General features: G+C 39.0%; 1 long non-coding RNA gene across 1 annotated transcript; it reads left to right on the top strand.

The window, feature by feature from the left end:
• Positions 1–33,123: 33,123 nt before the first annotated feature.
• On the top strand, positions 33,124–106,737 carry LOC129631454 (uncharacterized). Its single transcript, XR_008704038.1, has 3 exons — positions 33,124–33,447; positions 72,745–72,860; positions 106,196–106,737. It is a non-coding gene; the product is annotated as an uncharacterized LOC129631454 (long non-coding RNA).
• Positions 106,738–144,179: the final 37,442 nt, after the last annotated feature.

Genomic DNA, 144,179 nt, shown 5'->3' with positions numbered 1-144,179 from the left:
AGCCCAGGAAGTATAATTATTGAGGAAATGAACCACAACTACTGAAGCCCATGCTCTACATCAAGAGAAACTACTGCAAGGAGATGCCCTTGCAGGGCAACTAGAGAGTAGCCCCCGCTCGCCACAACTAGAGAAAAGCCTGTGTAGCAGTGAAGACCCAGCACAGCCAAAAATAAACAAATTAATTAATACAATTATTTTTTAAAATATCCTAATGATTATAAGCCACTTAGCTTTAGTCACATGATCTAGGATAAAAATAATATACAAAGAATGGTAAATGGACACTGCAACCAGAAAATGTGGTTCAAACTCCAGCCTCTTGTGTATTGCCTCTAAAAGGTGGGGCAGATTCACCAAAACAAGCCTCAGCTACTTTGTCTATAAAATGGGAATCATAATAAAACTTACCTTGTAAAGTTGTTGGAGGGATTAAATGAGATCATGTACATAGCAAAGCCCAGTGATGACAGTCTTAGTCTGCTAGGGATGCTGTAACAAAATATTATAGACTGAGTAGTTTGTAAACACAGAAATGTACTTCTCACTGTTTTGGAGGATGTAAGCCTGAGATTAGGGTGCCACCATGGTCAGGCTTTTAGAAGGCCCTCTTCTGGCAATAAGACTGCCAACTTCTCTTTATGCCCTCATCTGATGGAAAGGGCCAGGAAACTCTGTGGGGCCTCTTCCATAAAAGCTCTAATCCCAATCATGAGGGCTCCCACCTTTCTAACCCAATTATCTCTCAAAAGCCCCACATCCAAATATTATCCTCTTGGAGATTAGGATTTCAAAATACAAGTTTAGGGGGACAGAAACATTCAGACCTTAACAATGGCCAAGTAGAAAACATCTGATGAACAATGATGATGAAGACGAAGAGGAGGAGGAGAAGAAATGTGATTTTTGTTTTGGATGAAATGATTTAAGCCCTTTTTAATGAGTTTAGAGCATGATTATTGACAATACTTACTGGCCTATTATTTTGTATTAAGGGGAGGCTAGAGGGTCTGACCTTATTTGATGACCATGGTAGAGAACATAGTGAAAATGGAGACAAGATGAATAAGATGATAACACCAAGGGAACCATTTCAGTTTTACTTGGTAACTGATGAGATCTTCCTAGCAGGGATTGGGTCACAGACTGATACACTTTGTCTAAAAGGACCCATGTTAGGCACTTGATGTGAGGATAGGATAAAATGGCTCAGGGTATTCATGCATATCAGATTTTATTACTTGCATGGTTTTACTAATGAGGGATCTGATACTTAGAGTCACAGAGCAATTCAGCAACTTACCTATAAAAACTTAGGGTCAGCTCAATGATGACGTTAGGCCAGGGGTTTAAGGAATTGCTCAATGGTTTTCTTCTCCGAGAAAAGCAAGAGGAAAAACTTGATACCTATTCCACTTGTGGTAGAAACCAATGATGCTGCTGAAGAATATCAGCTTTAAAATCAGTTTAATGGTGTGCATGAATGAAACAAGATGCCTCTGAGTGGAAATGTCTTTTCTGGGTGTTCCATAAAAGAGAGCACCTCAGTGACCCTGGAGAACACCTGTCTGTCTTCAGGCACTTCATCAAAAGCAAGTGCCAGATCTCACTTTTCCAGCCAGAAGAAAGTGAAAGTGTTTGTCTGTCAGGCGTGTCTGATCTTTCTGACCCTATCGACTGCAGCCCGCCAGGCTCCTCTGTCCATGGGGATTCTCCAGGCAAGAATACAGGAGTGGGTTGCCATGCCCTCCTTCAGGGGATCTTCCCGATCCAGGGATCAAACCTGGGTCTCCTGCATTATAAGCAGATTCTTTACCATCTTAGCCACCAGGGAAGGAAGGTGAAGGTGCTAGTCACTCAGTCATGTCTGACTCTTTGTGACTCCATGGACTGGAGCCCACCAGGCTCCTCTGTTCACAGAATTCTCCAGGCCAGAATACTGGAGGGGGTAGCTGTTCTTGTCTCCAGGGCATCTTCATGACCCAGGGATTGAACCAGGGCCTCCCGCATTGCAGGCAGATTCTTTACTATCTGAGCTACCAGGTAAATCTATCTACTCCCTCTGCTCACTGCAACCCTTGCTTCAGGCTCCTCTGGAAGATGCACTGTTTTGCCTCTAAAGGAACTTATCCTTTCTTTTTATGATGCAAATTTCTTGGAGCAAGGACTATACTAACAACAGTGACTGCTACCACTGAGGTTGCCAACTATTGAATGTCTATGCATCAGGCACAATACTAGATGCTTTAGATACATTCTCTCTAACCTGTTAAACAAACCTGAAAATGTAAATTATCATCTACTTTTCACAGAGGGAAAATGCATTGTCCAATGTCATGAAGTTATGAAAATGAAAGCATGGAGTTAATTTAGATCTGTCTGGCTCCAAACCTGTGCTTCTCCAACTACACCACAATCCAGACAGGTTTATAATTATCCTAGTACTTTCTACTATCATTATTATTAGGGCAATTAAAACCTAATAAATACTTGGGTGATTCACGGTTAATCATTATTCAGTTCATCTAATGGCACATTAGATTTATATTGTTCAATGTAGCCGAACAGCGGTGGCTCAGACGCTAATGAATCCACCTGCATTACAGGAGATCTGAGTTCAGTTCCTGGGTTGAGAAGTTTCCCTGGAGAAGGAAATGGCAACCCACTCCAGTATCTTGCCCGAAAAATCCTATGGACACAGGAGCCTGAAGAGCTATAGTCCAAGGGATTGCAAAGAGTCAGAAATGATTGAACAACTAACATATTCATAGAGTTAAACATGCATTTTAAGTGACTTACTTCATTGGTCCTGAAGGGGAGCAAAATATGCCACCTGAAAAGATACCATAATCATGATTGGGAATTAAAATTACTTAAGAAACAGCAGGTGCAAGAAGGATACTCTGACTTTCCTTTGTCCCCCTGAAAGGAGGACATAAATCTCCCATGCATTGTACAACACAGGGAATGTAGCCAATATTTTATAATAATTGTAAACAGAGTGTAACTTTTTAAAAAATGTTGAAAAAGTAAAAATAAAACAAATGATTTTTTAAAATCTTCCTTGTGAAAGTTACCTTCCTTGTTCCAGGAAGTAGAGCAGCATCCTTATCACTAGAGACAGGGAATTCAAGGGCCAAGAAGGCTGTGTAAACAAACCTTGTGGCGTTGTCACTAACTAGCTACCCCAAGCCCAAACTCCTCTATTTGGTTGGCTCTTTCCAAATTTTTATTTTGTATTTGTCTAAAAGCTGCCTGATTTAGTCACTATTTTGACTCATATATGTCTCATACACCAGAAATCATTTTTTTTTTCTCCTGTTACTCTTTTATGTCATTTTAATTATTAGACCAGTCAAACCAACTAGAGGAGAAAAAAGGAAGTTTCTCTCCCTGACAGTTCTCATACCACTCTTGTGTTTCTCACATGTAGCTCTTCCTTCCCCCACACTTAGAAGACCATCTAGATACATCTGGATACTAGGAACTGACGTTGTTGGTATTTATCATGATTCTTCTTGTTTCAAAGCATTGGTTGATGGGAATAATACCACAGTCAATCTAACTATGGCTAAGATAAACGAGCAGAATTCCAAATACTACTAACCCACTCCAGTATTCTTGCCTGGAAAATCCCATGGACAGAGGAGCCTGCGGGCTACAGTCCATGGGGTTGCAAAGTTGGATACAACCGAGTGACTAACACACACTCCCCTCATAAATATGGACTGGACTTAGCGACTTACTTCCAAAAATAGAGTCTTTAAAGGAAAAAAGTAATTTAATAGTGGAGAAACTTGACAGATACACCTTAACAGAGCAATCAAGTTAACATAATCAGTAACCAGACATAATATCACACACCCTCTGATTTGATGCAATGAGAGGACATCTCAGCAGTTTTCTTCCCCCAAATCTATAACCATAGTTTAATTATGAGGGAGCACTAAGCAAGTCAAAATTGTGGCCATTCCAGCAAAAGTTTATAAATGCTCTTCGAAAGTGTCAAACTCATGTGTGTGTGTGTGTGCAGGCCCATGCTCAGTTGCTAAGACATAGCCGACTCTTTGTGGCCCCACAGACTGTAGCCCTCCAACTCCTCTGTCCATGAGACTCTCCAGGCAAGAATAATGGAGTGGGTTGCCATGCTCTCCTCCAGGGGATCTTCCCAACTCAGGGATTGAACCCAGATTTCCCACACTGGCAGTGGATTCCTTACTGTCTGGGCCACATGGGAAGCCCTTCAAAGTCATAGAGAACAAGAAAAGACAGAAACTCTCACAGAGGAGGCTAAGGAGATATGCTGACTAAATGTGAGTGGGTATCCTGAACTTAAGTGTTAAAGAACCTCCCTGCCAATGCAGATAGATAGATGTAAGAGAGGTGGGTTTGATTCTTGGGTCGGGAAGAACCCCTGGAGGAGGACACGGCAACGCACTCCACTATTCTTGCCTAGAGAATCCCATTGACTGTGGAGCCTGGCAGGCTATAGTCCATTGGGTTGCAGAGTCGGACATGACTGAAGAGTCTTTGCACGCACGCATCCTGAACTCTATTCTGGAACAGAAGGAAACTAGTGGAAACGTTGGAGAAGCCCAAATTAAGTCTGTAATTTAAGCGACAGCACTGGAAAATGTTAAGATCTGAGTTTTGACAGCTATGGTTAAGTAAGACGTTAACATTAGGGGAAGCTGAGTGAAGGGTATATGGGAATTCTCTGTACTATCTCTGGAACTTTCTGTGTATCTAAAATTATTCCAAAATAAAAAGTAAAAAGAAAAAGCAGAAAAGTTTATATGTATTCTTTCTTTCCTTTGTTAACTTACACTTTCTCATGGCTTGATATCAATAAAACACTCCTATTATAATCTAATTGAAACCTCTGAGCTAGCATTTGGAGTTTTCCCCACTTAAGGGGTTTAATATGCCAGCTTGCACGAATTGGCTGGCCCAGATTCATAACACATGTTAAATTATAGCTTTCTACTATCATTCCAGCTTCCCTGTTATCTCTTTAATGTAAAAAACAAACACATCCTTAAATTTAAAATAAGTAAATTTAATTATTTTAAAAAACCAACCAAACACACAAAAAAACTATTTTCTTCTAGCCAGCTAATGGGCAAAAACACTTCACATGCATTAGATAAAAAATAGATTTTAGATGCAGTCTTGAAACTGCGTTTTCTCAAAAAGGAGACGCCAGCTTGCCTGGTGTGGGAGCAAAACTGGTATGTGAAGAAACGTGCTCAGTGGTGGTCAAGGTAGATGTGGCTCAGGAAGGGGGATAAGTGACTTCAGAGGTTATGAGGTGCTCACTTGAATTCTTTCAAGTCAAAAACAAATAAATATTGCCTAATATGTGCTGTCCATGATCATAGGGAAAATGGTCTGTCTTTACCTTTTACTGCACTTAATTTTTTAAATGATGGCTTTATGAAAGCAGAAAAATAACACAATATTGTAAAACAACTATATTCCAATAAAACCTTTTTTTTTTTTTTTTTTTTTTTCAAAAAAAGAAAGAAATGTAAACATCAGAATGCTCCATAATGAGAATAAAACTGGCACCCATTATCTGGATTCTTCTGTGGGTTAGAGATGCTAATGAGCAGTCAGCATTCACAAAAGCCTCACCTTAGCATAATGAGAGATTAGCAAACTAGATTGCATTGCCCCTTGAAATTGTGCATTTGAATCATCTCTTCCTACAAAGCAGCTCTGTCCAAATGACACATTCTATAGCAGGTCAATAACTCATTCTGTCTCCCTGAAGCTTTCTCTCCCTATCTCTGAAACCAAAATGCATTACTCATAAATATTAACATTTTGTTAGTGAGAGATCCTAGACCAATTTGAATTGTTGAGGTTGGGATGTGATTTGACTTGAAAAGAGTAATGAAGTTACAGTGAGTCCAAGGATAGAAACAAGTTTTGTAGACATCTGAAACAAGGCATAAAATAGGTGACAACCTTTGGTTTCCTTCATTGCAGTCTGAATAAGAAAAATCACAATGGAGATATTAAGGCCCATGTTTATAGTCTGAAAATAGGATAGTGACCCTGTAAGCTGCTTGTCGCTTTTTTTTTTAATCTCCTCCAAAATCACAAGAATAGCCTTTTTAGGACGTCCCTGTTGGTGCAGTGGATAGGAATCTGCTTGCCGGTGCAGAGGACACGGGTTCTGTCCCTAGCCTGGGAAGTTCCACATGCCACGGAGCAACTAAGTCCGTGAGCCACAACTCCTGAGCCTGTGCTCTAGAGTCCGTGTTCTGCAACGAGAGAAGCCACTGCAGTGAGAAGCCCTGACCACAACAAAGAATAGCCCTTACTCTTTGCACCTACAGAAAGCCCACGCACAGCTGCCAGGACCCAGGGCAACCAAAAACAAAGCAAGGATTTGCAAAAAGAAAAACATAGTTTTTTAAAATAAAAGAATGCCTAACACATATTAGCTGTTATTACCATTTCTACATGTATTATTTCATGAAATCTTTGCAAAAACTTAACTGAATAATAATTGTTATTCTCCCTGAGTCTTATCCTGTTATTTAACCTCTCTATATATTGCAGAGGTGAGATTTGAACTGAGAGCTATTGAAATCCAGCCTAGGATCTTAACCACTAAGCCCAACTTTTGAAGTTAACATTGTATGGGAGAGAACAGGGTGGAGCAGAAAATGCTCTATCTCTTGCTTTGTAAAGCTATTCCTTTGCTGTTTAGAGAATCCTTTTGAATTCACGTTTCTCTCAGCTTAACTGTGACACACATCATTAGGCTTAAATAGGTAAACTTAAAAACTATTTTTTTACATCCTTTTTTTAGCAAAATCAGATGCTGTATTAGATACCTTCAAAGGCATTTGTGAGCAGTGCACATTTGATATCTCTAAATGTATCTGTATTGATGGGCTCTTTGACTACTTAATGTTTGAAGGTAATTAAACCACAAAAACTCATTGAAATAATGTTTGGGGCTGACTTAAACCCTTAAAAGCCATTAGCTGTTAACTGCCAAGTTGCTCTGAGTCTCTGTCTGCATGAAATTGAATCATATTTGAGAGGTTTGTAGGCTAGTGGCAAGATTCATAAAACCCTGACAATTTTACATCTTTCATCACAAACCAGGAAATCAGAGGAAGGGATTAAAAACTGAATTTGGGAGAGAAAATGGCACTTGATTTTTAACCAGTGTGTTTCTAGAATCTTCAACTAATTAACCCCACCTTGCCTTCATAGGGCAAAATTGAAAATATTCATTTACCATTTGTATAATTCATTTCAAGTCAAAGAATGCTCTTGCTATACCTATAGGGATTGGGACAGGGGACACAGATTAATAAGGCAGTGACCTTGCCCTCAAGAACCTTTAGAGTCAAGAGAGACAAGCAGATGAATAAATAACATGCAGCATGGTGTGGTGAGCACACCAAGAGAGGACCGCACAAAGCAAAGAAGAGAGGATTATGAATGCGGTCAAGGAAGGCTTCCTGGAAGAAGTTGAATTTAAAGGCACAGTAGGCAAAGGAAATAGCAAAGTATTTCAGATTAAAAGAGAAAAAAAAAAAAAACTGGAAACAAGGAGGGGGTATACGGACATAGAGCTGATTCATGTTGTAGAGTAGAAACTGAAACAATATTGTAAAGCAATTACACTCCACTTTAAAAAATGAAAACAAAATCACAGGAAAAAGTAATGACATTTCATACTCAGATTAAGATTTCAGAGTATGTCATACACAAGCATGTGCTCTCTCTTACACTCACTCAAACACACACACACACACACACACACACGTCCCTGGTGTTTAAAATGCTTGGCGTTCTGATTGATTATGTGACCACCTGGTCACCCTGTTCATGGAAGACTCTGTCCACAGCTGAAAATGTTTTTGTCTCAGGATAGATCATGGCGTGCTCAAAGCCCTATTCCTGCTGGCCCTTAGGCATGTCCACCACCAGGGCGGCTGATACAAACCTTTCTAGCCTGTCTTTCCTCTCCCTGGGCTTCTCTGGCGGCTCAGATGGTAAAGAATCTGCCTTCAATGCAGGACACCTGGGTTGGATCCCTGGGTCAGGAAGATCCCCTGGAGGAGGCCATGGCACCCCACTCCAGTATTCTTGCCTGGGAAATCCCATGGACTGAGGAGCCTGGCGGGCTATAGTATGGGTTTGGAAAGAGTTGAACTCGAAATTCACTTTCACTTTTTTCCCTTCTCCTGGTCAGCAAAACTCTCTCCTGACATGCACACCTGCGGCCCTGTCCTCTGTTCACTATGTACAAGATTGTGGTCTGGACCTCAGAAGAGCCAGAAAAGCCTTCGAGTTCTGAGTTACATATTTAGATAAATAGTGAATAGATTTCAAATAGATTCAACATTATCTTAGCTATAAATGAGGTTATATAGGCAAAGAACATAACCCGGCATTCTTGGTACTGATTTGATAGGCAAGCTTATTAATTTCCATCAGTGTATGATAAGGACCTGGTCTGTAAGGAACTGAGGTCTGGGGACGAGCATGTATATCTGGACTGAAATACAGGTTTCCCCTAAATTTATTTCTTTTCTTCCCAGAGTCTTAGCTGGCATTTCTTCATCTACAAAGTAGGGTATTAATACTTACTTTCTGTGTTTGTTATGTGGATTAATAAGATAATGTATATAAAGTATTCTTAATGTAGGCAATGCTTCTGAGAGTTACATAATAAGTATTGCTCACTTTAGTTAATGCTTTGGGTTATTAAAAGATGGCCCAAATGATACAATGACTTCTCTTTGTCTACAGAAAAAAAAGGTGCCTAAAAGTGCCTAAAATTGATTACACAACTCTCATCTTCTACCTAGTAAGTTCTGACAACCATTTGACTATACGCTTCTTCCTCAAAGATATATCTCATCAAAAGTGGATGAGCTAACCTTTCTTGAAATTGTGGTTGCATTTTCTCTCATTCTGTCCTCAAAACTCTGTTAAGAAATATTGAAGAAAGCATTGGACAAGTTGCTTTTTCCATTTGTGCTATTGCACTTAACCAAGAAGTTAGCCCAAGGTCCTTTTTCTGTCATTTTTTTCTGTTGATACATTTCATTCTTTCCCTAACATTCTTTGGTACAAGCCTACCTTTTATTTACTAAGCTCCTCAAGTCTTAAGGGAAATAAATTCTGTGAGAATTCTGATGACTGTTTTCCCTGGGTCCAGGTTAAAACATGTCTAGGAGTGTTCTTAAGTCCCTTAAGGTTGAACAAGACCACCTTGATTGCCCAACCCCATAGCCACCGCTGACATTTTATGCTTTAGGACAATGATACTCATGTGGACTACAGCTCCAATACCCCAGTGATCTCAATTCAGTAGCAACACACTCTTAAACCTGCACCCTATCACCTTCTTTATTACCTGCAGATTCCTCTCCATAATATGCAATCACTAACTTTATGTGCTGGTTGATATGCCATCTGCTTCCTATTCTAGAATATGAGGTCTTTGAAATCAATGACCCTATCAATATTATCTAACATTTGATTTTTCACTATGCCCCAGTTACTGTGAATAAATTGGTGGATGTGCAAGTGAAGATTAAATGGAATTATACACTTAAAATAATTTTAAACTTGGAAATGCCATGAAGTACTGCATCCTTTTTGGTAATCCCTCCATTGTACAACAGCTCTTTGTACATACAACCAGCACCCCTCCCACTACTATTCCCAAGTTACTATGGAATACTTATTTATGCTTAATGTTTTACAGACAGTAACCCACAATCCTCATAAAATGTTTATGATACAGCATTATCATTTCCTTTCTCCCTTCCACCATATAGATAGAAAAAAATCTAAGGAGTATAGAACATAAGAAATTAATAAAGAAGTGGTAGGAAACATGCCTGAAGGAAATCATCAGCTCACAGGTTTTACATATATTTTCTCCATTAAGTGTTCTGATTCTGACTTTAGGTGATAGAACAACATTGAGTGATACCTAGATTTTTTAAAAGGATTCTCAGACTACGTGAAAGAAAAGATGAAAAGAACGTGTGCACACATCCACATTCATTGTACTTATATATGTATAGAACATAGCAGGAGAATACACAGACAGCTAACTCTGAGACAGGAATTAGGGCTCTAGGGTAGAACAGATCTGCTTTAGATGTATTTTGTTATTTTTCATTTTTTTTCCCTCACATGCGTGCAGTAACTTTTTAAAGATAAAATGGAAAAGAAAGGAGAATCAAGGAACTGAACTATATCGGTGGCTGTGAAGGAGGAGAAGTGATAGATTTAAAACTTCCAATGGGGATTTCCCTGGTGGTCCAGTGGCTAGGACTCTGAGCTCCCGATGCAGGGGGCCCACGTTCCACCCCTGGTCAGGGAACTAGATCCCACATGTAGCAACCAAGTGTTCACATGCCACAACCAAAGTTCCCATGTCCCACAACTAAACTTGGACTAAGCCAAAAGAATAAATATTAAGAATAAAAAAGACTTTCACTGCAAAGACGGTTCAAGCTGAACTTTAAGCTATTAAGACTTATAAGTTTAAAATAAAGATTTTGTCAATTTTTTGGTTAATATTTTTTTCCAATATGATTGGGAATACTGTTAAGTCAACAAAGGTGAAGGCCTCTCAATAGCACCATTTTATTTCAGATAATTTAAATCTATGATAGGTGTATATTTCATTTTTTACAGGATTTTTTTAAATAGAACATTTCACAGATATAATGTTCTGGATAAAACACTTTATCACAGGATTATCTAGAGCAGGATCAAGCAAACAACAGCTTGTGAACTAAATCCAGCTTGCTGCCTGTTTTCATAAATAAAGTTAGAGCAGAACAGAGTCATTTCTAATTGTTTGCATTCTGTCTATGGATGATTTGGGATGAAAACAGAGGAGATGAAAGTTGACAGACAACTTAGGGTTTGCAAAGCCTAAAACATTTGCTAGCTGGTCCTTTCAAGAAAAAGTTTGCTAAGCTCTGAGTCAGAGGATAAAACTGCCAGAAATTGCTGGTCAAGTAGAGGTAATGAATAACATAAAGAGACTGAACAGACTTCAAAACACTCAAATGCTTACTGGGGTTAGACAGGAAATATGCACAACTGGAAGAGAGGAGGCATACCATTATAAAGAATGGTAGAGAAAGATGCAAGTAGAGATTAACTTACTAAGTAAAGTTTGAGAGAAAGACAAGTACCATATGATATCACATACATGTGGAATCTAAAATATGACACAAATGAACTTACCTACACAACAGAAACAGACTCACAGACATAGAGAACAGACCTGCCAAGGGCTCAGGGAGTTGGGAGAAGGATGGAGTGGGAGGTTGGGGTGAGCAGATATAAGCTTTATATATAGCATATATAAACAACAATGTCCTACTGTGTAGCACAGAGAATTATATTCAACATCCTATGATAAACCACAATGGAAAATAATATAAATATATATATATACACACACACACACACACAAATGTATAACTGAATCACTTTGCTGTAGAGCAGAAAATAACACTGCATTGTATTGTAAATCAACTATAATTCAACATCAAAAACAAGAGCTTTCAGCTAGTCACAGGAAAGAATGAAATTCATGTCAACAGGATAAAAACTCTTATGGTAATATATCTTGGAGAACTCCCATCTAATTCAAAGTTTTGCTTATTTTGACCAGAGATGGGGGTTAGCAATTGCCGCTTTGTCCATTGTATGCTGCATGGATACCAAAGAAAATAAAACAAAATTCAGTACAATGAAAACAAAAAAAAAAAGGAGAAGAAGAAGAAGAATAGTAGAGAAAAAAGGGAGAGCAGACTCTCAAAGACAGCAGCCAACTGCCAGTTGAAGTCATATAAAAATCTGGGCTAAATACTGCCAAATCTACTAATTTTTCCACCAAAAATAATGAACATTTTTGCATTGCTGTAAACTTTTTTAGAAATTCAGTTTTTTTTTTTTTTTTTTTTTTAATTTTGGCTAAAGAAAGAACAACTGTATATGTGAAGTACAGCCAATTAATGGCCAATCTGTAATCTCTAGTTTAAAGAGAATTCTAGGTTACTGGCTTGTTTAATCAGGTGGTGTTATTGCTTTCATTAAATGCAATTATGTCTGTAAACTGTTGAGCAAATTCTTAAGATTTGCTATTTATTCTCCAAATGTGCTGCTACCAAGATTACTAGTAATAATAACAATAAGAAATATGATTTGAGCATAGTTTTCTGCTTTCTTGAGTCAGTACAGCTTGCAAATAGATAATTAATTAAATTTGTAATACCCTGATACTCTACAATAATGAGAAAAGCAGTGTTTTTCTAGCCATAAAAAAAATTTCTATAGTGGAGAAGAAAAAAAGCCCAGGTTTTCAGCAAAAATAGTTAACTGAAAGAAAGCATGGGAAGTGAAGAAGGACTATGGACTGAAAACTGGCATACTGGGGAAAAGTGGAAAAAAAAAAAAAGGTAAACAAAGCAAGCAAGCAAGAAAATGTGACAAGACAAAGAAATGGAGAGGGTAAAGAAATGGGAGGACATGATACCTTTGAAGCCATATTATTAACATGGTATTATTAACAGTAACCAAAGCTGAGAGCTGGCAGGGATGTGACCAGGCTTCCTTTAAAAATTAAATCAGGGACATCCATGGTGGTCCAATGGTTAGGACTCTGTGCTCCCAATGCAGGAAGCCAGGGTTCAGTCCCTGACTGGGGAATCAAGATGCCACAAGGCATGGTTAAAGAACATTTTTTTTTTTTCCAGTGTATAAATAACTAAGACTTCAGTTCAGTTCAGTTCAGTCACTTGGTCACGTTTGACTTCTTGTGACCCCATGAACGGCAGCACGCCAGGCCTCCCTGTCCATCACCAACTCCTGGAGCCTACCCAAACTCATGTCCATTGAGTCAGTGATGCCATCCAACCATCTATCCTATGTCATCCCCTTCTCCTCTTTCCCAGCATCAGGGTCTTTTCAAATAAGTCAGCTCTTCGCATGAGGTGGCCAAAGTATTGGAGTTTCAGCTTCAGCATCATTCCTACCAGTGAACACCCAGAACTGATCTCCTTTAGAATGGACTGGTTGGATCTCCTGGCAGTCCAAGGGACTCTCAAGAGTTTCCTCCAACACCACAGTTCAAAAGCATCAATTCTTTGGTGCTCAGCTTTCTTTATAGTCCAACTCTCACATCCATACATGACTACTGGAAAAACCATAACCTTGACTAGATGGACCTTTGTGGACAAAGTAATGTCTCTGCTTTTTAATACTGTCTAAGTTGGTCATAACTTTCCTTCCAAGGAATAAGGGTCTTTTAGTTTCATGGCTCCAATCACCATCTGCAGTGACTTTGGAGCCCAAAATAATAAAGTCAGCTACTGTTTCCACTGTTTCCCCATCTATTTGCCATGAAATGATGGGACCATAGGCCATGATCTTAGTTTTCTGAATGTTGAACTTTAAGCCAACTTTTTCACTCTCTTCTTTCACTTTCATCAAGAGGCTCTTTAGTTCTTCTTTATTTTGTGCCCAAAGGGTGGTGTCATCTGCATATCCGAGGTTATTGATGTTTCTCCCAGCAATCTTGATTCCAGCTTGTGCTTCATCCAGCTCAGCATTTTTCATTATGTACTCTGCATATAAGTTAAGCAGAGTCACAATGGAGAGCCTTGATGTACTCCTTTTTCCAGTTTGCAAACAGTCTGTTGTTCCATGTCCAGTTCTAACTGCTGCTTCCTAACCTGTATATAGGTTTCTCAAGAGGCATGTCAGGTGGTCTGATAGTCCCATCTCTTTCAGAATTTTCCACAGTTTATTGTGATCCACACAGTCAAAGGCTTTGGCATAGTCAAGAAAGCAGAAATAGATGTTTTTGTGGAACTCTCTTGCTTTTTCAATGATCCAGCAAATGTTGGCAATTTGATCTCTGGTTCCTCTGCCTTTTCTAAAATCAGCTTGAACTAAGACTTTAGATCAGATCAGTCGCTCAGTCATGTCCGACTCTTTGCGACCCCACGCCAGGCCTCCCTGTCCATCACCAACTCCCGGAGTTCACTCAGACTCACGTCCATCAAGTCAGTGATGCCATCCAGCCATCTCATCCTCTGTCATCCCCTTCTCCTCCTACCCCCAACTCCTCCCAGCATCAGAGTCTTTTCCAATGAGTCAACTCTTCACATGAGGTGGCCAAAGTACTGGAGTTTCAGCTTTAGCATCATTCCTTCCAAAGAAATCCCAGGGCTGATCTCCTTCAGAATGGACTGGTTGGATCTCCTTGCAGTCCAAGGGACTCTCAAGAGTCTTCTCCAACACCACAGTTCAAAAGCATCAATTCTTCAGTGCTCAGCCTTCTTCACAGTCCAACTCTCACATCCATACATGACCACTGGAAAAACTATAGCCTTGACTAGACGGACTTTGTTGGTAAAGTAATGTCTCTGCTTTTGAATATGCTATCTAGGTTGGTCATAACTTTCCTTCCAAGGAGCAAGTGTCTTTTAATTTCATGGCTGCAGTCACCATCTGCAGTGATTTTGGAGCCCAGAAAAATAAAGTCTGACACTGTTTCCCCATCTATTTCCCATGAAGTGATGGGGCCGGATGCCGTGATCTTCATTTTCTGAATGTTGAGCTTTAGGCCCACTTTTTTACTCTCCACTTTCACCTTCATCAAGAGGCCTTTTAGTTCCTCTTCACTTTCTGCCATAAGGGTGGTGTCATCTGCATATCTGAGGTTATTGATATTTCTCCCGGCAATCTTGATTCCAGCTTGTGTTTCTTACAGTCCAGCGTTTCGCATGATGTACTCTGCATATAAGTTAAATAAACAGGGTGATAATATACAGCCTTGACATACTCCTTTTCCTATTTGGAACCAGTCTGTTGTTTCATTTCCAGTTCTAACTGTTGCTTCCTGACCTGCATACAAATTTCTCAAGAGGCAGATCAGGTGGTCTGGTATTCCCATCTCTTTCAGAATTTTCCAGTTTATTGTGATCCACACAGTCAAAGGCTTTGGCATAGTCAATAAAGCAGAAATAGATGTTTTTCTGGAACTCTCTTGCTTTTTCCATGATCCAGCGGATGTTGGCAATTTGATCTCTGGTTCCTCTACCTTTTCTAAAACTAGCTTGAACATTTGGAAGTTCATGGTTCACATATTGCTGAAGCCTGGCTTGGAGAATTTTGAGCATTACTTTACTAGCGTGTGAGATGAGTGCAATTGTGCAGTAGTTTGAGCATTCTTTGGCATTGTCTTTCTTTGGGATTGGAATGAAAACTGACCTTTTCGGTCCTGTGGCCAATGCTGAGTTTTCCAAATTTGCTGACATATTGAGTGCAACATTTTCACAGAATCATCTTTCAGGATTTGGAATAGCTCAACTGGAATTCTATCCCCTCCACTAGCTTTGTTCATAGTGATGCTTTCTAAGGCCCCTTGACTTCACATTCCAGGATGTCTGGCTCTAGGTGAGTGATCACACCATCGTGATTATCTGGGTCATGAAGATCTTTTTGTACAGTTCTTCTGTATATTCTTGCCATCTCTTCTTAATATCTTCTGCTTCTGTTAGGTCCATACAATTTCTGTCCTTTATTGAGCCCATCTTTGCATGAAATGTTCCTTTGGTATCTCTGATTTTATTGAAGAGATCCCTAGTCTTTCCCATTCTGTTGTTTTCCTCTATTATTTTGCATTAATCACTGAAGAAGGCTTTCTTATCTCTTGCTATTCTTTGGAACTCTGCATTCAGATGTTTATCTTTCCTTTTCTCCTTTGCTTTTCACTTCTCTTCTTTTCACAGCTATTTGTAAGGCCTCCCCAGACAGCCATTTTGCTTTTTTGCATTTCTTTTCCATGGGGATGGTCTTGATCCCTGTCTCCTGTACAACGTCACAAACCTCATTCCATAGTTCATCAGGCACTCTATCTATCAGATCTAGGCCCTTAAATCTATTTCTCACTTCCACTGTATAATCATAAGGGATTTGATTTAGGTCATACCTGAATGGTCTAGTGGTTTTCCCTACTTTCTTCAATTTCAGTCTGAATTTGGCAATAAGGAGTTCATGGTCTGAGCCACAGTCAGCTCCTGGTCTTGTTTTTGCTGACTGTATAGAGCTTCTCCATCTTTGGCTGCAAAGGATATAATCAATCTGATTTCAGTGTTGACCATCTGGTGATGTCCATGTGTAGAGTCTTCTCTTGTGTTGTTGGAAGAGGGTGTTTGTTATGACCAGTGCATTTTCTTGGCAAAACTCTATTAGTCTTTGCCCTGCTTCATTCCGTATTCCAAGGCCAAATTTGCCTGTTACTCCAGGTGTTTCTTGACTTCCTACTTTTGCATTCCAGTCCCCTATAATGAAAAGGACATCTTTTTTGGGTGTTAGTTCTTAAAGGTCTTGGAGGTCTTCATAGAACCGTTCAACTTCAGCTTCTTCAGCGTTACTGGTTGGGGCATAGACTTGGATTACTGTGATATTGAATGGTTTGCCTTGGAAATGAACAGAGATCATTCTGTTGTTTTTGAGACAGCCTCCAAGTACTGCATTTCAGACTCTTTTGTTGACCATGATGGCCACTCCATTTCTTCCAAGGGATTCCTGCCTGCAGTAGTAGATATAATAGTCATCTGAGTTAAATTCACCCATTCCAGTCCATTTCAGTTCGCTGATTCCTAGAATGTCGTCATTCACTCTTGCCATCTCTTGTTTGACCACTTCCAATTTGCCTTGATTCATGGACCTGACATTCCAGGTTCCTATGCAATATTGCTCTTTACAGCATTGGACCAGTCACATCCACAGCTGGGTATTCTTTTTGCTTTGGCTCCATCCCTTCTTTCTTTCTGGAGTTATTTCTCCACTGATCTCTAGTAGCATATTGGGCACCTACTGACCTGGGGAGTTTCTCTTTAAGTATCCTGTCATTTTGCCTTTTCATACTGTTCATGGGGTTCTCAAGGCAAGAATACTGAAGTGGTTTGCCATTCCCTTCTCCAGTGGACCACATTCTGTCAGATCTCTCCAGCATGACCCGCCCATCTTGGGTTGCCCCATGGGCATGGCTTAGTTTCACTGAGTTAGACAAGTCTGTGGTCCTAGTGTGATTAGATTGACTAAAAAACTGTCCAATTGGAAGTGCAAGTAAATAAGAACAAGGGAGTCTTCCCTTCCTAATCTATAAATTATTTTATTGGTAAAACATTTTGATTAGAATTAAAATGCAGCTGGTATTAAGAAGGCAAGATGTTCTCCAAATGAAGAATCAGCTCAGTAATAATGAGTTGAAGTGTATGTACACAATTAAGATCTTCCCTTGGATTTGTTTGGAGGGAATGATGCTGAAGCTGGAACTCCAGTACTTTGGCCACCTCATCCGAAGAGTTGACTCATTGGAAAAGACTGATGCTGGGAGGGATTAGGGGCAGGAGAAGGGGACGACAGAGGATGAGATGGCTGGATGGCATCACTGACTCGATGGACGTGAGTCTGAGTGAACTCCAGGAGTTGGTGATAGACAGGGAGGCCTGGTGTGCTGCGATTCATGGGGTCGCAAAGAGTCTTGACACGACTAAGCAACTGAACTGAACTGAACTGAAGATCTTTCTAGATTTTGTGAAGATTCACAAACACACACACATTATATATAAAGCCACAAATGTATGTTTTTCTTTTTTTTTTGAGAGAGAGCGAATGAAACATTGGTACTACAGTATATATAAGAAGTACATACACAAAGAAGAACATTCCAGTTGAAATGATACCTTTCTCCATAAGCAACATATTTTTAAGTCCAGCTCTTCTACCCAGTGAGAAGCAGAAGATTTAGTATACTTTACAAAAAGATGTAAAAATGAAATGACAGAATCTTGGCCAGCCACATTGCACTTTATTAAATTTTTAAATGTTCACCATCATTGCTGAAAACTAAGTGCAACCTGCCAAATGAGAATGACTTGGTGTGGCAATACTAAGTATTTCAGCATTCACCCTGAGGTTGAGGAATTGCATGAATCCCTGAAATAATGTTGTTGGCACCATGTCCCTGTCTCATGATTTGACTTGCCTTCAGAAAGATGTCTAATATTTTTGCAGTTGGTATCTTTCTAACTGAAGTGATGGTTAATCTGATCACAAACTGACTTTAGGCAGGTTACTCCTACCAGACAGCAGGCATGGTGTCACTCCTGGACCTGATTTCCAGGGACACTAATGATACATCTGCCTTCTCCTTAGGTTCATTTGAATAGAACCCAAATATGTCCAAATCCATGAATGTGATGAAAGTGTTTAAAAGGTATAAATTATTTTAATAAAGTTTGAATGCAAGTCTCATAGATAAGATAGATTTAAATAAAATGTTACCGACACACTTTGCCTAAGCACAATTTCACTGCATTTTAAATTTGGACCACCTCAGCATCTGGCATGGTCATTGCTTCAATTCTCATATACCAAGGTTGAACATGCCCTTGTATCAAGACTATTAACTTGAATATTGGCTTTTAAAACCTTTTGAAAATACAGAGCTTCAACGTGCATTGTAAAATTTTACCAAATAACTCAAAAATTCTTTTCCATTATTGCACTTTCCCCCAGTGTGGCATCTTTCAAGGGAAAAAAAAAAAAAGAATCCTATCATCACCACTAAATCCTTCTTAAAGTTCTCATTGATCATAGCCTTAGAACAAGATTATTAAAAAAAATAGCCCTACACTGAGATAATGTGTAAGAGATTTTAGAAAATCTCAACACTCCATTTTAGATTAAATCTAGCAGGTTTTCAGGCTCATGTTCCATTCCATTGATAAAGATGGATTATCAGTGTTCTTTTCTTAATTAAAGACAAACAATAACTACTGCTTCTTTAGTTGTAGCACAAATACCATAACCTTTCCCAACCGTATTAAAAATCTTGTGTTTGATCTATTTGTCATTTAGGTGAATAATACAACTATTGCGCCTTTAAAGAATCAATTATTGACTTAGGAAGAAGCAATCTCCTTTGGAGTAGGATTGTGGGCTTTTTGTGTTTATATATATATATATATATATATAATGATTGGATTTAAAACTTTGCTACTATTGCCAGTAACTAGTTCAAAGCTGACAGAAGAGAATAGTTGAATTTTAAGTCAGTTTTTGAGGGTGATAATGGATATGCAATTTTGTTTAATTAAAGTACTTCTAATTTGGGGGAAAAGGCCAATTAGGAAGACATTTCATGCTTTAAAATTACATAAGCAGTCCCGGATCAGAAGTGTTAATGATGGCAAATCTTCAAAGATACTTTTTGTTGATGTTGTTATGGTGCAATATGTTGGTATCCACGAGCCAAAAATCAAAGCAATATTTACTCTTTGATAAAATAATATTTTTTCTTAGATCAAAGAACAATTTGCACATGGAATAACCATTTAGCACCACTATGCTCTAGTACTGAAATACAAGAAACAATGTGTCAATCCATATCTTTGTCAAATGTCAGCATTTGATAGCTCTAGAATCACACAGAGAAAGCAATTAAAGGGGGTCATCTATCACAACCCTGCCTTTCTCTAGTCTGGTAAACAAAGAGAGACCCAATAATAAGTGAATCTTTCAAAGATGTGTTAATGGGAGCTGGAGATCCAGGTGTTGGGAAATTTAAAAAAAATTCGTGTTTTGTTTTGTTGTGTTTTTCTTTTTTTTCCTCTCTGTTTTGTTTTTGTAGGAAGCAGATGCCAGCAGAGAATGAGACTGCAACCAATTTATTATGAAAAAGACCTGTGAGAGGAAAAGGGGGAGGAGGAGATTGGGTATACCATCCCACCCCAAAGAAATGGAATAAAAAGAGAACAGAAGAATTGTTAAAGAAAACTTAGATGACAGTTCTGTTCTCAGACGTGTGTGAGTGCTCAGTCATGTCTGACTCTTTGTGACCCCATGGACTGGGGCCTGCCACGCTCCTCTGTCCATGGGATTTTCCAGGCAAGAATACTGGAGTGGGTTGTGATTTCCTTCTCCAAGGGATCTTCCTGACCCAGGAACTGAACCTCATCTCCTCTGTCTTCTGCACTGGCAGGTGGATTCTTTACCGCTGGCCATCTGGGAAGGCTGCTCTTGGAGTTTTCCTAAATCTAGTGATGAGTCCTGGAGCCAAGGCTGCTGATCAGAGGAGTCGAGCGACTGCCAGCAGCCAGCCTGCCTTAGAATCTCTCCCAAGCTCAGACACTGGCTCAAGCAGCCCAGGGGAAGCACCATCTCCTTACGCCAAGGCTGTGAAGGAGTGCAGAGTGCAGCCGCCGAGACCATGAGTCAAGTTTGCTCCCTGCGGCTGGAGATCAGAGAGGAACACTTTCATGGCCACTACAATTTCCTAACCTACTGAATGCCACTTTTCTCATATATCTACCAGTTGTCTCCTAATATTCATTACCAGTTGTGGCAATATTTCCTGTCCTTTTGTTTATTAGTTACCAAGTCGTGTCTATTTGTGACACCCATGGACTGTAGCACACCAAACTCCTCTGTCCATGGAATTCTCCAGGCAAGAATACTGGAGTGGGTTGCCATTTCCTTCTCCAGGGGATCTTCCCAGCCCAGGGACTTAACCCTCATCTCCTGCATTGCAGGGGAATTTCTTTTACCACTGAGCTACCAGGAAAGCCCTTCTTATCTTTTAAAGAGAAGTTTCATTCAGCCACAGGTAACAACTCATTGTTGGAGAGAAACGAGGAAAGTCACATTATGAGGAGGCCTTGATCTGATGAAGGGGAAAGAGGAAAACTGTAGGTAATGGTAATGTTAATAATAAATACCAAGAGAGACTTCCCTGGTGATCCAGTGGCTAACACTCTGTGCTCCCAAGGCAGGGGGCCAGGGTTCCATCCCTGATCAGGGAACTAGATCCCATATGCCACAAATAAAGAACCCTCATGCCACAACTAACATCTGGCACAGTCAAATAAATAAACAAATAAATATTTATTAAAAAATAATGAATAACAAGAATTGTAAATGCCTCTGTTCACAAGTTATTTTAACAGCCATTTCACTGAGTTAACGCTAATGTTCATATGAAGTCATAACTCCACAAGAGGTTGTTTGTTTTTTTTTTCTGTTTTAGAAGAATAGAACAGTCTCTATGCAAAATCACTTATCAGCTAGTGTCAAGTCACACAACTCTAAATCTTATTTCCTATCCTGCATAATAAGATAATAACAGCTACTTTCAAGAAGGTGCTATGAAGATTCAATGGAGCAGTAACACCTGGTGTAGCTACTACCTGCTTTTACATACACTTTCCTATATCCTATTAGATTATTCTGGGTAGGCTTTTTCCTTACTCAGTACTTTCTGAGTACCTACATTGCAGAAGCCCCTGTTAGAATCTCGGTTATTTGTATATTAGTCTATCAATATCCTTAACTAGAGAGCAATACCATAGCACAGCAGTTAAGAAAATAAATTTTGGAGTTATAGAGTCAAAATGTCAACTTAATTCAACTTTCCTCTTTTTGACCTCTAATTACCCTCCCAATTAACACAAACTAACTGTAATTTTTTTTACTTAATTTTTCTTTTAAGTCTCAGTTTCTTCATTTCATATAAAGAAGGCCAATCTTAAGTTTTCAAAGTTCTTTGGATAAAATGACTTTATACCTGAATTATATATAAATAGGAGATATTACTGTAATTATTATGATTACATCATTAAAAAAAGCAGTCCTAAATGGTAATGCTCTGGTGCACAGTCTAAAACTAAACCTTAAATTCCAGGGTTTTCCTTTTTGGTCTCTCTGGTAATGATAAACATGAGTGTTGAAGTCAAGAAGGTAACTAGAGAAATGAAAGTTACTCGTAAGCTGGCTCACCAAAATGACCAGAAAGTAAAACAGTGGAAGTGTTAGTTGCTTAATCATGTCCGATTCTTGTGACCCCATGGACTGTAGCCCACCAGGCTCCTCTGTCCATGGGATTTTCCAAACAAGAAAACTGGAGTGGGCAGCCATTCCCCTCCCCAGAGGATCTTTCCAGGGACTGAACCTGGGTCTCCTGCAGTGCAGGCAGATTCTTTATCATCTGAGCCACCAGGGGAGCCCATCATGGCACAACTAATGTAATATTTTCTAATATAAAATTAGAGATTTTATAGAATTAATGTCCTAATCTCTAATTTAAAATTCTAATATAAAATTAGGCTCCGACCCTTAATTTGGAAAAATTAAAATATTTCCTGGAGATAAATTTTATTGAAAGCACCCTAGATTTATATGTTGAAGAAAAGCATGGTTAAAGAAAAATGACAGTCCAGAAACCTAAAATCCACAAATGCAATCCATAATATGATTTACTTCATTTCTGTAAACTTCTTAACATAGCACGAGAACAGTATCGATTTATTTGAAACATGGACAACTGGCTGCTTTGAAGATTTAAAAAATATTTTTGTGACAATTCAAATAGGGATCAAGTTTTGAATAGTCAAATAGGGAACAAAGGCTCAAGTAGAAAATACATGATCAGAAATGCAATTGCTTTCCTTCCTATACCCAATTTTAACATCATATAATGAGAATAAGTATTGAAATGGGATTTGAAGCTCCCAATTCCTCCAGCTTTTGAGGAAGATTTTCAAGGCTTCAGTTACCAATTCATACAGCTAAAGAAATATGTTCCCTGATGAAAAATAACTCCAACTCTACCCTATCCTTCTTCTATATCTGTATATGAGAAAAGTGAAAGTGTTAGTTCCTCAGTCATGTCTGACTCTTTTGTGACCCTATGGACTGTAGCTCACCAGGCTCCTCTGTCCATGGAGTGGTCCAGGCAAGAATACTGCAGCGGGTTGCCATTCCCTTCTCCAGGGGATCTTCCCAATCAGGGATTGAACCCGGGTCTCCTGCATTGCAGGCAGATTCGTTACCTTCTGAGCCAGAAGGGATGCCCCATATCTGTATATGTACCAAGATAATTTTCATTATAGCAGTCATCCTAAACTCTACTTGTTATTTTAAATTTAAGCTTTATTTTATGATCTTTATTAACTTATAAACTTCAGAGTGTCAGAAGCCATGCATCTTTTGCTTACTCCTATATGTTGAATACTTAGCAGACTCTCTGACACCTAGAAGAGAGTCTCCCAGTCGAGTCTCCCAGGACATTGGAGATTCAACTATTCCCTTATAAGTCCACATCACCACCTGCTTTATTGTTTTCGAGCAATCCTAACTTTATTTGTAGTCTTTCCATTCTATGTCAATTGCCTGTTAAGTCACATATGTGGAAACCGTCTTTCCTCCATGTATTATTAATTCCAGGCGATTGTGGTAGCAGAATTCCTACCAGCCAGGGGACTAACTGGTAAAGAGTCCACCTGACAACGCAAGAGACACAAGAGATGTGAGTTCAATCCCTGGGTCAGGAAGGTCCCCTGGAGAAGAAAGTAGCAACCCAGTCCAGTATCCTTGCCTGAAAAATCCCATGGGCAGAGGAGCCTAGTGGTCTATAGTCCATAGGTCACAAAGGGTCAGACATGACTTAGCCACTAAGCACACACACAAACTGGGGAACATTCCCCACACAGAGCGCTTATCCCTAGAAACTTTATTTTTTCTGTCTTTTTAAAACTCCACCTCCTCCCCAGCCTAGTTCGCCATGCAGAGTAATCTAGATCTCCTTCATCTTGGTCCTGCTTCTATATTCATTTTGCTTCCTGCTTCATTTTGCTTACTTACTTGTAATTTATTTATACCTTGTCTCATTCCACAAAGGATTTGCTGTACTACAAGATGCCTTGCAATATAAAAAGAAAAGAGAAAATATAAGAACAATATTAAAAAAGATTATAATTAATCTAATTCTGTTCAACTGGAGTCAAAAATGGGGCAAGTGAGTTAAGATATTAAGGCCAGGTGAAGTCTGTCTTAAAAATGTGAGTTCTAGACTTGGGCAGAGTGATGAATAAGAAAACAAAAAAATTACTTCAAGCAAGTATTCAGACTCTTGATTAATATGATCTTTGACTCTGAGCTTCCAGGCAGCCAACATTTAAAGGGAAACATGTCTGTTTGATCATTCTTATCTTCAAAATACCAGCTCCTTGGGGAGAAGCAAGCTTTCCTTAATGCCTCACTCTACAATAACATTTCATGTGCACAGATATTTAGAAATAATAAAGGGAGGGCAGAGAAATTAGCTCAGCGGTAAGATTCTCTGGGGCTTCCCTGGTTATTCATATGGTAACGAATCCACCTGAATTGCAGGAGATGCTGGTTTGATCTCTGGGTTAGGAAGATCCCCTGGAGAAGGGAATGGAAATCTATTCCAGTATTCTTGCCTGGAAAATTCCATGGACAGAGGAGCCTGATGGGCTATACTCCATGGAGTCAAAGAGTCAGGCATGACTGAGCAACTATCATATCTTTCAAGACTCCAGGCTTGAACTAATATCTTATAAGTAAGAGTGACCTGAGAGCTGGTGGATGCTAAGATGGGAGAACCAACAGGAAACAGGTGTCTGGTGAACAGAGGCGCTCAGAGAAGAGGGAGTTTAAGTGGAAAGTCAACATCCTTTTTCAGCTTCTTTTGGATCACCCCGAGGCCCCACTTCTCCCATGCTTCATCCTTATGGCTAGATTCCTTGTATTTACATCTTCAAGATTGTACGAATGCAGCCTCTTCACTGAGCCAGGATCACATATATTGGACTCTGGGGCAGAAAGAGCTCTGGGCTAGAACTTTAATATGCCACTCACTGAAACAGCTATTTCCCTTAATGGTCTCTATCCAAAGAATAGCACAGTGAAGGTGACATTGGCTATTAACCTATTCTGAGTGTGGGAGGCCCACACAAATGACGCCTGAATTGTTCCTCAAGAACAATTTGGGTGTGAATAGAAACTGCAAAATAGGCTCTGTCACCCACGGATAAGGGACCCTTATCATACATGCAGAAGTTATTCTTCAAGATTCCCTAGTTAAGCAAGCCGGCTTATAACCATGAGTAGATATATATGAGGATGATTTTTCAAACCAGTAAAACAAAAGTAACAGGCTTTACCACTGATTGTGTTTATTAAATTGCTCAGCTTGACATTGTTAATAGTCTCAAAAAAACAATTTGGGTGCGCAAAGTGACCCAGAATAGAGCCTATTATGATGCTTAAACTGTTTTAAATATCCACTGAGTTGTTTTTTTTTCTCTATGAGTTGCCCTTCAAGGAAGGAGATTTTAAAGGCATGGGAGGTAGCTTTTCTCCTGCCTGAATCACAGGCTAATTGCAGACTAATCATTAAGTCATCCATGGCTTTCCAGTGAATATAGGTCACAAAGACACACCTCAGTCTTGCCTTAGGTCTATATCCCAGACTACAGAAACAGGGGCACGTGTGTGTGTGTGTGCGCACACACATATACAGTACATGTCTCTATACTATATACACAGGATATACATATGTGTGTCTATCGATACACTGACACATATATTTATTATATACATATTTATGTACATACATGGTATGTGTATTATTTGCACAAAAACTGATTTCACTTTATTCTGCAGTCACTATTCACTCAGAAGAGGGATAAAAATGATAGCAGCATTTGGAAAAACTTTGTGTTAGAGAATATTCCTTGTGAATTAGACTCAATCCATTGACCTAACTGCCAGTGTGTGTTAGTTGCTCAGTTGTGTCCGACTCTTTAAGACCCCATAGACTGTAGCCCTCCAGACTCCTCTGTCCATGGAATTCTCCAGGCAAAAATACTGGAGTGGGTTGCTATTTCCTTCTCCAGGGGATTTTCATGACCCAGGGATTGAATCCAGGTCTCCCGCGTTGCAGGCAGACGCTTTACTGTCTGAGTCACCACGGAAGCCTTCATAATTGCCAGAGACATTTTAAATAACAACATGTCGAGAAGTAAAAACATTCATAGAAATGGAAAATGGGAGATGGGGGGAGAAAGATGAGGATATTTAGGAAAAGGGAAAAATCTTATAGAGGAAAAGCTGTTTGAAAGTCCAATGCTCTGTTTGAACTAGGGCTGAACCGTACAGTTTTGCTATAGGGAGGCTGAGGGATGGAAGCCCAGCCATGTCACTGGGGAAACGAGAGATGGGCTATGGATTAGGGGACATAAAAGAGAAAGGTCAAGAAGGGATAAGCATTTAATATGCACCGGGAAACAGCCAGATGTTTGCTAGGCATTTAATATATACCGACTCCTATAATATACATGGTAAACTTCCATTCTAAAATCCCAAGTCTTTCAATAATACATTATTGTAACTCGTTAGTGTGAAATCTGATCTGACCTACTTAACTGTGTGGCAGGACATGAACTGAGAGGATGTAAATCAATTGCACTATTTTAAAACTATGTCTTAATATTAAAAAAATATTGAACTATTCATGTCAGTGCTATATAATATGGAATACGGGCTCAATATTATGTTTCTAAACTCTAAGTTCTGAATTCTGAACTGTTTGACACCAAGAGCTTAGACTAGAGATTGTAGTCCTTTTTTAGTAATGGTAAGACCTCAAAGTGTAATATCTGTTTATAATGCCTTTTTGAGTATTTTCTCATTTACCCTCATAACACCTCTTTAAGTAGATATGATTCTTGTCCATATATAAGGCTCTTTGAGGACTGTTCAGTTGCTCAAGGTTACACAGTTCATAAATATCAGGAATGTCCTTCTGACTTTAAATGTCACACCAAGCCCTGGGATTCTTATCAGAAAAGTGTCCGGATAAGCATAAATACAGGAGAAATGTAAAAAGTCATGTCAAAAAGCTATTTCTGTGATATCAGTGCTCAAGGACAATGATTCAATCAGTCCCAATTCTGTTTTTATTTTTTTAATAAAGCAGATAGAGAACAATAATATTATAAAAAAAATAATTTTAAGAAGAATTGGTAAAATCACAATTCCAGGAGTACTATTAATAGAAGTCCATATTTGGGGTTTCTGAATCAGCTTTGCAAAGATAACACCTCTCTTTGTTCTTTGATTCAGTAGTTTTTACCTTTAATTAGAACCAAATCAACAGTGAATAAAGATTATATGTGCCTACCTCCCCAAAGATTTTGACAGATGTAAAATTATCAAACCCTGGCTAAAACTACCCATTCACATTGACAATGAAACTGAAAGTCACTCAGTTGTGTATGACTCTTTGTGACCCCATGAACTATATACATCCGTGGAATTTTCCAGGCCAGAATACTGGAGTGGGTAGTGGCTCCCTTTTCAAGGGGATCTTTCCAACCCAGGGATTGAACCAAGGTCTCCCGCAATGCTGGTGGATTCTTTACCTGCTGAGCCACCAGGGAAGCCATTAACATTAAAGATACTCAATAAATACACCTGAATGAATCATTGTTTAATTAACAAAACATTTGCTTGACTACGTCTTTTTTTTCCCCTATTTTCTGGCTGTCCTGTGTAGCATATGGAATCTTAGTTCCCCAGCCAGGAATCACTTAATTCCCCTGCAGTGGAAGTGTGGTGTCTTAACCATTGGACTGCCAGGGAAGTCTGTGGTTATACTTTAAAAAAAATGTATCATTAAGCCTCAAAACTTTATGAATGGTTATAAATTATAAAATTCCTCACAAAGTAGGAAACTGCTGCAATAAACTATGCAATAAACTATGACTCCTAAACTTGCTTCTCCAAGAATTAAAACAGGACTTGTTTGCAAAACAGCATCAAAATAGCATCCCCTCAGAAGAGTCACATTAAAAGACAAATTGAGGCATATTAAAAATGGTGAGTTTGAGCAAAAAACAATTTGAATCAGGAAGCACCTAACTGGAGTGGTAAGGTGTGGTCCTTAGAGAAGAGCCAGGGGAGACTTATGCAGAGCAAGTGTGGAAGCAAAGAGACTTATTCATTATTTCTTAGCTTAAAACCCAGTTGGTTGCCCTCAGTGTTTTGATTTTGTAACCTTGAGACATTTACAGGTTTAAATTTTGGTTTGTTACATAGGCTACCACAATAGGAGAGTCACCTCAGTCTAACAACCTCCTTGTTTAACAGGAGAGATACACTCTGTGTGTCTATGATTTAACTACTATACACATGCACACACAGAAAGAAGTACAAACAATCCATTTCTATCTTCAAATAGAAATAAAGTGGGGCTGACTTTTTCAAAAGAAAATCAAATGCTTAACAAAGTTAAGTTGATATGTAAGTAGAACACAAAGTCTTTTTTTTTTGGCAGTCATCAGTTGTAATTAATTTAATGCCATGTATTTAGTACAAAGTTGTGTAACATCTTTATAGGATAGATCTTCAAATAGTAGATTCTTTCCTTCTATATTCCAATGGCTTGGTTAGTCACATAATCATTTAAACAAAGAGCATTTAGCCTGCTCTGCCTAGGAAAGCATCCACATCTGGCAATCCAAAATCAAATGTTGTGAAGATTACCCTGCCACATACAGCGAGATGTGACAATTTAGAAAGACAATGGGCATGTTAATCTATTCAACGGAGTTTCAAAGTTAGTAGCATTTGAAAGAATAAATAAAACCATAAAATCTATAGCTGTTGAGACAGATGAGCCAACAAGGGGATCAGTTATCCATTCACTTCTCTTTAGCAAAGAACAATTCCTTTGCCAGCGGATTAGATCTTCCTTATTGTCTTATTTATGTTGACTGTAAAGAAGGCAGAACGCCAAAGAATTGATGCTGTTGAACTGTGGTGCTGGAAGAGACTCCTAAAAGTCCCTTGGACTTCAAGATCAAACCAATCTTAAGGGAAATTAGCCTTGAATATTCACTGGAAAGACTGAGGCTGAAGCTCCAGTATTTTGGTCATCTGCTGTTAACACACAACTCATTGGAAAAGTCCCTGATGCTGGGAAAGATTGAGGGCAGAAGGAGAAGACGGCATTGGAGGATGAGATGCCTGGACAGCATCATCAATGTAATGAACAAGAACTTGGGCAAACCCTGGGAGATGGTGAGGGACAGGGGGCCTGGCGTGCTGCAGTACATGGGGTTGCAAAGAGTCAGACACAACTGGGTGTCTGAACAACAACGACAATGTTGACTTGCAGCCTTGTCATTGTTTTCTCAATGTATAAATATTCCTGATCATACATTAAGGGACAACTTGAATAAGTTATATGATATTGGGATTTGTCACTCTGCCAAGAAAAACTTGCATGAGATTTTTAAAGTCTACTTAAGACGCCCATAGTTCCAGAATTTTCTGAGCAGGATCTTTATCTTCTGCTAGAAGAATTCCCATGTGGTGTTACTATAAATTTTTGTTGCTTTTACATTGGAAAAATACTTTAAATTGTAAGCGGTAGTTTCACCAGCAGTTTTCCAGAACATAGAGGTGTTTACATGGATACCTTCCAAGGAGATATTTGCCCACCATATATGATCTGGCAATTTGGTATTTCTACAGTCCCAAACAATGAAATATACTAACATAAAGCCAATATTGATATAAGAAATGAAAGATTTAAATATAATCATTTACAATAAAAATAGTCTTATTGTTTTTATCATTTTAAATCTCAACTCAGTCAACGGTTCTATTCATTTTCTTTTGCCTTAAATTACTTATTTGCCTTAAATTTAAAAAATTATTTCCATAAATATACCTATTTTCCAAACAGCCAGTTAGTATATATTTCTAGTCAATGCCACTTATTCTATATATTTCAAAGTATTTAAATTTTCTTTTCATATTTGCCACTTTTTCCTCTCATAATCTTTGTTATTTATCTTTAGTTGGATAATCAGTTATATAAACTAGGGTTGCTAGATTAAATAAAGGATGTCCAGTTAAATTTAAATTTTATATGAACATAAAAACTTTATTTTAATATAAGTATGTCCCACACAGTATTTGGGACATACTTACTCTAAAAAGAAAGTTTATTTGTTTATGTGGAATCTGAATTTAACAGCATCCTGCATTTTTATTTGCTACATCTAGCAACCCTGCTAAGAAAGTAACTTGATCACAGGTCAATTGGGCTCTAAAGTCAACATCTCTGTCACCAGTCTTTCTGTTCAGAAGACGTCTGATATCCATGGATTGATTCAAACTTTCAAAAAGTAGTTTTACTTGCTATATTCTAATTTACTTTTGTTTCTAGTTCCTTCAGAAAATAAAAACAGTGAGAAAATATATCTCAGTTCCTTTTTTTTTAAATAAAATTATTTCAGGTTCTAGCTGGAAAAGAAAGTAAGTACTTCCCTTACAGGGTAATGATGATGATTGAATAGGAAAGACACATGTTTCAATTCTAATCTTTCTCTCTACCCTAAACTACAAATGTGCATGCATGACACTGCAGTACACAAAGAGAGCCAGAGGTCCTGCTTAAGGCCAGCAGAGCCTTGTGTAGGACACTCTAAGAGGATCCCCAACAAGCCTAAAATTCTGGAGTCACTCATTTTAAAAATGAGCTTCTTGAAGTTGAGGAAGGTGGGGTGATTAATTTGCATCAAACATCAAAATTATTCAGTAGAGTTACAGACAGACTGAATCCACAGTTATTTAACTCAAACGGTTATGCTTATTTCTATTTTCCATTCACTCAATGGATATTATGAGCATAATGAGCATCTATTACATGTTGGGCACAGCACTAAGCTCTGAAGAGAGACCAGGCAGAACAAGACAGATAAGGTAAGTATGTCACGGGCTGTTTGAGTTTCCTATTGCTGATGTAACAGGGTACCACAAATTGAGTAGCTTGAAACAGCACAAGTATCAGCTAAGTTCAGTTCAGTCACTCAGTCATGTCAGACTCTGTGACCCCATAAACTGCAACACACCAGACTTCCCTGTCCATCACCAACTCCTGGAGCCCAACCAAACTCATGTCCATTGAGTCAGTGATGCCATCCAACCATCTTATCCTCTGTCGTCCCCTTCTCCTCCTGCCCTCAATCTTTCCCAGCATCAGGGTCTTTTCAAATAAGTCAGCTCTTTGCATCAGGTGGCCAAAGTATTGGAGTTGCAGCCTCAACATCAATCCTTCCAATGAACACCCAGGACTGGTTTCCTTTAGGATGGACTGGTTTCCTTTAGGATGGATTGGTTGGATCTCCTTGCAGTCCAAGGGACTCTCAAGAGTCTTCTCTAACACCACAGTTCAAAAGCATCAATTCTTTGATGCTCAGCTTTCTTTATATTCCAACTCTCACATCCATACATGACTACTGGAAAAATCATAGTCTTGACTAGACGGACCTTTGTTGCAAAGTAACGTCTGTTCTTTTTAATATGCTGTCTAGGTTGGTCATAACTTTCCTTCCAAGGAGTAAGTGTCTTTCAATTTCATGGCTGCAATCACCATCTGCAGTGATTTTTGGAGCCCAAAAAACAGAAGTGTATTACCTTGCAATTTCAGAGGTCAAAATCTAAAATGGGTTTTACTGGGATAAAATCAAGGTGTTAGTTGGACTATGTTCCCTCTACAAGCTCTTAGGGAAAAATCCATCTCTTTGCTTTTTCCAACTTCCAGGGGCTTTCAATATAGATATACCTCAGAGATAATGTAGGTTCCACTCAAGTGGAATAAAGAGAGTCACATAAATTTTTTTGGTTTCCCAGTGCATATAGAAATTATTTATACTATACTGTAGACTGCTGCTGCTGCTGCTAAGTCGCTTCAGTCATGTCTAACTCTGTGCAACCCCATAGACGGCAGCCCACGAGGCTCCACCGTCCCTGGGATTCTGCAGGCAAGAACACTGGAGTGGGTTGCCATTTCCTTCTCCAATGTATGAAAGTGAAAAGTAAAAGTGAAGTCACTCAGTTGTGTCTGACTCCTAGCGACCCCACGGACTACAGCCCACCAGGCCCTCCGTCCATGGGATTTTCCAGGCAAGAGTACTGGAGTGGGGTGCCATTGCCTTCTCCAGTACTGTAGACTACTGGTGTGCTATAGCACCATGTCCTAAAAATTAATTGTACCTATCTTAGTTAAGCAGTACTGTATTGCTAAAGGATTCTAACAATTTTCTGAGTTTTCAGGAAGCTGTAGTCTTTTTTGCAGTGATAACATCAAACATCATTGATCACAGATCCCATAACATAATAATAATGAAAATTTTGAAATATTGCAAGAATTACCAGAAAGTGACAGACATGAAGTGAGCAGATTTGGTTAGAAAAATGACACCAATATACTAGGTTAACACACATCTTTAATTTGTAAAAAACACAAAATATCCTAAGTATAATAAAATGAAGTATGGCTGTATTACTTGGTTGAAGTGAAGTGGAAGTTGCTCAGTCGTGTCTGACTTTTTCAACCCCATGGACCATACAGTCCATGGAATTCTCTAGGCCAGAATACTGGAGTGGGTAGCCTTTCCCTTCTCCAGGGGATCTTCCCAATCTAGGGATCAAATCCAGGTCTCCTGCATTGCAGGCAGATTCTTTATCAGCTGAGCCACAATTACTTGGTTGGAAGTCCCTTAATATCAAAATCTCCCTGTAGCCAGATGAATCTCTGTCACATCACCTCATTCTTTTTTTTTTTTTTTTTTTAACTGAATATAATGGAGAAACATTTAAGGTATAACTTTGCAGGATCAAGACCAATTTCCATTCACTACACTGGAAAAATATTATCATGAACTCATATAGACTTGATATGCGTGTGTGTGTTAAGTCACTTCAGTTGTGCCCGACTTTCTGTGATCCTATGGACCATAGCCTGCCAGGCTCCTCTGTCCATGGGATTCTCCAGGCAAGAATACTGGAGTGGGTTGCCACACCCTCCTCCAGGGGATCTTGACCCAGGGATCCGACCAGCACCTCTTATGTCTCCTGCATTGGCAGGCAGGTTCTCTACCACTAGCACCACCTGGGAAGCCCATAAACCAGAATAGACCTGAAATACTCTTCAAACAGAAAGGTGACAGAAACAGAGTGAACTCAAAGAAAGAGAGTTGTATGAGAGTAACATCCAAACTCCTTAACAGGATTTACCTTATCTAATGTGATCTGCTCTCTGCCTGTTTCTCCACCACTCCCTAGGTGTGTTTCCTAAGCTGTTTGGACAGTTTTAAGCAGTGTTTCCACAATGGGGCTGTATGCTTAAAAGTTAACTTTGGGTTGCTTTATGGAGAATGAGGTGGAGAGCACAAGAGAGGCGTTGGTTAAACCATCCAGGAGGTGATGGAAATGGCTAATGGGAGAGAAGATGGTAGCCTTGGAGCATGAGAGTAGTGGGCATGATGGAATATTCCCTGGAGGAAAATTCTGGAGTGGGTTTTCTCAGCCTTGAAACTATCAACATTTTGAGTCAGGGGATCCTTTTTGAAGGGAACTGTTCTGCACATTGAGAACCACTGATGTCCAAGACATGGCAAAGGTTTACATGAAGAATGTGAGGGAAGAAGAGGAACCAGCGTGACTCCTGAGTTTCTGGCTTTCATGACTGGAAAGGTATGACCTCTTTCCTATTGTTCTCAGTACACTTAAAGCTAGTTTTTATATAAATGAGAAGACTGGTGACATTGACACTTTTAAGAGTATCTAAAGGAGAACAGTTTGTAAGGAAAACTTAAAACACTTCTTCTTCTTCTTCTTTTTTAAAGTAGTTCTCCTAATAATAAAATGGCACACTTGACCCCTGGAAGTAAAATATTATGGGCCTCTTTCCTCAGACACAAAATAACCAGTTTGGGTTCTTATGTCTAAGGTGGTTTCATTATCTCTAACCTCCAAATCTATTTTAAAGAGAACTCACTTTGACTGATGGCAGGGAGTTGGGGAACATATATGGGTAGAAATAGTGTGTGTGTGTTGCTTTACACAGAACAGGAAATTCAGTGAGTTATGCTCATCTGAAGCACAAAACCCTAACAAACACTTGTTTTTGCATTTCATTGCTAATTACTTACTTATAATTATATGACCTGTCACCACAACTTGACTGCAAAATTTCTTTCTGGCATAGACCACACTTTATTGTCCTTTTTTACCCACAGTTCCTGGCATATAGGCAGTTGTAGTGGATATTCATTGATTTTTATGCACAGAATAGCCTAGACCCACCTCTGGCCTCTAGGAAAGTTCCCTTTCAAATCATGTGGTTCTACAGAAGCTTGCCAAACAAGGTACCGAAGTTTCCCAGACCCAGGAATAAGTCCATCCTAATTTCCTGACCAGCATGATTGGTTCAGTTGAGAGCACTTGTTTATCCTTGGATCAATTAGAAACCTTTCTTGATTCTTCTCCTTACAGTTAGTTTTAACTGAAGCTTTGGAGCGTATGAGCAGGAAGGACAGGACACTAAGCTTTAAGCACTTGGATGTGGTATTCCTATATTGTGAGAGTGTTGGTCTGAAGACAAACCTGACATTCAGAGAGAAGAGAAAATAAGAGTCAGAGGGTCTGCCCTTTTCCCCTTTTCTGGAGTCATCATTAAGACTGGCTCCTTTCTAGGAGCGGAGAGTCAACAAATTCTTCATGGATAAGTTTGTGTCATGCTACTGCCCATTGCCAAACAAGAGTCCTGCCTGATGTGCTGGGCAGTTAAAACAAGGTTTATCAATAGCAACACTAGTGTGAGTAAGTTTGGGGTGTAAAAATTGTGCTTTCCCCTCTTTTTGAACTGGAGGGGAAAAATAACAAAATTATTTAAAAGAACTATTAATGTCTCACAAAACATCTCATTTATAAAGACAAAATAAAGAGGAGTTTTTAAAAAGGGATACAACTGAAAAGATAACAAATACTGAAGACTGGGTGTTGACTGGCTCTTAGAATTTGCTTGGAATCCATTCATTTATCAGAATCTTGACAAATGGCTCCCTATGGAGAACAAAGCTGGCAGACGGTCTGAAGAGATCAAAGCTAGGGAGAGGACATTCCCCTGATCAAACAGAGCTTACGGCATCACTGTTTATTGATTAATAATTAAATTCAGCATTCACTTGTTCATTCAACAACTGCTTGCAGAGTGCATACAGCATGCTAAGAACTAGGACAGATGCTATAGATGTGAAAATGAACAAAACATATCCCTGTTTTCAAATAGTTTCGTGAGTCTCAGGTATAAATCCTACAGCAGCAAGCAAGTTAAACACATGGAGGAAGCTGGTCATTTGCAAGACGGCAAGAAACAGTGGGAGATTAGGAGTGCTTGTGATCCCAAGCTCTTAAAATTCTCCATAGTTGTTCTGTTTACAAAAATATGTCTGGGGACTGGATCGAGTCTGTATAGCCTAATGGGCTTTCTGGTGTCCAAGCTCTGGTCTTAATATTTAAGCAAATAATTGAATATCATGTAAAAGGTTCTGCGGGAAAAAGAAAACTGTCAGATTCTCTGAATTCACCTGTAAGTGGCATGCTGGAAGAAGGGGTACCTCAATGCTAAAGAATGAGTAGGCCTAATGCAGGTAAATGAGGAGACAATGCCAGTCAGATGGAACCACATGTTCTAAGGCCTGGAGTCTGGGAGAGGGGTTCTTAGAACACTGGGACTAGGAGGGGCTTTCCTGTGGCTACAGTCTCAGGAGAGAAGGAAGAATGAGGCTGTGGACTTCAGCTTTTTAGCAAGGTTGTGTCCAAGGCTGTGTGCTTTTTGGTGAAACAGTTTTATCTCACATCTAACACATTTAATAAACAATAAAACAAAAGAAACCAAGGTACACCTTATAATGCTGAGTTCAGACTTGCAACTTACTGCTGTCTCGAGATTTTCTTCCGCTGGCTAAGCTTCTTATGTTTGGCATAAAACAACCTTGTCAAATGTTAAGCTTGGTTCCAGTAGGAAAAATTAAGACACTGGAGTCCCAGTTATTTACTACAATGGTGCTGAAATCCTGCTTACCTGACAATGCATACAGAGAATGCCCTTAGGTTTCCTTATAAAACCCACTATTTGGTTTAAGCACATTAATAAAACTGATAGGAATCAAAATGAAAGTCTAAAGAGAGACAAGAGATTCTTCCTACTTTGGACTTATCTAAAATCCCAATTTATGCTCTAAAGATTAGAAGCTCTTTTAGGGCACAGACAATTTCCAATTCCTCTTTCTGTCCTCTATGTTTTAAATAATAGTACTTGAAGTGTACTCCTTATATATGTCCAACCAATATTTAATCAACAGAATTGAACATTGCATTATTGTCCACTGCTGCATAACAAATTGGGGCTTCCCACATGGCTCAGGGCAAAGAATTCACCTGCTAGTGCAGAAGCTGCAGGAGATACGAGTTCGATCCCTGAGTCAGGGAGATCTCTGGAGGAGGAAATGGCAACCCACTCCAGTATTCTTGCTGGGATAATCCTATGGACAGAGGAGCCTAGGGGGCTACAGAGCCTGGGGTCACAGAGTTGGATACAATTTAATAACTGAGTGACACATAACAAATTATGCCTAAAGTTAATAGCTTGAAACAATAAACATTTATGATTGCCAAATTTCTGTAGGTTAGGATCTGAAAAGAGCTTGGTGGGTGGATCTGGCTCAGAATCCCCCATAAGCTGCAATCAGTGTTTGCTGGGGCTGTAGTCATCTCAAAGCTCAACTTTGGGAGGACCCACATTCAAGTTCATTCATGTGGTATTAATCATCAGGCCTCATACTGCTGCCTCCCAAGCTCATGCATATGGACCTCACTGTAGGGCTGCTATACAACCTGGGAGCTGCCTTCACCAGAGCAAGCAATCCACGAGATAATGTAGAATACCCAACACGAAAGCTATAGTTCTTTATAATCTAATCTCAGAAATGACAGCTTATCATTTCTACCATATTTTATTCATGACAAGTAAGTCAATAACCCCAGCCCACACACAAGGACAGGAAATTACATAGGGTATGAACACTAGGAAGTGGGGTTCATGGTGGACCATATTTGAGATTGCCTGCCAAAAACATCTTAAAGAGAAACTGGGAAATAGAGGACACTGCTACTCTGAATAAAGTCAGGATGCTGCTACTGAGGAAGAAGTAGATAATGGATATGGGAGAGTTAATTACTGCAGATTGAACAATTTTGCAAAAGACATGACTCTACCTCATGATTTCCAATATCATCAGTGAAATCAGATGACTATGGAAATCAATGAAACAACTCACTATCTTTTCATAGTATGGAAGCAAGTCAGACAAGATAACATAGAAGTATAGAGGTAGGGACTTCCCTGGTGGTCTAGTGGCTAAGACTCCACACTCCCAATGCAGGGGGCCAGGGTTTGATCCCTAGTCAGAGAACTAGATCCCACATGCCACAACTATACATCCTGTGTGCTGCTGCTGCTAAGTCGTTTCAGTCGTGTCCGACTGTGCGACCCCATAGACAGCAGCCCACCAGGCTCCCCTGTCCTTGGGATTCTCCAGGCAAGAACACTGGAGTGGGCTGCCATTTCCTTCTCCAATGCATGAAAGTGAAAAGTGAAAGTGAAGTTGATCAGTCATGTCCAACTCTTCAAGACCCCATGGACTGCAGCCTACCAGGCTCCTCTGTCCATGGATTTTCCAGGCAAGAGTATCTAAGTGGGTTGCCATTGCCTTCTCCTGCATCCTGTGTACTGCAACTAATATGTGATGCAGTCAAATAAATACATCCCCCTCCCCCCCAAAAAAAAAGAAATACAGAGGTAGAGAAAAAAATAAGATGACATATCCCCAAAACTCACAAAAATTTGGGGGAGATGCTGGTAATCGTACTACTTTGGGATTCAGTTCAGTTCAGCTCAGTTCAGTCGCTCAGTTGTATCCGACTCTTTGCGACCCCATGAACCGCAGCATGTCAGGCCTCTCTGACCATCACCAACTGCCAGAGTCTACCCAAACCCATTTCCATTGAATCGGTGATGCCATCCAACCATCTCATCCTCTGTCATCCCCTTCTCCTCCTGCCCTCAATCTTTCCCAGCATCAGGGTCTTTGCAAATGAGTCAGCTCTTTGCATCAGGTGGCCAAAGTATTGGAGTTTCAGCTTGAATATCAGTCCTTCCAATGAATATTCAGGACTGATTTCCTTTAGGATTGACTGGCTGGAACTTCTTGCAGTCCAAGGGAATCTCAAGAGTCTTCTCCAACACCATAGTTCAAAAGCATCAACTCTTCAGCACTCAGCTTTCTTTATAGTCCAACTCTGCATGACCACTGGAAAAACCATAGCCTTGACTAGACGGACCTTTGTTGGCAAAGAAATGTCTCTGCTTTTTAATATGCTGTCTAGGTTGGTCATAACTTTTCTCCCAAGGAGTAAGTGTCTTTTAATTTCATGGCTGCAGTCACCATCTGCAGTGACTTTGGAGCCCCCCCAAAATAAAATCTGACACTGTTTCCACCGTTTCCCCATCTGTTTGCCATGAAGTGATGGGACTGGATGCCATAATATTTGTTTTCTGAATGTTGAGCTTTAAGCCAACTTTTTACTCTCCTCTTTCACTTTTATCAAGAGGCTCTTTAGTTCTTCACTTTGTGCCATAAGGGTAGTGTCATCTGCATATCTGAGGTTATTGATATTTCTCCCAGCAATCTTGATTCCAGCTTGTGCTTCCTCCAGCCTGGTATTTCTCATGATGTTCTCTGCATGTAAGTTAAATAAGCAGAGTGACAATATACAGCCTTGACGTACTCCTTTTCCTATTTGGAACCAGTCTGTTGTTTCATTTCCAGTTCTAACTGTTGCTTCCTGACCTGCATACAGATTTCTCAAGAGGCAGGTCAGGTGGTTTGGTATTCCCATCTCTTGAAGAATTTTCCACAGTATATTGTGATCCACACAGTCAAAGGCTTTGGCATAGTCAATAAAGCAGAAATAGATGTTTTTCTGGAACTCTCTTGCTTTTTCCATGATCCAGTGGATGTTGGCAATTTGATCTCTGGTTCCTCTGCCTTTTCTAAAACCAGCTTAAACATCTGAAAGGTCACAGTTCACGTATTGCTGAAGTCTGGCTTGCAGAATTTTGAGCATTACTTTACTAGTTAGTGAGATGAGTGCAATTGTGCAGTAGTTTGAGCATTCTTTAGCATTGCCTTTCTTTGGGATTGCAATGAAAACTGACCTTTTCCAGTCCTGTGGCCACTGCTGAGTTTTCCAGATTTGTTGGCATATTGAGTGCAGCACTTTCACAGCATCATCTCTCAGGATTTGAAATAGCTCAACTGGAATTCCATCACCTCCACTAGCTTTGTTCATAGTGATTGCTTCCTAAGGCCCACTTGACTGCATTCCAAGATTTCTGGCTCTAGGTGAGTGATCACACCATTGTGTGTGATCTGGGTCATGAAGACCTTTTTTGTACATTTCTTCTGTGTGTTCTTGCCACCTCTTCTTAATATCTTCTGCTTCTGTTAGGTACATACCATTTCTGTTCTTTATTGATCCCATTTTTTCATGAAATATTCCCTTGGTATCTCTAATTTTCCTGATGTAATGGGCCATATTTATTAACCAACTCAATAGAATTGAGAGTTAGATTTTTGGAGAAGGGAAAAAAGAAACCTGAAATAAGCAAGTATGTCTTTGGTTTTTCTAGTTCTCAGAATACTGAATGGTATGAAACAGATTTTTTTTTTTTTTTGAGTGGACTGAAAGAGGAATAAATGAGTGTGTTTACACATCTTGTCTCTGCAATGTTGTGATCTGTTGTTTTATGAATGACTTCCCTTCTGGAGGAAGTTGCTGCCAGCTATTGCAAAAGACACCAGCACCTTCCATCCACAACACACATTGTGTCATGACAAATTGCACAAGAAGCCTATAAGGGAATTGGCATAATAGGCTTACTCAAAATGCTGATTCGCAGCCCAATCATCCTCTCACAGTAAGAGTTAAGTGGAGAAGCAATTAGTTGAAGTCAGCAAAGTATAGAAGTAGAACAGACAGTGACTAAGCTGCCTTCAATTGGAGAAGGAAATGGCAACCCACTCCAGTGTTCTTGCCTGGAGAATCCCAGGGATGGGGGAGCCTGGTGGGCTGCGTCTATGGGGTCGCACAGAGTCGGACACGACTGAAGTGACTTAGCAAGCTGCCTTCATGGTAAAACACTGGAATAGGTACTGCTAGGAGACCAGATGACAAAGTCTTTAATTTTTGTGTAAATAATCAGAAATGAGATTTTAACTTTCGGAAAGAAATTCTGATTCTTAGTGACAAACTGACTGTGGCTATCAAGGTCTGTTTCTTTCCTTTCTTTTTCTTCTTTTTTCAGTCCTTGTGATCCTGCTGACATTAAACTCCCATCATCTAAGCTAAGAGTGTGTCTCTAGCTTTTGGCATTTTATATCTGAGTGGATATTATTGAAGCCCTGTATGCCTTAAAAGCAAAAGTATATTCTTTAGAGAGAACTTTCTTTAATCCTTTTGTCTCCCAGCAAATTCTTCACATGGTAAGTTTTGTGTACTCCACACCAGATAGTAAAATCCACAAGGGAAGGAAGTATATATATCTAATTTACTAATGTTTTCTATATAGCCCAATTCCTGGAATATAGTAGGTTCTTAATAAATATTCATCAAGTGACTGTTTAATGAATTGGCATCATTTTCAAAGCCTCATTATAAACAGGATATGAATTTTCATTCTTCCCTGCCTTGATTTAATAGCTCAAATGCCTTTAATAAATCATACATTGCATAAATATCCTGTCACTAAAGACAAAGACACATTGTATTCTCTTTGCTTCTTTCTTTCTTTTTTCTCTCTTTCACACCATTGATGCTTTACTGCTTAAACAATGATGACATCCAGAATGATACTTACATTCAAAATTTTTGGAGAAGACAATACTGAAACAAGCAAGGTAATTCTTAGTTTTTGAATTCTTAGTTTTAAATTAGTTTTAAATAGGAAGATGAAAGAACTTATGTAATTAGCTCAACCTTACAAACTATATCACTTATCTTTGTAAGTAAATGCATCAAACATCTCTAGGGCCCCTTTTCACATCGTGTCTAGCTACCTTTCAAAACAGCTATAGCTGCAGCAAACTGAGAGTCAGTTCCTCAGTTCAGCTCTGTTCAGTCGCTCAGCCGTTTCCAACCCTTTGTGACCCCATGGACTGCAGCACGCCAGGCCTCCCTGTCCATCACCTTACTCCCAGAGTTTATTCAAACTCATGTCCATCAAGTCGGTGATGCCATTCAACCATCTCATCCTCTGTCGTCCCCTTCTCCCACCTTCAATCTTTCCCAGCATTAGGGTTTTTTCAAATGAGTCAGTTCTTCACATCAGGTGGCCAAAGTATTGGAGTTTCAGCTTCGGCATCAGTCCCTCCAATGAATATTCAGGACTGATTTCCTTTAGGATGGACTAGTTGGATCTCCTTGCAATCCAAGGGACTCTCAAGAGTTCAAAGGCATCCATTCTTAGGCACTCAGCTTTCTTTATAGTCCAACTCTCACATCCATACGTGACTACTGGAAAAACCATAGCTTTGACTAGATGGACCTTTGTTGGCGAAGTAATGTCTCTGCTTTTTAATATACTGTCTAGGTTGGTTGTAACTTTTCTTCCAAGAAGCAAGCATCTTTTAATTCCATGGCTGCAGTCACAATCTGCAGTGATTTTGGAGCCCCCTTAAAAGTCAGTTCCTAGGCAGGTTGATAAGAAGTCCAGGGGTCCCTGAGAAGAGAGGGGTCTGTGGTTCTTGAGGTAGAGATAGGGGTCTTGAATTCTCAAAGAGGAGGAAAGGACAACCTTTTTTTTTTTTCCTCTACATTTCTTAGTCACATAAAATGTTTTTTTTTTATCTTTAAACCTGGAACTGATGATTACACAACAAACAACTCAGTTTAAACTCTGTACTAGAGATTATATAACAATAATGTATCCTGCTTGAGGACAGTTTCTCCTTCTTGAAAACCTTCTGACTAATCCTGATGGGGCTTCCTTCATAGCTCAGTTGGTGAAGAATCTGCCTGCAGTGCAGGAAACCCAGGTTCCATCCCTGGGTTGGGAAGTACCCCTGGAGAAGGAAATGGCAACCCGCTTCAGTATGCTTGCCTGGAGAATTCCATGGACACAGGAGCCTGGCAGGCTACAGTCCATGGGGTCAAAAGAGTCAGACACGTTAGTGACTAAATCACCATAAACCACCAATCCTGATAACTTAGAATGTATATTATGGGAGTGGGTCTGGTAGGATCTTTCTGTTGTTAAGTTCTAATCCTGTTATCCTAAAATGTAAATTGTGAGAGTGGGTCTGGTAAAATTTTTACAACCTTGAGACATTGTTTTGATTAATTGTAGTAACCAGTTAAAAAGTATATAACTCCCTTGCTAACATTAGCAAAGGGGGCACTCTCTGTCCCCCTTCTGATGCCTATGTCAGAAGATTTCCCTGTCCCCTTTTCACACTTTAATAAAACTCTGCTACACAAAAGCTGTTGAGTGATTAAGCCTGGTCCCTGGTCCTGAAGTTAAACCTTCTTCTTTGGAGACTGTGAATCCAACATCGTTCACCGTAAGCTATCAAAACCAACCTTGCACAAATATGAGCTGGTGGCACTTTTACAAGAACCGCATCACTTAATTTTCAATTTCTTCCCTAGGTCAAAAACAAAAACAACTGCATGTATCTGCTAAAGATTCAGAAAAACCCAGCCTAGAAGAGAGTGGACACCCTGTTTTGGAGGAAGAGAGACAGAGATTTACTATAAGACTTCAGTCTCTACTACAAAGCCACAGTCATCAAGACAGTATGGTACTGGCACAAAGACAGAAATAAAGATCAATGGAACAAAATCCCCACACCTAGGGACACCTTATCTTTGACAAAGGAGGCAAGAATATACAATGGAGTAAAGACAATCTCTTTAACAAGTGGCACTGGGAAAACTGGTCAACCACTTGGAAAAGAATGAAACCAGAACACTTTCTAACACCATACACAAAAATAAACTCAAAATGGATTCAAGATCTCAATGTAACACCAGAAACTATAAAACTCCTAGAGGAGAACATAGGCAAAACACTCTCCGACATACATCACAGCAGGATCCTCTATGACCCACCTCCCAGAATACTGGAAATAAAAGCAAAAATAAACAAATGGGATCTAATTAAAATTAAAAGCTTCTGCACAACAAAGGAAACTATAAGCAAGGTGAAAAGGCAGCCTTCAGAATGGGAGAAAATAATAGCAAATGAAGCAACTGACAAACAACTAATCTCAAAAATATACAAGCAACTCCTACAGCTCAATTCCAGAAAAATAAAGGACCCAATCAAAAAATGGGCCAAAGAACTAAATAGACATTTCTCCAAAGAAGACATACAGATGGCTAACAAACACATGAAAAGATGCTCAACATCACTCATTATCAGAGAAATGCAAATCAAAACCACTATGAGGTACCATTTCACGCCAGTCAGAATGGCTGCGATCCAAAAGTCTACAAGCAATAAATGCTGGAGAGGGTGTGGAGAAAAGGGAACCCTCTTACACTGTTGGTGGGAATGCAAACTAGTACAGCCACTATGGAGAATAGTGTGGAGATTCCTTAAAAAACTGGAAATAGAACTGCCTTATGATCCAGCAATCCCACTGCTGGGCATACACACCGAGGAAACCAGAAGGGAAAGAGACACGTGTACCCTAATGTTCATTGCAGCACTGTTTATAATAGCCAGGACATGGAAGCAACCTAGATGTCCATTAGCAGACGAATGGATAAGAAAGCTGTGGTACATATACACAATGGAGTATTACTCAGCCATTAAAAAGAATACATTTGAATCAGTTACAATGAGGTGGATGAAACTGGAGCCTATTATACAGAGTGAAGTAAGCCAGAAAGAAAAACACCAATACAGTATACTAACGCATATATATGGAATTTAGAAAGGTGGTAATGATAACCCTGTATGCGAAACAGCAAAAGAGACACAGATGTATAGAACAGTTTTTTGGACTCTGTGGGAGAGGGTGAGGGTGGGATGATTTGGGAGAATGGCATTGAAACATGTATAATATCATATAAGAAACAAATCACCAGTCCAGGTTCGATGCAGGATACAGGTTGCTTGGGGCTGGTGCACTACTGGAAAAACCATAGCTTTGACTAGATGGACCTTTGTTGGCAAAGAACTGTCTCTGCTTTTTAATATGCTGTCTACGTTGGTCATAACTTTTCTCCCAAGGATTAAGTGTCTTTTAATTTCATGGCTGCAGTTACCATCTGCAGTGATTTTGGAGCCCCCCAAAAGAAAATGTGCCACTGTTTGCACTGTTTCTCCATCTATTTGTGATGAAGTGATGGGACCGGATGCCATGATCTTAGTTTTCTGAATGTTGAGCTTTAAGCCAACCTTCTCACTCTCCTCTTTCACTTTCATCAAGAGGCTTTTTAGTTCTTCTTCACTTTGTGCAAAAAGAGTGGTGTCATCTGCATATCTGAGGTTATTGATATTTTTCCTGGCAATCTTGATTCCAACTTGTGGTTCATCCAGCCCAGTGTTTCTCATGATGTACTCTGCATATAAATAAATAAGTAGGGTGACAATATACAGCCTTGACATACTCCTTTCCCTATTTGGAACCAGTCTGTTGTTCTCTGACCAGTTCCAAGTGTTGCTTTCTGAGCTGCATACAGATTTGTCAAGAGGCAAGTTGGGTGGTCTGGTATTCCAATTTCTTTCAGAATTTTCCACAGTATATTGTGACCCACACAATCAAAGGCTTTGGCATAGTCAATCAAGCAGAAATACATATCTGTTTTTCTGGCACTCTCTTGGTTTTTCGATGATCCAGTGGATGTTGGCAATTTGATCTCTGGTTCCTCTGCCTTTTCTAAAACCAGCTTGAATATCTGGAAGTTCACGGATCACGTATTGTTGAGGCCTGGCTTGGAGAATTTTGAACATTACTAGCATGTGAGATGAGTGCAATTGTGTGATAGTTTGAGCATTCTTTAGCATTGCCTATCTTAGGGATTGGAATGAAAACTGACCTTTTCCAGTCCTGTGGCCACTGCAGAGTTTTCCAAATTTGCTGGCATATTGAGTACAGCATTTTCACAGCATCATCTTTCAGGATTTGGAATAGCTCAACTGGAATTCCATCACCTCCACTAGCTTTGTTCATAGTGATTCTTCCTAAGGCCCACTTGACTTCACATTCCAGGGTGTCTGGCTCTAGGTGAGTGATCACACCATCATGATTATCTGGATCATGAAGATCTTTTTTGTACAGTCCTTCTGTGTATTCTTGCCATCTCTTCTTAATATCTTCTGCTTCTGTTAGGTCCATAACATTTCTGTCCTTTATTGATCCCATCTTTGCTTGAAATGTTCCGTTGGTATCTCTAAAATTCTTGAAGAGATCTCTAGTCTTTCCCATTCTATTGTTTTCCTCTATTTCTTTGCATTCATCACTGAGGAAGGCTTTCTTATCTCTCCTTGCTATTCTTTGAAATTCTGCATTAAAATGAGTATATCTTTCCGTTTCTCCTTTGCTTTTGGCTTCTCTTCTTTTCACAGCTATTTGTAAGGCCTCCTCAGACAGCCATTTTGTTTTCTTGCATTTCTTTTCTTGGGGATGGTCTTGATTCCTGTCTCCTATACAATGTCAAGAACCTCCATCCATAGTTCATCAGGCACTCTGTCTATCAGGTCTAGTCCCTTAGTCAGCTCCCCATATTGTTTTTTCTGACTGTATAGAGCTTCTCCATCTTTGGCTGCAAAGTATATAATCAATCAGATTTCAGTGTTGACCATTTGGTGATGTCCATGTGTAGAGTCTTCTCTTGTGTTGTTGGAAGAGGGTGTTTGCTATGACCAATGAATTCTCCTGGCAGAACTCTATTAGCCTTTGCCCTGCTTCATTCTGTACTCCAAGGTCAAATTTGCCTATTACTCCAGGTGTTTCTTGACTTCCTTGTTTTGGTTTCCAGCCCTCTATAATGAAAAGGATATCTTTTTTGGGTGTTAATTCTAGAAGGTCTTGTAGGTCTTCACAGAACCATTCAACTTCAGCTTCTTCAGCATTAGTGGTGGGGGCATAGACTTGGATTACTGTGATATTGAATGGTTTGCCTTGGAAACAAACAGAGGTCATTCTGTTGTTTTTGAGACTGCACCCAAGTATTACATTTCAGACTCTTTTGTTGACTATGATGGCTACTCCATTTCTTCTAAGGGATTCTTGCCCACAGTAGTAGATATAATGGTCATCTGAGTTAAATTCACTCATTCCAGCCTTGTGGAACTTAAGGAAACCATGAGCCATGCCATGTAGGGCCACCCAAGATGGATGGGTCATGGTGGAGAGTTCTGACAAAATGTGGTCTACTGGAGAAGGGAATGGCAAACCACTTCAGTATTCCTGCTTTGAGAACCTCATGAGCAGTATGAAAAGGAAAAAAGATAGGACTCTGAAAGATGAACTCCCCAGGTCGGTAGGTGCCCAATATGCTGCTGGAAATCAGTGGAAAAATAACTCCAGAAAGAATGAAGAGATGGAGCCAAAGCAAAAACAACACACAGTTGTGGATGTGACTGGTGATGCAAGGAAGGTCTGATGCTGTAAAAACAATATTGCAGAGGAAGCTGGAATGTTAGGTCCATGAATCAAGGAAAATTGCAAGTGGTCAAGCATGAGATGGCAAGAGTGAACATCAACATTTTAGAAATCAGAGAACTAAAATGGACTGGAATGGGTGAATTTAACTCAGATGACCATTATATCTACCACTGTGGGTAAGAATCCCTTAGAAGAAATGGAGTAGCCATCACAGTCAACAAAAGAGTCCAAAATGCAGTACTTGGTTGCAATCTCAAAAACGACAGAATGATCTCTGTTCATTTCCAAGGCAAACCATTCAAAATCACAGTAATCCAGGTCTATGCCCCGACCAGTATTGTTGATCATCCACATTATGGAGGGTTATAAGCTTTTATTCATTCTAGTCATTTAAATGCTCCTTTCATCCATAAACACCCTCAGGGAAACAGAATAATTTTGACCAACTGTCTGGGCATCTTGGGTTCCAGTCAGGTGAACACATAAAACTAGCCATCTTGCAAGCAGAGAATGAGAGAATAAATGCACCCCTCTTTCATTCTTCAGGTGAGAAATTGTGAGGCACAGTTTACCTGACCTCTTAGGGGTCCCCAGCATGGAGAAGACCTGTGACCAACTCAATACTTCCCCCTGCTGGTGGTTCTTCCTCATTGCCTGCTTCGCTAGCTTCAGTATTCCACGCTTCCCTTCCCTCTCCCATCACATTCTAAAACAAATTATCTACACTCAGTATCTCAGGCTCTGCTTTCCTGGAGGAGGGAAGAAAGCTGATACCCAAAGATCATCAGGACCTTTTTTTCTTTCCCTTAGCCTTAGTGAGGTATGTCTGACAATACAAATTATATGTATTTAGATTGTTAAAAAAATAACTGTGAGGCGATAGATGTGCTAATTAACTTGATATGGTATAACTGCACAGTGTATGCCTATATCAAATTGTGTTGTCCATCTCAAAAAATTCTCTCACATATGTCCTGTTGGCAAGGCAAAACTATCTTTGATATATGATGCATTTGGGTCTCCCAAATGCTCACTACCCATGCATTTCTTTGGGACCCATTTTCAACCATCTCCAAAGGAAGATTTACATACAGAGTCCGTAACTCCCACAGTTAGGTTACATAAATAGAACTTTAAGAAATAAATTGCATATTTCTTCACTACACTGTAAAGTTCCTCAAGGCAGACGATGCGTCTATTTTATTCAAGACTAATTCCCTAAACATCAGACATGTTAAATCAAAGACCGTAAAGCTGGTAAAATGACCGATAGTACTGAAAATCAGAATTTTCTGACCTTAAAGCCTGAGTTAACTCCAGCCACCCATACTGCTCTTAATATGTCCTGTAGGGAACTATTTTTTAGCTTATTTTGATTCCACCATTAGGTTTAACTGCTGAACCTAAGATTTCAGATCACAAAAGTAGAATTACTCTGTGAATGAATGTCTATACACAATCTGTTAAAATTAATCAGACATACGTCAATAAAACTGACCCTCAACTGCTAAATGGAAAGCAAAACTAACACTCCATGCCCTAAAGTAGTTGAGAATTCATAATGCCAGTGTATATTGATTCACACTCAGACCCATCGTCTAAGGAAAAACAACACTAAGTTATCCTATTAACCCTTCAGTGTTAGCCTCTATTTTTAGTTGTATCACGGTTCTACCTCAGGCAGGGGTATATTGTTTCTTAGTACACAGACTGACCAGATTCAATTACCTCCACCAAATTTCTTTGACTTTAAGAAAAGCCAATCAGAGTGTATTAGCAAGACTTGATAAGTAGTGGCACTGCACCAAATTAATGTGACTTAAATTCAAAGACTTAAGGCTTCAAAGAATCATTAACAAATTTGGCTAGACCTTTTGAACAATTTTTTTAAGTAATGAATATTAATTATAATTTTACAAATACATCAAATTTGGAGATTTTATGTTTAGAAAAGCTTACTATAAAGACTGTAGTCAATACACTGAAAGAGCAAATATATTTCTATGAACAGACAGGACACACTGTAAGAAGATAATACTGAGATTATAATTCCATATAAACATTGATCCATTGTGTCTATTTTCTCCTATCTTCCTTACTAATGTCCATGGTGTGGAACAACAAAAAGGCTACACTAAATATTTATTAAGGATAAGGATTTTCAAGTCTGATTCTGTGGGTTTGCAAATTGGTTTCCTTGGAGAACCCCATCGACTGTACAGTCCATGGGGTCGCAAAGAGTCGGACAGGACTGAGTGACTTTCACTTTCACTTTCTTTCATTATTATCTGGGTGGCCATAATCAAGATGCTTGGCCTCTTTGTATCTAAAGTAAACTGAATAGTTGTAAAGTGTTAGTCTCTGAGTCGTGTCTGATTCTTTGCGACCCCATGGACTGTATGTAGCCTGCCAGGTTCCTGTGTCCATGGAATTCTCCAGGCAAGAATACTGGAGTGAGTAGCCATTCCCTTCTCCAGGGTATCTTCCTGATCCAGGGATGGAACCCAGGTCTCCTGCATTGCAGGCAGATTCTTTACTATAGGAGCCACCAGGGAAGTCCTCCAGCTCACATATTGAAGCTGTAACCCATGGTGTGATGGTACTTAGAGATGGGGACTTGGGAGGAAACTAGGGTTGGATGAAGACATGACAGTGGGATCCTAATAATGGGATTGGTGACCTTATAAGAGGAGACACTAGCAGGCTTGTTCTTTCTCTCTGCATGCTAAGTCACTTCAGTCATGTCTGACTTTTTTGTGACTGCATGGACTATAGCCTCCCACGCTCCTCTGTCCATGGAGTTCTCCAGGCAAGAATACTGGGGTGAGTTGCCATGGGATCTTCCCAACCTAGGGATCAAACCAAGGTCTCCCGCATTGCAGGTGAATTCTGTACTATCTGATAGTGTATTTTTATCCTATGGCATTATTGCAAGAATTGCATAAGATAATAGTGCTTAATGTGAAGTAAAAGATACAGTATTTTTTTTAACTAACAGATTTCAGTTAATTTCTGTCTTTGAAGTAGGTATCAGTTTTAAAAGGAAGATAGTTTCAGAACTGGGATATTTCAAAGGGTCTTATTTTTCTCTTGCAGAGAAGATGTGATCACTGGCTTCATGGTTTTCAAATTCTCAAGGATTTGAGAATGCAGAGGTCTATAAATAAAATCCCCTGAGTTAAGACTTCATATATGTCTTATAACTGGATTTCTCTATTTATTGTGTTCCAGCAGGTCAAACATGTAATATCAGAAAAAAATATTCCAATACCGTTGAGAAGATGCAGTTAAATGGAGCAGACTGAAGATGAATTTTTCTTGGCGTTGTGTAGATTTTCAGATGTGAAATTAGAGATGCACCAATCTTGCCCCAAGCAAGAAAATACACAGGGAGTTTATATGGTGTGAATCAACTTATCCTGGAATGTCAAAACTGAAACTCCTGACAAAATGGCATCAGGCACTGAGTTATATTCTGGAGAGGGGATGACACTGAATATACCTTGACAGTCCAGCTGGTAAATGTGAGTGTCATTTAGTGGTCTATTTCTCAATGAATGGCATGCTAACATCTCAATAAAATAAGAATGCAGGCTGGGTGCCAATCATCCCATGCCTTTTCAGTTTCCAAGGGAGTTGTGTCATCTGTAATAGCATGGAAAAAATTGCTTTTGTTGCTTTTCTTAATAGACAAAAATATTAGAGCATCTAGTAACACAACCCAGAATACCATCAACAAAAAATTCTGTATAGAAAGTAGAATTGGGGAAATGCTTGATGACTTTTTTCTTAACAGATTGATGTGATAATAATTTTCTTTTTAAACTTATCTTGGTATATCTGTGGCAGACAGATAGTCCAATTGCTATCACCCACATCCTCCCTTGCTAGTCTTTTATTGTGGAAGTTAGAAAATGCCATTTACTTACTTCTGTGGCCTCTCTTAAACTGAAAGTACCCATGAACAGATTGAGCTATTAAAATATAAAAAGTCTGCTGGGTAGGGGGTAAAAGAAGAGACTCTTTTCAGGAAAAGGGCCTTTTTTCATCAACATGCCCAATACACATACCTTCTTGCCTTTAAAATTAGGCACAATGTCAAGAGCTGCAGCAGCCATCTCGTGACCATGAGGCAAGGGCCCAGGCCCTAAATGACAACGCTAGAAGCTGAACTTCATCAGTAAAGCTGGGAGTGATCCATCTCTAAAATGGTGACTCCCTGTAGTAGGCAAGATTTTCACATCCAAGAACTTCAATTTATGCTCTTGTCACTGTGAACATGTTACTTGACATGTCAAAAGAAACTTTGCAATTAAAATTAGTCAAAATAGGTGTTTAAATAGATTTTAAAATAGGGAGATTTTTTACTGGTGGCGGCAACCTAATCACTTTAGCCCTTAAAAGCAAAGTTAAGTTTCTCTGGCTGGGCTCAGTCAGAGAGATTCAGTGGAAGAGGAAGCCAGAAGGGAGATAAGGCAGACAAATTTGAAGATGAGAAAGACTTGACCTGCCAACCTAGCTCTGAATCAGGGAATGCAAGTGACCTCTACAAGCTGATAACAATCCCTGGTTGACAGTCAGCAAGAAAACGGGGACCTCAGTCCTACAGTCATAAAGATCTGAGTTCTGCCAACAACCTGAAAGAATGTTGAAGCTGATCTTTCCTGAGAGCCTCCAGGCCAGGAAGTAGATTGACCAGTCTCTTGATTTCAGTCTTATAAGAATCAGACCAGGAATCAGATGATCCCACTGAGCTTTCTACCTATAAAACTGTACAGCATTTTGCTTGTATTTTTTCAAGCCACTTGATTTGATTGGACAGTGTGCGTGCTCAGTCATGTCCGACTCTTTGCAACCCCATGCACTGTAGTCTGACAGACTCCTCTGTCCATGGAATTCTCCAGGCAAAAATATTGGAGTGAGTTGCCATCTTCTCTAGGGAATCTTCCTGACCCAGGGCTCTAACTCAGGTCCCCCTGCATTGTAGGGGATTCTTTACTGTCTGAGCCACCAGGGAAGCCCTGCTGCTGCTGCTGCTAAGTCGCTTCAGTTGTGTCCGATTCTGTGTGACCTCATAGACAGCAGTCTACCAGGCTCCCCTGTCGTTGGGATTCTCCAGGCAAGAAGACTGGAGTGGGTTGCCATTTCCTTCTCCAATGCATGAAAGTGGAAAGTGAAAGTGAAGTCGCTCAGTCATGTCTGACTCTAGCAACCCCATGGACTGCAGCCCACCAGGCTCCTCTGTCCATGGGATTTTCCAGGCAAAAGTACTGAAGTGGGGTGCCATTGCCTTCTCCTCAGGGAAGCCCTAAGTTTGTGCAATTTGTTATAGCTGCAATAGAAAACTCATACGCTCTCCCAAAACAAACTTATTCACTAATGTGTTGTAGAGGACAGGCCATTCTAGGTAGTCAAGTAAAAAAGCACAGACAATAACAACAATGCAACAATAACAAATAACTGCATACTATTCCTTCTTATTATGTGTCAAGCTCTGTTTTAGAACAAACAGGACAGAGTAGAGCACTGTTTCTTTGGAGCTTATGTCTTAGGAAAAGTAAATAGATAATAAACAAATATATGCACAAGATAAAACTATTATGTAGATAAATAAAATTGGGTAATGTACAGCCAATTATTCATCAAATAATGTAGGTTGTATGGTCAGGAAAAGCCACTTTGAGAAAGAAGTGTCTAAGTGAAATATGAATGAGAAGCAACAAGGTAACAAAACATCGTATGAAGGGTAACAGAGACAATTGCAAGATGGGGTAGGGGACTCCCAGACAAAAACTGTAAAAAATAAATACTATGTAAAAAAATAAGCAACAAAGATACATTGTATCACATGAGTCATAATTATAGTCATAATTGTGTAATAAATTTAAGTAGATATAACATAAAAGGATGTTGAATTATTATGGTGTACACCTGCAACTAATACAGTTTTGTAAATCAGGTCAGTTCAGTTCAGTTCAGTTGCTCAGTCGTGTCTGACTCTTTGCTGATGCTGCTGCTGCTAAGTTGCTTCAGTCGTGTCCGACTCTGTGCGACCCCATAGACGGCAGCCCACCAGGCTCCCCCGTCCCTGGGATTCTCCAGGCAAGAACACTGGAGTGGGTTGCCATTTGCGACCCCATGAATCGCAGCACGCCAGGCCTCCCTGTCCATCACCAACTCCCGGAGTTCACTCAAATATACGTCTATTGAGTCAGTGATGCCATCCAGCCATCTCATCCTCTGTCGTCCCCTTTTCCTCCTGCCCCCAATCCCTCCCAGCATCAGGGTCTTTTCCAATGAGTCAACTCTTTGCATGAGGTGGCCAAAGTACTGGAGTTTTAGCTTTAGCATCACTCCTTCCAAAGAACACCCAGGACTGATCTCCTTCAGAATGGACTGGTTGGATCTCCTTGCAGTCCAAGTCAAATCAACTATATTTCAATTTAAAAAGGAAAAAAAAAAAATGTCTACACATTTTTTCTCTTCCAGGACTGCTCTTATGCAAATGTTTAATGCCAGACAGGCTTGATTTTGTTGAATATAAAGATGCTGAATCAATTTTGTTAGATGAGTTAAAATATTATATATCTCCAAATTATACCTTCAATTCTAGACATAATTATGCACTTGTGAGTATGTTGGGTCAAGGCAGGGGATGGGGTGTTAGTAATTTCTGTTCTTTGAGTATTTCTTCTAAGGCCATTGAGGGAACAAGATAATTTGGTCCAATTTATGTTGCTCTGCCAATCCCTGGCCTCTGCCCATTTGCCTAGGTACAAGGAACTGCTACTCTAATTGGCTAAATATAACTGACTGAAATAATCAATAGGAGGCATTAATGCATTATGAAAAGGGAGCAGATAAGGCCTTTCCTTGTTCTTCCCTTTCTGAACACTTACACAGCAAATGCTTTTTAAGCTTCTGCCAGAGAGTTGGTAACCTAAGCTGGCTGAGTCTGGCTTAAGTCCAGCAACCACGACTCTGGGCTTCCAATTCCTTCACAATGGTTAGATTAATAAATCGGAGCCTGAAGAGACCTTCAAAACTTGAAAAGGCTGAGAGTCCTCTTTAGTTTCTTTTTAGACCTAAGTCAGGTCTCTAATTCAGCTTTATCAGAATGGCTTTATACCTGAAGAGAGCTGAGGAGGGTGATGATGATATATGCAAAATGCGGTGGCACAGCCACTCTGAGGAACAACTTATTTATTGTTTGGCTTGGCCATCTAACTCATGAAACTCACCACTTTATGTCCTTTAGGGTTTTCTGCTCAGAAAGCTTTATACATGAAAACAAAAGCCAAATCCCTGACACCCTGTGATGTTTTTGTAAGCATGCGCATGTGCTTTATGATGACTTTCAGAGTTGCCGAGTCCACCACTTTAAGTTACTGTGCATATAATCAGGCTACATATTCTCATCTGACACTCCTAATTATTTCCACATTTGTCTCCAGTATATTTTTTATAGACCTATATTTCTTATTCCTAGCATCTGCATCATTTTTTCTATTTTTCTGTCCAAAATATAAAACAATGACATACCTGTTTGCTTGCACATATCTTGTTTTATATATGTAAACATACTTTCTAGCAATTACAATTGGTAACAAAGCTCAGAATTAACTGTGCCCCTCAGTCAGAACCATCGTAGCTAACTCAAAATATTTATTCAGCAGCAAACAATTTTTGTGTGCAAAAGGCAAGAGAAAACTATCAAACTATGAAGAATGAACACTTGTTTTATTTTGAAATCAGTTGGCAGAAAATCAATGACCTATGATATAAGAACCTCATCCCTACCCCCAGGGACCTCCATGTTATTGGAGTGGATTCACAGTACACACGCACATACACATTTTCTCAAACAACAAATGCTAACGTTATAATGCCTGATCTTTTAAATGGTTTCAAGCTTTCAGCATTTGACTACATGGGTCATAGTGTTTCTCAAATGTGAACCCCGGATCAGCAGCATCAGCTTCTCTTGGGCACTGAGATACTCAAAACCTCACATCTCACTTCTGATCTATCATATTAGAAACTCAGAAACTCTGTACGTGGGGTCCAGCTTCTGTGTTTGCACAAGCCACCAAGTGGATTCTGACGCAAGCTAAAGTTTAAGATCCATGGATTTATAAAAGAAGTTAAAGAAGCATTCCTTTGGTCAGTTCTGCTGCTGCTGCTGCTAAGTCACTTCAGTCGTGTCCGACTCTTAGCGACCCAATGGACTGCAGCCTACAGGCTCTCCGTCCATGGGATTTTCCAGGCAAGAGTACTGGAGTGGGCTGCCATTGGTCAGTTCAGTCAATGCTAATTACAGCATTTATTCTAATGACCTAATTATGGAATATGGAAGTGTCCAAAGATTTAGCCAACAGGATGTTCATCACAGAGCTGTTTATAATTGTGATAAGTTTTGAATGATGAATGTTCTATATGAAGAACAATCTGCTGCTGCTAAGCTGCTGCTAAGTCGCTTCAGTCGTGTCCGACTCTGTGCGACCCCATAGACGGCAGCCCACCAGGCTCCCCGGTCCCTGGGATTCTCAAGGAAAGAACACTGGAGTGGGTTGTCATTTCCTTCTCCAATGCATGAAACGGAAAAGTCAAAGTGAAGTCGCTCAGTCCTGTCAGACTCTTCGCGACCCCATGGTCTGCAGCCTACCAGGCTCCTCCCTCCATGGGATTTTCCAGGCAAGAGTACTGGAGTGGGGTGCCATTGCCTTCTCCAGAAGAAAAATCACATGGGGAATATTAATGATTAGTCATTTTTAAAAGGAAATTTTAAGCAGCGTGCCCAAGAATATCCAAATGTTCTCAAAATTATTCTGATAACTACATATAAATATCAAAACTGCTCATCAAAATAAACAAAATATCTAGAAAGCTTATTTATATGTGGGATCACAACTGTTCATAATTTTCATCTTTATGTGGGTTTTTGTCAGTTTCTCTTATGAATATGTATGTGCACATACATACATAGGCACATGCCTACATATATATATATATATATGTACACACATATATACACACACATATACACATTTACATGTGTTCTCAATTGCAAGAAGTTTGGCAAACTCCTGTTTATCATTCTCTATGGCTTTGTTGTCTGAACTTATACCATCAATTGCACTTTTCCTGGTTCTAATGCTGTGAAAATTATTTTTCACTTAATACGAATGTAAAATTAAAGTTTACTACTCATTTATATATATCATGTGCCATTTATTTCATACTGACAATACGTCTACTAGAGAATGATTTTGGTAACATAGTTACAATTGAGACCATATAGAACATGAGAAATCTGTTGCAATTATTCCTTATGGAATCTCAAAATGTGCTTTTATTTTAAAACATGTGTACCTGAGGAAGACCCTGCCACACAGAACACATACCTGAGTTTGATGATTTATTTTGTCTGGGAAGTCAATGTTTTTATTAAAATGATGCTAATTTGACAACTAAAACCCCTATGGTCCCCTACCCATTAGTTTCTTTGGTTTTCTTTTCATTTAGGCACTCTGCAGGAAAAAAAAAAAGAGTTGGAAGAGTCCAATAAAGTGGTACTAGGTCATGAAGTTTTCTCTTTACAGAAAGTAATTTATTCATCATATTTTCAGATCTTTCCAACTATCAGTCTTCTTTTTGTTTAATGGAGGGATTCTTTTAAGATGTGGAATGCCTGCTTGAATGCCAGTTCTATTTTATGAGAAACCACAGTTCAGGATTTTCTCTGTTCCTGTCCTTGAGTGCATCTTAAGACTGGCAAGACTGATTCCTAGATGTAACATCAAATGATTGGATGTCTTCAAGGTTCTTCACAAGTAACAAGTTTTGTTCTTAGGTGCCAAATAGATAGTTCTGCGCTTCTTTTGCAACAAATAAAAGCAAGCCACTCTCCAAAACATCAAATAAAAATGGAAAGAAATAACCGCTTTCAAAATAAAGAAAATAGTTAAATTCAGGGGAATTATTTGAAGTTTTTCATCTCTACCCCTAACCATCAGACATTCACATTCTCCAGGATATTTTTCTTTACTGGTCCTTGTTATAAGGACAGACTCTAAATGTTCCTTACATATCTGAATTACTTGATAAATCACATACATGATGATTGGAAAGCCAATAATTTGATTATGATATTTTGGTTTAATTTGAAAGTGAGACCATATTTTCCTCTTTTCCAAATAGAAAGAGTTAAAATAAAGAGCTTTGAAATGGAAGAAAAATTCTGTTTATCATAATCATTTTATTGATCACCAACATAGTAAGAGGATTACAACTGCCGTTGTAGTTATCCATTCTCTATGTCTTTGTTCTATTCCTTCCTGCAAATAGGTATAATGTATGGCAGATTTAGTATTATTTTTTTAAGTTTTTAAATCATCTTTAATTGGAGGTTAATTGCTTTGCAATGTTGTATTGGTTTCTGCCATACAACAATGTGAATCAGCCATATGTATACATATGCCCCCCCACCTCTTGGACCTCCCTCCCACTGCCCACCCCTTCCCACCCTTTCAGGTGGTCATAGATTACCAAGCTGAGCTCCCTGTGCTGCACAGCAGCTTCCCACTAGCTATCTATTTTACATATGGTAATATATATATTTCAATGCTACTCTCTCAGTTTGTCCCACCCTCTCCTTCTCCTTGGAAAGAAAGCTATCACCAACCTAGACAGCATATTAAATAGCAGAGACATTACTTTGTCAACCAAGGTCTGTCTAGTCAAGGCTATGGTTTTTCCAGTGGTCATGTATGGATGTGAGAGTTGGACTGTGAAGAAAGCTGAGCACTGAAGAATTGATGCTTTTGAACTGTGGTGTTGGAGAAGACTCTTGAGAGTCCCTTGGACTGACAGGAGATCCAACCAGTCCATCCTAAAGGAGATCAGGCCTGGGTGTTCATCGGAAGGACTGATATTGAAGCAGAAACTCCAATACTTTGGCCACCTCATGCGAAGAGCTGACTCATTTGAAAAGATCCTGATGCTGGGAAAGATTGAGGGCGGGAGGAGAAGGAGACGACAGAGGATGAGATGGTTAGGTGGCATCACCGACACAATGGACATGGGTTTGGGTAAACTCCAGGAGTTGGTGATGGACAGGGAGGCCTGGCACACTGCGGTTCATGGGGTCACAAAGAAATGGACACGACTGAGCGACTGAACTGAACTTAACTCCTTCTCCTACTGTGTCCACAAGTCTGTTCTCTGTCTTTGTTCTATTCCTGCCCTGAAAATAGGTTCATCAGTACCCTTTTAGAAAAAAATTTTGAATTGAGAGAAACCCTCCTTCCCTTACACAATAGATATAGGATATATGAATATAAGGGGCTTCCCAGGTGGTTCTAGTGCAACCACTGCCAATGCAGGAGATGTAAGAGATGTGGGTTCAATCCCTGGATCAGGAGGATCCCCTGGAGGAGGGCATGGCAACCCACTCCAGTATTCTTGCCTGGAGAATCCCATGGACAGAGGAACCTGCTGAACTACAGTCCATAGGGTTTCAAAGAGTTGGACACAACTGAAGCGACTTAGCACAAATGCATGCATATGAATATGGGATAGCAGAAAATGCTCAGGTAACCAACTGCTCCAGTCTGCCTGGGTATGAGGAATTTCCTGGGAAGTGGGACTTTCAATGCTGAAATCTGGACAGTCTCAGGGAGATGGTCACCCTTCTGGAGATGGAAATGGGTGTTGGGGTTAGGATGAGTTTCTCTCCTTAGGAATATGGCTATCCTAGAACTAAAGGATTATACAAAACAACAAGTTATGGGTGCTGGCCAGAAATACCAAGGAGTATGTAGAATTAGCAAATATGAGGAGCAGAAGGGCAGGATCTGAGGTTCTCGTTGACAAGTGTTAGGAGTTCAAACAAGATGCAACGAACATTGTGAGACCCTGAAACTCCACCCACCTTGGTATTTTTTCATTTTTGTTCTTATTGGTGAGTGGCAGGTTCTTCTCAAAAGACTGCAGGTAATGAAGAGGTTTTTAAAAAATTTATAATATAAAGAATATGAGTCTTTTTTTCCATTCCTTAACTTTGATGTCTTAAATCTCCCTAAACCTGAAAACATACTTTTTTACCTTCTGTCACATGCTGATAAGTAGGATTTCAAGGGGAAAAATAGTCACACATTCCAATTATTATAATATCTGAGGGAGCACTTTAACCTATTTTCAAAGTTTTACCTGCTGCAAATATGAAAGTGATTTTAATTCTCCTTTGTATTATAGTCTAGTGTTCATATACTAATCCTTATTATATTGCCATGAAATTACAAAAAAGAATATCATAACAATTTTGTGTTTATTCTAAATATGCTAGATAAGCCGTTAGCATTAATGTGGCTGAGATTTTATTATTTTTCTTCCCAGAAAGAATGAAAATGAGTTTACTTAATATGAGATGATGGTTTCCTATAACTGTTAGGATTAGGCAATGTTGAAAATAAGAAATCTTGATAGAAAAAAAATTGCTAAATTTTTATTCAGCTGAAATATGTAGACTTCAATAATAAGGCTGGAGCAGCTGGTCTGATCTAGTCTTTTGTGGCAATTAATTAAAAGAATGCCTCATTCTGTAACCATCCTTGCCAGACCCCACTCGAGTTTATAATGTGCCACAGTTTCTGACTATTCCTTCTGGAACTCATACACAGCCTTTCCATAATTAAACTGCTTTAGCCTTTTCAGAGGTGAATCCTAAAGCACATTATATGTAATTTGACTGCAAATGTCCACTTATAGCGCCACTCAAATATACAATGAGGAACAATGTATACTAACACATCTCAAAAAATAACTTTTCTGGGTTCCTCTAACTACATGGCATGTGGGGAAGGGCAAAACTTTGGAGACAGTAACAGATCTGGGATTTTGAGGAGGGCAGGTGAGGGGGGGGAGTTGGAGGAAGGGGAGAAATGAATGGGAATGGTACAGAGGATTTTTAGGATGCTAAATCTATTTTATATGATATCAAGATGGTAGATACATGGCAATATACATTTGTTAAAACCCACAGAACTGTGCAACACAGAGTGGACCTTAATGAAAATTGTGGGATTTCACTGATAATGATCTATCAATAAACTGAAAGTGAAGGTGAAAGTGAAGGTGCTCAGTCGTGTCTGACTCTTTGCAACCTGTGGACTGTAGTCCACCAAGCTCCTCCGTCCATGGGATTCTCCAGGCAAGAGTACTGGAGTGGGTTCCCATTTCCTTCTCCAATCTGTCCAATAGTGACAGACGCATCACATGAATTTGTTGTTGTTCAGTCACTAAGTTGTGTCTGACCCTGCGATCTCAAGGACGGCAGCATGCCAGGCTTCCCTGTCCTTCCCTCTCCCAGGGTTTGTTCAGGTTCATGTCCTTTGAGTCGGTGATGCTATCTAACCATCTCATCCTCTGCATTAATGAAAGATGTTAATAATAGTGGAAACTGTGGGAGAGGGGGGTATACATGTATTTGCTCAATTATTCTGTGGCTCTAAAACTGTGATATTCAATCTTTCTTCTTCTTCTTCTTTTGGCTGTACCTCATGTTATGTGGGATCTCAGTACCCTGATCAGGGATCTCTTGGTACCCCAACCAGGGCTTGAACCCATGCCCCTGCATTGGATGCTCAGAGTCTTAACTATTGGACCATAGGGAAAGTTTCAAAATTCAGTCTTTTAATGAGCATTATATACTTAGAAAAGTGTTTCATGAATGAGCTTTGAAATCAGAAACATTCAGGCTTGAATCCTTATTCCACCCTTTAGCTGTGGGACTTTAGATGGTTCTCTGATTCTTCTGGGAAATAGGGATCACAATGCTTCTCTTATATATCATGATATATCATGATATACTATTCCTTCAAATTAAAATGTGTGTGTAAAGAAGTATAACGGAATTTCCTGAAGTGATAAAAGCAGTGTTGCCATGCTAGCTGTTAGTCTTTTGGGAGTATGGGACACCTGCATCTGACAGTCTTGGTGGGGCTGGTGATGGCCGAATAGAGAAAGGTCGGGTATTAAGCATCTCATATTTCAAGTTGAAACTGGAGAAGGTCTTTACCATAAAATATTTTAACTTGAATACAGCCCTTTGGGAAAATATTCAGTAAGACAAATTTCTTTTTCTTTTTTAATCCAAGTCAAGTCATGATTTTCCTCCTTCATTCTAGATAGATATAGATAGGCATAACTGCTCTCTCCTCTGCAGTTACTGGCTCTTAGGCACTTAGGTATAAGTATTCTTGGAATTCCCTGATGGCTCAGTGGTGAAGAATCTGCCTGCCAATGAAGGAGATACAAGTTTCATCCCTGGGTCAGGAGGATTCCCCTGGGGGAGAGCATGGCAACCCACTTCAGTATTCTTTCCTGGGAAATCCCATGGACACAGGAGCCTGGCAGGCTATAACCCATGGGGTGCAAAACAATCAAACATGACTCAGTGACTAAACAACAGCAGCAGAGATATTCTTATGGATGTGCATTTTCATTTTTGTGGGCTAAATCCAAAGAGTTGAAGTGCTGGCTCATAGGGTAGACGTATGCTCACCTAAATGAGAAACTTCCAATCTAGTTGAAGAAAAGAGAGCTAACATTTTCTGAATACCAAGGGCCAGACACTAGGTCATGTGCTTCATGTTGATTATCTTATCTAATCCTTTAACACCATGAGCTAGACTCTATTTTTATCCTTGATTTACAGAAGTGTAAACTGAAGTTTAATAAGCTTAAGAAGTTTGCCCCTAAATAACACTGTAAGTGTTGCTATGGTCTCCTAAGTATTTGTAGAGGGAACCAGCTCTCCTGCATAGACATTAGCATGAACAAGGCTGAAAAAAAAAAAAAAAAGGACCTAGTCCTTGCCCCAGATGTTCTCGTGAGGCTCAAGAGTTTTAATCAGGACCAATGAGACAGCTCAAGTTGTTCTTAGGAAAATAACTGCATGGGTCAGAGGAAGTTTATTTGTATGTATCTTGAGAAATGTTTCCATTTCTTCCAAGTTCCCCTTGACTAGTGACACTAAAGCGGAAGGAAGTGGATGCTTCAGGACTATTTTATTCCGGAGCCAGTGGAGCCAGGTTGTCAGTCTCTTCTCTGCTAGTCTGCACAGCCCAGCACCCATAGCCACTACCCTACAATTAACCTATCTGAATTAGGCTTCCCATTACTATCTAAGGAAGCCGGCAGTACCCTTTGGGTATTCTCCATCAGGAGCTGGGTTAAGCATTCATTTACATGTAAATGGTCTCCTTTTCTCCTTCTTCTCAGCCTGCTAATGAAATATTCTGCACTGCGGTGCAAACCATGTTACCGACACATTTTGAATAGGAAAATGCTTGTGATGAAATGGAAAAATTAAAGCAAAATTACACATTAAAAAAATAGCCCTTGGAGATAGCCATTTACCTTTTTCATTCCATTTGTTCCATTATTCAATGGTTGTGTGAGCATCTACCAAGCGTGGGAGGCTGGGTTTGGAGTTGGAGAAATACCACTGATGTTTAGGAACAGGGGACCTCAGAAAGTTCACTGGATTTGAAGGAGCCAATCAGTAAAATCATATTTATGCTAAGAATTTTTTAAAATTTTTTGTGAATTTTCAATTGTGCTGAGTACAGGGAAATACAAACCCAGGAGACTCCAAGGGCACTGACAGGGGCATCTAACCTAGGCAGAAGGCAAGAGACTTCTCTGAGGAGACTACAAGACAAGAAACTGCTTAAAGCTGCCAGGATATGACTGCTAACTGATGCTGGTTATTATCAAACACTCACTGTGTACCATGCTTGGCTCTAAACACATTACACGTACTATCTCTACAGATTTACAAGGTTGGTGGTGTTATTATCCCATTTTACAGATAGGTTGAAGAACCAGTATTGAAAGCCAGGCTGCCTGACTGTGGAGTGTGCACACTGGAACACTTTAAACACTCTGTCTGCTGTTCCTTTTGCTTTCTTAGGGGCTTCCCAGGCAGCGCTAATGGTAAAGAATCTGCCTGCCAATGCAGGAGATGCAAGAAACTAGGGTTCCATCCCTAGATTGGGAAGATCCCCTGGAGTAGGAAATGGCAACCCACTCCAGTATTCTTGCCTGGAGAATCCCATGGACAGAGGAGCCTGGTGGGCTACAGTCCACGGGGCCTCAAAGAGTTGGACACAACTGAGTGATTGAGTACACACACACACACACACACATACATACTTGCTTTCTTAATATTACTTCCTACTGAAAAGCATATTTTTCCTTTTCTAAGTTGGCCTAATTACTATTTTATTAAAACATTTAATTTGTTCCTTGATCCAGACCTATGCTAAACTATGTCCTATGTGTACAGATTGTTACTTTATTAATAAGCAAAGGTGACTTTAAGGGAAAAAAATCCATCATTAATAAGCACCAGGAACTGTAGGAAATGTTTTCTCCCAGTATCTGTTTGGATATCTTTTAGCGTCCCTGTTACACAGGTGAGAGAGTGAGGTAGAGATAAGTTTAGTGGCTTGTCTGCTGTCACCTGGGTGGAGAGCCTGGTAGAGCTGGGAACAGAGGCCCGATTTGCCCATGTTGCTACAAACCCTGAGCTGCCTCTCTGATTTTATTACTAGTCTTGAACTGATCTCTAAAATAAAGCTGTGAAAAGCCTCAAAAAACAAAACACAACACCAAGAAGCTGTGCAGATTCTAGAAAGGACTTCCCAGGCGGCGCTAGTTGTAAAGAACCCACCTGCCAATGCAGGAGATGCAAGAAACATGGGTTCCATCCCTGAGCTGGGAAGACCCCCTGGACAGGGAAATGGCAGCCCACCTCAGTATTCTTGCCTGGAAAATCCCATGGCTGGAGGAGCCTGGTGGCTACAGTCCATCCAGTCACAAAGAGACACGACTGAGAAACTGAACACTGAACACTGGAAAACACCTGTATTTCTACTTTTGGGGTATTCCCAACAATCCCTACAACAGCCTCATGTTTGCATTATAAAATAAATAAATTCTGATTAAATAAATGAAATGGTCCAAGAAATCCTAGTTTCTTTGCCTTGATCATCGATTTACTGATCAATATTCTGAGGATTATTTTGTTTTCTTGCTATTTTGATATTGAGAATGAGTTGTCCTGAGTGTCTGAAACATATTTAGTTGGCTTGGTTGAATACTTTGCTTTGTAAATTTATATAATTACGTTCATATCCAGTTTAGTTTCCTGAGAATTTGGATGGTGTGAGATTTCCAGAGACGTGATATGAAAGTCACTAGTGAAAGTGAAGTCGCTCAGTCATGTCCGACTCTTTGTGACCCCATGGACTGCAGCCTCCCAGGCGCCTCCGTCCATGGGATTTTCCAGGCAAGAGTACTGGAGTGGGTTGCCATTTCCTTCTCCAGGGGATCTTCCTGACTCAGGGATTGAACCCGGGTCTCCTGCATTGCAGGTAGACACTTTACCCTCTAAGCCACCAGGGGAGCCCATGAAAGTCACTAGGCTCCTTCATTTATTTTTTCTTAACATATTCTAAAACCTCTCTTTATTTTTCCTCAGTCCTTAATGTTTCTCTCTCCCCAGACCCGACTCACATTTTGCTACTCATTCCTTTCTGAGCTTACCGGTCCATCTTCAAGAATTGTAAGGTAACACTGTATACACAACAGTTCTACTTCAAACTTGAGCCACTGTCCATACAAATACACTCGCACCTGTCAGACCACACACCCTGGTGCACAAAACAGATCTCTAGCAGCTCACGCTGACATGTCTCTAAAAGCAGTCGGCTTTCACAGCCAGTCTCTAGGGAGGTTAAAAAAACCCCGCAGCTAGCAGGGCTGGTGTTCTGGCAGTCTGACTTCAGCTCCTCACACGACCTGCCTGTTCTGCCACAAGGTGTAATTTCAACTCCAAGAAAGTGTTCCCTTTCGCTTGGCCTCACATCAGATCACCATCTAATCTAGCCCAGAGATTTTTCATTAGGTTTCATTACAGGACGTTACAGTTTCCGTTGCATTGCAGTGCTCTCCACAGAGACTTTTCACTGATTTTAGTTCGAGAAATTAAGTGATCTCAAGTGCAGCCGTGGCAGCACCCATTACAATGTCAGATTTTAAAGCCAAATAAAACTGAAAAACTCATGTTTGGAATCCCAAGTATGCCAAAAGTTCCAAAGACAGTTTATTAAGACAATAACATTGATAATAATAATATTAAATAAAAGCAAAAACTACATGTTTTGGAAAAAATCCATTGGTGCATTCATTCCTTCAACAATTTTTTTTTCTTTTACGTACCTGATAAATTCCAGGCCCTGCTAGCAAAAGGAAATAAGTTTGTTTGTGTACTTCTTAACCATTCTGTACATAATAATGAAGAGAGATTTGGAGCTCTTTGGCTAAGCTGAATATCAGGAATGTATATATTTTTCTACATGGTGGTGGTGGTTTAGTCACTAAGTCATGTCCAACTCTTGAAATTCCATGCACTGTAGTCTGCCAGGCTCTTCTGTCCATGGGATTTCCCAGGCATGAATTCTGGAGTGGGTTGCCATTTTCTTCTCCAATTCTTCTACATGAAGGAAGGTAAATGTTTGTGTGTCAGGACTGGCACATACATAACTCTGATAGAATTTTAGTAACTGGATCCCTTGGCAAATTCAGTTCTTTCTTGTGCCTTCCTTAGGAGAAGTCTCAGAGTTTTGTTTTGTTTTATGTCCAAAGACCACAGATTCAGTTCCATAAGTGGTGCTGATTTACAGAACATGTAGTACATTTTTCCTAAGCAAATAGAGAAGTGACAGCATATGCCATTAATCAAACAAAACTAAACAAGCACTTCCTTTCAGCCTCTCTTTCATTTCCTCTTCTTAGTAGCTAGCCTTTGGACTCTCATCCATGCTTTCTGTCACCACGTCTCTCTGTCTCTTTCTGTTAATCTGTGTCTTTCTGTCTGTTGACCTAAAACAAATAGACTGCCAATTATTTCTCCAACAAAAAAGAAAAAAGAAAGAAAGGAAAGAAAGAAAAAAGGGATGGCAGGGTGATTTAATCGGGATTAGTAAAGAACTGGAGTCCAGAGTCTGCAGCCACAGTGAGCCACTGACAAGTGGAGAAGAGGAACTCTTTAATAGAGTGGAAAAGGAAGATGGGTGGGCTCTAGTAAACAAAGTGACCGTGGCTTTTCACTGGCTAATAGTTGTAAGGAAAGGAGCTTTTATTCCCTATTGAGCTGTGATCTTTGAAGGATGTGAAAGCTCCCACTTCTGGCCTCCTAACTTGATTTAATTGAGGTTTCCAAAGACCCTGATGCTGAGAAAGATTGAGGGCAAGAGGAGAAGGGGGCAACAGAGAATGAGATGGCTGGACAGCATCACTGACTCAATGGACTTCAGTTTGAGCAAACTCAAGGAGATAGTGAAAGACAGGGAAGCCTGACGTGCTGCAGTTCATGATCACAAAAAGTTGGACATGACTTAATGGCTGAACAACAACAATAACAAGAAGAACCTCTTTGTCTCTCTGTCTGTCTGTCCATCTCTCTCTCTCTTGCTTTCTACTGCCTCTATCCATACCCTCTCCATTCTCCTTTTCTTCCTGCCTTGTTTCCTCCTACCTCATCCCTCCTTTCTCGAGATCTGCCACTGGGTCATGGAAAGCCTCTTTTCTATATAAAGTAGCTTGTTCCTCATTCTGTTCCTCTACTTGCCTTCTATGGTCTCACACAATCTTGTCACTAAGCACAACAACGCATCTTTCTTACACTCCAAGATCTTCAGAAAGCAGGGAAGGAATTCTCCTGACAGTGGAAATTGTTGTTGTTGTTTTTCCTAATTACTTTTTGTCATAGCTCCTTTCATTAAAAAAATAAAATTATATTGGTAAATCCACAGAATCCTAGGAGTAACTTTTTTAAAAAGATGGTTGCATAATTTTAAACTTAAGTTTGACTCAGTGATAAAGAATCTGCCTGCCAATGCAGAAGTCGCAGGAGATGTGGGTTCGATTCCTGAGTCGAGAAGTTCTTCTGGAGGAGGAAATTGCTTCCTACTCTGGTGTTCTTGCCTGGGAAATTCCATGGACAGAGGAGCCTGGTGGACTATAATATAGTCCAAGGTGTCGCAAAGAGTTGGACATGACTGAGCAACTAAACAAAGCAAAAATGAAATAGTAAGCTGGAAACCTATGGATTCATTTTTGCAGGTTTAGTTATTGATGATGAGTAAGTCTTCACATTTGGGAAATATGATGGTAAGTCTACAAAAGTTTCTGCATCATCATGATTTAGTGTCTGCAGTCAAGAATGCAGATGGATTTTCCTACAAGGCTTTCCTGATAAATGGCAAGTTGATGTTTTTGCTAATAAAGTATCAACCCAGGAATTGAGCGTTGATTGCAAAAAGACGTTTTTGTGAACCCTAGGTTTGAAAATAACCTGTTTTCCATTTACTTCCAAAGTAACAGCTCAAACTTTACATTTGCTCTAAAGTAATCCTCACAATAGTCATGGTTTTCCCAGTGGTCATGTATGGGAGCAAGAGTTGGACTGTGAAGAAAGCTGAGAGCCGAAGAATTGATGCTTTTGAACTGTGGTGTTGGAGAAGACTCTTGAGAGTCCCTTGGACTGCAAGGAGATCCAACCAGTCCATTCTGAAGGAGATCAGCCGTGGGTGTTCTTTGGAAGGAATGATGCTAAAGCTGAAACTCCAGTACTTTGGCCACCTCATGAAAAGAGTTGACTCATTGGAGAAGACTCTGATGCCAGGAGGGACTGGGGGCAGGAGGAAAAGGGGACAACAGAGGATGAGATGTCTGGGTGGCATCACCGACTCTATGGACATGAGTTTGAGTGAACTCCAGGAGTTGGTGATGGACAGGGAGGCCTGGAGTGCTGCAATTCATGGAGTCACAAAGAGTCGGACATGACTGAACTACTGAACTAACTAACTAATCCTCACAAGGAGATCCAACCTGTCCACACTAAAGGAGACCAGTCCTGGGTGTTCATTGGAAGGACTGATGCTGAGGCTGAAACTCCAATACTTTGGCCACCTCATGCAAACAGTTGACTCATTGGAAAAGTCCCTGATGCTGGGAGGGATTGGGGGCAGGAGGAGAAGGGGATGACAGAGGATGAGATGGCTGGATGGCATCACCAACTTGATGTACATGAGTTTGGGTAAACTCTGGGAGTTGGTGATGGACAGGGAGGCCTGGTGTGCTGTGGTTCATGGGGTCACAAAGAGTCGGACACGACTGAGCGACTGAACTGAACTGAACTGAATCCTCACAACTTCAGAAATAGTACAAAAACCATAACACACTTAGCTGCTGAGTTAACTTGTACTGCATTGAACATGCTGTAATCTAATACAACAGAGATATTTTTATTTCCCTAAAGACATGCCTTTCTCATTGCCTAAGACATTTTTTGAGATCTAACAAACTTCTGGCGTGGATAGAAACAAGATGGTTTCACTGCACTGTGAAGGAAAAAACAAACCTGTAACTAACTCTAAACCAAGCTGTGCGGATTTTTTTTTTTTTTCACAGCTGGAATACTAGTTTTTATTACAGCTCAACTGGCATGGCAAATTAAAATTCATCTCTGTTTGCTAAACTGCTACTTAAAATGGCTTCTACCAACTGTTACTGTTGAATATTATGTTGTCATTTATGCATTTAGTGGGAATGGCTCAATAGCATGAATATTTTAAAACAAGTACATAGGAGGTACTTTTCCCCCCATTGGTTTTCAATAGTTTACTATCTGAATTATGTTTTGAGTTCTTGGTCAAACTCAGCTTAATTTTCACTGGTGATAAGGCAGCTGTCGACTGAAAGAATTAAATAGTCTTTATAGGTACATTATAGCTGCAGTTCCTGATTATAGCCAAACAACTCTATTTTATTACTTCTCTGTTACATTACTCTGCAGATTTGTCACTTATGAAAACCAAGGGATTTTCAGTGACAATTCAACCTTCCTCACACAATACGTGACACATTGTTAACAACAACAATGACAAAAGATCCTTCCCTTTGTTTTTGTGCATTTTACATTTATTTTCATTGAGCACAAAAGTCTGCAGACTATCTTGAATGAATTACATATCCAGCATTTGTTCACTATGCTGATTGTAAGTGTTTATGAGCACTTTTATTTTTTGGTATTAATGAAATAAAACAAAGAAAAGCACTCAGTGTCATGATGTATCTGCATACAAAATCAGCATGTTATTTCTTCCCTTAATACTCATAATCCTAATTACCTCCTTGGGGAAACCTCTACCAATATTCCAGACAGAATAAACCTTATTCTCATCTGAGTTATACTCTATATTTCCTGAATCATTCTGCTCTTCTTCTTCCTAGAATGTTTTTTAAACTCTTTGTTTACATGTCTATCACAGAGATAAGATCATGGGATATATCCTGCACTTCATTAAACACGGGAATGCCCAACCCAATCTCCCTTACTGAAAGTCCTTATCATTACTGAAATATTGAAATAGAATTTCTGTGACTTGTTTGAATGATAAGGAAAATATGTAAAATAAGTAAAAATTCAGCTGTTATTTTTTCTAAAATTCTGTTCTAATCAAATCTTGAAGTCACAGTTTATCTATTATACTTGCCACTTAAATAGCCTCCCTTTTCCAAAAAAAAAAAAAAAACCTTCATAGATGATAATTTATTGAAAACTACCTCTATGTTTATTTTTTTCTAGTGATTTTCGTGCATTAACTTCAAATGAAAAGAATAGTTTTTATAAGCCCTAAATTGAGAAAAAGCTCTTAGGTTCAAAGACATAGAGTCATAATTTTGCTTCAGAAAATAAAAATGTAGTTACAATTAACCATTATTTTTTGCAGGGTTATCAAAATTACAATTCATCTACTATTTTCTAGAACACAGAGATTCTGCTTCATTATGCAGATTGTTTCTTAAAGGATCAGATTCTTACAAGCACTTAACACCAAGAGGGGTACAATGCACATCTAATTTATAACCAATTTGTTTTCCAGTGTTTTATCCTAAGATACACAAAAAGAGATGACAAGAAAGAGAAGAAACCTTTGTGATGGTTTTATAGCCAACAGTAAGAAAAATGTTAACCTTTTCTTCCTTTAATATCTTGCTAGAACAACATCTTTACCTGGCATTTATCCTCTTAGCTATCTTAATCATATTGTACACTGTGAATGCCAAGAAAAATGGGCATTGGTCGTCCTTAGTAAAATGTCATGTATCTGACAACCCAGCTTGTTACTTACTACTCAGGCCCTGAATAAGTTGATTGTATTCTGTTTGTCATAATGCTTAATGTTAAGGAAACTGAGGAACAGAAAATTTATATGATAAAAAAGTTCATGAGAAAAATAGCTGCAACAGAGCACTTTGCATAAGCCAGGATCTGTGATACTTGATAGATATAAGAAGTGAGCTTTAAGCTAACTTGCTAAATAATTCTTATCATCTTATATATTCTTTACAGAATAGTATTTATAAAGAATGCTTATTTCTTTTAAATAGAACAAGTATGGTTAGCTTAAATGGTATTTCATGAAAAAAAAAAGTAACATATATTTCTTACATCTTGGACAAATGAAGTTTTGGCATTAATATCTTGCTACTAGTAAATACTAGTAGGCAAATACTTTCCCATCCATCATATTTCATCAAGTAAAAAAAAAAAGTGGCGGTTTTACTGCTTACCAGCTGGGAAAACTGGGAAACAGTGTGGCTAACCTGGAGGGTTTTGTTTTTTCTTCTTTTTCTGTTTTTAGGATTGAAATAAAGCATTTTTCAGGAGTTGGTTGCAACTTTGTAACTTTATAAGTCAGATAATCATGTCATATTGGGAAGTTAAAAATAAAGGACATTCTGTACTTGGGACAAAAGGAAAATTGTTGCTTTATTAAGGAATATAATAAGTGTAGTTTGAAGCCTAGGTAGGATTTTTATGTGATTATCTTTAGGGTATATTAGATAAGCATCTCCAGGTTTGTCCTTTGACGTATCATCTGTATTCTCAGTATGAATTTCTAACAAGATTTTCACATTATTTTTTATGCTATTGAAAGAAATTGCATGTCTACATAGAGAAGACAGTGACACATATACACAGAAATCCTTTCCATGAAAATCATCAAGAATGATGCCATAGTGGCACAATTCTAGAATGAACACGCCACAGTGGTTGGGTGAAGGATCATGGGCATTAAGCATTGTGTGGTGCCAGAATATTTCATCTCAAAATATGACATTTTGGCTTAAGCATTATTTTGAGCTGAAGGCAATTTAGAAGAAGGTTCAAGAAAAATGTCTCTGCCTTCCCCCTATTTGCCTAAAATCAGGACAGAAATTTAAAAAGGTGTGCCTCTCTCCACTGTACCAGGAAGGACAAAAGTTAATCATTCAAGACCACTTTAGACCTTCATCAGCTGGGAGATGGCACCAAAGCCATCCACCTAATAAACCTCACGAATGAGCCTTTCTCCATCATTAGTTTCCATGTATCTTCCTTACAATTTACAGCCTAAGGAACTTAAAATCCTTCTCTTCTGCCTTGTCACTTCTCTTAAAATGTATCGTGCCTTTGCTGAGATACTACATAAACCCAAGTTCTAGCCAACTCTTTGTGTTACTCATCCGTGAGTGCTCCCACGTGTAAGGAGGATACATGTGCTAATAAACTTCTATTTGTTTTTCTTCTGTGAATCCGTCTTTTGTCAATCCAATTTACAAGGCCTCAGCCAGAGAACCTAGAAGGGTAGCAGGGGAAAAAAACTCCTCCTTTGCAGCATCCACTTGATTAGGAGTATAAATAATTTCCCTTAAAAATTGTAATGTCTTATCACGGTTTAAATTCCTTTATAACCTCTACATCCCTTCTGATATTTTACTGATGTTTCCCAAGTCATATCATTACTGTCCCATCCACTCATTTAGTTAAAAATATTTATCAAATCTATCTGCTGTGATAGTGTTGGGTTGGCCAACCCAATACTTTCCCTAATGGAACTTAGAGCAGTGAAGATGGGGTTACTGATACAAATTAATGTACATTTTCAAATTGTGGTGTGAATTTGAAAGAAAGGAACAAAAGTCTCATAAGAGTAAAGAATTGATGTGGCCCTGTGAGAATGAAAAGGGGAGAAGCAGGCCAGATTTAGTTGACCTAAGGAAATAAAATAAAAACTGTTTTGTGCTTTATGTTCTGTTCAATACGTATGTTCTGGACAACATAGCTACCTGTGGCTACTGTGCACTTAAATATAGCTTGGGTGATGGAAGAATTGGGTTTTTTAATTTATTCAAGTGTAATTAATTTAAAGAGCCAGATGCAGATAGTACTTCTAGATAAACTAAATGACTCCACTGCCCCATACATATGGTGCACCCCTATTTCTAGAGTTACATACACAGTTGCCTTTTTCCTAAATATAAATTTCTGTGATTAAATTTATATAAATATAAAATCGTGTGGTTTTCATCAGTCTAGGAAATATCTGATGAAGGAAAAAAGAACGACAAAACTTATTATTTAAGACCACCTATACCTTTCTATTGATGTGTTACTGTTTAAATAGAAGTATCTCAATTGCTGTCTTAAGAGTAAGAAGGAGGAAGGGAAGACAAAGGAGGAGAAGAAAGGGGAGGAAGAAAAATCAGAACCCTTTAAGTTATTTCTTGATAGTTTTGAAGAACCTTATTTCCACTTTGAGTAAGAGATATAATGGTATAAACTATCAATCTCATATCTACATGTACTAATTTAACTTGGAAATGAAGTCAAAGGATACAAAGGCTATGGGACTGTAATTATAATGAAGAATTGCAAGCATTTCTCCAGTAAAAGCTGTAAAGGTAGACATAGCCATTAAATAGTTGTTCTAATGCTACCTTGAACAGGAGCTCTCCCTGTAAACAATTATATTTATATTTCAGTTATAATTACTCTTGTCTAGATGCTTAGATGTTTAAAACTCACTCAGAAATTCTATTAAGTTTAATGTCATAGATAATTCTTAGTCAAATAAAGCAGTAACAGGTATAATGATGAAAATGGCCAACTTATTGACATGTCATATGCAGATTGTGGTCTTAAGGGTCAATTCATTTTCACTCAATATTTTAATCAGTTACTATGCATTAAGTATTTTCCTAAAGGCTAGGGAGTACTTATACAAATGTATAAGTCATGAATTTTTTCCCAAATAATTTTATGATCTAAATGTCATTTTTTTCACAGTATGGTCCACAGACAACCTATTAATACATCAGAATTACCTGAGAAGCATGGTAAGAACACACATTTCTGGATCCCAACCATGACCATTACCAACCTGGAATCTACAGGTGCCTCAGGTAAGTCTAACATATGCTAATTTTGAGGATAATTGGCCTAATGTGATGAAAGATAGGATTGGGGTGTATCAAGGTTATTTCAAGTGATACTTGGAGAAAATAGGTGGATAGTGATTCTATTAACTGAAATTAAGATTAGAGGCACCATATTACCATTGGGAGTGGATAAAATATTCTGAAACATTCTCAAGTAGATGAGTTAAATAGGTATCTCTCACTTAGGGCACTGGAAATAAATATTTGGGATTCATCAGCACAAAGATTATCATTGAGTCTGGTAATATTACCCGAAAAGAATATTCTTGAGTACAGTAAGATTTTAATTTTTTGTAAAGAATAACAAAAAAAAAATCTTTAGGAAAAATACTCCAAAGCAATCAGAGAACATGAAGTGCATTTTTGTGACCCCACTGGACTGTAGCCCACCAAGTTCCTCTGTCCATGGGATTCTCCAGGCAAAAAATGCTGGAGTAGGTTGCCATTTCCTTCTCCAGGGGATCTTCCCAACCCAGGGATCGAACCTCTGTCTCTTATTCCTCCTGCATTAGCAGGCAGGTTCTTTACCACTAGCACCACCTGAGAAGCCCACAATCAGAAGCAAGCAAGTAAAAGAAGCAATCAAAGCATTACAAATTACATAAGTTAAGATTTGAAGAGCTGATTTGTCTTTAGCCCTGCTCAGATTACAAGACTCCTGTGACAGACTGGATGAAGCACAAGTTGGAATCAAGATCGCTGGGAGAAATATCAATAACCTCAGATACACAGATGACACCACCCTTATGGCAGAAAGTGAAGAACTAAAGAGCATCTTGATGAAAGTGAAAGAGGAGAGTGAAAAAGTTGGCTTAAAGCTCAACATTCAGAAAACTAAGATCATGGCATCTGGTCCTATCAATTCATGGCAAATAGATGGGGAAACAATGGAAACAGTGACACACTTTATTTTTGGGGGCTCCAAAATCACTGCAGATGGTGACTGTAGCCATGAAATTAAAAGACGCTTGTTCCTTGGAAGAAAAGTTATGACCAACCTAGGCAGCATATTAAAAAGCAGACATTTCTTTGCCAACAAAGGTCCGTCTAGTCAAAGCTATGGTTTTTCCAGCAGTCATGTTTGGATGTGAGAGTTGGACTATAAAGAAAGCTGAACGCCAAAGAATTGATGCCTTTGAACTATGGTGTTGGCGAAGACTCTTGAGAGTCCCTTGGACAACAAGGAGATCCAACCAGTTCATCCTAAAGGAAATCAGTCCTGAATATTCACTGGAAGGGCTGATGCTGAAGCTGAAACTCCAATACTTTGGCCACATCATGGGAAGAACTGACTCATTGGAAAAGACCCTGATGCTGGGAATGATTGAAGGTAGGAGGAGAAGGGGCTGACAGAGGATGAGATGGTTGGATGGCATCACCGACTCAATGGACATAAGTTTGAGTAATCTCCGAGAGTTGGTGATGGACAGGAAAGCCTGGCATACTGCAGTCCATGGGGTCGCAAAGAGTTGGACACAACTGAGCAACTGATCTGAACTGAACTGACTGATGATGACATCAAGATAGGAGTCTCCTCCATTGCCTATTGCATCCTTTTAGTTGACTTTGTTATCCACCTTGATCTCTTCTGTAGGCCCCATTAAACCATCAGCACCTGCAGATCTCATAGTCTCTCAGGTGCAGAGAAGAGCTATTCTCTCCTGGTGAAGGAAACAAGTTCTAAATGTGTCTCTTATGGATCCATGAGTGTCACACGCCCCACACATCAACAAATCATTAGGATCTGGAAAGTAAAATATGTGTATTATCATCTACAGGAGCAGAGGTAGGGTTAATTACCACCACAAACACCACTACAACCACCAAATCATATGACCTGAGATTCAGGAAGAGAATAAGCCTGAAAGAAAATTTGTAATAGCTTTAGGAAGTAGGAATAGAGATTAGGTAGCCAGATAGCAGAGAAGGCAATGGCAACACACTCCAGTACTCTTGCCTGGAAAATCCCATGGACTAAAGAGCCTGGTAGGCTGCAGTCCATGAGGTTGTGGAAAGTCAGACACAACCGAGTGACTTCACTTTCACTTTTCACTTTCATGCATTGGAGAAGGAAATGGCAACCCACTCCAGTGTTCTTGCCTGGAGAATCCCAGGGACGGGGGAGCCTGGTGGGCTGCCGTCTATGGGGTCACACCGAGTTGGACACAACTGAAGCGACTTAGCAGCAGCAGCAGCAGCAGCCAAATAGAACAAAAATGTCAACTTCACTGAGCATTAAAGTCACGGTTACAGCTCATTGTTTGAGGAATATAACTTTCTTGTCTTTTTGAAAACTAGGCTATCACTTTCCTGCCTTCAGCCTCCCTGTTCCTCCCCCACTCACTATTATTCTTCAAAGATCAGTAGTTTGGCAATCTAATTTCCTGCTTACTTGAGTACCCTGGGAAGTCATAAATCCTGACTGGGGTCCTTGAACTCATTTAAGACCTCTATTTTGGTGTCATAATGTATACACACATCTGACTGTGAGATGCATTAAATATAACTACTCATTTCCATAATCATTCACAGTTTCGCATTGTACTAAATAAGACTCCCTGAAATTTTTTTTTCTTAAACTCCTCTCTGGGCTTTGTCCATGGAAGAATGCTGTTTAAAGGGCAGCCTCAGATAATTCACATCGCTAAAGGTCATAAAGTCGGAAAAAGAAGAATGATGGAGTTGCTCATAAAAGAAGGCAAGTGATATTAAGTGGAGGCTATTTGAGTGTAGGGAAATTGAATAATGAATAGGAAGAGTCAGGATGCTTGATTGAAAGAATATAAATGTGTACCTTAAATATTGGGATACTATAGAGTTATTAAAAAGTAAACAGTGTAAAAGAGGAAAAACATATTTAAATCATGGAAAGTATTGGCTAGCAAAGACTTAAATTGCAATAAAATTGCATGCATTCTGTATTTTATTCTTTATACTTTTCTTTATTTCCCAGACTTTCAAAGCACATATTATCTCACAATTAAATCAAAAGATAAACATCTGTTTGAGATGCACTCTTCTTTACCCCTCACATCAAAACATTTTAATTTTATTGCTTACACTCAGATTTTTCTTAAAATATGCACAAGATCTTGAAGTCATATCAAGGATTCCTATCAGAGTTCACCTAGAAAAAGTCATAAAATGTATAACAGTCACTCCATTATTTTTCAAGCTTCAGTGATCCCATAACTTCAGCTATCCAGAAAATATCCAGGAAGCAGAAGGAAATTATCATAAAAACATGTAGAAGTATGGCAAATGCTCATATACCTAAGCAATACATTCAAAATTTTGCTGCTGCTGCTGCACTTTAGTCGTGTCCGACTCTGTGCGACCCCACAGAGGGCAGCCCACCAGGCTTCCCATCCCTGGGATTCTCCAGGCAAGAACACTGGAGTGGGTTGCCATTTCCTTCTCCAATGCGTGAAAGTGAAAGTGAAACTGAAGTCGCTCAGTCGTGTCAGACTCTAGCGACCCCATGGACTGCAGCCTACCAGGCTCCTCCGTCCATGGGATTTTCTAGGCAATTTTGCGGGATGTGTGAAAATAACAGATAATTAGTTATTTTTCCCGGAGAAGGCAATGGCACCCCACTCCAGTACTCTTGCCTGGAAAATCCCATGGAAGGAGGAGCCTGGTGGGCTGCAGTCCATGGGGTCGCGAAGAGTCGGACATGACTGAGCGACTTCACTTTCACTTTTCACTTTCCTGCATTGGAGAAGCAAATGGCAACCCACTCCAGTGTTCTTGCCTGGAGAATCCCAGGGACGGGGGAGCCTGGTGGGCTGCCTTCTATGGGGTTGCACAGAGTCGGACACGACTGAAGTGACTTAGCAACTTAGCAGCAGTTATTTTTCCTTGAAAGAGTTTAAATAATTTTATGCCTTATCTTAAGTGACTGTTTTTAAAGATGATAATTAAAAAATCATATGGAAATCAATCCTAAACAAAAAGAAACAGTGTTCTCATTAGATTTCCTAATATGCTTAATCTAGAAGTCAACTGAAATAATTTCTTGATTGATATTTTTTTCCTTTCCTTGCAGTTCCTTGCTCAAACTCTCCTCTTATGCAGTTCAACTCATTTGTCACTTTTCAGCTAAACCAGTGACTCTCAATATTTTTATTTTTATTATCAATCCCCAGGAACATTGAACATTTCAGACACATTTTTCCTGATAATCCTCCATAAAATTTTAATACAACAGGTATATATAATATATATATACTTGTTTTTTTAATCTTATTTTATTTTAAATTTTTATTAGAGTACAGTTGATTTGCAATTTTGGTTTCAGGTTTCAGCAAAGTGAATCAGTTATACATATACATATATCTACTCTGTTTTAGATTCTTTTCCTATGTAGGTCAATATAGAGCTCCTTATGTTATACAGTAGTTCTGCATTAGTTATCTGTTTATATGGTGTGTATGTCAATCCCAATCTCCCAATTTATCACCCCCCACCATTGCCTCCTGGTAACTGTGATCAATAGCAATTTAGGAAAAAGTTATTTGAGTTGTCTTATAAGAATAATGTATGTTTGCCATTCATCTGTTGCCTTTTAATTTAATAAAGAAATATAGATTAAAAAGATTGCCCCTTTCAAGTACACGTTCTCCTACTGTTTGTATATATATGTGCTTTATATGTAACAAGAGGAAGATCTTTTTCTGCCCCAAAGAATCAATTTTCACACCCTTAGAAATGATATCACCCTCATGGAGAATGCCTGTACAGAGAACATCACGAAGGAAGAACTATCGGGGTTTAGGGACATGCATTCTTCATTGCACAGAAATGGCCCCCAAACTGCAGGACCTTTAGCTTCTTTGGATCATGCCCAACAAATATCAGTAATATCTCTAGTCAGTGGGATAACAAAAAAAATGCTCCCTAAGAAAAGAGAGTTTCCTTACAGAAGAATTCCAAATTGTATATATAGGTACTCTTCATCCAGGAAGTAGGGCTTTACCCCTTCTTCACTGACCTTGGACTAGACTTATGATTGGCTTCCAATGAACTGAATAGGGAAAGAAAAATAGTAGGAACTTAATAGTTAAAGAACCTGATACACCCCATGTTAACATGTGATAAAGTTTATCATCTCCAGTGATGTCATATTGATACCACATGCCCCTGATATAAGTGTTCTTTGTGATATTCTTTTTTAAAAAGGTATAACTCTGATCTAATCATGAGAAAAACATTAGACAAACACAAATCAAGAGGCATTCTACAAAATATCTGATTGGTCAGTACTCCTAAAACTGTCAAGGTCACAGAAAGCAAAGGATGAATTACTTCAAAGACCAGAGGACACCAAAGAGATGTGACCATTTAAGGCAAGTAATGTACTAATTAGGGCTTCCAAGATGGCTCAGTAGGTAAAGAATCCACCTGCGATTCCGGAAATGCAGGCAGACGCTGGTTTGATTCCCAGGTTGAGAAGATTCCCTGGAAAAGGGCATGGCAACCACTCCAGTATTCTTGCCTGTAAAATCCCATGGACAGAGGAGCCTGGCGGGCTACTTTTCACAGGGTCACAAAGAGTTGGCTACGACTGATGGGACTGAGCACACAAAGCACAATGTACTGATTTAGATCCTGAAACACACCATAAAAGGTTCTAAGTGGAAAAACTGGTAACATCCAAATGGAGTTGGGATTTTAGTTAATAGAAGTGTACTCTGTTAGTTTGGACAAATGCACTGTGCTAATGTAAGATATTGACAAAATAGGAAATTAAAAGAGAGGTATATGGAACTCTCTGTTCTAAATGTATAGATGTTTTGTACATCTAAAATTACTCCAAAATAAAAAAGTTTATTTTAAAATGCCCTCCCCCACACTGCCAAATGGGGCTTCCCTGGTAGCTCAGCTGGTAAAGAATCCACCTGTAATATAGGAGATCCCAGTTCAATTCCTGGGTTAGGAAGATCCCCTGGAGAAAGGATAGGCTACCCACTCCAGTACTGTGGTCTTCCCTGGTGGCTCAGCTGGTAAAGAATTTGCTGCAGTGTGGGAGAGCTAGGTTCGACCCTGGGTTGGAAGATCCCCTGGAGAAGGGAATGGCCACCCACTCCAGTATTCTGGCCTGGAGAATTCCATGGACTGTATAGTCCATGGGGTGGCAAAGAGTCAAACACAACTGAGTGACTTTCACCTTCAAACACTACCAAACATTCCCTCTGGGCAATAGCACCCTGAATGGAGAAAACTATTAGACTAACCTTTTTAAAATGCACGTCCAATCATGTCACTTTCTGGAAAAATTTTTAAATAAGCACCCCACTCTTATTTATCACATAAGATCCACACTGTATCGTTTTTGATGACCTTTCTGAACACATCTCTTTCTACTCCATCTCTGATATCCTTCTCTTCCTTTACCACTCCTGGATTTTCACATTCTCCTGACTGTGTCTGTTGTTTCATGCTTATATACCTCCACACTGTCTCATAGCATGGTAGTAGACATGATTTAGAAATAGATTACAATGAATATTTGTCTGAGTTTAAGAAAGATTAAATGGGCCAAGGAGAATGGCTGTTAGTGTTCACTTTAGTTATTCCCTGCTACCTACAATAGTCATTCTCTCTGACAGAATCTTTTGATCAAAGATCTAGTCATGTAGATTATTGTCTGCTTGAAAAATGTCCTGTTGTGCCCCAAGAATGAACTAGAGGTGAGGAAGCCCATAGCCTGTGCAGTATCAGACCTCACAATTCTATAGCTCAGATACGTTCACAGCAAAACTTTGACAGATGGCTCTCAGAAATGATTCACTTCAGAATGGGAGAAAATAATAGCAAATGAAGCAACTGACAAACAACTAATCTCAAAAATATACAAGCAACTCCTACAGCTCAATTCCAGAAAAATTAATGACCCAATCAAAAAATGGGGCAAAGAACTAAATAGACATTTCTCCAAAGAAGACATACAGATGGCTAACAAACACAGGAAAAGATGCTCAACATCACTCATTATCAGAGAAATGCAAATCAAAACCACTATGAGGTACCATTTCACTCCAGTCAGAATGGCTGCGATCCAAAAGTCTACAAATAATAAATGCTGGAGAGGGTGTGGAGAAAAAGGAACCCTCTTACACTTTTGGTGGGAATGCAAACTAGTACAGCCACTATGGAGAACAGTGTGGAGATTCCTTAAAAAACTGGAAATAGACCTGCCTCATGATCCAGCAATCCCACTGCTGGGCATACACACTGAGGAAACCAGAAGGGAAAGAGACACATGTACCCCAATGTTCATCGCAGCACTGTTTATAATAGCCAGGACATGGAAGCAACCTAGATGCCCATCAGCAGATGAATGGATAAGAAAGCTGTGGTACATATACACAATGGAGTATTACTCAGCCACTAAAAAGAATACATTTGAATCAGTTCTAATGAGGTAGATGAAACTGGAGCCTATTATACAGAGTGAAGTAAGCCAGAAAGAAAAACACCAATACAGCATACTAACGCATATATATGGAATTTAGAAAGATGGTAACAATAAGCCTGTGTACGAGTCAGCAAAAGAGACACTGATGTATAGAACAGTCTTATGGACTCTGTGGGAGAGGGAGAGGGTGGGGAGATTTGGGAGAATGGCATTGAAACATGTAAAATATCATGTATGAAACGAGTCACCAGTCCAGGTTCGATGCACGATACTGGATGCTTGGGGCTGGTGCACTGGGACGACCCAGAGGGATGGTATGGGGAGGGAGGAGGGAAGAGGGTTCAGGATGGGGAACACAGGTATACCTGTGGCGGATTCATTTCGATATTTGGCAAAAACAATACAATATTGTAAAGTTTAAAAATAAAATAAAATTAAAAAAAAAAAAAGAAAAACACCAATACAGTATACTAACGCATATATATGGAATTTAGAAAGATGGTAACAATAACCCTGTATACGAGACAGCAAAAGACACACTGATGTATAGAACAGTCTTTTGGACTCTGTGGGAGAGGGAGAGGGTGGGATGATTTGGAGAATGGCATTGAAATACGTATAATATCATATGTGAAATGAGTCGCCAGTCCAGGTTCGATGCACGATACTGGATGCTTGGGGCTGGTGCACTGGGACGACCTAGAGGGATGGTATGGGGAGGGAGGAGGGAGGAGGGTTCAGGATGGGGAACACATGTATACCTGTGGTGGATTCATTTCGATATTTGGCAAAACTAATACAGTTATGTAAAGTTTAAAAACAAAATAAAATTAAATTAAAAAAAAAAGAAATGATTCACTTAATTTAAGCATTTGATTATTGTGATAATGAGAGGATGGTAAATATTAACACAGATTTAACCTCTCAGTAGATGGAAGTTAAATCATAACTCACAAAAAACAAAAAAGAACAGAAGTGTTCTGTGTTTAAGTGAAAGTGAAAGTTGCTCAATCATGTCCGACTCTTTGTGACCCCATGGACTATACAGTCCATGTAATTCTCCAGGCCAGAATACTGGAGTAGATCACCATTCCCTTCTCCAGGGGATCTTCCAAACCCAGGAATTGAACCCAGCTCTCCCACATTGTAGGCAGATTCTTTACAAGATGAGCCACCAGGGAAGTCCAAGAATACTGGAGTGGGTAGCCTATCCCTTCTCCAGGGAATTTTCTCGACCCAGGAATCAAACCAGGGTTTGCTGCTTTGTAGGCAGATTCTTTGTAGGAGCTCCCAGGGAAGTCTATGTTTGTTTTAAGGGCATTATTCATTAATAATAAGATATATTGGTTTATTATCTTTGTATCTTCTGTGACCCATTAAGAATTTGAATCTTTATGGATTCAATGAAAACCTACACTGAAAGAACATTGAAACAAGATTGACTGCCTAGTCATCATATTTGAAGTTGGATTTCAATGAGTCCTACAGCTTTCATAAATAAAACTCTTGTACTCTCACTGTAGACTTTTCCCCCCAAAAAATTCCATTTAAATGAACATCTGGTTAAGGAAATATTAATGTCTGTATGTGTTAGTCACTCAGTCATGTCCGACTCTTTGCGATCCCATGTGCTATAGCCCACCAGGCTCCTCTGTCCATGTAATTCCCTAGGGAAGAATACCAGAGTGGATTGCCATTTTCTCCCCAAATGTATATTAAGAGATTATTTGTCATTTTCAAGCACTAAATACATTTCTCTAAAATAGCACTTTAATTTTTGAAATATGTCTGTGTATTTTATTCTCAAAGTGTCAAATGTGTAAAATTATTGAGTATAGCTGGTTAGCTAGAGAGAAGTCCCTTTTCAGGCTGCTAAATCCCAGAAAACACTGTGAGATAAGCATGTGCTGACTTACTCATCCTGAAAAAGATGAAGATGTGACATCATTTGGTTCAGGATTAGTTTGGTATTAGAGACATGGAAGTTCAATTATTTCCATCAGTATTAGTGTTTATAGCCAGGAAAATCATAAAATAAGCTATATATGGAAGCGTACTAAAGGGGCAGGTTTCAGATTTCTAGGGAAGCAGTGAAATTCCCATTTCCTAGTATTGGTAGACTTATGTCTGCTAAAATAGATAGGAATCTACTGTGCCCAGCTAGCATTACCAAAATCTAAGAACCCCATTAGAGACCAATGAACCCCATTAGAGACCAATGAACTAGAAACAGTACATAATACACTATGTACTATTTCTCTGTGTATCCCCCTAACATCCATACAATTTTGTATTCTTGGCTACTTTAGCCAAAAACTTTTAGCTCTGCCAATTTGTAGCCATGCTACATAATGTTCCTATCAGAAAAATAGGGTGAGGGTGGAGAAAATGTGGCAGAAATATTTTATTGGAAAATGCTTTAATTAGAAAAACTTTAAACTGTAGTAGAAGAAAGAATTTCTCTTTTAGTAATGGCAGAGTAGCCCTTATTTTAGACTAATTATTTGATATATAATAGCCCAAAAAATGTAACAAAAATTATATGGATGCACCGGAGGAAAGTGGTCAGAAACAGAAGGAAAAACGAAAATTACACTGAGTCAGTTTTATGGTTACATGGTCTGAGTGGGTCTTCCACTCCACCCAAGACCATGTGGTTAGCATTCAAACAGAAGTTCACAGTCTTAATGTCTTGAGAAGTGAAAAGATGACTGTCAGAGTACGTGGAGTGTAAAGAGAAGTCCCAGAATGGAGAGAACCAGAGAGGACAATCTTCAAAACGTGCCAAAAATCTTAGCCAAATCCCTGGCTAAGTCCTGAAATTAAGCATAGTAAACATAAAAGATGGCATGCCTTCTGGAAAAAGCAGTACCTGGGAGGTGAGGAGGAAAAGAATTCCTCTACTTCTCTCTAAAATGAAGACATATTTTGGAGCTTGAGTCTAGTCATAGAGTTTTTCCTGGACTGCTAGAAAAAGCCAACACTGTTCAGAGAAAGATAACATACTCAAGAGCATCTCTAAAATTTGTCACTTATAGAGGATTGAAAACAATTTAAAAAAAAACTAGGCATGCAAAAAAATACAAAAACTCATAATCAAGAGAAAAATAAAGAATAAAATCTGACAGTGAAAAGACACATGTTGGTATTTGCAGATAAAGACTTTAAAGTAGCTATTATAAATATGTGCAATCACTCAAAAATAAGTTGGTCAAAATGAATAAACAGGTGAGAAATAAAAAAATACAGAATTAATAAAAAAATGGAAATTTTAGACCTATAAAATACACTAGTCTAATTTTTAAAATTCCCTGCATAAGTTTAAAATCATATATAAAATACAAAATTTTATTTATGCAACTTAAGATAGATCAATACATATATAAATTATGGATTCTAAAGAATATAAAAAAAAAAATACCTAGAACTTCCTTGCTTTGACTGAACTATAAGAACATATGAAGCTGTCTAAATTATACGTAATTTGAGTCCCAAAAGAAGAGGAAAGAAAGGACTGAAAAAAATTACTTGAAGGAATAATATATAAAAAATTCCCAAATTTTGTGAAAGATACTAACTTAAAAAACACAAAGTTCATCCAACACCAAGGAAGAGAAATATAGAGGCAATAATATCTAGGTGCACCCAAGTCAAAGAGAAAAGATGTAGAGGACATCTTGAAAGCCACAAGACAGGTAAAATCACATTACACACATTCAAACAACAATATGAAATATGACTGATGTCTCATCAGAATAAAACAGAAACTGTAAGACCATGGTAAAACATCTTCACAAGTGTTAAATGGGACAAGCATCTATTAATCCAAAACTCTAGATCTTGAAAATATACCCTAGATCATGTTGTCAGGGCACAATCAAGATGATGGAATAGAAAATGCTGAGCTCGTCTCCTCCCATAGACTCCCAAACTACAAGTGCATATAGAACCACTCTCTGTGACAATGACCTAAAGACTAGCAGAACAGCTCTACTACAGTTAAGGATATAGGGACTAGAGACTCAAGCATAAGAACTGAAATCATGAAACTCCTAGAAGAAAACAAAGGCTGTATGCTCTTTGACAACAATCTTAATAAAGTTTTTTGAACATATCTCCATGGCAGTCCACTCCAATATTCTTGCCTGGAGAATCCCATGGACAGAAGAGCCTGGCAGCTTACAGTCCATGGAGTCAGAGAGATCTGTGCATGGCTGAAGCGATTTAGCACACTCTTTCAGGCAAGAACAACAAAAGCAAAATCAATCAAATGAGACCACATGAATTTAAAAAGCTGTTGTGCAGCAATGCAAATCATTAGCAAAATGAAAAGGCAACCCACCTAATGGAATGGTACTTGCAAAACTTAATATAGAGAATGGATATTAATTAATAAGTTAATTAATATCAATTAATTATAGCTTAATATAGAGAGTGCCAAATAAAACAAACTTGATATTTTAATACAAGGTGGTAGTTAAACATAGTATGTCTCTCTCCTCTCTCTCTCCCTCCATAAAATACTAGCTATAAGTTTACAGAAGTTAACTTCTGTAAACCCTGTTCCATGGTTAACTCATCAATCTGTACAGAGAATTGTTTGGAAAATTTAAGAAAAATATGTTAAACCACATAGCGTGGTGCATGGAATATCTCATTATTCAAACAGAGAACAGCAACAGCAGCCTCTATATATAAGAAAACATACCCAAATAGTCAACTATAGAAACACAAGTATCTTTATTCACTAACATTTATTAAGGGTCTACTACAAACCAGACTTATCTTGTCTGAAAAACGTTTCAGAGGCAAGAATGGTTGGGTCAAATAATATTCAGTTCAGTTCAGTCATGTCCAACTCTTTGCGACCCCATGGGTTGCAGCACGCCAGGCTTCCCTGTCCATCACCAACTCCCGGGGCTTGCTCAAACTCATTTCCAGTCGGCAATGCCATTCAATCATCTCGTTTTCTGTCATCCCCTTCTTTTTTTTTTTTTTAATTTTATTTTATTTTTAAACTTTACAATATTGTATTAGTTTTGCCAAATATCAAAATGAATCCACCACAGGTATACATGTGTTCCCCATCCTGAACCCTCCTCCCTCCTCCCTCCCCATACCCTCCCTCTGGGTCATCCCAGTGCACCAGCCCCAAGCATCCAGTATCGTGCATCGAACCTGGACTGGCGACTCGTTTCATACATGTTTCAATGCCATTCTTCCAAGTCTCCCCACCCTCTCCCGTCATCCCCTTCTCCTCCTACCTTCAATCTTTCTCAGCATCAAGGCCTTTTCCAGTGAGTCAGTTCTTTGCATCAGGTGGCCAAAGTATTGGCATTTCAGCTTCAGCATCAGTCCTTCCAATGAACACCTAGGACTGATCTCCTTTAGGACGGACTGGTTTGATCTCCTTGCAGTCTAGGACTCTCAAGAGACCTCTCCAACACCACAGTTCAAAAGCATCAATTCTTTGGTGCTTAGCTTTCTTTATAGTCCAATTCTCACATCCATACATGACTACCAGAAAAACCATAGCTATGAATAAATGGACCTTTGTTGGCAAAGAAATGTCTCTACTTTTTAATATGCTTTCTAGGTTGGTCATAGGCAAATAATATAGTCAGTTATAATTGACTAATAAAAGACAACAAGAACCCAGACCAGAGCAGGTCTCAGAACTAGAGAAGCTGAATTTCTCACAATTTTATAAAACAAATACAAGTATCATACCATTTAGCATTTGGAGTTTATTATTTTCATATAATATAATCAGATCTAGACAGAGGATTTGCCATTCTTAATGAGTAAGCAGGCTACCCTTACCTTCAAATTCTGGTGCCGGCCTGCAGTTAATTCTTTATTCAACACAAGAATCATCCAAATATGTTTTCTGAACATTCAAATAATGTTTAGAATAAATAGGTTTGAGGAAAAAGATAGGAGTTACTTAAATTCTTGTAAATTCCAAGAAATCTTTACATGGATAGAGTTTATCATTTTATTTAATCATTGTAACATGGTAGAAATGAATATTCTTATTTTACAGATTAAAAAAATATCAGAAATTAGAGAGATTCAGAATCTTGACCAAGGACACACAGCTAGCAGGCAAAGGAATGAGAAGGAAACTACAGTCTGTGTAACTCGTATTCTGATTTCCACTCCAGCGCCATTGCCTCCATACCTCAGAAGAGATGTTATGATTTTGATCCATTAAGCAGAATTATTGAGTCATGTAGGTGGTTGAGTATAAACCTTTGAGCAAAGTTCATTTAATGCATCATAATTAGCAACAGAGATTAGCTAATCAAAGCACTAATGATAATCTAATTGGTGTAGTGTTCTACTGCTTACAAAGCACTTTCATGTAATTGTATAATTTGATTTATAAAATGATGATGTTTGACAGAGATTCCCCCCCCCCCACCTAACTTTACAGGCGAAAAATTTAATGCTCAAAGAAATTTATTGATGTCCCCCAAATCATTAAATCCCTAAATAAGTAAAGTTGGGAAATGAATTCTAATGCTATATCTTATGTTCTCCAAATACAACATATGCCACTATCCAACTGGGCAAGATGATCAAGAACAGAGTGCTCCAGAGTCCTTCCCTGATTCAGAAATGGCATGTGATGCAGCCTTTAGTGAATAATTACCCTTTCACCTATAATCTTAGATCCTGGTGATGATTCTGGGCTCTTCCCCATGGAAAACAGTTTTGAAAGCCTATTGCATTGCCCAGTGAATACAGATTTGGGCTTGACTTTTTTTTTTTTTTTTCATGCCATATACAACCTAGGAATACTTTTGTTATAATAAAGAAAACACCAAAAGCATTTTCTGCTATCATTTCCCATCCGTGGTTCCTAGAACAGGCCATAAAGGAAACTTTTCTGTTTTGGTTTTACAAAAAAGCTGTGATTTTAGCTTACTGAGCAATTGTACTCTCTCTATTTTCCATACTTTATATAGTAGGCTTCTGATGCTCATCAACAAAACACATGTAGAACATGAAAAAAACTAAGCAGTTTATCTCCTAGTTTGGTTTTCAAGATGTATTTCTAATAATTAGCATAATAGAGTAATGGGAAATGTTAGGACAGTATGCAATAGAGTTATATCAAATAATAAACAATACTGGTGAATAACAAGTGAAGTTTAAAATCACTGCAGATGGTGACTGCAGCCATGAAATTAAAAGACACTCACTCCTTGGAAGAAAACTTATAATCAACCTAAATAGCATATTAAAAAGCAGAGACATTACTTTGCCAACAAAGGTCCATCTAGTCAAAGATATGGTTTTTCCAGTAGTCATGTATAGATGTGAGAGTTGGACTATAAAGAAAGCTGAGCACTGAAGAATTAATGCTTTTGAACTGTGGTGTTGGAGAAGACTCTTGAGCGTCCCTCGGACTGCAAGGAGATCCAACCAGTCATCCTAAGTTCTCCTTAAGATGAACACTTAGTCCTAGGTGTTCATTGGAAGGAATGATGCTGAAGCTGAAACTCCAGTACTTTGGCCACCTGATGCGAAGAACTAACTCATTGGAAAAGACCCTGATGCTGGGTAAGATTGAAGGTGGGAGGAGAAGGGGATGACAGAGGATGAGATGGTTGGATGGCATCACGGACTCAATGGACATGAGTTTGAGTGAACTCTCAGAGTTGTAATGGACAGGGAGGCCTGGCATGCTGCAGTCCATGGGGTGGCAAAGAGTCAGATACGACTGAGCGACTGAATTGAACTGAACTGAACTGAAGTTTATATCTACTTATCTTTTTTATTTGTCAAAACAAAATCTCTAATTGGTGAATTTGAATTTTAGTAGCATAGTTCTTCTAGTTGAGAGAAAATAAAGACTTATTAGCCTTGTTTCTCCAAAAAAAAAGGAAAGAAGAACTTTGATGTATATTCTGGAATTTTATTTAAACTTTAACTTCATTTAGAATAGAAATGGCCTATTACATTTGTGTTTCAAAGTCCATTCAGAAAATGATATGGCCTAGTACTTGACTTTCTTGAGAGCAGCAAATGCCAGATGAGTAAATAGAGTAGTTTCAGATTTGGGTTTTACAGTCTGGTCTATTTAACAAATTGGGGGAACTTATATGAAATCATAAATGCTCTAAACCCTCAGTTGCTTCTCCACAAGTGGAGAAAATCTCACCCTCCGTTTATCACTGTTGTGAAGATTAGTTACCATAAATGATAGATTTCATGATTTATTAGACCAATTATATTTATTCAACACATTCTCTCATGATGTGTGATGGTTTAAGAATAATTATTCCTTTTGCAACACATACAACAAAGGATTAGTATTAGAATATGTAAAGAATTCCTGCAGATAAATTTTTATATTTTATATATTTTTAAAAACTAGAAATGATTTTTTTTAATTTACAAAGCACATGCATAGGCATTAACAGAAAAGTACATATAGCCCCTCACTGGTAATCAACAAAAGGCAAAGTAAAATCATAAGGAAGAAGATTTGGTTTAGAGGTTGGTTAACTCAACACATGCATGAGTTAACACTTGTATAGTATAAATAAAGATACAATGTCAACCAAAGGCATATACTCCTAAAGGCAAAGAGGACAGATAAAGAAAGAGAGCAAGTAGTTTACTACTAATAGAGAGAGGGATTAAGATGGCATATTGAATTCTAAGATCTTCTCCCCAGGCTTCCCCTAACAGTCAACAGCTCTCAGGACACTGGCAAAAAAGGTTTCATCTGCCACGTTGGAGACTATAAATATCTTCTCAGGAAACTAGCTAGCTCAAGTGAAAATTCTGAAACTACTAGTGTCTGAGGTCATCCAGTGAAATGGATGAGCCAGATCACCCCGCAGCATGGCTCACGTTAAACAAGCCCCTTTCAGAGCTTCCCATCAGCTTCTCACTGCCCAAAAAGTCAGCAATCACCAGACTTGTGAACAATTTCTAACATGAGTAACATAAGCCAAAACAAGTAAAACAAATAGATATAGAGCGTAAAATGACAAAAAGCACCTTGGAAGAAATAAGCTGTAGAAAAGGAGGAAAAATAAAAACAACTATTAATGTCTTCAGGGAGAGAGACTCACTGGCTCATAGGATGGTGCTCTCCTCTAAAGTGGAGAAGGGCAAATAGAGGGACATCACAGAAGCTGATAAAGTTCAGCTTCTGAAGATAGAGGTCAAAACCATCATGCGTTATAGATTGTCCTTGCAGCCACGCTAACTGGCCAACAGAATAGCAATAATTGCTTGAGACAGAAGATAAATGAAGGGCACTTTTTAAGTTTTGTTCAAGCTGAGAGATACACACACTCATACATACACAAACACAATTCTCTAGAGTCTATGAACTTAAGTGCAAAGAAAATAAAAAGTGAAGTGAGAGCACAAAACAATGACTAGTGAGTGTGCTATATACATTTTTTTAACGCTTATGGTTAAGAGGAGTGACAACTTTGAGGTTAGAAAGATCTGTAATCAAATCCTTACTATGTCACTTTACATCTGGGTGAGATTGGGCAAACTAAATTTTCCAAGACATAGTTTCTTCATTCATGAAATGGAATAATAAAATGCATTCTATGGGATCACTGTGAATATTAAAGATAATATATACCAAAAGTTCATGGCAAACTGGTTAGTATAAGGTAGAAATTAAACCAAAATCAATTATTATTATTATTATTATGGTAAAATATATAAAGTTCTCATTACACACTGATGGTTCACCCCCTCTCAAATATTTTCCTCACTTTGTTAATTAAATAGCCTAGTTATCTATTTGTTTCTACTGACCAATCAATCTATATATATATATATATATATATATATATATATATATATAAGTCTCTCAGTTGTGTCTGACTCTTGCGACCCCATGGACTATACAGTCCATGGAATTCTCCAGGCCAGAATACTGGAGTGGGTAGCCTTTCCCTTTTCCAGGCAATCTTTGCAACCTAGGGATCAAACCCAGGTCTCCCACATTGCAGGTGGAATCTTTACCAGCTAAGCCACAATGGAAGCCCAAGAATACTGGAGTGGGTAGCCTGGTTGGATCTTCCCAACCCAGGAACTGAACCAGGGTCTCCTTCATTGCAGTCGGATTCTTTACCAACTGAGCTATCAGGAAAGTCTATATATGAAAGTGAAGTGAAAGTGTTAGTCGCTCAGTAATGTCTGACTCCACAACGCCATGGACTATATCCCTCCAGGTTCCTCTGTCCATGGAATTCTCCAGGCAAGAATACTGGAGTGGGTTGGCATTCCCTTCTCCAGGGGATCTTTCTGACCCAGGGATCGAACCCAAGTCTTCTGCATTGCAGGTGGATTCTTTATCCCTGAGCTACCAGGAAAGCCCCTCAGTGATAAAGAATATATATATATATATATAAAGAATATACCCTCACACATATTTATGGAATAGCTCCAGACATACATATGTGTGTGTGTATATACACACACGTATATATTTATGGACTCTCCTGGTGGCTCAGTGATAAAGAATCCACCTGCAATGCAAGAGACCTGGGTTCAATCCCTGTGTCAGGAAGATCCACTGGAGAAGAGAATGCCAACCCACTCCAGTATTCTTGCCTGGAGAGTTCCTCTCCATCTGTATGTGTATGTGTTTGTACTGATAGATTGATCAATCAGTAGCTAGATATACTAGTCTGCATCTACCCCATCTTATTGTGGAAGTCAATCTTCTGTTTCCCAGAAAGAAAATAAACAGGGAAACAGCTCCCCATAGACAGTTCTGGCTTTATAATTCTAGATTCTAATTCTAAATGTGATTATCTTACAAACACATTAAAGGCTTGCTTTGGTTTTGGTTTTCTAGCTAATATTTGCTAAATGACCCTCAACATTGTACTCCTATTTTAGGATGTTTAAGATGTTCAATGGATGATTTGTCAACCTAATAATTGATTGCGTGGAAAAGAAGGATATCAAAACGAAGAGGAAGAGGACCCGAAATATACAAATAAAAATATTCCAAGAGCAAAGATTACCCTGCTGTTCCAGATAAAAAATATGTCTTGAAAACATCCACTTCTGCTTGAAATTGTCAGGGAAAATGTGCCTATATTTTTATATCTCTCTAATGGACCCACAATACACTTGGAAATCGGAATGGTTTTGGTTTCTGGTAGGAGTTATATCTTTTACCCTTTATTTAGCAACCAGATAGCTGAAGCTGGTAGCAAAACCATAAGCAACAAAGCTAAATGAAAAGGCATTTGGGTGATCATTTAATTCACATTTAATTGTGCCTGAAACAGTTAGGCCTGGTGAGAATCAGTTTATCAAATAGTAAAATTTGGATCCATTCTGTCTTATCCCAGGGGCTCCAGACAAGCTCACACGTGAACTGGATCAGGAGATTAGCAAAGCCCTCCCTTTAAGCATTAGATGTCAAGATTTTTTTTATTATTATTGTTTTTTGAGTAGAAACCTTTTGAGGTACTGAATTCCTTTCGATCTTTGTAAATGAGAACCCTATATGCAGCCAAATAGCATTAACTTCTCTGTCAAGGCTACTATAAGAAATGATAATATAAATAGCAACAGTAAACATTTCTTGAGCATGAACACTGCACAAGGAATAGGGTGAAAGCTTCACATTGACTAAGTACATCTAAGGCTCACAGCCCTGTGAACAGAGTATTTATTAAGCTCTTTACAATAAAGATAGGAAAAGTGAGACCCAGAGAAATGAAGTGACTTGCCCAGGTGTACAAAGGCAGTGTGACTTAAGTACATGGTGAGTTCATCAAAATCCATTTTCTTTAATTATGGGGCAGTAGCCTACATTTCGGAGAAGGCAATGGCACCCCACTCCAGTACTCTTGCCTGGAAAATCCCATGGACGGAGGAGCCTGGAAGGCTGCAGTCCATGGGATTGCTGAGGGTCGGACACGACTGAGTGACTTCACTTTCACTTTTCATTTTCATGCATTGGAGAAGGAAATGGCAACCCACTCCAGTGTTCTTGCCTGGAGAATCCCAGGGACGGGGGAGCCTGGTGGGCTGCCCTCTATGGGGTCGCACAGAGTCGGACGCGACTAAAGCGACTTAGCAGCAGCAGCAGCCTACATTTCCCACTTTTTCCTAGAATTAAGTGTGGCCATGCAATTAACTTCTGGCCGATAGAACATGAGCACAAATAGTGTATTTGCCATTAAACATGTTTAAAAGTGGATGGTCTTCCACAAGGGGCTGTTACTAATCTGTGATGAATTGAGAATACACCAAGGCCATCTGAAAACAGTGGAGCCACAGAAGAGTAAGAGCCTGGGTCTAAAATTGACCCAGTTTGCCTCCTACAAACTCCCTCAGTCACCTGTTACCCTTTACGTAAGCAAGAAATCAATCTTTAACATGTCAGTGGCTTAATACAATAAGATTAACGGGTTACTAGCTATAATATTTGGAAAAGGCAATGGCACCCCACTCCAGTACTCTTGCCTGGAAAATTCCATGGATGGAGGAGCCTGGTAGGCTGCAGTCTATGGGGTCGCGAATAGTCGGACACGACTGAGCGACTTCCCTTTCACTTTTCACTTTCATGAATTGGAGAAGGAAATGGCAACCCACTCCAGTGTTCTTGCCTGAAGAATCCCAGGGACGGGGGAGCCTGGTGGGCTGCCGTCTAGGGGGTCGCACAGAGTCGGACACGACTGAAGTGACTTAGCAGCAGCAGCTATAATATTGCCGGAGAAGACAATGGCAACCCACTCCAGTACTCTTGCCTGGAGAATCCCACGGATGGAGGAGCCTGGTGGGCTGCAGTCCATGGGGTCGCTAAGAGTCGGGCACTACTGAACGACTTCGCTTTCACTTTCCTGCATTGGAGAAGGAAATGGCAACCCACTCCAGTGTTCTTGCCTGGAGAATCCCAGGGACGGGGGAGCCTGGTGGGCTGCCGTCTACGGGGTTGCACAGAGTCGGACACGACTGAAGCGACTTAGCAGCAGCAGCTATAATATTTATGTAAATGCTAGCTGCCTTCAGGGGCATAAACTGAGTGTTGAACTTGGATTTTGTGATTTTTAGAGAACAAGATATTAACCATTATGCTGTAGCACTTCTAAGCCTGATAAGTAAATCCCCCTCACTAGAATTCTGAACACTCGTCCCATTACATCTTACTTGACAACTGTCTGCTTACTATATTAACTGGGGAAATCAAGCAGTATATATCACCTTGAGCATTTATCTAGTAAAAACTACATGTATATATATGTGTGCTCAGTCGTGTTTGACTCTTTGTGACCCCATGAACTGTAACCCACCAGGCTCCTCTGTCCATGGGATTTTCCTGGCAAGAATACTGGAGTGGGTTGCCATCCCCTTCTCCAGGGGATCTTCCCAACCCAGGAATCAAACCTGAGTCTCCCATGTCTCCTGCATTGCAGGCAGATTCTTTACCACTGAGCCACAGGGGATGCCCATATCTATCTTCTATTTAAAAAATCATATGTAATATTTTCAAAGCAAGGGAATAGGGAAGTTCTCTTTGTGGAGCCCTGGTTTTGAGCCCTGAGTACTTTGAGATTAATGACTCAAACAATCTGACAAATCTGATCAAGTTTACGCATACTTATGTCCCCCAAATGCATATAAATATAATATTTTGCATAAAATCCAGGGTCCATAGAAATGGATTTAGGGCTCCTGACACATGTGATTTCATATAATTCATGCAGAAGGTTTGCCTGGTAGCAGTTTTATTATCCTCATTTTACAGATGACAAAACATAAGATACAAGTGGTAAGTGACTTGCCTAAGCTCAGACGTTTGGTAGATGGCAGAATCAGGATTTAAGTTTAAGACAATTTTACTCCACGGTTCATATCCTTTCGACTGCTTTATGATTGCTCAGTCCCTGTGGTGTAGTGAAACACCACCCAGTTTCTCACAACTACCTTAATATCACTGTTTTAAACATAAAATTTAGCAAGATATGCCAGCCTTTACAATTCCAAATATTTATTATTCATGTAATTGTGCAGTGTGTATGTGAAAGAGAGACTAATATGAAATACTATGAGAAATGAAAGAGATACACAGAAAAATTGAGAAAGATACTATCTTCATAAATTATTATGTTAAGGCATTATCTCTAAGTGACATTTATCTTCATCCACAAATCTTATAGAAATCTACTGGTAAAACTCACATAAAGTAGCCTCATGTGCTAATTCACAAAGTTCAACTACCCTCCAGCCATAGGAGCAACCTGAGTTACAGAAAGGCACCCAGCTCTCTTTGGTGTTTCCTATCCCAAATTATGTTTTTCCTCTTTGCCTTGATAGATCTCATCCATCTTATTTAACACATACTCCAGCCAATGACCAGCCTTTTCCCCTAAACAAAACAGAATAAACAAACTAACCAAAGAACCCACCATTTTCATGTTTGGATGGGAATAAGCACATATAAAGGGATGGCATTATCATAGTCCCCCCTCCCTTATCCATGGTTTCAATTTCCATGGTTTCAGTTATCAATACCTATAGTCAACCATGGCCCAAAAATATTAAATGGAAAATTCTAGAAATAAACAATTAATACCTTTTAAATCATGTGCTGCCATTCTGAGTAACATGATGAAATTTCATACCTTCCAAGTCCATGGAAAGTGATTCATCTCTTTGTCCAGAATGTCCACCCTGTATATGTTGCCTGCTTATTAGTATAGGGATAAATATAGTATGCTTAGAATGTGGGCTTCCCAGGTGGTGCTAGTGGGAAAGAACCCACCAGCCAATGCTGGATACATAAGAGACTTGAGTTCGATTCTTGGGTCTGAAAGATCCTCCAGAGGAGGGCATGGCAACCCACTCCAGTATCCTTGCCTGGAGAATCCCATGAACAGAGGAACCTGGCAGGCTACAGGCCATAGGGTGGCAAAGAGTTGGCCATGACTGAAGCTTCTTAGCACACAAACATAGTATGTACACAGGAATACCTCATTTTATTGCACTTCACTTTGTTGCATCTCAAAGATCCTGTATTTTCTACAAATTGAAGGTTTCTGGCAAGCTTGCATTGTGGCAAGTTAAAATATTCAGAATATAGCTAGCATTTTTACCAATTACATATTTTCAAATTACTATATATCTATTATTCTTTAGACATAATGCTATTACACACTTAACAGACCATAGTATGAGGACGGCATGCCAACCCACTCCAGTATTCTTGCCTGGAGAATCCAATGGACAGAGGAACCTGGTGAGCTATGGTCCATATGGTCACAAAGAATCAGACATGACTGAAGTGACCTAGCACAGCACAGCACAGAGCACAGTATAGGTAAACATTCACCGGGAAAACAAAAAATTCATGTGATTCCCTTTATTGTGATATTCACTTTATTGTGGTGGACTGGAAATGAAACCATAATCTTTGCAGTCTGCCTATAAGAAATTCAATACTGCCCATGGCTTCAGTCATTCACTGGGGGTCTTGGGACATATTCCTCTGGATAAGGGGTTCTACTATATTGTCTGCATGTCCAGGATGTGAGAGATAATTGCACATTCCTTAATAGCAATTATTTATCTGGGGATTGTTAGGCTTATTATCCCTTCCTCCCAATAGACTAATTCACCAGGAAGACAGTAACTATCCTCTTTTATTCTTACTGCATCCCCCAGACTAGCTCAGTTCCTAAGACAGAGTAGGTTCGTCATATTTGCTGAAGGACTAAAATGTGACAGCTTTTATTTAGTCCAATTCACAGATTTGGGGACATGTCAAATGATAATAGATGGAGCAAGTTCTCTAGTTTACATCATTCCTGAATGGTTTCAGCACACCTCACACAACTGTGTTTCTAGGAATGTGACTCATGAAATGAGCTTGGTGGGTTTCAGGCTGATGAGAAACACTGCAACAGCCTAGGTGGAAAAGACCACAGAAGCTTTCAAAATTGCTTTTTTTCCTCCTCAGGAGTAACTGGGCTGGGGACTCACAGGAGGGCAAATGCTGTTTCTCTGCCACACCCTGGAGGTGTCTGTCTCAGTTCCACACTGAGAACATCTGCTTCTCTCCACTCCTCATCACAGCACTCCCTCCCCAGCTGGGAGACCAGCACCAAAGGCTCCGGCCACCACAGAGCAGGGCTGTACTTTCTGTTAATTCAGAGAGATGTCACGGAGAGTTGAAAGACAATTGATTACTTGGAACTCAGTGGTATACACACCCTAGGGCAAGTGCCAATGGCAAGCTGTTGCTAGACTAGCAGTGGTCCTTTATTTCCACATCTGAATTTTTTTTTAAAGATTGAGATAGCCTGAGTCATTGCATCTGTCTTAATGCAAGCCTGTATCATAGATACCCAGTAGAAAGTGCCCAGTCTTTGATTTGGGAAAACCTGGCTTTGAATCAGCTCTTCTCCATGTATTGACATTCTTTCCTAAGATTCTCTAGTATTTCATATCTCAGAGGCACTTCCCTTTCTTATAAAATGGCAATAAGTAGATCTGCATCATGGGCTGCTATGAAGATTCACCTTTTCCTTCTCGCCTATCTCATTACTCCACTAGAGATACTATTATTCTTGTACACACATCTCAGTATGCCCACAGACTATCTCCATCAGAATCACTCACTGCCCTGGTGATTCTGATGCATGCTCAAAATTGTTAGAAACTGTTTCATTGAATGAAAATACAGATTGCATTGGCTTGGTCATAGACAAAGGTTATTTCCTAATTTTGGAGTTAAGTTCCTTAAAACATCATGTAGAGTAATCTGTGATCAAGAAATTTAGAACCTTATATATATATTAAGACCTTATATATAATATATAACATAACATTACATATATAACATTATATATATACACATATATTACACATGCACATATATTACATATGCATATATATAATATGTTACTTATACATATATAACATATATACATATATATAACATGTTATATATACATATAACATGTGTCATATACCATATATATGTATATATACATAAACACATATATACATATATGTATTTATTATATATGTACATATGTGTGTGTGTGTATAAAAGCATAGCAAAATAAGTGTTTGAGTAAAGCATCCCACAGAAAGCCTTTGCAGGTTTTTGCTATGATTGTAAAGTCATTTAATATGGATAGCCACACACTAACTGCAACATTAACAACAAATTGTACACCTCTTGAGGCATTCTGATGCCTCAAAAAATTTGATATCCATTTGCATTGTTTTATATACACTTAGGGATATCATATATATATATATATATATATATATATATATTTAAAAACATAAGTAAGTCCATCCAGCTTTGTAGGAAATCACAGAGTATGATGTGATGCCTCTTTGCAAGATTTAATATACTTATTATCTTAAAACAAGGTTGGAGACTAGGGGCATTTAATTAATGTTAACTAACGATGATATCAGAGAAGGCAATGGCACCCCACTCCAGTCCTCTTGCCTGGAAAATCCCATGGACGGAGGAGCCTAGAAGGCTGCAGTCCATGGGGTCGCTGAGGGTCGGATGCGACTGAGCAACTTCACTTTCACTTTTCACTTTCATGCATTGGAGAAGGAAATGGCAACCTACTCCAGTGTTCTTGCCTGGAAATATACACTCAGTCTAGCATTCGCATAGTTGTAGAAAGGATGAAGAATTTATAGTTTCACTTCATGTATGCCTGGCACCTTCCAGCTGGGAGATATCACCATCCCAACATAAAGCCAATTCCAAGATCTATAGGTACAGGATTAGTCGACAAGCAGTGTGTTGCTAACCAGGTGGCACTAGTGGTAAAGAACCCGCCTGCCAATGCAGGAGAAATAGGACATGCGGGTTCGATCCCTGGGTCGGGAAGATTCCCCAAAGGAGGATCTGACAACTCACTCCAGTATTCTTGCCTGGAAAATCCCAAGGACAAAGAATTGGACATGACTGAAGCGACTTAGTACATGCTTAGCACGCATGCATGTAGAACACAACATGTTGCTAACCAACACATTAATAGTGGGTCAGCAGGACCGGAAATATCAGTCTAGGGATTCAAGTTTGATCTAGGAAAAGGAACCAATGATGGAGGAGGAGGAAGAAAATGGAGAAAAAGCAGCAGCAACTTCTTATTTACTGACTTCTTAGCACCTTAATTACATTAAAGAATAGGGTAGTGATGCTATTAGCAATTTCTCTTTATAGGAGAGAAACTGGATCTTAAGTTACATCATGTATTAGCTAGATTAAGAAGGAGAGTAATTGTTAAAATCCAGCTCTTTTTGTTTTTGCTTTCAGTTCCAAGTTAAACTCCCATCTTATTGTAGTAAGCCACAAACACTTCTCAGTTTTAATAGATGCAGAGAAAAAAGCCTCTCTTCAAAGAATAAGGCAAATACACTGACAAAACAAAACAAGATATTAAAGTGCAAGTTTTTCAGGTTAAAGAACTAAGAACGACTCTATAGATTTACTCAAGGGGAAAACGGCTTGCTATATGTGGAATTTTAAGGCTCCCCTTACATAGCTGCACAATAACAAAAGATGAGAAACTAGAGTTATTTAAGGGAGCATTGGTGCTTTAACAAAAAAATATTGTAATCTGTAGTTTTGAAATAATGTTAGAAGTCGAACAAATATGAGTGGGAACACAAACAAGGAATGTTAATTTGCAGACATCATACCTTCTGTACTTCATCAACTCAGTTGGAACATTTATTTTACATTGTAGTATCTCTGAAATCAAAATGAGTAATACATCAGATGGCTCCATACAGTCACTCTCAACAGAGTGAAAACTGTCTGATTCCAATGTTAAGATTTTCTTTTTTCCCCTCTCTGCCTATAGTTTCTATAAGCAATACAGGAGCTTTCTTGGTTGTAATGCCTGGGAGCATAATTGAATAATGGCAACCCCATGTATATTTCAATAATCAAAGCAAAAATAACAAACCATTTGAGAAAAGGATGTGAATCTGACTTGTCTGGTCCTTTGGCATTTTTTTGTAAGGTCAAGAAAGTGTTAGCATTAAAACTCTGAGACAGTTGTCACAGAAAATGTGGGAGTAAGAAGCTTAAAGGCTTGCTCTCTTGAGTGAAGCGACTATTATGTTGACAAACACTGATAGAATCTATGTTTTTGGAAACTCTGGAATCTAAGGAAATAAAGTTACAGCGACCAGGGATGTGTTTAATGAAGCAAGAGGTTGTCAAATTTTGGTTAAAAAGTGCTCTGGTTATTTGCTTACTTGATTCTTATCCCCCATTCCCTAACTCGACAGTGGTCATTGGAATGGTAGATTGAACTCCTGAGGCAGTTGGCTGGTGCCACAAGGTGAAATACGAACCTTTTAATCAAACTCGTGGCTGTGCATTCTGACTTGTCGGGTGGCTACCTAAGGGACCAGCAGAGAGGCTTGCCTTAGTTTTGCCCTCCTTGGGGAGGAGAGATATTTCAACACAAATTTATATCAAAGCGTTTAAAGACATATATCACTTATAACTTCCTGGGGCAAAGGACAGCATATGGGTGGATAGCAAGGGAGGCAAGAAGAAAATAGACTGAAAAGCCTGGGAAGGAGATGGCTGAGGATGAAAATACTTGAGAGAAAGGGGCTTTAATAGGATACTGAGTGTAACAGGATGCTCAGGGCCAGGCATGTGCTCAGAAAAGAGGTATGAGGACCCTATGCTTGATCCCTGATTGATGTTTGATGTCTGTGCAAGCAAGAGGTAGATATTAAGTCAGAGTCATAGGTCTTGGATAAGCATTTTACAAGGGTCCCAGCTCAGAGCTAATCTGCAAAGATTAAGAGAGCATTTTTTTTCCCTTGGCTCCAAGTTTAAGGAAATCTTTGTCAGGTCACTAGCTGACTATGGAAAGAACAGAGACTTTGGTGATACACACACACAAACACACAAACTGTTAGAGCTAATAAATCAATTCTGCAATTTTTCAGGGTACAAAATCATTATGTAAAACTAGCGGTACTTCTATACTGAAAAGGAAATTAAGAAAATAACTTCATTTAAAAAACACTGCAAAATATAAAACGCTGAGGAATAAATTTAACCTAGAAAGTGAAAGTCATGTATACTAAAACCTATAAAACATTGCTAAAAGAAATGAAAGGAGATATAATTAAACAACAACAACAACAACAAAACCCACATGTTTATCAGTTGAAAGACTTACTATTGTTAAAATAGCAATACTACCTAAAATGAGCAAAATATTCAATATAATCTCTGTCACAAGTCCAGTGCCTCACCTTTGTTTTTTTTTTTTTTTTCTTTTTTCTGGAAATATTAAAGCCCACCCTCAAGTCCATATGGAATTATAAGGGAGTACCAGATAGCAAAAACAATATTGAAAAAGAAGACCAAATTGGAATATTCATATTTCTTAATTTCAGAACTTACTACAAAACTATGGTAGTCAATCAATATGTGTTGTACTAGCATAAGGATCGGAGAAGGCAGTGGCACCCCACTCCAGTACTCTTGCCTGGAAAATCCCATGGACGGAGGAGCCTGGTAGGCTGCAGTCCATGGGGTCGCTAAGAGTCAGACACGACTGAGCGACTTCACTTTCACTTTTCACTTTCATGATTTGGAGAAGGAAATGGCAACCCACTCCAGTGTTCTTGCCTGGAGAATCCCAGGGACGGGGGAGCCTGGTGGGCTGCCATCTATGCGGTTGCACAGAGTCGGACACAACTGAAGCAACTTAGCAGCAGCAGCGGCATAAAGATGGATACATAAACCAATGTAAAAGAATTGAGAGTCCAGACACAAACTAATATATTTATGGAAAACTGATTTCTACAAAGATGCCAAGATCATTTAATGGGAAAAGAATAGTATTTTCAACAAGTAGTGCTTGAGTAATTTGATATTCATATCCAAAAGGATAAAGTTGGACCTCTACCTCACTTTATATACAAAAATTAACTCAAAGTAGATCAATAACCATATTTATAAAACCATAAATTCTTAGACAAAACATAGTGGTAAATCTTAGATTTTGACAATGAATTCATCTTAGATATGACACCAAAAGAATGAGCAATAAAATTAAAAAAAAACAGATAAATTGTACTTCATTAAACTAAAAATATTTGAGCATCAAAGAAACTTATGTAGAATTTGAAAAGGCAATCTACATAATGGGAGAAATAGTTGCAAATGTGTATCTCATAAGAATGTGTGATCCAGAATATATAAACACAGCAACTCAATAACAAAAAAGCAAACAATAGAATTTTACAACAGGCATAAGACATGAATAGAGATTACTCAAAAAAAGATATAAAAATGCTCAATGAATAATTGAAAAGATGTTTGATAACATCAGTCATTAGGGAAGTGCAAATCAAAACCACAAAGAGATATCACTTCACAGTCACTAGGATGGCTTTAATTGAAAAGAGAAAAACAACAATTATTGGCAAGGATGTGAAAAATTTGAACACTTGTACATTGCCAGGGCAATCTAAAGTGGTACAGTCACAGATGAAAATAGTTCCATAGTTCTTCCAAAAATTAGACATAAAATTACCATATAAACCAGAAATTCCATTCCTAAGTAAAAGAACTAAAATTAAATATCCAAATAGATACTTCTACACATATGTTTATAGCAGCACTATTCATGATAGGAGAACTAGCCAAAGGTAAAAATGACCCAAATATCCATCAACCAATGAATAATTATGGTATGCTCATTAAATGGAATATTATTCAGCCATATAAAGGAATGAAGTACTAATAATTGCCATGATACACATGAACTTGAAAATATTTTTTTCTAACTGAAAGAAGGTAGACACCAAAAGTGATATATTTTATGATTCCTAGTATATGAATACCCAGAATAGGTAAATTCATAGAAACAGAAAGTAAATGGAGTTTTGAGGAGTGCCTGCTTAATGGATATGAGTTTTCTTTCAGGTGATAAAAATATTTTAGAACCAGACAGAAGTAGTGGCACAGCACTATGAGTGTTTTAAATGCCACTGATAATATATTTTAAAAAGGTCAATTTTAGGTTAGTGAATTTCACATTGACTTCTTAAAATACAAAGTTCATGTCTGCAACTTGGAAGCAAATCTCAGAATCACTAGAAAAGCCCTCTTTCAGAAAGTACATCATCAGCACTTTTGACTGCACAAAAGATTATACCAAATGATAAAAATGAACATTCAGCTCAGTTCAATTCAGTCGCTAAGTCGTGTTTGACTCTTTGTGACCCTATGGTCTGCAGCACTCCAGGCCTCCCTGTCCATCACCAACTCCCAGAGTTTACTCAAACTCATGTCCATTGAGTCGGTGATGCCATCCAACCATCTCATCCTGTCATCCCTTCTCCTCCTACCCCCAATCCCTCCGAGCATCAGGGTCTTTTCCAATGAGGCAACACTTCGCATGAGGTGGCCAAAAGTATTGGAGTTTCAGCTTCAGCATCAGTCCTTCCAATGAATATTCAGGACTCATTTCCTTTAGGATGGACTGGTTGGATTTCCTTGCAGTCGAAGCAACTCTCAAGACTCTTCTCCAATATCAAGTTAGGAAGCATCAAATCTTTGGTGCTCAGCTTTCTTTTTAGTCCAACTCTCACATCCATACATGATTAATGGAAAAACCAAAGCTTTGACTAGATGGACCTTTGTTGGCAAAGTAATGTTTCTGCTTTTTAATATGCTGTCTATGTTGGTCATAACTTTTCTGCCAAGGAGCAAGTGTCTTTTAATTTTATGGCTGCAGTCACAATCTACAGTGATTTTGGAGCCCCCAAAAATAAAGTCTGCCACTGTTTCTATTGTTTCCCCATATATTTGCCATGAAGTGATGGGACCAGATGCCATGATCTTAGTTTTCTGAATGTTGAGTTTTAAGCCAACTTTTTCACTCTCCTCTTTCACTTTCATCAAGAGGCTCTTTAGTTCCTCTTCACTTTCTGCCATAAGGGTGCTGTCATCTGCATATCTGAGCTTATTGATATTTATCCCGATAATCTTGATTCCAACTTGTGCTTCATTCAGCCCAGCATTTCTCATGATGTACTCTGCATATAAGTTAAATAAGCAGGGTGACAATATACAGCCTTAATGTACTCCTTTTACTATTTGGAACCAGTCTGTTGTTCCATGTCCAGTTCTAACTGTTGCTTCCTGACCTGCATACAGGTTTCTCAAGAGGCAGGTCAGATGGTCTGGTATTCCCATTCCCTTTAAGATTTTTCCACAGTTTATTGTGATCCACACAGTCAAAGGCTTTGGCATAGTCAATAAAGCAGAAATGGATGCTTTTCTGGAACTCTCTTGCTTTTTTGATGATCCAGCAGATGTTGGCAATTTGATCTCTGGTTCCTCTGCCTTTCCTAAATCCAGCTTGAACATCTGGAAGTTCATGGTTCACATACTGTTGGAGCCTGGCTTGGAGAATTTTGAGCATTACTTTACTAGCATGTGAGATGAGTGCAAATGTACAGTGTTTGAGTTTCTTTGGCATTGCCTTTCTTTGGGATTGGAATGACAACTGCCCTTTTCCAGTCCTGTGGCCACCGCTGAGGTTTCCAAATTTGCTGGCATATTGAGTGCAGCACTTTCACAGCATCATCTTTCAGGATTTGAAATAGCTCAGCTGGAATTCCATCACCTCCACTAGCTTATTCATAGTGATGCTTTCTAAGGCCCACTTGACTTCACATTCCAGGATGTCTGGCTCTAAGTGAGTGATCACACCATTGCGGTTATCTGGATAGTGAAGATCTTTTTTGTATATTCGTCTGTGTATTCTTGCCACCTCTTAATATCTTCTGCTTCTGTTAGGTCCATACCATTTCTGTCCTTTCTTGCACCCATATTTGCATGAAATGTTCCCTTGGCATCTCTAATTTTCTTGAAGGGATCTCTAGTCTTTCCCATTCTATTGTTTTTCTCTATTTATTTGCATTGGTCACTGAGGAAGGCTTTATTTTCTCTCCTTGCTATTCTTTGGAACTCTGTATTCAAATGGGTATATTTTTCCTTTTCTCCTTTGCTTTTCACTTCTCTTTTCAAAGCTATTTGTAAGGCCTCCTCAGAAAGCCAGTATGCTTTTTTTGCATTTCTTTTTTTTGGGAATGGTCTTGATCCCTGTCTCCCATACAATGTCATGAACCTTCATCCATAGTTCATCAGGCACTCTATCAGATCTAATCCCTTGAATCTATTTCTCACTTCCACTGTATAATTGTAAGGGATTTGATTTAGGTCATTCCTGAATGGTGTAGTGGTTTTCCCCACTTTATTCAATTTAAGTCTGAATTTGGCAATAGGGAGTTCACTTGACTTTTTTAAGTAGGAAGTCAAATGAACATTAACAACTCTAAATATACTCTCAAAAAATCTTCAAAGAGACTGCCTCTGAATATTTGAAAACTTTCATTGTTGTTGTTCAGTCACCAAGTCTGTGTCCAACTCTGTGACCCCATGGACTGCAGCATGCTAGGTTTATACATACCTTAATTCTAGTACATTCCATACCTTGTCATCCCCCCACAAATACACACAAAGAGAGGATAAATATAAAAACAAAACAAACTGTCAAAATTCTTCAGGAGATTTCTATAGTAAGTTACAATTTTTTTCTAAGTGATAAGAAAGCATGGCTAGAGTATAATTGGGAATGTATTTCTTTCTATTGGCATATAAAATAATAGTGCTTCTTACAATTAACAGCATTCTGAGTTTAGTGGAGAATAGTAGATGTAACAATTATATCAATACACTTAGAACAGATACTTGTCTTACAATGGTGATCATTCATTCACTTACTCATTGTCATTAATCAACATTTTGAGTGTGTGCTGCTGAATTCAGAGTATCAATGTTTAAAACTTTTGATATGACAAATCTGAAGCACATTTGATTAAAAAAGGATGGATCAACTTCAAGAAGCATTCACTACCATGCTAAAAGCATTCACTACCATTAAGTAGAAGAGATAAGAACCTAAGAGATTATAAACTATAGACTCTTGCAGGGGCTGTTAAAGGGACAATTTGAGCACAAAACATTGACTGTCTCTTCCTAGAGATTTATAGGAGGCTTTGTAGAAGCAATAATGTTTGAACAGCATCTTACAGGACAAATTGGAGTTTTGTGTTTATCTCAATAGAATAAAATAGAAAGGCGATTCCACCCAGAGGAAATTATAAGAACCAAGGGGAAAAGGTGTGGTGCAACTTATGAAGACAGTGCAAGAGGAAATTGGACAGGCAGAAGGGGAAGAGCAGGAGACAAAGCTATAAGCCAAGTCAAGAATCGTTTAAAATATTGCATTTCTGGGTATCATGTTAATAATCATTTCTTTACTTAGGCCTTTTAACAGAAAGCTAAATGCTTCAGGCCATGACATTAATCTTTAGTGATCTCTCTGATAAACCAAATTTGATATAGTGCCAGGACCAAAGGAAGGCTTAGACTTTGGCCAGTATCCATGTTACACTACCTTTGGTAATTCTAAGTTCTCTATTCAAAAAAAAAAAAAAAAAAACCTAAAAATGCTAACCTTTTACAATAGCTCCCAACTATGGAGGATATAGTTTGTCCCAGGAATCATATCCAGTACAAGCACACACACACGCACACAGATCTTTCAAGCAGTATCTTTATATGCTCACTTTAAAAATTATGAAATGTAGCCTCATAGACTTTTGATAAACTTCGCGTATAAAGAGCAGCAAGCTATCTAAGCCAATGTCTAAGATTTCGTCATTCTTTCATTTGAATATATGTTAAGCAAACACTCTGTACTATCCATTTTGATGAATTACTTAGATTTTTTCAGGTATCATGTAAAATGTGTTTTTCTAATTCCCATAGGCCAACAACTGATTAGGGCTTCCCTGGAGGCTCAGATGGTGAAGAACCTGCCTGCAATGCAGGAGAACTAGGCTCAATCCCTGGATCAGGAAGATCCCCTGGAGAAGGGAATGGCTACCCACTTGAGTATTCTTGCCTGGACAACTCTACGGACAGAGGAGCCTAGCAGGCTACAGTCCATGACGTCACAAAGAGTCAGACCTGACTGAGGGACTAACACTTTCACACCTTCATTTTCAACAACTGATTAAAGCCAGATGTGCCAAAACCCGTGATCTCAGTCTTGAATTTCCTTGGTTAAGTGAGCGTGTGGGTGTGCATGTGTATGTGTGCATGCACTATGTGTTAATATAAGTGGTCAATCTAGAGAAGTGGAGGATAAAACATCTATTATTTTTGTTGTAATTTGTCATTAGCTATGACTTAGAACACACTCCAGGGAATACTGATTCATATCAGCATCAGAAACAATGCCATCTTTGATGTAACTATGTGATATTCATTTTTGAGTATTCAGAAAATCATAAACAATTATACCTATTACTTCTTTAGAAATAAAATATTGAGCCTTGCCGGTATGTCCCTTTACTGGAAAATAGAGACTCATTGAAAGCTGTGGTTAAATAATAAAAGAAAAATAAATTATCTGTGACATATGTGTTCTTGTTCTTGATTTTGATATTGACTTTTGTCCAAACATATTTAATTTATCTTGGAATCAATTCTATTCTTTCTTTTATCATTGGTTCTGCAGATTTGTTGCACTGTACATTTCAATTTACTCCTTCACTCATCTACCTTCCCTTTACACCACGAATTGCTTGAAAGCAAGAACTATTTCAGATTAACCATTTTATCCCTAAACCCTGAGAATCTCCCAAGCATAGAGCAGCCACTTGATAATTGTTTGAATTGGTGGAAAAAGAATGAGACAGTGAGATTATCAGTGAGTGACTGAGTGAACATGCTGCATGCTCAGTCATGTCTGACTTTGCAAACTCATGGACTACAGCCCACTAGGCTCCTCTGTCCATGGCATTCAGGCAAGAATATTGGAGTGGGCTACCATTTCCTCCCCCGGGAATCTTCCCAACCCCAGGATTGAACCTGCATTTCCTGCATCGACAGGCAGATTCTGTACCACTGCGCCACTTGAGAAGCCCAAGTGAACGTGCGAGTAGTGGTAGTCACTCAGTCATGTCAGACTCTTTGCAACCCCATGGACTGTGGCCCTCCAGGCTCCTCTGTCCATGGGATTCTCCAGGCAAGAATACTGGAGTTGGTTGCCATTCTCTTCTCCAGAGGATCTTTCCGACCCAGGGATCAAACCTGGGTCTCCTTCATTGCAGGTAGATTCTTTACCATCTGAGCTACAGGGAAACCTAGGTACAATGAAAATATTCTATTTAATGTTAATTACTCTAAGACATGTCTATATTAGACAGGTCAACAAACAGACATTAATATCAGGTATTTAATACTGAATATTTCTCAGTTCATATGAACCTGGAATTTCAGTGAATGTGCCAGTCAGAACATAATTGATTAGGGAATTGTCTTTGACATAATTACCTAATTCTAAAAAGTCATAGCATTTTTACCCCCATCTAACAAATGAAGAGCTTGAATCTCAGAGAATTTGAGTTATAAACCATTACATGCAATTATTATTGTCAAGAAACTATTATGCACCAGGCATTCTGTTTAATATTTTTTTTGTGAGATTTTTAAGTGGCTGGCTCTCAGTCTCTCAAAATTTAATTAGAATGGGCTGAAATCTAGGTGTCCACAGTGCTTATTTTACAAACTCCAACAAATGCAAAAGTGAAAAGGGACCCTGTTATTAAGTTTCTCAGTTCAGTTCAGTCGCTCAGTCATGTCCGACTCTTTGCGACCCCATGAATCGCAGCACGCCAGGCCTCCCTGTCCATCACCAACTCCCGGAGTTCACTCAGACTCACATCCATCGAGTCAGTGATGCCATCCAGCCATCTCATCCTCTGTCATCCCCTTCTCCTCCTGCCCCCAATCCCTCCCAGCATCAGAGTCTTTTCCAATGAGTCAACTCTTCGCATGAGGTGGCCAAAGTTTCTAGGACTACAGAATCAAACCAGAAAAGCTCCAGGAAAGCTATGACATAATATTACCCTAGCTTCAACCTTATTTCATGGATAAAGATAACCAAAAACCTCTGTATGGTACTTTAGAATCACCATGTTCCTGTAAGCCTCTGTGTTCTCAACTTCTTCCGTGTGAGGAAGGCACCAAGTATAAATCTGGGACAAATTTATAAAAGAGAAATGACATCTCCACAAAGCATTTGTTAGCAAAGTGGACTGAGTAATGATTTGGAGTAAAATTAAAAGAAACTTTTAGCAAAGTGCAAGCAAGAAGATTGAGCTAAATATCAAGCAGTGAGGAGAAAAATTTCTACAGGCCACCAGTAAATTTCTATTAGCCTTTTTCTCAGAAAGACTCAACTTCAAAGAACCTCTTACTCATTCTTCTGCATTCTTTTTTGTCCCCTTTCAACTCTAGGAACAAAAGCACAACTCCTCTACTGTTTTCCATGCAGGCTGGTTTTCCATCAGTTACATAACTATACATGTGAAACCACTTTACGATCTTACCTTCTATTTCAAAGGCAATATCCCAATATTTCTTGCTTGTAAAACCCAATAATTCCTCTCTTCTGGAAATGATAGTCAATATTATATTTGACAAAATTATATAATTTTGATATTATATTTGTTGCTGTTGTTTAGTTGCTAAGTTGTGTTTGACTCTTTTGTGACCCCCATGCACTGTAGCCCACCAGGCTCCTCTGTCCATGGGATTACCCAGACAAAAATATTAGAGCAGGTTGCCATTCCCTTCTCTAGGGGATCTTCCCAACCCAGGGATCAAACCCACATGTCCTGCACTGGCAGGTGGGTTCTTTACCAATGAGTCACCAGGGAAGCCCATTTGACAGTGTTAGTAGGTTTGAAAATATGTGAATCTTGTACTTCTAACTTACTACACAGAGCAATCAGTTTAGCTGCATGCCCCAATTAAATCCCTGCTGAAGATCAACTCAACATTCAGAAAACTAAGATCATGGCATCTGGTCCTATCATTGCATGGCAAAAAGATGGGGAAATAGTGGAAACAATGACAGACTTTATTTTCTTGGGCTCTGAAATCACTGCAGATGGTGATTGCAGCCATGAAATTAAAAGATGCTTGCTCCTTGGAAGAAAAGTTATGACCAACCTAGACAGGATATTAAAAGCAGAGACATTACTTTGCCAACACAAGTCCATCCAGTCAAAACTATAGTTTTTTCAGTAGTCATGTATGGGTGTGAGAGTTGGACCATAAAGAAAGGTGAGTGCCCAAGAATTGATACTTTTGAACTGTGGTGTTAGAGAAGATTCTTGAGAGTCCCTTGGACAGCCAGGAGATCAAACCAGTCAAACCTAAAGGAAATCAAGCTTGAATATTCATTGGAAGGACTGATGCTGAAGCTGAAATCCCAATACTTTGGCCACCTGATGTGAAGAATTGACTCATCTGAAAAGACCTTGATGCTGGGAAAGATTGGAGGCAGGAGGAGAAGGGGATAACAGAGGATGAGATGGTTGGATGACATCACCGACTCAATGGACAAGAGTTTGAGTAAACTCCAGGAGTTGGAGATGGACAGGGAGGTCTGGCGTGCTGCAGTCCATGGGATCTCAAAGAGTTGGACATGACTGAGCGACTGAACTGAATTGAACTGAAGATCTCAGTGGAGTACCTGAGGCTCTATTTCTTTCCTATTCCTTACAACTTCATCTCTTAAGGCAGACCTTTCATCCCTAGAATGTTTTCTTGAGGGACCTTCTCTCCCTGACCTCTACCTTCACTTTAAAAAATATATATATACATATATTTACTTATCTACTTGGCTTCATCGGGTCCCAGCTGAGGCACACAGGATCTTCACTGCAACATGCAAACTTAGTCACCCTGTGGCATGTGGGACTCCAGCTTCCCAACCAGGGAATGAACCTGCGTCCCTGCACTGGAAGGTGGACCCTCAACCATTGGACCACCAGGGAAGTCCTACCTTCACTCTTCTTTTACAGTGCAGTTCTGAAAATGAGATTCAGATCATCTATCAGAACTTGGTCTAGGACTGGTCTGGATTTACCATCCTGCTGGATTTACATCCTAGTCATTGTTCTCCCTCTATAAATTACTACTCTGTTAGATGCAAGTGACAGAAAATCAACCTAGACTAAGTTAAACAAACAAACAAAAATAAACATACTAGACATTGGGGTTGAAAAGTTCAGCATCGGGGCTGATGAAGATATTAAGAACTGCTCTATATCCATCTACATGTTCCACTCTCCTCTTTTCCTTATGTTGACTTTATTCTTGGGATGCAAATGGTATTTTGAAGACTGCAGAAGAATTGTCTTCAAATCCTCCCAGGTAAAAGAACATCTCATAAAGGAAATCCTCTCTCTGGTGAGTTTTTCCAGAAGTTATGAGTTTCATTATAGTTTTGTTAGGGTCAGTCAATCACTGAATCAATTTCTGTGGTCAGCAATACTTGGGTCTCTGTCATCCTATCCTGGTCACATGCTCCAGGCCTAATGCTCTACCCAGCCAGCCATGGGATGGACATAGAAGAAAATGGGTCTTTATATGAAGAAAATAGACGGTAGAAGGAACACTGCAAATGTCTTCTAAACCCTCATTTTGAGAAAGTTACTTTATTTATCTCCCTGCCCCCTTTTTTTCCACATTGCTTCTAATGTCTCTTCTCTATGAGTTGGTTCTCTTCTTTCCTTCCACCAAGCTATGGGGCCACTGTCTTAAAGTCACTGACACTGAACTCTGTATCCAGTGAACACAGAATAAAATAAGACAGAATGAAAAGTAAATTTCTCAGTTTAATCTCTTCCCATATATAACACATACAAATAAAGTGGCAGCACAGGAAGAGTTTTGCAAGATGATGATCACAAGGCAGCATGTTGTAAGTAGGCGCTCAATAAATAATTGTGGGTAGACTTTAAGTCCCACTAAACCATTTCCTCAGAGCCCCTTTGGTCCAATTAATATCTCTACAAGAAAAGACAAGTCTACAGAGCAATGCTAAAAAAATAGATTGATTCTGTATATAGCTTAGTCTATAATCTTCAAGATATATGTTACTTGGAGAGTTTCTTGAGGTGGTTTGTCATTCCCATTCTGTCTCTTTCGCATCAATAAAGGATGTGGTGGGGAAAATAACAGAATTTGCTACTAAGTATACTAGCAACAGACATGAAGATATACAAGAAAAACTAAGACTATCTATTTGTTTTCTATTTTTAAGACTTTTATTCAAAGCAAGTTGGCTTGAAAAAAGGACAGGATGTTTGTATTCTTTTGTTTGTTTGATGGAGGAAGGATAACATAAGAGAAAATAGTTTTGGGGGGCTATCAAGAATGGAATGTCATACAGTGCAGTTGTATTTGAGTTTACATAGAAGTATGTCCGTCTTTACACAGTTCTACTGTGTATTGAGAGGATGATCTGAAGAGTTCATTTCCTGTGAACCTCAAATTCCACATCCATAAAAGGAAGGCGACAACTATTGCTACTTTGACATAATTATTCTAAGGGCCACAAGCAATATGCTATTTCCTTTTATTTTTCTCTATAATAGCTTAACATAGTAGTTAGAAACACAGACTGAGTGTTACATTTTCCTGGTTACATGTCTCAGCTGTGTGACTTTTTGGGAAGTCATTTAAGAAATGTGTAGAATATCCTTCCATTTGTGTAAAAAAAAAGTTGCTGACATATATTCATGTACACGCTTAGGAAAATTTTGAAAGGATGCACAAAAGTCTGTCAAATATTCTAACCTTTGGGAGGGGTACTAAGTGAATGAGGGATATAGCAAAAACTAAAGAAATCAATTTAAAACTATAAATCAAGTAACACCATCAACAGAGACAAAACAAAGTAGAAACTTCATAGTGACTTCATATGAGATTTAAAAGACTATTTTGGACTTCCCTAGTAGCTCGCTAAGAGTCAGACATGACTCAACGACTTCACTTTCACTTTTTCACTTTCATGCATTGGAGAAGGAAATGGCAACCCACTCCAGTGATCTTGCCTGGAGAAACCCAGGGACGGAGGAGCCTGGTGGGCTGACGTCTATGGGGTCACACAGAATCGGACACGACTGAAATGACTTAGCAATAGCAGCAGTAGCTCGGACAGTTAAGAATCTGCCTGCAATGCAGGGGACCTGGTTGGGAAAATCCCCTGGAAAAGAGAATGGCTACCCACTGCAGTATTCTTGCCTGAAGAATTCCATGGACAGAGGAGCCTGGCAGACTGTAACCCATGAGGTCACAAAGAGTTACACACAACTGAGTGACTAAAACTTTCACTTTAGCTTACAGAAGAGTCAGATAATTGAATTTTTTTTCTCTTCACCATTTCTTGCTATAATCTTGTAAAATTACATGCTTTCTCTGTTTCTTGCTTCCTTTCTATAACAATGAGAATAAAAATATCTGCATGCTGAGATAATTTTTAAAAGTAAGGAAAAAATTGCTATAAAATTGTAGTATTACAATTATACTAATAAGCATCAGTAATACTGATGATGTATCATGCTAACATCTACCATGATAATCAAGAGGCTAAGACCATAAATTGATGGTACATCTAAGAAGGACCATATTTGCCTTTGCTTCCCCGAGAGGGAAGTCTTGAGCCTCCCTGTAATTTACTCAATGAAGTGTGAGTAGACTATTCTAATGAACATCTGCTTTTAATCTTCTCCATGGAGTCTGAGTGATGCTTCTTTCTCAGGCTAGAATTTTCTGCCCCTTCAGCATTTGGATCTGTCTAGCACTCAATGGCTGGTTAACAGCTGGTTAACAGAGAAGTGCTGGTTAACAGCTGGTTAACAGAGAAGTGGTAAATGGGTTCCTTTTGAAGATCTCCTTTTAGAAGGGCTCCTGCAGGAAAGTGATTTTTCTGTGGCCACCGAAACTGTCAAAATCTTCCAGAAGCTCATGTGGCAGGAACTCTGCAGAGCACTCATGTTTGCTGAGTGGATGTTAACACAAAACGTTGTAAAGCATGTACTTTTTTCCTCCTTGGCTTTCTTAAGGTTGTTCCTCTTTTCCTCTCCTTTCCCATCTTGACATGTTGGAAAAAGAGTAGTAAAACAATGTCATTTTTAGCTCCCTCTTGTTAAACACGACCTCCTTTCTGCACATGTCAGAATAACCCGAGGCACAGGTAGCAAATGTGGTTATCGAAACCATGAAGCAAATGTTTCTCTATTTTTAAAACACTGTGGCCACAAGAGTAGTTATTATCCTTACTCCCCTTGGGGAAAATTTGCCCTGGAAGCAAATAATGTTGAAAAGGCCTAAAGAACAGATGCAGAAAATACTACTTGGAGTAGGAAAAAAATGGCAATGTGAAAAAAAAAAAAAAACTTCCTGATGACAGAAGCTATTGTTCACAGTAAAGTTTACAATAAGGAATTCGAACTGAACTTTGAATTCTGTTTTTGTGACCTTGTTATGATTAAAACCACATAGGGTCTTTTTTTTTTGGCAACCATTTAAAGTCAATGAGTCTCTTCCCCAGAGATGGACTTTATTTTCCACAACTGAATATTCCTGAATCTACTCAGTTTAATGCATCCTTGTGTCCTTGTGTGTATTTCATAGCAAGCTTTGCTTTGATGGAAAGTTTATTCAGGCTTGGAAATCAGAACACTGTTCGTTTGGGTCTTACCACTGATGATCACAGAATTATAGCATCTCTGGTGAACTCCCTGAGTCTCAAAAGGTTTTTATATCCAGGTAAGCACATGATTAAATTAAAAGAGAAAGGAATGCATATATATTCGTATTTTACGGAATTGGCCTACATAATTATGAATGTTGGGAAGTGCCCCAGTCTGAGGAGCCAGGAACACCAGTGGAATAATTCAGTCTGAGTCAAAGACCTCAGAAATGGAGGAACCATTGATCCCAGTCCAAAAAAAGGAGATGAGATGTTTCTGGTCATTGAGGCAAATTCCTCTCTCCTACTCCTTCTGTTCCATTCAGGCCCGCCATAGATTGGATAATACCTGCACACACTAGGGAGAGCCATGTGAAGGCCAATTCCCTCACTTGAATCCCCTGATTCAAATGCTAATACAAGCTGGAAACATTTTCACAGACACACCCAGAAGTAACATTTAATTTGGACAGACACCCCATGGCCAATCAAGTTGACATATTAAATGAACTATCACAAATGGGACTTTGGACTTCCCTTGTGGTCCAGTGGTTAAGAATCCCCTGCTCAACAGTGCAGAGGCATGGGTTCAATCCTCAGTCCAGGAAGATTCCACATGCTGAAGGGCAACTAAGCTTGAATGCCACAAGCACTGAAGCCCATGCATCCTGGAGCCTGTGCTCTCAACAAGAGAAGTCACCCAAATGAGAAGCCTGAGCATCACATTGAAGAGTAGCCCCTGCTTGCATCAAGTAGAGAAAAGCCTGAACAGCAACAAACACCCAGCATAACTGATTAATTAATTCAAATTATTCAATTAATTAATATTATAAATAAATTACTTAATAATATAAATTAATTAATTAATGTAAAATAAAGGATATTGAAGCAGTGACTGTGGAGGGGTAATCCTTAGCTGTTTCCAGTAACTACCAAAGCAATCCTTGGAAGATTTCTGAGGAAAACAGTCTGAAGATCACTGATTACTTTAAATTCAAGCTTTTTTGTGATAGGCTGAAAAATGACAACTCCTCAAAAACAGGCAGAATGTGAAGAAGAACAAAAGAGCCTCTTGATGAAAGTGAAATAGGAGAGTGAAAAAGTTGGCTTTAAACTTAACACTCAGAAATCTAAGATCATGGCATCTGGTCCCATCACTTCATGGGAAATAGATGGGGAAATAATGGAAACAGTGAAAGACTTTATTTTGGGGGGCTCCAAAATCACTGCAGATGGTGACTACAGCCATGAAATTAAGACACTTGCTCCTTGGGAGAAAAGTTATGACCAACCTAGACAGCATATTAAAAAGCACAGACATTACTTTGCCAACAAAGGTCCGTCTAGTCAAAGCTATGATTTTTCCAGCAGTCACGTATAGATGTGAGAATTGGCCCATAAAGAAAGCTGAGTGCTGAAGAATTGATGCTTTTGAAGTGTGGTGTTGGAGAAGATGCTTGAGAATCCCTTGGACTACAAGGAGATCCAACCAATCCATCCTAAGGAAATCAGTCCTGAAATTCATTGGAAGGGTTAATGCTGGAGCTGAAACTCCAGTATTTTGGCCACCTGATTCAAAGAACTGACTCATTTGAAAAGACCCTGGTGCTTGGAAGGATTGAAGGCAAGAGGAGAAGGCGATGACAGAGGATGAGATGGTTGGATGGCATCACCAACTTGATGGATATGAGTTTAAGTAAGCTCTGGGAGTTGGTGATGGACAGGGAAGCCTGGCAAGCTGCATTCCATGAGATTGCAAAGAGTCAGACATGACTGAGTGACTGAACTGAAGTCCCATATTAATGTCACCATCTTTGAAAAGCATTTTTGCAGAAGTGATTAAGCTAAGGATCTTGAAATGAAAAAATTAACCTGAATTATCATGTGGGCCCTAAATGTTATCCAAAGTTTCCTTATAGAGAAGAGGCAGAGGGAGACCACCCAGAGAGAAAAGGAGAGGACACATACATGAAGGAAAGTATATATGAACTTGAAGGCAGAGATAAGGGTGAGGGGTCCATAAGCCAATTTAGCTGGAAAAGGCCCAGGGACTCACCCTTCCCTAAGTTTCTGGAGGAAGTGCAGCAATGTTGATGCCTTGATTCTAGCTCAGCAATGCTGATTTTATATTTAAACACGCAGAAACTGGGACTTCCTTTATGGTCCAGTGGTTAAGAAACTGCCTTGCAATGCAGGGAATGTGGGTTCAATCCCTGGTTGGGGAACTAGGATCCTACGTGCCAAGGAGAAACTAAGCCTGTGTACTGCAACTACTGAAGGCCAAGCACCACATCTAGATAGTCTGTTCATCACAGCAAAAGATCCCACATGGTGCAGTGAAGACCTCATGTGTCACAACTAAGATCCGAAGCAGGAAAAAAAAAAATCAACCATGCAAAAACTGACAGAATAAACTTACATTGTTTTAAGCAGAGACAGGGAACATTTGTTAGAGCAACCACAGGAAACTAATAAACACCTGTATTTTGCATTTTGCAAGTAAAGGTCAAGAGAAGAATGGAAATACTCCCGAGGTCACATATTGAAGTAGTGATACATTTGTGAATGCATTCCAAGCAAAAGGCATTTTCTACGTCTCTGCATGGAGATATATATATATGTATGTATCAGTTCTGTTCAGTTCAGTCGCTTAGTCATGTCTGACTCTTTGCAACCCCGTGAATCGCAGCACACCAGGCCTCCCTGTCCATCACCAACTCCCAGAGTTTACTCAAACTCATGTCCATAGAGTCAGTGATGCCATCCAGCCATCTCATCCTCTGTCGTCCCCTTCTGCTCCTGCCACCAATCCCTCCCAGCATCAGGGTCTTTTCACATGAGTCAGCTCTTCACATCAGGTGGCCAAAGTATTGGAGTTTCAGCTTCACCATTAGTCCTTCCAATAAACACCCAGGACTAATCTCCTTTAGGATGGACTGGCTGGATCTCCTTGCAGTCCAAGGGACTCTCAAGAGTCTTCTCCAACACCACAGTTCAAAAGCATCAATTCTTTGGCACTCAGATTTCTTCACAGTCCAACTCTCACATCCATACTTGACCACTGGAAAAACAATAGCCTTGACTAGAAGGACCTTTGTTGGCAAAGTAATGTCTCTGCTTTTGAATATGCTATCTAGGTTGGTCATAGCTTTCCTTCCAAGGAGTAAGTCTTTTAATTTCATGGCTGCAATCACCATCTACAGTGATTTGGGAGCCCAGAAAAGTAAAGTCAGCCACTGTTTCCACTGGTTCCCCATCTATTTTCCATGAAGTGATGGGACCAGATGCCATGATCTTCGTTTTCTGAATGTTGAGTTTTAAGCGAACTTTTTCACTCTCCTCTTTCACCTTCATCAAGAGGCTTTTTAGTTCTTCACTTTCTGCCATAAGGGTGGTGTCATCTGCATATCTGAGCTTATTGATATTTCTCCCGGCAATCTTGATTCCAGCTTGTGCTTCTTCCAGCCCAGTGTTTCTCATGATGTACTCTGCATATAAGTTAAATAAGCAGGATAACAATATACAGCCTTGATGTACTCCTTTTCCTATTTGGAACCAGTCTGTTGTTCCATGTCCAGTTCTAACTGTTGCTTCCTGACCTGCATATAGGTTTCTCAAGAGGCAGGTCAGGTGGTCTGGTATTCCCATCTCTTGAAGAATTTTCCACAGTTTACTGTGATCCACACAGTCAAAGGCTTTGGCATAGTCAATAAAGCAGAAATAGATGTTTTTCTGGAACTCTCTTGCTTTTTCCATGATCCAGCGGATGTTGGCAATTTGATCTCTGGTTCCTCTGCCTTTTCTAAAACCAGCTTGAACATCTGGAAGTTCATGGCTCACGTATTGCTGAAGCCTGGCTTGGAGAATTTTGAGCATTACTTTACTAGCGTGTGAGAGGAGTGCAATTGTGTGGTAGTTTGAGCATTCTTTGGCACTACCTTTCTTTGGGATTAGAATGAAAACTGACCTTTTCCAGTCCTGTGGCCAATGCTGAGTTTTCCAAATTTGCTGGTATATTGAGTGCAGCACTTTCACAGCATCATCTTTCAGGATTTGAAATAGCTCAACTGGAATTCCATCACCTCCACTAGCTTTGTTCATAGTGATGCTTTCTAAGGCCCACTTGACTTCACATTCCAGGATGTCTGGCTCTTGGTGAGTAATCATACCATCATGATTATTTGGGTTGTGAAGATCTTTTTTGTGCGGTTCTATGTATTCTTGCCACCTCTTCTTAATATCTTCTTCTTCTGTTAGGTCCATACCATTTCTGTCCTTTATCAAGCCCATCTTTGCATGAAATGTTCCCTTGGTATCTCTAATTTTCCTGAAGAGATCTCTAGTCTTTCCCATTCTGTTGTTTTCCTCTATTTCTTTGCATTGATTGCTGAGGAAGGCTTTCTTATCTCTCCTTGCTATTCTTTGGAACTCTGAATTCAGATGCTTATATCTTTCCCTTTCTCCTTTGCTTTTCACTTCTCTTCTTTTCACAGCTATTTGTAAGGTCTCCTCAGACAACTGTTTTGCTTTTTTGGCATTTCTTTTTCTTGGGGATGGTCTTGATCCCTATATCCTGTACCATGTCATGAACCTCTGTCCATAGTTTATCAGGCACTCTGTCTATCAGATCTAGTCCCTTAAATCTGTTTCTCACTTCCACTGTATAGTCATAAGGGATTTGATTTAGGTCATACCTGAATGGTCTAGCATATACACACACACACATATATATGTATATATATTTTTAAACCATGTTCCCATCGGTCCAATTCCAGTGGCTATAACCTTCCCTTGAACTTGCTCCCTAGTGCTTTGTTTTTTCCCTCTGATTGACCACTCCCCATTACCTCCTTAAAAACTACCTATTCTTTTTTCCGCATTTTAAGTATCAGATGCCACTTTTAATTTTCTAAAAGACCATGTCTGGAAAACGCACATACTTAGAGGAACTTGGCAAGTAATGTAAATGAGACAAGTGCACAACAAAGAACTAGAGAGATTGTTTTCCATCTAAAATAGTAGATTCTTAGCCCTAGGTATGTATTAGAATCACCAGGACAGATTCCAGACTAATTAACAAAGTCTTCAGAGGTGAGAATTAAGGCTTAGTCCTTTTCAGACCTCCACAGCTAATTACAATGTACAGGCCAGAATCACCTACCTAAAGACAGAGATGGCCACTCAATCCCAGCGGACTATCACTGGGGAGAAACACACATCAAACCTAATTTTACCACATGTTCTAAAATTTTCAGAGAAACAGAAATGTCTATATCTTATGTGAAATCTCTAGGTTTTTAAATGTCAATAAAATTCAGATTTTAAAAAACAAGTTCTGATTGCAATGGACTGAACATTTCCATCAGCCTTAAATATACATGTTGAAATCCTAAGTCATAATGTAATAACATTAAGGGGGGAGGTCTCTGGAAGGTGATTAGGCTGTAAGGATGGGACCCTCACAAATGAGATTAGCATGCTTATTAAAGAAAGTCCAGAATCATCTAGGTCTTTCTCCAACATATGAGGATATACAAAAAGAACTCAGCAGTCTAGAACCTAGAAGAGGATTCTCACCAGCTCTGACCATGTCACACCCTGGTCTTGGACTTCCAGTCTCCAGAATTTTGAGAACTAAATTTCTTGTTTGTAAGTCATCCAGTCTATGTCTATGGAACTTTGTTATAGCAGCCCTACAAGTTTGGTGAAATAAACATGCCTGTCAGACTCAGCCTGTGTGCATTATTTTGCAGCCACTGAAGTATATTAACTTTTGTCTTTTTAATATCTTCTTTCTACTAATAAAGTTTAACACATATCTTTTACCAAGATGAAATTGGACAAAACAATCAACATTTGATTAAAAGCAAGTTTATATACCACAGAATCAAATATCTTCTCTTTCCAAAAAGAAATCCATATGAGATAAGGTATTAAAGCCATTTGGTAATTACACTCTAAATAAATCTTACAATAATGAAAATTTAAAATAATTATAAATTTGTAGAAATACATTTCTTAAATCCCTAAAGTAGATGAGATATAGAACTGATATGATTACCACTCATTTTACTGTACCAATTGTTGAAAGTGAAATCCATTTCTGCAAAATGAAAGATGTAGCTAAATTCATGCCAGAAAACTGATGGAATATTTTTGAAGTAAGCAATCCTTTTGACATCAATTCATCTTTAGGACATTCCTGATTGAATTATCTATGCTGTGTTGTTTCAAGATGCTAAGTCATGGACGTCAAGAACATTAAAAGCTGAGCTATATTACGCTTAAAATCTAGAAGTCCTCATACAGATTCATGGGATGTTTGTGACATTTGGCCAATAATTTTGCTTACTTTTATATTATTTTCTTCCATACAATTTTAGAAAATGAAATGAGTCGAAGAAAAATATTTCTCCTAGATTAATTAAAGTTAATTTTAAAGACTAAAATTAGTTAGTTTAAACTGCTTCAACATAAGTGACGTATAGATTTTAAGAATTGCTATTATTTAAATTTATTATATGCATGAGTATCTTATTTGTTTAATTGGATTCACTGATACAAAACTCTAAATGTCACCAGAAAGATTCAAATCATTTTATTGCTAAACATATTAAAATAGGAGCTGGAATCCCTCATTACAATCATTTCTCAGTATTGTTGCTTGTTCATTTTAAGAATAACTGACTCTAGAAGTAATTGTAAAGAATAGCTTCCTTGGTATGAATTTAATAAGACATAGATGGTAAGGAATCTGCCTGTAATACAGGAGACCTGGCTTCAATCCCTGGGTCAGAAAGATACCCTGGAGAAGGGAATGGCTACCATTCCAGTATTCTTGCGTGGAGACGTCTACGGAGAGAGGAGACGGGCAGGTTATACTCCATAGGGTGGCAAAAAATTGAACCTAACTGAGTGACTAACACTTTCATTTTCACTTTCAAATGACTCTAGAAGCAATTTTAAAGAGCATTTTTCCTGTGTTGTTGTTGCTATTGTGTCCAACTCTTTGCAACCCCATGGACTGAACCCTGCCAGGCTCCTCTGTTCATGGAATTCTCCAGACAAGAGTACTGGAGTGGGTTTCCATTTCCTTCTCTAGGGGATCTTCCTGACCCAGGGATCAAATCTGTGCTTCTTGCTCTTCTATGTTGGCAGGTGGATTTTTTACCACTGTGCTACCTGGCAAGCCCAAATAAGACATATACAATGGACACACATTAACCACTTGATTAAACACTTGTTGAAAAAATGATTGGCAATGTGGAACTCTTGAAATTCCTCAAGATAATGGAATCGTGCCTACACTTTAAAAAGACTAGCCATTCAGAACAGTCTTGTGTTTCTTCCTTGAAAATACTATTGTCTTCTACCTTCACTGAGCATATCAACAACAGCCACCATCTAAATGATGGTAGCCTTATTCTATCCCAGAGAATAGAACATACTTCATAAACCAGAAAGTGATTTTCCACAACTTTAAAAAAAACTAGCTCACAAAATTTGAGGGGTGGCTGAAGATAAGATTCCTAATCTTAAGATTCCTGAAGTCAAAGATTCTTACTGACTCGCAAAGCAACAATAAAGATTGAGGTGATATTTTAGGTTCCTGAGATCAAATCCAACAAGAGGGGTCCCCACACCAACGAACGGTGCTCCAGACACCAGCTGGGTGTCTTACAATTTATCTCAATTCTGATACATCTACCCAAAGATGGTGTCAGGTTCCATAGGTTCAGTCCCACAAGCTTGCCTCCACCTGCCCACTTCCAGATGCTAATTCCAAGTCCAGGTTGTCACCTGTGCTTATGACCAACAGGCTATAAATTGGAGGTTCCAAGGAACTCCTCCCATTCAGGATGCCAACGACAAGTCTAGGTTGTCACTCAAACATTTGGCCTGTAGCAGAGGTTCCCGCAACCCTCTCCTTGGGTTTGGTTATAATAATTTGCTATAGTGGCTCACAGAGCTCAGAGAAACATTGTACTTACTAGATTACAGGTTTATTACAAAGGATATAACTCAGGAACAGCCAAATGGAAGAGACATAAGGCAAGAAAGAATGGTGAACTTCCATGTGCTCTTCAAGTCTCTCTCTCCCCAAATCTCCATGTGCCCACAACCCTGAAGCTCTCCAAGTCCCATTTTGGAGGGTTCTGAAGGAGATACCATTACAGACAAATGATTGATTAAATCATCAGCAACTGGCTCAACCTTCAGCTTCTTTCTCCTCCCTGGAGGTCAGAAAATGGGACTGAAAATTCCAACCCTCCAATCACATGGCTGACTTCACTGACAAGGAGCCCCCAATCTTAGTTGCTTTCCAAAAGTCTCCTCATTAATATAAAAGACACTTTTGTCACTCTCCACAGGCTTAGAAAACTCCAAGGGTTTGGACAGTTGTGAATCAGGAATCATGGACATAAAGACCAAATTTATGTAAGAAATATATTTTGGTCATCTGAATGACCATATGTATATTTTTTTATATATCACAGTCCTGCAGGCTACAGAAGGAGCTGCTACCCTTAGGCAAAATCAGGAAGCTTCAATATGAGAACATTATCTGTTAATTGGCTAACTTAGTCACTGGCTCCAGAAACACACCTTCACTTGGTGTGTGACAGAAAAGATTGAATATACCATGCCCTGCTCTACCCAAACCCAAGTCAGCCTTATTTGATTGGCAGAACCTAGAGACAGTTGGGCTTCCCTGGTGGCTCAGACAGTAAAGAATCTGTCTGCATGCAGGAGATCTGGGTTCGATCTCTGGGTTGGGAAGGACCTCTGGAGAAGAGAATGGCAACCCACTCCAGTATTCTTGCCTGGCAGGTTACAGTCCATGGGGTAACAAAGAGTCGGACACGACTGAGCTACTTACACTTTCACTTTTTCAAACACAGTCGCACCATTGTCAACCAGGGAATCTGGGAAATGTAGGTTTTAAGTTTTCTACCTCTACATGCTTGGGGAGGGATAAAACATAATTTAAGCTAGTTGATTTTTAGTATCCACCTTTCTCAAGGAAAACATATTGAATATGTGTATACAGCCTTTTCTGGGAAGAAAACACAGAAATTTGAAATGCATTCAGAGACTGTATTCCCATCATAGAAATCCTTTGGTATATACAGAAAATGGATTTTAATCAGACTGACAACTACAATGGAAAAGAGAGTGAGTGAGTGAGTATCGAGACCCCCTGGAATGCATATGCTTTACATAAGTCACTTAATTTTTGTAGCATCCATATGAGACAGTAAGAACTTTCCCTGTTTTGGAGAAATGAAAAAGGAAAAAAAAAACCCAAAAAACTGAAGCTTGGTTAAGTGTCACAATCTGTCAACATTCAAAACACTGTTTAATTTCAAAATCTCTACTTAATCCATTTTATGACATCTCAGACCATTAAACACTCTGGGACCTTAACTTACCTATTTTAGTGAAGTTATGGAAACCCTGTCTGTGATATTCTGACATTTATTTCACTCTTGTTGGTGTAACAGCTCAATAGTATGAAGCTAAGATTACTCTGTAAAGACGTCATAGTGCCAAAGAATTAATGCCTTCTAACTGTGGTGCTGGAGAAGACTCCCAAGAGTCCCTTGGCCAGTAAGGAGATCAAACCAGTCAATCTTAAGGGAAATCAACCCTGAATACTCATTGGAAGGGCTGATGCCAAAGCTGAAGCTCCAGTGTTTTGGTCACCTAATGGCAAACAGCCAACTGATTGGAAAAGTCTCTGATGCTGGGAAAGATTGAGGGCAGAAGAAGAGGGCGTCAGAGGATGAGATGGCTGGATGGCATCACCAGTGCAATGAACATGAACTTGGGCAAACTATGGGATATGATGAGGGACAGTGAGGCCTGGCATGCTATAGTCCGTGAGGTTGAAAAGAGTCAGATGCAACTAAGCGACTGAACAACAACTGAGTGTAGGTGTAGGTTAGGGAACACAAACAGAAGCTATTCTTGAAGAAGGTCATTTTAGGACCTACACATCACCAAGGTGGAAAGGCTTCTGAGTATAAAGAAGAACATGGTTTCCAACATACTGAAGCTATGAGCTGAGAGATATTTCCATGGCAAAATTAGTTAAAGAAATTATACTTTATCCACCCTGATATTTCAAGAGTTGGACTCACAGTCCCACAGGACTTTGTAAACCTTCTAAAGTGGAAATGCTTGTATTTAACAAGTTTTCCTCAAATCAATGGACCAGAGAGTTATTTGTGTGTGCATGTGTGCTATGTCGGAGAAGGTTATGGCACCCCACTCCAGTACTCTTGCCTGGAAAATCCCATGGACGGAAGGGCCTGGAGGGCTGCAGTCCATGGGGTCTCTAGAAGTCGGACACGACTGAGCAACTTCCCTTTCACTTTTCACTTTCATGCATTGGAGAAGGAAATGGCAACCCACTCCAGTGTTCTTGCCTGGAGAATCCCAGGGACGGGGGAGCCTGGTGGGCTGCCGTCTATGGGGTCGCACAGAGTCGGACACGACTGAAGCGACTTAGCAGCAGCAGCAGCAGCAGCAGTATGCTGTGTACCTGCATCTATAGCTGTGTCTACACAATACTTGCTCACAGTCTACACATATGATGAAGAACCTACAGTAAATAACTCTGATCTAACCCAACCACCTACCCATCAATCAGCAGATACAATTAGATATGGTAGATGAAAGTGCTTTATAAAGGAAATACTTCAGAAAGCACATGGAGGCAAAAATTTCAGCCTGTCTAAAGTCAGGTAGAAAGCAATCATATATACCTAATTGGAAAATAGAATTTTCAATATTCTTTGAGAGTGACAAATTGTTATATTTTTCTAACTGTAGACTTAAACCTCAATGAAAGCACTTAATTAGACTCAGACCTACTAAAATGTCAAAATATACAGCAAGTTGTAAAATGTATGTTATTTCTGAATAAGATTAGCAAGATAATTGATGGAAAATGAATACCCGAAGAAAACTGTCTATAGGACTTGGTAATTGTACAAGACAATATTTTTTCATTTATGAAGCTGACATCATGCATTTATTGAGGTTTCATTTAATTGTGGTCAATACACCTGTAAATAATAACTATGAGACACAGCAACATACAAGTAAAACCAAATGAAGTTGCAATATCTGAAATAAACTTAAAATTCACTGCAGTTTACTAGGAAAAAGTACTCAACTTTTAAGGAACCATTATCAAAGGATGAAATTACGACAAGCAAGCCTTAATAAACTTTTAATTTAGGAATTTATTTTTTTTTCTTTCAGTGTACAGTTTACATTTTCTAATTTTCAATTCCTGATTTTTTTGGTAATAATTTTTCATACTTCTTTCTGCATGTTCTCTCACTACTTCCCCCTCTCACTGCACAAAACAGCCAGACTTCTCTCTGCCTCTGTCCTCAGTTCATCTCCGTGTTCTGGGAGATAAGATTAGAGGCCTTGATCCCCCTGCTGTTAGAACAAGACCTCAATCTCTCACTGTCTCTATTTAATCAGGTCCCTATTTTAGCTGCCACAAAGCTGTCAACAAAAGAAAACAAGTTATCCCCCATCAAGGGGTTAAAGTGGATTTCACAGTATGCAAAGGTTCTTCTGAGCAAAATTCCACCTGCACCCTCCGTCAGGCAAATTACTTCTGACTTTTAATTTATTTCTCTAGGAGATGGAAAGGTATGGCATAACCAAAGTCAACAGGGAATAAAGTACAAGGTGTAATCAGGTGTTCACCAATTGCAGACTCCTTTCTCTGTCAGCTTTAATAGAGTTTCAGAACATACAATTCATAGAATGCATGACATGTCCTCTCTGTTCTGAGTTTTATTTTGGACCTGTCTGGTTAATGGCCACAACAAGTGACAACTGACATTTGCTTGATGCAATGGTGCCTGGAAGATGTGTATATTGTACATTAGGGTTCAGACTGAGAGTTGGAGAGTAAGATTAAGTACTTGAACTGTATTCTTGACTTCCTAAGTATAATGCCTAAACTGGGGAAGAAATCGTATTCAAGTGATGGCATTCTTTGCTCTACAGGATTATGAATATCAAGAAGAGGGCTCCATGTTGAAAACCAGGGACATGTATTTTTTAGATAAGGTTGTTGTTTTGTAACCAGACCAGTTCATCAGGGAATCACTAAATAATTTAAACAACATGGTTTAATATAGTCCCTTTTCTAAAATTTAACTGAATATGAAGCTGTTTCTATTATTTAATTTCTCAAAATCAATATTAAGGGATATAGGAGATTTATATAAATTCATAACTTCAAGTACACATTGCTATGGGGAAGATGCAAACATTTTTGTCTCCAAAATTAAAGTCAAAAGTGTTTAAAAGATACAAATTTAATAAGCTTGCAGGGAATGCCTCCTCAATGAAAGAAAAAGGGGATAATGATGGAAATGTTCATTTTCATTATAAATTAAGAATCAGTGATTTTTCTGGCAGTTTTTTCTGATATTGTTTAACATTTAATTCAAGCTAGCTTTAAAATGAAATTGATATACCCCTTAGGAGTTTAGCCCTTTTTTCCATTATAAAAGATTGTTGATTAATGCCATATTCCTATTCAGCAAATTCTGAATAATGAACTCAAGATTATTCATTGGATGGAGAATTAGGGGAAGGTTATTGGGCAGGAATAATTTTTTCAAGCTGTATATAAACTAACACTTTGGGCTGATCTAGTATAATTTGACTTCCAAATATTGTTTCATCCTTGTAATAGTATCACTGGTCATTTAAATCAACCTCATGAAACTGACTCTAAATTATGGATTTTGGGAGAACATGGGGTTAGGCTGAGTGTGTGGGAGGATCATAAGAAAAATATAATTCATTATATTTACTCTAATGATGGGGTCATTGAAACAACAAATGACTGTGTTGGACCAGTCTAGCAATGAGCCTCGTTTAGCAATGAGAATCTTCAATAATCACTCCTATATGGACTTTGAAGGAGGGTGCAAGAATAATAATTCTTGGTCTTTGAAATTATTACAGCCAACAAATCTCCATGTGGCTAAATCTATTTTGGATAAGATTTTATCTCACTTGCAAAGGAAAACAAAAACATGAAAAAAACCAACTAAGTTAATCTACTAATCTCATGTGGAATCGTAGATATATTTCTATTGCTATTCTTTTCTTCTCTGCCTGTTTCTTGTTACAAGAATTGACACCCAGGTCTTATATTTCTCACCAAGATGCTCCATCTTGTGTACAGTTTCTTGTCACTTGCCACACAGCAGAATAATTAAATCCTGAGATTAATGTTAAATTCAACATTGATGAACTGTCTTCACTTATGCCATGCCTCTATGCTTTTAAATCTGGATAGGATAATAAAGGTTAGGACTCTTACAAATAACATGTAATAGAGAAGTTTTGACCACAAAGTTTATAACCAGCCCAATGAACATATTTTTCCTATCTTACATTAACAAGTTATTAAACCATAAAAGTAAACCACAATGTCCCAAACAACACTGGAGTATATGCCTATAATGTTCTTTTTGCACTGTTCCCCTGAGTTACATATAAAAGCAAATGTGCAGACAACTATGAAGATTTTAAAAGTTAGTCATTTATAGAAAGAGTTAAATACTGATAAATATATCAAGTATCTGAATAAGCCTCTCTCCATCTTCCTCTCCCCCAACTATGGAATAAATATTTGCTTTTCTCTTCCCACTTCTTCAGCTCTCTATACAATGATCAAGCTCTATTTTCCACCAGGTTTATAGATAAGCTTTTCCCTTTAAATCTGTTCATCTCCTTTGTGATCCAGATGACAGAAAGCAATTGCACTAAGCCCTTAACTTAAGTCTGTTTGCATACAAATGGCGCCTTCCAGGCCTGATTTGCATTACCCAAGCAGGTTTGGCCTGGGAAATTCACTTTCTCTGAGACTTGCATGTGGGTCTCAATTTTCATCAAGGGGGAATCCATTAGTCTCCTTCATTTCCTGATTACTCGAGGCTTTATAAAGTAGAGAGGATTTAGCTTGCCTGTAAGATGAGCAGTCCATCCATTTCTGCAAATGTGGTAAATTTTCTCTCTGGATCTGACTACGAAGCCAGGTTCCTGGGCCACAATCTTTTGCCCTTTGATGGAATTGCTTTTAGTGAATCGGGCTTTGCAGTTCCATGGTCTTGCATTAAAGGGCATTTATAAAGGTAGACTCAGGAAAACTTAGCTCTTACTTGTATGGAAGCCTGAGAACATTTGTAAACAAAATGTCTTCTGTAATAGAGTTTTCAACCAGCAGCTGTGGCATACTGGTGAACTCGGAGGTGTGTCAAAATATTAGTTCACCAGTCTTCAGAGACATAGAGCAAAGCCTCAGGGTTGTTCCCTTCTGACACAGAGAAACCTCATCTATTTATCACTGTGTACCTCAAAAATATGACATTTTCCCCTTTGTTCCATAACATAAAAGAGGTTGAGATCATTGCTGCTAAAGCCTCATAGCAAAAACATCAGTAAACTGATTTTTCTAAATAACTTGTTTTTCTTCTGTGTCATGTAGAATTTACATTTTGTAACTGACCTTAATGGTTCTTCCTGGATCCTTGGAATTTTAGCACCAAATTTAACATTGGCAGCCCAGCTCTGGTTGCTATAGAGGGCCTTAAAGCATAGAGTTTGAAGTTTCACCTTCAATCTACATTTGCTTCATTCCTTTATGTTTAATTTGCCTTCACTACAAGTTTATCCTTCTGGTATATGGATGTGTACATTTGTGGGTATATCTTTGTGCTTTTCCTTTCTTTCTGGTTTATGGCATGTCACCATCAATCTAGCGTGGTCAAGGTGAGGCATAGGAATAATATGATATACAAAGATATAATATACAAATATAATAGGATACATTCATACTGTGTCTGACTTTTTGTGATCTCATGGACTGTAGCCCACCAGGCTCCTCTGTCCATGGCATTTTCCAGGTAAGAATACTGGAGTGGGTTGCCATTTCCTTCTCCAATGCATACTGTAGACAATAATGGCTGATTTATAAAATGAAACAGTTTCAGTTTTCCTGGGTATCTCCCATGTGTACAGGAAACATAAAGGATATTAACTTGTGTTTTTTTTTTTCTCCTGTTAACCTGTCTTTTATTATGGGGGCTAGGGAGGCATCTCAGCCAAGAACCAATAAGATTATAAGGAAAAATATTGTTATTAATACAGGTCAACAATACAAATCAATGCATGAATGAAGGAACAGTTTGACTGGCCAACTTGACATTTTTGGAAAGTTAAAGAAGAAAAAGTTTAGACACTGATGTGGTGACCTATTGTACCAATTCCCTGATGAGAACAGGGAGAAAGGCTTTTAAATATTCATATGTGCCATTATTTAAAATTTAAAGCTAAATATAGGCACTGTGGACAGGATAGAAAGTCTATCTGGAAGGTGGAACAGAATCTCTAATATGAGTAGGGCACATTGATTGAGGGATGGCAGAAGGAGTAATTCTTTTATTATTCTAATGTATGTTATGATTGGAAGCCATTTAAATTTTTTTAGAAACTATAAGACAGACAGATTGTTAGCTATTCTGTACAGATGTACAAACTGGCTTTTGAATGAGCTACCACCTAGAGAAGGCTGAGGAGTGGACCAACCTCCAGGTATTGGCTTAAAGCATGAGACTAACTATGAGAGTGTGTGCTGAAATGCAGGTTACCAGGTCCTTTCCAGGGATTCAGCTTTATGAAATGTGTTGTATGAACTTAGATCCTTTGCATTTCATGAGTATTTTCTCAGATTCCTACCTAAGTGTTCTGTAGCCCCAATTTGGGGAAGCATTTCGTTATGCAGGCAGGGTCCATGCAGTGGGATTAGACTGATAGATGCCCAAGGAATTCTTGAAGCATGCAACTAAGAAAAAGGCAAATTTCCAAAGAATATTTTCCCTTTTCCGTCTTGCGAGAAAGCCGTGAAGCTTATTCTTTGCATCGTTAATGAAGGTAGTGCTTTATATTAAAGGCTCCCTGCTGCGGAGCTATCAACTTCAGGACCAGCCTCAGCTTTCAAGTGTTAATGATTATCAGGTCCTCTTTCCCCTGAGGGATGAGGCAAGCTCCTCTGTCCTCTTTAGGGGCTCAAGGCCCCGGACTCTTGTGTGGGTTTGACACTCCAGGAACTGTCAGGTGGGAGAGATCCCCCTAGAGTTTGGATCTGAATTTTTTCAGTATCATTGTCTTACCTTGCCTGTTTGCTGCATGCAGTCCAGAGCTCAGTGTTCCAATCTTTCTCAGTAGGAATGTCTTTTTTGAGAATTGGTGAGTCCATTTGGGGTATGAAAGAGTGACAGGAAGACTTGAGGTCAGGGGACCTGAGTTCAAAGGTTGGCCAAGTGCCAGATGTTTAACACTGGTTGCCTAATACCTCCAGGTTTCCTTATCTGTGAAGTGGAGATAATAAATTCACCCTGCAGGGTCAGTTCATTAAATCTACACACACATATAAAACAGCAAATAGGGACCAAGCATCCTAGAAGGAGATGGGAATGGCAAACCACTTCAGCATTCTTGCCATGAGAACCCCATGAACAGTATGATAAGGAGGGGGTTATAGGTTAATAAACAGAGTATCTGCCTTTCAGAACTTGTGGTGAAGACTAGTGAAAATCATTCAGTTGTGTCCGACTTTTTGTGACCCCAGAGACTATAGAGTCCATGGAATTCTCCAGGCCAGAATACTGGAGTGGGTAGCTGTTTCCTTTGCCAAGGGATCTTCCCAACCCAGGAATCAAACCTAGGTCTCCCACAGTACAGGCAGATTCTTTACTAGCTGAGCCACAAGGGAAGCCCTAGAAGTCTATTGATAGCTATCAACATCCAGAAATCCATTTACAAATTGTAATAACTTTATGTGAAGGAAGTAAACGGTTTGGTGAAAGATAACAATAAAGATTAGAGGGTAAGATGGGGATACTTTGGTAGAATGATCAGGGTAAGTAACTTGGAGGAGATTTTCAAGCAGGCAAAGAGCTGGTTGGAGAATATCTAATAGAGAAAAACCTGAGGAAGGATTTGAATTAGGGAGAGCTTTACCAATATGAGGTCAATGGCACTGGGGAAAAGCAGCAGGAGATAAGATTTTGGAGCCAAATCAGGCACAGCCTTAGTGACCAGAGATAGGAATTTAGATTTTATTCAAATATAATGGAAAATTATTGCAGAAGAAATATATGTTTCAATCATAAGAATTATATATGATATGAGAGTTTCTTGTGCATAATAGATATTTTAGAAATAATAGTAGCTCTTCCAAAGCCATAATAGCTAAGCTTTCAGCTCTAGAATGTGACAAAACAGCATAACTTCATTTGTTATGGAGTTCCTCAAATTATTGAGTCTCCCATAAGTTGAATGGCTCAATCTGTACAACAGCCAAGTTCTTGAAACCGTTGTTGAGAATATTTTCTATATGGTGAAAGAAAGGTTCAAGGGAAGAATTTCCCCAAATAGGATAGGGAAATAAGTGCTTAATAAACATAGAGTGAAATAAAATATTTTGAACAAAGAACATCTACATACATTGTCAGTCTTGACCCAATAATGAATAGAAATTTCCTATATATATATATGCTGTGGACTGGTGGTAACCTAATGTTCTCTGATGAAGAAGTTACAGTTCACAGTAGTTAAGTAACTTTTTCAGTGACAAAATATTATAAAAATGAAATATGTAGTAAAGAAGGCAAGAAAAACCTAAATTTTCATGGAACTAAGCACCAAATTAGGAATTAAATCTAATGCTAAACAACCTTTGAAACAGAATGGAATGACACCATAATGTCTTTTCCGAAGAACTCCTTAGCCATCTCTCTAGTTCAGTTCATCTTTCTGGATTTAGCAAGGCAATCAATTTATCACCATTGTTGTTGTTCTTCAGTCACTAACTCATGTCTGACTCTTTCTAATCCCCTGGACTGCAGCACACCAGGTTCTCCCAGAGTTTGCTCAAACCCAGGTCCATTGACTCTGTGATACCATCCAACCATTTCATCCTCTACTGCTCCATTCTTCTGTCCTCAATCTTTCCTAGCATCAGGGTCTTTTCTAATGAGTCAGCTCTCCACATTAGGTGGCCAAAGTATTGAAACTTCAGCCTCAGTCTTCCAGCGAATATTCAGAGTTGATTTCCTTTAGGATTGACTGATTTGATCTGCTTGCTGTCAGGGGACTCTCAAGAATCTTCTCTAGCACTACAATTTGAAAGCATCAGTTCTTTGGTGCTCAGCCTTTTTCATGGTCCAATTCTCATACTCATACATAACTACTGGAAATACCATAGCTTTGACTATATGGAACTTTTTCAGCAATTTATCATCATAAGTCACAAAAAAGTGTTAGCAACTATGCTCTAATGCACTAATTACATTGTTGTTGTTCAGTTGCTCAGTTGTATCCAACTCATTGCAACAGTATGCAATGCAGCATGCCAGGCTTCCCTGTCCTTCATCAACTCCCGGAGCTTGCTCAAACTCATGTCTGTTGAGTTGGTGATGCCATCCAAACCATCTCATTCTCTGTCGTTCCCTTCTCCCCCGACTTCAATCTTTCCCAGCATCAGGATCTTTTCCAATGAGTCGGCTCTTCACATCACATGGCCAAAGATTTGGAGCTTCAGCTTCAGCATCAGTCCTTCCAATGATATTCAGGACTGATTTCCTTTAGGATTGACTGGTTTGATCTCCTTGCAGTTCAAGGAACTCTCAACAGTCTTCTCCAACAATTCAGTTCAAAAGCATCAATCCTTCAGTGCTCAGTCTTCTTTAGAGTCCAACTCTCACATCTATATATGGCTACTGGAAAAACCATAGCTTTGACAAGGCAGACCTTGTTGGCAAAGAAATGTCTCTGCTTTTGAATACACTAAGTTTGTCATAGCTTTTCTTCCAAGGATCAAGCATCTTTTAATTTCATGACTGCAGTCACTATCTTCAGTGATTTTGGAGCCCAAGAAAATAAAGTCTCTTACTGTCTCCATTTTTCCCCATTTATTGGCCATGAAGTGATGGAACTGGATGCCATGATCTTCGTCTTTTGAATGTTGAGATTTAAGCCAATTATTTCACTGTCCTCTTTCACTTTCATTAAGAGGCTCTTTAGTTCTTCTTCGCTTTCTGCCATAAGGGTGGTGTCATCTGCATATCTGAGGTTATTGATATTTCTCCCGGCAATCTTGATTCCAGCTTGTGCTTCATCCAGTCTGACATTCCACATGATGTACTCTGCATAGAAGTTAAATAGGCAGGGTGACAATATACAGCCTTGACATACTCCTTTCCCAATTTGGAACAAGTCTGTTGTTTACTTTGTTCCACGTCCGGTTCTAACTGTTGCTTCTTGACCTGCATACAAGTTTCTCAGGTGGCAGTTAAGGTGGTCTGGTATTCCCATATCTTTAAAAATTTTCCACAGTTTGTTGTGATTCACACAGCCAAAGACTTTGGCATAGTCAGTGAAGCAGAACTAGATGTCTTTTTGGAATTCTCTTGTTTTTTCTATGATCCAAGGAATGTTGGCAATTTGATCTCGGGTTCTTCTGCCTTTTTTAAAATCCAGTTTAAACATCTGGAATTTGTCGGTTCACGTACTGTTGAAGCCTAGCCTGGAGAATTTTGAGCATTACTTTGCTAATGTGTGAGATGAGTGCAATTGTGTGGTAGTTTGAACATTCTTTGGCACTGCCTTTCTTTGGGATTGGAGTGGAATGCACTTAAGAAATACAGTGCAAAGGAAAATGATGCTCGAGATAGCTGAGTGAGGTTTACAAAAAAAAAAAAAAAAAAAAAAAACACACAACTGTTCTTTCTTTTTTTGGCTGTGGAGGGCATCATGTGTGATCTTAGTTTCCTGACCAAGGATCAAATTCATGCCCCCTGCATTGCAAGCAGAGTTGTAATCACTGGAGCACCAGGAAAGTCCCCACACTGTTCTTTTGCCTGAAATCCTAGTTCTGCCATATACATATATAGGTCCCTGTTCAGCCAGTCAGCCTTTGTTTCTTCCTGCCTTTTCTCAACTATAAAAGGCATGTAATATTCACTTTTATAAGGTAATGAAGGTGACAACACTTTAAAAACACCATGTATGAATCTAATTCATTTTTAAAAAAGAATTCCATTCAAGGGGATATGAAAAGTCATGTATAATATAAATGTCAACAATAAATTAAATGGATAGAATCATATATTCTTCTGTCAAATAAGCAACTCTTTTCAAATGAGTTGCTTACTGGTATTTCTGTTGTCTCTCCCCCCTACTCTGTTTTTCCCTTCCTCAGTACTCTTGCCTGGAAAATCCCATGGATGGAGGAGCCTGGTAGGCTGCTGTCCATGGGGTTGCTAAAAGTCGGACATGACTGAGCGACTTCACTTTCACTTTTCACTTTCATTCATTGGAGAAGGAAATGGCAACCCACTCCAGTGTTCTTGCCTGGAGAGTCCCAGGAACGGGGAAGCCTGGTGGGCTGCCGTCTATGGGGTCAAAAGAGTTGGACATGACTGAAGTGACTTAGCAGCAGCAGCAGCAGCAGATAACTGAGATGTGTTACTTTGGGAAAGCCAGCAGGTGGCTCTCTGGTGTACAGATGCAACAACAACAAAAAGTCACAGCTCCCAGCCCCCTCTTAAGTTAGTTTGAAAGTTTATGATAATCGTATAAAGCGGTATCTTGAAAATCCATACAAAACCATTGTTTGTACCTCCTCAGTTTGTACCTTAAGATACCAACCTCAATGTTGAAACTGTAATTTAATTTTTGTTCAAAATGAAAAGTCAACAAGTTAGAATGGATTTTTTATCATCCGCACAGCTTCATAGAAGGAATTTGTTTTTCCCCTTCCTCATAGTAAGCAGTCCCATTAGAACAAGCAAATGAAAACAAGCAAATTAAAAGACAAATGTGAATAACTTTAAAGTGGCCTGAAGTGGCAGACTTTGTGTTACTGGAGGGTCAGTATCAATATGTTAAATGACACACAAGTTTAATATTGACTTATTTCTACTCAGTATTATTTATATTCCATTCATTTCATAAATCACCCCCTAAAAAACTTTAAGCCAAACTCCACTAAAGTCATTCTAATATAACTTGAGGCAAACTCCTGGTCCTGTATCATGGATTATAATGTGGCTTCTTAAGCATTATCATCGTATTTTATAGGTATTTCATGCCCTGTATGCTACTCGGTTGAATACATCCTACTAAGGATCAAGTTTGTAGTTTTCAAGATATTAATCTAGGAGAATAGATTATGATATGGTACCATGGATTTCTGAATTTGAATCTTCAACTGCTGTTTGGGTAAATGTTATTAAAAAGACCTTTATTATTTAGCTTTTTAAACATAACTAGATAAAACAAGTTATCTCCAGCCACACATTTGCTTTTGCCAAAGGAACTCTGAGTTTTCTGTCAATGTGGTTTATTAGGAATGAAATATTAAAATTTGGAGAGTTACTCTAGGCTGGTTACTGAATGAATTAATTACTTATGGCTTTAGAGTTAATTCTTACTTGAGGCTCCATAATCATACATATTTTAACATCAAAAGCTAGATGACGAATATTAAAAATAATTTTTTAAAAAACCTCAGTTACCTGAATTTGAAATGGAGTAGGTTGTCTCCGTGTTACTCTCTGTAAAAGAGAAAATCAACAAGTCTAAATTTTAGGACAGGACCCTCTTTAAGAAAAGAAAAAGGGAAATATCCAAACATTTGGGATTCCCATTTGTAAAAGCTGAAGTTTTATAGTTACAGATAACCTGTTTTCTTCCAGATCCATAACCATGTTATTAAAATAGAATGCCAGCTTCCCTCCCCACCCACAAGTCCCTTTTCTTAGATCTGTTATATACTCTTTATATGGGCTTCCCAGGTGGTGCTAGTGGTAAAGAACTCGCCTGCCAATGCAGGAGACTTAAAAGTGATTCTATCCCCAGGGTCGGGAAGATGACCTGGAGAAGGGCATGGCAACCCATTCCAGAATTCTTGCCTGGAGAATCCCATGGTCAGAGAAGCCTGGCAGGCTATAGTCCATAGGCTCACAAAGAGTCTGATATGACTGAAGGGACTTAGCGTGCTTGTGTGCTCTTTGTATACTAAATGCCCATTAATTTCCTTCTTATCAAGGCAACTAAGAATTATATTAAACAAGTCTGTAAACTCAATCTTAATTGCAGGCAAAAGCCTAATTTCCACATCTATTGTCTATGAAAAACAAAAACAAAGACATCTCCAACAAATACAAAAGCAAATTAAGTCTCAAGGGCCTCAGTTAAAATAGTAAAGGTTGTTAAATTGATTGAAGTAAGGTTGCCTGAGACCTATATAGGTCAAACTTGTGTGAACCAAGAAACAGAGGATTTGGGTATGTGTATAACAGAACCAGATTTCTTCCTACCCTCCACCCCCCCGCAACACACAGACACAGACACACACACACACACACACACACACCCTGCCTCTTTACTGAAATTTTATTTTTTTCACTTGAGGGATTTCAACTCAATTGTAGTTATCACATGCTAATCTCTCCCAAATCTAAAATGCAAACGACATCCAAATTGACTGTGAAAAAGGGAAAGCTTATCTGGGCCTGACAGGCTACACACATTTCCTTCCATTCCTCCTCATTTTGTGCCATTTTTCACGTGCAGGGGCTATAAAAGCCACTGTCAGTCTGTCCCCTGCCTCCTGCCGTTGGTTGTCGATCTGCTGCGGCCTCCCCACTGTGTTAAATCATTCAGTTCCTCTCCAAGCAACACCTCTCATTGATCACTCCGAGGGGCTGCTTCTGAAAATGTTGATTCAACTCAGTGGGGAAGATGGGCCCGGTGTAGCTGGAGGAGGAGGACTGGCAGAGACTCTTGAAAACAACACACCTCTTAATTTTCATTGGCACAAGAGCAATCACCACCCCTCCCTTGCCTTTTGAGCTAAACTTCTGCCAAGCTAGCAAGTGATTCCAACTTGAAGTAAAATGGGGCAGGTGGAAAGCCAGTTGAATGGCATCACACACAACTGTCTGTTTCTGCCCTGGTGCTATTCACGTACTCCCAAGAGAATCTGAGATTCCGCTGCCTTCAGAGTCATCAAGCTCTGCTTGATTCTAAACCTGGAGAATTGAGATTAATGAAAAGTGCTTTTGCCACTAAAAATACCTTTCCCAAAGCAGTGATTTCCTAACCCACAACAGTTTAGAATGGCATCGTTTAACAATGTTTATAAGTCATAAAACATGCATTGGGCTGATGTATGAGTTTGTATCTTTAGAGGAACTAGAATTGCAAACAAACCAAAAAAAAAAAAAAACAAAAAAACAAAAAAAAACTGCAGGGAGAGAGAAAAGAAAAACGTCCTAACAGATGTGTTCACTACTAAATAGAACACACAACATGTGCTGCAAAATAAAAGAACCATTTGGCAACATAAAATATCTTGGCATCTGCATTAGATTTGTAACCACAGTAAAGTATTGATATGGACCATAAAATTCAAGTTCTATATTCCGGTGCTTCTGGGCGACTCTGCTTTGAAAGACTTTTTGCACTGTGAAATTGTTCTTGTTTATCAAAGCCATTTTTATGGCAAACCTGCTTTATGACATTGCATGATTAGCTCATTTTCCAAAAGGAGATGCATAAAATAGGAACATCTATTAATTCCGAGCAAGGTGTAAATTTGACATCTTAAGTGAATAGATAAGAAACTATACAGCTTCAACCCATTGATAGCAAGACGTACTTAGGGAGACGTGTCCAGATAAAAGGTAAATGAAACCTGAAGCTAAGTTTTAATAATAGCCTCATACTTGGTTAATAGATGGTGGAACTGGCTATGTTCAGAAGAACAGATATGGTAAAAGGCAGTGTCTAAAATGTAATACAATATACAATATTTAATAAATGAAATGGTTTATATGAATATGTAATCTAAATAGTATGGCACATATTTTAATGAGATAGTAAATATAATCACATATTCTACCCATTTTGTGATCATTAGAATATGATAAAATATAGTCTATAAATTAAAAAGTTCATGAAGATGAAATAGTATACTAAATATAATTTTTTTAGACAAAACCTCCATTCTGCTTATAAATACAGCTACTACTTTAAACACCTTATTAAAATTCTGATAGTTATACATATATTTTAAAATATATATTTATAGTGCTATATTCTGTATTAACAATGTCATTGTTGTTCAGTCGCCTAGTCATGTCCGGCCCTTTGTGACCTCATGGACTGCAGCACGCCATTGCATTATTACTCCTGATGCAAAGAGACTCATTAGAAAAGACCCTGATGCTGGAAATGATAGGAAGGCAGGAGGAGAAGGGGACAACAGAGGATGAGATGGTTGGATGGCATCACTGACTTAACGGACATGAGTTTGAGCAAGCTCCAGGAGATGGTGAAGAACAGGGAAGCCTGGCGTGCTTCAGTCCATGTGGTCATAACGAGTCGGACATGACTGAGTGACTGAACAACAATGAACAATAATAACGTTAGACATCATTAACTTCCTAATATAAAATATGGTGTCTGACTCTTTGCAACCCCGTGGACTGTAGCTGGCCAGTTTCCTCTGTCCATGGGGATTCTCCAGGCAAGAATACTGGAGCAGGTTTCCATGCCTTCCTCCATATCTTCCCAACCCAGGGATTGAACCCAGGTCTCCTGCATTGCAGGTGGATTCACCACCATCTGAGCCACTAGGGAAGCCCTAGTATAAAACATGAACATTTTGTCCTTATAGAACCCCCCTGTTTTAATTATATTATAATCATGAGTGAAGTAATAAGCAGTTACCCTCTCTCTTCACAGAGCAATATTCAGAGTGTGGTAATAAAGCAAATGTGGTATACTGCTTTGCTCAGAATGAAAAAATGATCACCTCTTTCTAAAACCTGTACTTTTATTTCCACCCATCAATAATTCCTCTCAAACTTTAGCAGGTATGTAATTTACTGAATGCCCCGTTTATTTTCATCCAGCCTGACTCCTCCTTCTCGAAGGTATCTGTTCTTCTATGTCTGTACTGTAAGGCTTCGTTCTTCCCCTTATATTGGGCTGGCCAAGAAGTTCATCTGAATATTTTCGTAACAGCTTGAAAAACCTGAATGAACTTTGTGGCCAATCCAACAACCATTGTTCTGGAATTCACCATCCCCTTTTCTTGGTTACTTCCTTTACTTCTCTCATATGTTGCCACTTCTACTTCTGAATCCACTGTCTTCCCCCTTGTTGGTTTACTCTTTTTGTTTTGCTGGAACATAAATTCTGGTATTTTCCTGATAAATGGAATATGAGAGACAATTTCATTTTGAATCCTTGCACACCAAAAAGTATTCTACTTCTCCTTTCCACTGAATTAACAGTTTGACTAACTAGCTTAGTAGACTAACTAGCTTAGACTAGCTTAGTAGTCTAATTTGATGATCAATATCTCCATGCTCAGCATTTTTGTTCCATGATTTTTTTCTGAAATGTCCTCTGAAAAACTCAATGTTCTTCTGTGTCACAGTGCTTTCTGAATTTGTAAAGATCTTTTCCATCTCAGGTGTTTAAAATTTCATGATTGTATACCTTGTTACAGACTGTTTTATCATTCACTGTGCTGAGCCATGGTGAATCCTTTTAATACAGACACATGTGTTCTACAATTAGGGGTATTTTCTTGTATTCAGTGCTTTTATAGATATTCTGGAAAGATAAGAGAGAAATGGAATATGGAATTTGATCATTTGAATATTAAATATTGTGGGCTTGTCTTCCTATTTGCTTTCTTTTGAATATTTTATCTCTTTGTGTTTCACTTGCTCAAATATTATCTCAATTCTGTCTTCCAACACTCCTTTTTCCCCCTTAATATTTCTACTGTTTTATTTTTAATTTCTTAGAGTTTCTTTTTTAAGTTTCTAATTCTTCCTTTTAGAGAGAATATTCTTAAGTGATGCCTGAAAATATTGTCTTAACTTTCTGATGATACTAATTGCTAGATTTCTTAAGATTTTCTTCTATTTCTTTGTCATCACTGTTTCATTTTTCTTGTTATTTGTTTGGTCTCTATTTTTTGTTATGTAACTGTCTTTATATAAATGAAAGTCAGAGGCCATTTGTTTATATTTAAGAAGTAAGTTTAAGGTGCTTTGGTCAGTCTTGGACATTGGTGGGTTTAACTACCTGGAAGAGAAGGTCATCTGTAGAGATTTATTTTCTATGTGTATTTTCACTAGAAGAGGCATATTTAACCAAAATAATATTAGCTTTGGTTTCTTTAGCTTTAAAAAAGGAAGCTTAAGTTTTTTTTTAAACAGTGTTATTTTGGACATTTAAAAATCAATAGCAATAGAAAAAAGTTGTATATTTTTCATGTGGAGCATTGATTGCTGCAACTTTTACATTTTAATCTCAAAACTGTTAGTCTTATCTCCTTTACATGTCTTTTAAAGGGTATGCTTATTCTAAAAATATCTGGGGCCTTTAAGAGTGATAAAACAAGCAAATATATCCCCAGGACGATTTTTTATGCTAAATATAATTAACACGAGTGACTAATATCCCTGTAAATATAAAAAGTACACCTAGAAAGATTGCTTTGCCAAAGAAAAAACAGTTTCATTAATTGTGTGAATCAAAGGAAGGAACTGCATTTTGAGAATTTAACAGTCAAAACGTACACAAAATGGATGACAGACACCATTAGTAGAAATAAACCTGAAATCTGCCTATAAAAATATAAGTGGTTTGGAAATATCCACAGTTCCAATCAAGGCGACCTATGTGCAATCTCAGGAAGGTGAGACCAAAGTGCAACTGAAACTTAGAAAGGGTTCAGTTCAGTTCAGTCGCTCAGTCGTGTCCAACTCTTTGCGACCCCATGAATCGCAGCACGCCAGGCCTCCCTGTCCATCACCAACTCCCGGAGTTCACCCAGACTCACATCCATCGAGTCAGTGATGCCATCCAGCCATCTCATGCTCTGTCATCCCCTTCTCCTCCTGCCCCCAATCCCTCCCAGCATCAGAGTCTTTTCCAGTGAGTCAACTCTTTGCATGAGGTGGCCAAAGTACTGGAGTTTCAGCTTTAGCATCATTCCTTCCAAAGAAATCCCAGGGCTGATCTCCTTCAGAATGGACTGGTTGGATCTCCCTGCAGTCCAAGGGACTCTCAAGAGTCTTCTCCAACACCACAGTTCAAAAACATCAATTCTTCGGCGCTCAGCCTTCTTCACAGTCCAACTCTCACATCCATACATGACCACAGGAAAAACCATAGCCTTGACTAGATGGACCTTTGTTGACAAAGTAATGTCTCTGCTTTTGAAAATGCTATCTAGGTTGGTCATAACTTTCCTTCCAAGGAGTAAGCGTCTTTTAATTTCATGGCTGCAGTCACCATCTGTAGTGATTTTGGAGCCCAAAAAAATAAAGTCTGACACTGTTTCCCCATCTATTTCCCATGACGTGATGGGACCGGATGCCATGATCTTCATTTTCTGAATGTTGAGATTTAAGCCAACTTTTTCACTCTCACTTTCATCAAGAGGCTCTTTAGTTCCTCTTCATTTTCTGCCATAAGGGTGGTGTCATCTGCATATCTGAGGTTATTGATATTTCTCCCGGCAATCTTGATTCCAGCTTGTGTTTCTTCCAGTCCAGCATTTCTCATGATGTACTCTGCATATAAGTTAAATAAGCAGGGTGACAATATACAGCCTTGACGTACTCCTTTTCCTATTTGGAACCAGTCTGTTGTTCCATGTCCAGTTCTAACTGTTGTTTCTTGACCTGCATACAGATTTCTCAAGAGGCAGGTCAGGTGGTCTGGTATTCCCATCTCTTTCAGAATTTTCCACAGTTTATTGTGATCCACACAGTCAAAGGCTTTGGCATAGTCAATAAAGCAGAAATAGATGTTTTTCTGGAACTCTCTTGCTTTTTCCATGATCCAGCGGATGTTGGCAATTTGATCTCTGGTTCCTCTGCCTTTTCTAAAACCAGCTTGGACATCAGGAAGTTCACGGTTCACATATTACTGAAGCCTGGCTTGGAGAATATTGAGCACTATTTTATTAGCATGTCAGATGAGTGCAATTGTGTAGTAGTTTGAGCATTCTTTGGCATTGCCTTTCTTTGGGATTGGAATCAAAACTGCCCTTTTCCAGTCCTGTGGCCACTGCTGAGTTTTCCAAATGTGCTGGCATATTGAGTGCAGCACTTTCACAGCATCATCTTTCAGGATTTGAAATAGCTCAAATGGAATTCCATCACCTCCACTAGCTTTGTTTGTAGTGATGCTTTCTAAGGCCCACTTGACTTCACATTCCAGGATATCTGGCTCTAGATGAGTGATCACACCATCATGATTATCTGGGTCGTGAAGATCTTTTTTTGTACAGTTCTTCTGTGTATTTTTGCCACCTCTTCTTAATATCTTCTGTTTCTGTTAGGTCCATACCATTTCTGTCCTTTATTGAGCCCATCTTTGCATGTAATGTCCCCTTGGTATCTCTAATTTCCTTGAAGAGATCTCTAGTCTTTCCCATTCTGTTGTTTTCCTCTATTTCTTTGCATTGATTGCTGAGGAAGGCTTTCTTATCTCCCCTTGCTATTCTTTGGAACTCTGCATTAGAAAGTGTAAGTCTAAATAATTGCATTAAATGTTGTCTAGAGAAATATAGGCAATGGCAACCCACTCCAGTACTCTTGCCTGGAAAATCCCATGGACAGAGGAGCCTCATGGGCTGCAGTCCATGGGGTCGCGGAGAGTTGGACATGACTGAACGACTTCACTTTCACTTTTCATTCCATGCACTGGAGAAGGAAATGGCAACCCACTCCAGTGTTCTTGCCTGGAGAGCCCTCCTGGTGGGCTGCTGTCTATGGGGTCGCACAGAGTCAGACATGACTGAAGTGACTTAGCAGCAGCAGCAGAGAAAGATAATGTGAACAAAAGAGGAGCATCTCTTGATGAAACACAAATAAGGAAAATCCAAAGAGAAGAATGTTGGTAGGAGTTGTCCACCCTAGTTTGCCAAGGTGCTGAATTGCTAAGATGAATTGCTGAGGGATGAGGGAAAGTTTACCATTATGCTTAACAAACTCATGCCCAGATCTTAAAATGTTGCAATATGACATGAGGAAATCATCTCCCTAAATTCACCATCCATTTTTCTTGATTTTCTGTTGCACAGCTAGGGACAGAATTTTACATAAGAACTTACCAAAGGTTCTAATAAATGAAAAAAAGGATGGCAGTGGAACAAGCAAGAAGGATTCAACTGGATTTTCTGGTTTACTAGATTCAAAGAACTTAGGTTTTGCTTGGTGTACCTTACAGGGTTATTTATGTCTCTAATGCCACAAAGCAGAGGTAAGGTTTCCAAGTATCAAGAAAGGAATAATAAATGCACCTGTGTTCAGGCTTAGCAAGGAGCTTCTCCCAGCCTTCCAGATTCTTTCTTTGTACCTGAGTATTACCTTCCCCTGGGTAATTGGCAGTGGGAATGTATACACTCATGAGGGGATTACTCTGATATTTACCCACAAGGGTTTGATCTTCTTCTGTGGTCTGAAAGGAAAGACTTATCAGAATATAGTGTAGTGATTCCAATGAAAAAAATACACATACACCATAGTTAGCACTGCTTTCTTTATAAGAGATCAGCAATACAATTCAAATAGTTAAAGACATCTGTCATCAGGACTATGTGTCATGTTCTTACTGAGTGATCATTATATACAGGCTGTGAATTTGAGGCAAGGATGTTTCATTTGCAACAGAGAAAATATGTTTCTTTTCCACATACTTTACCATAGAGAAGAGCAATGTTGAAAATGCCAGGGAACTCAGAATTCTAATCAACAAAAATTTAATGGAATATTTACAAGTTATTTTTATTGATTTTTTTGGGCTGTGATGAAATCTTTTATGATGTAGTTTGATAGAGTCAGCATCCTGAATCCTATCTATCTGGCTGTGACAATATTGACTTCCTCTTCTTGCCAAACTGATGACTAAACCCTGGGTCAGAGTGACCAAAATTAGATAATGTCACTTTAGAAATCATCTTGCTATACAGTCTGTCTTCCCTCCTGATCGTGGTAAATAGTTGATTGTATCCATTACACTGAACCAAAAGGAGAG

The sequence above is a fragment of the Bubalus kerabau genome, chromosome 17, assembly GCF_029407905.1.
Source record: "Bubalus kerabau isolate K-KA32 ecotype Philippines breed swamp buffalo chromosome 17, PCC_UOA_SB_1v2, whole genome shotgun sequence".
In the NCBI taxonomy this organism is placed as follows: domain Eukaryota; kingdom Metazoa; phylum Chordata; class Mammalia; order Artiodactyla; family Bovidae; genus Bubalus; species Bubalus kerabau.
The sequence above is the reverse complement of the archived record's forward strand: the minus strand, read 5'-3'. Positions and strand labels throughout refer to the sequence as shown.